The sequence below is a fragment of the Camelina sativa genome, chromosome 16 (genome assembly GCF_030686135.1).
Source record: "Camelina sativa cultivar CO46 ecotype springtype chromosome 16, ASM3068613v1".
Taxonomy (NCBI): Eukaryota; Viridiplantae; Streptophyta; class Magnoliopsida; order Brassicales; family Brassicaceae; genus Camelina; species Camelina sativa.
In genome coordinates, this window is record NC_141895.1 from 3444305 (window position 1) to 3580115 (window position 135811).

Sequence of the window (135811 nt, forward strand, 5' to 3'; positions counted from 1 at the left end):
TATTTGGGCACTACAAAAAATAAGAATATTAATAACACCTTGAAACATTATTTTTGTAATAAGATAATGTTATTAAAAACGCTATCTCATCGCCCGTGATAATAAGTTGGGCCAGGCCTTTATTTTTTTTTAGTCGTGGTGGTTAGTTGAGCCACTAAGAAAAGAAACACGCCCATCTATAATTTTTGCATGGGCTTCTTCTCAAACCATTGTCACAAATCAGTTTGCACTACAATATATCTCTAGCCGTTTAGATAAGCTTCAGGTTATACTCATTAGGTCATTCCCTTTGAAAAAGTGAAAGAGAAGAGCCGAAGTCGCCGTAAGCCATGAAAAAACGGCGAAAAACCGTCTCGGAGGATCGTCTTACCATCACCCAACGCAATGCACGACCAGAGAACGAACGAGAAAACTCATCGCCACACATCCCAGTTGATCAAACCATCGACATAGTCTCGAGGCTGCAGGCGAAATCTGTAGCTGCATGTCGCTGCGTATCGAAGCTATGGGGCTCCACACTTCGCCTTCCCCATTTCAATGAGTTGTTCTTGACTCGATCTTTGGCTCGCCCGCAGCTATTGGTCGCCTTCCAAAAACACGGCAGGTTCTGTTTCTTCTCCTCCCCTCAACCTCAAAATCCGGATGAGAACTCTTCTCCCATAGTCGCTAATTATCATATGAGGCTCTCCTTTGATGGTGTTTTTTGTGAAATGAGTGAATCTATTCATGGCTTGGTCTGTCTTATTTATACTAAGGAGATCTCAAGGGGAAGGACGGAAACGGTGCCGGTGGTATGTAACCCTAGCACCGGTCAGTCCTTACCTTTACCCAAACTGACGACAAAGAGAGTTAAGGTGATAAGCTATTTGGGATATGATCCAGTTGATAAACAGTTCAAGGTATTGTCCATGACCAGACGTCATGAAAATGCATGGGAGTGTGGTGAGCATCAAATTCTGACTTTAGGGACTGGAGAACTTTCGTGGAGAATGGTCGAGTGTCGCATATCTCATGATTTGCCTCGTAAAAGGATATGCATCGATGGTGTTTTGTATTATCCAGCTACTGATAGGTCTTCAAGGGATTGCATGATAGTTTGCTTTGATGTAAGGTCTGAAAGTTTTAAGTCTATTATAGTCGTGGAAGATGTCTATAGAGCAGCGCTTGATGGATATCTGATAGACTACAATGGTAAACTAGGTTTATATGAGTGTGATTTTGATTGGTTTTTTGATGGAAGTCTTGAGTTGCTGGTTCTAGAAGATGCCGAGAAGCAAGTATGGTCGAAGCATACATACTTATTTCCTCCTAATTTGTGGAAAGATATAGTGGGAACTGCCGAGGTACACTTTGTTGGAGTGACTCGAACAAATGAAGTTGTGTTCTGGATAGAACGTATGATGCCTTCATGCCTTCTCTACTGCAATATCGAGAGAAAGACGATCGTAAGAGTTGCAATCCATGGACTGGAAGCGGGTAAGAATCGTAAGGTTTACACCTGTCTAGACCATGTCGAGAACGTTAATCTTGAGCTACTGTTGTAGTTAAGACTTTGTTATTTATCTTTTGTGCCAAAAGCTACTTTTATCTTTTGGTTCTCGTCAATTCCTATGGATGGGATCTTATGACTTTTGTAATAATCTACTTTATGTTTGTTTTTGGTTACATTATTTTGGGTTTTCCAAAAAACTATTGGTGTTTTGTTTTCTTCTCTACTTATTTATTTTTTTTTTTTTGTCATCGTAACTTTTTTTTTCTTTTTCAACTACACATTAATTAAAAAATTCTTGTTCGTGAGTGGGTAAAAAATCTTTGATCATGATGAATGAATTGGGAAGAACAGAGGACATAAACATAGTTCAACGTGACGACGTTAGGACTTGTTTCTCAAAATCCGACTTAAAAAAAAAATTAGGGATTAAAGAATCTCACCTTATAGGGGCTCCAGGTTGGACTACGTCTCAGCCCATTGAGATAAACTTTAGGGTCGTACTCTTTCTCAAGGTTGGCCTGGCCTCCTACAATCGTGGAAGTGTAGAGTACTCTTTCTAGGGTTCTAAACTTATTGTATGGCAATACAACCTCAATGAATGGAGGAGAAAGCTCAGGGTCAGGGCCGATCCATGTTGATCTCATCATCGAAATACTTTTGAGATTGCCGGCGAAAGCTATAGCGAGATGTCGTTGCGTATCGCAGCACTGGACCACCATACTTGCACTTCCCCATTTCACGGAGTTGTTCTTGACTAAATCTTCCGCTCGCACGCGGATATTTTTCGCCTTCAAAGGATACGATAGTATTTTGTTCTTCTCGTCACCTCAGCCTCAAAATAATCCAGATGAGAAGAACAACTCGCCTGCTGCTGTAACAGTCAACTATAAAACGCGTTTTTCTTTTCATCGTCGTTACGCTAATATTAGTCCTGTCAATGGCTTCTTCTGTTTTAGAAGTGAGCGGATCGTAAGGGGGAGGACAAATCCATTGTTGGAGCTGGTGAAGAGGAGACACGATCGAAAGAATGTTTTTCTATCTTATTGTGGAATGCATAATCATCCCTTATGTACTACAGAGAAAATCTCCTACACATTAATTACAATCAATTACAGTTATTAGCGTATCGTAATCATATCTTTCCATATCGTGTGACTTGATTCTTGAAGACGTAACGTGAAGCCCAAGGTTTCACTGATACCCTCCCTCAAGTTGGAGCATGCAAATCTTGTATGCCCAACTTGACACAGAACTGAGCGTAGTCTTGAGTGCCCAATGGTTTTGTAAGTATGTCTGCAAGCTGCGACCCAGTACCAACATGAAGAAGGCGGATGTTCTTGGTTAAGACTTCATTCCAAACAAAATGGCAATCCACTTCGACGTGTTTAGTCCGTTCATGGAAGACGGGGTTTGTGGCGATGTGAATAGCTGCTTCACTATCACAACGAACAAGCATGGAGCCGTCATGCTTAACTCCAAGAGACAATAGAATTCGCTTCAGCCATATCAACTCTTGAGTAATGTGTGCCATTGCCCTATATTCGGCCTCTGCCGAGGATCGACTGACTGTCTTTTGTTTCTTCGTTTTCCATGATATCGGAGAGCCACCCAGTTGAATGAAATAACCAGTGACGGAACGTCTTGTTAACGGACAGCCGGAGTAGTCACTATCACACCAACCTGTGAACTGAAAAGAACCAGCTGCACGCAGCAAAATACCTTGGCGAGGATTGTTTTTCAGATACTTAACGACTCGGAGAGCAGCCTCCCAATGATCTTCCCTTGGCTTCTGCATGAACTGAGCAATGAAATGAACACAATATGCCAAGTCTGGTCGCGTGACAGCTAAGTAGATTAAACGGCCGATCAACCGTCGATACTTTGCTGGATGTGGTAGATAAGGTGAGGCCGACAATGCTAGCTTGTTATTCGACTCAAGAGGAATGCCACCGGTTTAGCACCAAGTAAGCCTGAATCCGAGATGATATCAAGGGCATATTTTCGCTGACAAAGGTACATCCCAGAGGGACTGCGTGCCACTTCAATGCCCAGAAAATACTTCAAGGGTCCCAAATCCTTCATGTGGAAACATGTAGATAAGTAGTCTTTGAAGGCTTGCATCACTGTCATGGTGCTGCCGGTGATGATAAGATCGTCAACGTAGACTAAAACATGAAGTTGTTCACCGTCTTTATCCATTGTAAACAGCGAGTAATCTGACAAGCTCTGTTCGAAACCAAATTTTTTCAAAGCCGTTGATAGTTTCTCAAACCAGCACCGAGGACTCTGCTTTAAACCGTATATGGACTTGCGAAGACGACATACCTTCTTTGGGTCAGAAGCTTTGAAGCCAGGAGGGAGTTTCATATAAATCTCTTCTTCGAGGTCCCCATGAAGAAAAGCGTTGTACACATCCATCTGATGGACCTCCCAGTTTCGTTTCACTGCAGTGTCCAAAAATAGTCGAACAGTACCCATCTTTGCCACTGGCGCAAACGTCTCGCCATAATCCTCACCCTCTGTTTGTTTATTGCCAAGAGCAACAAGTCGCGCTTTGTGTCTCTCTAAGGTCCCATCAGATCGATATTTGAGTTTATACACCCATTTACAGCCAATTGCTTTTTTTCCTGGTGGTAAATCACCCACATCCCATGAATGATTCCGTTCTTGAGCATCAATTTCGCTAGACATAGCATTGTTCCAGCGTTCATCTTCCATGGCCTCTTTAAACGATTTAGGTTCCACACCTGAAGTTATCTTTGCCAAATATGCCTGATGTTGAGGAGAAAACCGCTCACAATTGACGTAATTAGCAATTGGATACTCAGACGTGGATGAACTTTGAGAAGTCATCGCCTTCGAAGTGGTACTTACCACAAAATCCTTTAATTTGACAGATTGGGTTTTCTGGCGTTGCCCACGACCCAACGTAGGAGCAACGATCGGATCTGACACAACCGGTGTGGGAACCGGAACCACCGGCGGACGAGGTGCTCTAGGAGGTGGTTCGACTACCGGTGCAGTGGAGTCATCGTGAAGACCCGTAGTTGCGGGTTGCGGTGTTACACGTTCATCGGGGGCAATTGCAGGTTCAGTAAGAAATGGGCCTGGTGAAGAAACATGTGGAACTGGGCTTGGTGTAGGCCTATTATCAATGTCTGAATTGAGTGAACTATGAGACAGGCCCAATAAGTCTTCTTCTTCTTCGTGAAATAAACTCGACAAAGGAAACACCTCTTCGTCGTCGTCTGCAACCGTCGTGGGTGAGCGATATGGAAATTCAGTTTCACAGAAGATGACATCTCGGGAAACAAAAAATTCTTGTTTTGCGAGATCATATAGACGCCAACCTTTCTTCCCATAAGGATACCCCATGAACACACTCCGGCGACTACGAGCCGCAAATTTGTCTCCTTTGTGGGATTGGTCATGAGCATAACACAGGCTGCCGAAGCCACGCAAATGCTCATAAGAAGGCTTGGAGTTATAGATTCGTTCATATGGTGTGACTCCCTGTAAAACTGAACTTGGTGTGCGATTGATTAAATAACCAGCCGTTAAAACGCATTCTCCCCAAAATTCGATTGGCAAATTTGCTTGAAATCGTAAAGCTCTAGCGATATTCAGAATGTGACGGTGCTTCCTCTCAACCCTCCCGTTTTGTTGAGGTGTCCCAACACAAGACGTTTTGTGTAGGATGCCTTGTTGCTTAAAGAAATCTCCCAAGCAAAGAAACTCAGATCCATTATCACTCATGATCATTCGAACAGGCTTGTCAAATTGTCGTGCAGTCATTGCAATGAACTTTTTGAGATGCGTAGGAGCCTCTGATTTTTCATTCAACAAGTGAATCCACACACCACGTGAATAATCATCGACAATGGTTAAAAAATAACGGGCTCCGGAATAAGTTGGAGTCTTATAAGGACCCCATAAATCACAATGAACCAAATCGAAAATCCTTGTTGTTTTATTCTCACTAATTGGAAAACTTCTTCTTGTTTGTTTAGCGCGGAGACATACATCACATGCTTTATTTGAAATTGCAGAAGGAATGACATTAGAAACTACAGGAAGTAGACCAACTACTTTAGCCGCAGGATGACCCATCCTATTGTGCCAAAGCTCAAAAGACTTCTCATCTCTAATCACTACTGATGCAGCAAACTCCATACTCCTAAAGTGGAAGGTCCCTCCCATACGTCTACCAACTCCCGTCACCGTCCTCGTAGTACGGTCCTGAACAACAAGGAAATGATCAGCCAATTGTCCTACACACCGATTCTCATCCATTAACTGAGCAAGAGAGATCAAATCAGATTGAAACCCTTCAACATAGTAAACAGATCGCAAGATCAGATTCGGCCCAAGCCGTATAGACCCTTCTTTGATAGATACTCGTTCTCTACCATCAGCTAATATAATCCCCACAGGCAACATGTCTTTAACATCCGTTAACAGATCTAATCTCCCAGTTAAATGATGAGAAGCACCTGTATCCATGATCCAAAAAGGAATAGAAGACATACCGCTTAACTTCTCCGGTTCGTTGAGAACACCAGCATTGAGAAGACTCTTAATTGCTCGCCACTGAGAGTCGCTCACCTTCACAGCATCACGATCATTGTCCGTCACAACATAGTGGGCACTCGCGGAGTTTGCGGAGTTTGAAGGTGCCGCAACGTGAACCGCATTAGCAAACGAGACTCCACGTCCACGTCCAGCGCCTCCATTGGATACACCACGGCCTCGACCACGTCCTGTTGAAGTGCGAGATCTCGGCCTCTCTCCCCACCACTCTGGATAACCGATAACACCGTAACAACTATCACTGGAATGGCCAACACGGTTACAATGTTTGCACACCACCGGCTTGTCTTTTTCTTCTCTTCGGTAAGGTGGTGTTGTTTGAATCACAAATGCAGTCACACCACTAGATTCTTCCATGTTTGTAGTGCCGTTTTTCACCAAGTCTTCTTCCTGACGAACAATGTTGTAAACTTCCTCCATTGGTTGAATGGGAACTCGCGAGACTAAGCTTGATCTCACGGTCCCATACAACGTGTCATCAAGTCCAAACAAGAATTGGTGGACTTTATCCTCTTCTCGATCTCTCTCTTGAAGAGTTCCAAGATCACACTCGCATTTCCCACATTTGCACAGCCTTAATGGACGATAGCTAGCCATACTATCCCAAATGCGAGTCAGCTTCCCAAAGTAAGTCTCAATCGGGAGACCTCTCTGTTTGCAGCATGCAAGATCAGCCTTGATTTGCTGAATTCGAGGTCTGTTAGTGACAGAGAACCTCTTGTTCAAATGATCCCATAGATCCTTGGCCACATCTCGGTGAGAGATATTAGAACGGAGTGTCGGATCAATAGACATCTTGATCCACGACACTAGAAGCGCCTGAATGGTCCACCAATCCTCCAAATCTGGTGAACCTTCCGCTGGTCGTGCAATGGTCCCGTTAAGGAAACCAAACTTTTTTCGAGAGCATAGAGCTGTCTTCATCCCACAAGCCCACTCATCGTAGTTTGCACCTGTGAGCAATGGATGTGAGATTACAGCCCCTGGATTATCGGCCGCCGTCAAGTCGTAAGGAGAGATGGTTCGTCGCACCTCCGTCGTGGTCGTTGTTGTCGCAGCTGTCGTGGTCGGGTTCGGGTTCATCGGAGGAATAATACCTTCGTTGTTCGTCATCGGTCGGGTTCGTTTGGTTTCTTAGCAAAGGAAAGAAATCAAATTCCGTGCTCTGATACCATGAAGAGGAGACACGATCGAAAGAATGTTTTTCTATCTTATTGTGGAATGCATAATCATCCCTTATGTACTACAGAGAAAATCTCCTACACATTAATTACAATCAATTACAGTTATTAGCGTATCGTAATCATATCTTTCCATATCGTGTGACTTGATTCTTGAAGACGTAACGTGATGCCCAAGGTTTCACTGATAGCTGGTGATATGTAACCCTAGCACGGGACAGTCTTTTCTTTTACCAAAGGTGAAGACAATGAGGAGGGTTGGGCTGCATAGCTATTTAGGGTATGATCCCATTGGTAAAATCTACAAGGTATTGTCCATGACATGGTTAGTTAACGGAAGAGACCTGATTTTGAGGAGCATCAAGTTCTAACATTAGGAACTAGGGAACCTTCATGGAAAATGATAGAATGTCGCAGACACCATTATGTTTTTCAGAGTAAAGAGATATGCATCAATGGTGTTTTGTATTACACAGCTGCTACCGATATGTATGGAGAGGATTCCATAGTCGTTTGCTTTGATGTCAGGTCTGAGAAGTTCAGATTTGTTGAAGATGTGGAAAATTTCCGTGTTGGAACTCTGGTAAACTACAATGGCAAATTAGGTTCACTTGTGTCGTCTGAAGGGTCTAGCTCGGTTGGTAGAACAAGTACAAGTATTATGATGTATGTTCTAGAAGATGCCGAAAAGCAGGAATGGTGGAAGCATACATACGTATTACCCGCTTTAATTTGTGGCCAAGTATAGTTGAAACGACCAATTTTAGCTTTGTTGGACTGACCCTGACAAATGAAATTGTGTTGTCCCCGTCCTATGCATTATATTTGGGCCTTTCTACGTTATCTACTACAATGTCGAGGAAAAGACAGCCGTAAAGCTTCAAATCCAAGGAGTGAAACCGAATATGGATCGTGAACTTCTCACCTTTTCAGACTATGTAGAGGACGTGACGCTTATGCCCAAATGTTTTACTTAGGACTTTTATAAATTGAGGTATTTGTCACAGAGCTAGTCTGCAGTGTTTTATTACTCTCTTTATCTTATTGGATTTTTTTTTTTCACTTGTAGATGACTATTTTCACTTGTTTACGCTTTAGCGTGAGCATCATTGCGTTTAATTCGAAAATTTTCATCTTGATTATACAGTTATACTAGAAAAATACCTCTTTTTTATTTGAGTTAATTGATGGGGTGGTTTATAATGTGGAATGAAAGATTCAAGATTGATTAGCTACGACACACATGGAGAATCTTCATGGAGGATGATCGAAGTTTATATACCGTATTATATTCCTGGAAATAGTGAGGTATGCATTGATGGTGTGTTCTGTTTTATCCATCTATCAATAGATCTTTCCGAGTTTTCATGATCGTTTGCTATGATGTTAGGTCGGAGAATTAAAGCAATGAAAAAAACAGCTTTCATTACAGAATTGGGTCATGCACATCTGATCAACTGCAATGGTCAAATAGGTTCACTTGTCTTTGAAGGGTCTTGCTGTGTTGATGGAAGCCGTAGAAGAATTATGGTCCGGGTTCTAAAAGATGCCGCAACCTGATCTTGCAATTATACACAGATTAAATATCAGTATAAGATTGTCAACTTTTATAAGGTCATAAGCAAATGAAAAAAAAAAATCACATAGATATTTATTAAACTAGAAAATTACCCACGCGATGCGTGGGTTATAAAATTAAATATTTTGTATGTAAAATAAAATTTCATTAAATTATATATGAAATGTTCATAATATTATTTATATATGCCTTGAAAAGAATTTAAATACATATATTTATAAGTTTATAATTATGAAGTGTGTTAAAAGAAGGACAACTTTCACATATTGCATAAAAATAAGTTTTGCTTTTAAATTTAGCAAATCATTTCTAAATTCTAAAAATACTAAAATAGCATCTTGCTTTTAATCTTATACTCTAAATACTAAACCATATCTCTTAAAAATTATACCCTAAATGTAAAATATAAAATTCAAACTAAAAAAATATAGATAACCATTGGAAATGGTGTAAGCTTTTTACGGCATAATGACAGATGGAGTAAGGGTTACAGGAAAATAGACATGAAGTATGATTGGCAACTCAAACAATACCAATGCGATATAAAAGTAGTTTTGCTTTTGTACAGGTTAATCTACTATAATTTATACCACTTTTAATGATTCACATATGTCTATGATGAAAGTATTGAGGTTACAATATGTATATATATATATATATATATATTAAATATTTTACAATAGGTCTCTGTAATGTTTTTCCGTGTAATGTGAAAGGATGTTGTAAAGTTTGGGAAGTGATTCCAAAGAGGCAATAAAGAAATATGTGATCTTTTGATCATGTTTATATGCATTACACGGTAAAATTAGGCTCAATCTTTTTATCAATATGCAAAGTAAAAAAAAAATTGGTAATGGGGATAAAGAACTTTTAAAAATGGAAAACAAAGCAAATTTACAAAACATAAACTTAGAAATATACTATAGTTGTAGATCAGAGGACTTAAGAGGAGAAATCTAAAGGACTTACAACTATAATATTATGAGTGAATGTTTAAAGCCAAAGAGATTGTGCTTTAGGACTCAAGCATTAGGCCCATCTTCATCACTTAAGACTTCTAACTATAGTTTGAAGGTTTAAAAAATCACATTACAAAACAATGCAAAAACTTTAAATCATGACTATCATAAAACATAATCATTGAAAGAGGCTAATAAATATTGACAAGACTCTGATACCAAAAAAAAAACACATTGACATGGCTTTGTAAACGATTTCTTCAAATAGTCCTAGAGAAATTAATCTGTTAATCATCATATTGCAAGACATCATGTTTTAAAAAAAAAACTTCATAAGAAAAAATATTTTAAAAAAATACCATAGAAAATGATGGGAAAAGAAAGACATATAGTGAGTGATTGTTTTCTTCATTATTAGTCATGTGATCATTGGATCTTATATATTAGACTAAACATTGTTTGAAGTTTGTAAGGAATTCCATTGACATATTATTATGAGTAATCACATTCATGACAATAAATACAATTATAAAGCATATTAATTGTAAATAATTTGGTCATATGCATTATTGCAACATAAACAGTTTGAAGAAAAGAAAACGTCCACCCATAATGTCATAAATGTAATTGATTGAGAGAATTAATGTAATCTAAAGAAACTGAACAAATAAAATGTCCCAAATTAAAAAAATGTGTGTAGACAATTTAGTTTAAGTGTCTTTTATTTCATTAAAATTGAAAAAATGACACATGTTTAAAAAAATAGAGGGGTGCCAAATGACAATTTCTCTCAACTCTATTTTATTATAGTTTAATATATAGTAAATATTGACATGTGAAATCGATAAAAATAGTTAAGTAATAAAGTTCCGGTTGTGATAAAAAAATAAGTGACAAATTTATATATTGTAAAAACAAAATAGAATAAATATATTTTTGTAAAAACTATAGAGATTTTTGCTATGAAATGATACTAAATTAAATAACAAAAAATAATTAAAGATTTGGTAGACGAAGAGTAAAGAAATTTAAAGGAACATTAGTGTGGAATTTACAAATCGTATAAATTAAATTAGACAAAATATATTCTTGTAAAACGATTTTTTTGTTTTTACCAAAGTAAACTATATAGAATCTTGCTATGAAATAATATTAATTAATACCAACCAAAAATAATTAAAGATTTAGTAGAGGAAGATAAATCTGAGTACTTATATAATAAATAATGTAATTTTTAACCAATTAGGTCATGAAAGAGGAATAAAGCAGGTGATAGAATTGATGATGATGTGAGAAATGAGGGACAACCAACCATAAGTAAAACATTAATACCTTCTCAGATTATGTAGTTGATGCTACGAAATGATGTCAAGTTTGTAGAGGCAGAGAGGCGTGAACAAGAAATAAAATATATTTAACTTTTTAGTTAGTCATGTTGGCTAGGGAATGAGCCTATTTTTTTTGGTTTCTTTGCTCCATAATTTTGAAATAAAATTGAAATGAGTTTATGTTTTGTTGGCTAGGAAATTGAAATGGATCTATTTAAGTTTCTTTAACCCATAGTTTTGAATTAAATTGAGAATAAGGACATGTGTACATAAGAAGCCAGATGTCTTAGAAGAAATTGAGAAAAACGTTCTCGTATTATATAAGATATGATGAAAATGATCATTCATTCATGTGTTTTCCGAGAAATTGCAAAATCAGGAACAGAAACGTGACTAAACAAAAATACAAAAAAAAAAAAAAATTGGGCAAGAAAAATCATGGCCACGTTTTGTTGATAGCGTACGAACGCGCCAGGAAATTAGCAAATAAAATATAACTGGAAAAAAAAAATATGTAGAAAACAAAGCAGTTGTGTAATTGATCATAAGATCCAGTAAAGGATTTCTGTAGTTCCTTCAAGTGCAAGGTACTATGACAAGCGTAGTAGGATTGATGAACCCTAATTTGATCAATGGAAGAAATCTCCACAAAGGATTTTCGATTTTCGTGAAAAGTGAAGAAAGCAAAAAACGAGTCCAATGGAGATTCTCAATGCAGGAGAGACCTTTAAGAACGCCTCAAGCCACTGCTTCTTCTACAACAGAGACAAAGGTTAGTTATAACAAGACTCTTTGAGCTTTTCCATTCTAGATAACTCTCTGCTTTAGTGTGTGTTTGAATCCTTCAAGCTTGAAAACACAGGCAACGGAGTTCAATACGACGGCGTATGAAGACAAAATGTTGACCAACTATGTTCCAGTATACGTCATGCTTCAGCTTGGAGTCATCACGAACGATAACGTTCTTGAAAACGAAGAGAAACTCAAGAAACAGCTCAAGAAACTGAAACAGAGTCAAGTAGATGGAGTGATGGTTGATGTGTGGTGGGGAATCGTTGAATCAAAAGGTCCAAAGCAATACCAATGGAGTGCTTACAGGAACTTGTTTGAGATCGTGCAAAGCTTTGGACTAAAACTACAAGCTATAATGTCGTTTCATAGATGTGGAGGGAACATAGGAGACGATGTTAACATCCCGATACCGAAATGGGTGCTCCAAGTCGGTGATTCGAATCCAGATATCTTCTATACGAACAAGAGTGGTAACAGAAACAAAGAGTGTTTGTCTCTCTCTGTAGATAACTTGTCTCTTTTCCAAGGAAGAACAGCTGTTGAGGTATGAAAACAACTCTTGAATATGAAACCCTAGGGATAGTTGTGTTTGTATATTTATATAATCTTTGCTCTGTTTGTTAGATGTACAGAGACTACATGAAGAGCTTTAGAGAGAACATGGAAGATTTCATTAGCTCCGGAGTCATAATAGACATTGAAGTAGGGCTTGGTCCTGCTGGAGAGCTTAGATATCCTTCTTACAGTGAGACTCAAGGATGGGTTTTCCCAGGAATTGGAGAATTTCAAGTAAGAAAAAACGAAAATGAGACTCTTAATTTCTTTAGGGTTTGGAAAAAAGGAATACAGAGCTTCTCTTATATGTTTATGTTATTTGGTCTTTTTTCAATCTCACAGTGTTATGACAAGTATCTTAGATCAGATTATGAAGAGGAAGTTAGAAGAATTGGGCATCCTGAATGGAAACTTCCAGAAAATGCAGGGGAATACAATAACATTCCAGAAGAAACTGAGTTTTTTGAGTACTCGAATGGGACTTACCTTAAGGAAGAAGGACAATTCTTCTTGTCATGGTACTCCAGAAAGTTACTTCTCCATGGTGATCAGATTCTTGATGAAGCTAATAAAGTGTTTCTTGGGTGTAAACTCAAGTTAGCTGCAAAAGTAAATCAAATCTTGTAGGGTTTATGTTAATGCATTAGAAACATGATCAAGATTTATAGTTTTTTTTTTTTTTTTTTTTTTTGTGTCGTCCTGATTTATCTATCAGGTCTCTGGAATCCATTGGTGGTACAAAACTGAAAGTCATGCTGCAGAACTTACAGCGGGTTATTACAATCTCAAAAACAGAGATGGGTACCGTGCAATGGCGAAAATGATGCGTAGACATCACGCTATCTTGAATTTCACTTGTCTAGAGATGAGAAACACAGAACAGCCAGCAATAGCTAAGAGTGGACCGCAAGAACTTGTTCAGCAAGTAAGAAAATTGATCTCATTAAATAACACACTCTTGTTTGTATGCTACTTAGAATGGTTTCCTTTTGAAGGTTTTGAGCTGTGGATGGAGTGAAGGTATTGAAGTTGCGGGTGAAAATGCGCTGCCGAGATTCGATAGAGATGGATATAACCAGATTATACTAAACGCACGACCTAGTGGGATTAACCAAGATGGTAAACCGAGGATGTTCGGGTTCACATATCTCCGATTATCTGATAAGCTTCTGAGCGAACCGAATTTCTCAACGTTTAAAACGTTCTTGAAACGAATGCACGCGAACCAAGTAAGCAATCCAAAAAGCCTTCCTAGAGAACTGTCTTTGATTCAAGATTCATTCAGATTTTTTTGAAGTTGTATTTGTTTTATGTTTCAGGAGTATTGTTCAGAGCCTGAAAGGTACAATCACAAGCTGTTTCCATTGGAAAGATCGAGAAACGATGAATCGTTGGAGAAGTTTATGGAAGAAACAGAACCAATTGATCCATTTCCATGGCTGACAGAGACAGACACGAGTATTAGACCCTATGAAAGTGTACTGTCTAGACTGCGAAGCACATTCTTGAGGAAGAAGTCTTAGAGAATGCTTAGCGAAAAATCTAGCCTTACAATATTTCTGAGATAAATATGTAAAAAAAAATGAAAAAGTTAATACGTAAATATGTAAACTTGAGATAAATATATAACAGTAAATATATCATCCTATGATCTACGTTTGAAGCATTAGTTTCTTCTTATAAACTCTAACTCTCTAGACTATAAGGGTGAAGATTGGTTCAAAAAAACAAAAAAAAAAGACTCTCAAGGGTGAACATGAAATACAAAACAAAGAAAAAAATATTTTTATTAGCTCTAACAGGATTTGACAACTTTAGACATTTTGAAAAACATCAAAAAGCAGTTTTTTCAAAGGAATAAGAACTACTCTTTTGGTCCGATTTTAGGCCGGAGCTTTGTGCAATTTTCTACTCCATAGTGTCACTTGATACTCTTTTTCTTTATTATTATCCTATTTTTCTAGAATTCAAGTTTTGATAGTTTTAAATTTTCCCGTGACCAAGGATTCACATTGGTGTGTGTGTATGAGAAACAGAGAGAACGAGAGTACTGACTTATTAATTTCAAGAAACGAAGCAAAGACAAGATTCCACCAAACGTCATTATCATTAGTGCATTTTAACCCCACATGCGACAACAGAGCGTGACACAAAAGCTTTCATTTTTTAGTCAAAATGACACAGCTCTCCAAATTACAAAAGTGACTTCGAAATCAGTGAAACGAATTCAAATAAAGAAAATAAAAAAGAAACTTAGGTTAAATGATTATACATAGTAAACTGTTTAACACAGTTACCATCATCAGAAAATATAATTATAGTCAAGGACAAGGACCCACCTGTGAACCATCATTGATTGTGCCACTTTGTCGTCACTTAGCAGCTTCGTCTTTGGCCGCAGTGGCAGAAACGTAATAAGCAACACAGAAGAGGGCATGAAGAAAACACAAAATCCCTCCAACGGAGAGGAAATGGTGATGTGTGAACCCACAAGAGGATCTTGACTTACTGTTCGACATCGTCCCGATCACTATACTCCCGAATCCAACGGCGAATACGATCCTGTGGTTACACCATCCAATCAAGACGTTCCACGTGTCATTATATTTCTTGGACCATACAAATACAATTATTAATGCCCCCCAAAGAAGATTAGATTTGTTGTATTATTAACGTACCAAGTGAGGACGAGACAAACCATAGAGATTTGCCTAGAGGAAGAAGATCTTTGAAACTCATCTTGAGAGCAAATACAGAGACAGCCTCCGACCAAGTTGAGTAGGACATGAGCTATTACCAATATCGCGGCTGCACCTAGACCGAGCCTAAACGCGTCCTGGCTCGGTTCTCTGCACTCAAATAACCATAGCCTCATGTGCTTCACCTGGCATCCACATATGCAACACCACACCGTTTTTAGCATATGCAAGTGGTCCATGGAGTATATGTGTATGTATATATATTACCTGATTTTGGGCGACTTCAGCTTGGATTCCGAGGATTGCAGCACCTACATCCAAGCCCACAATGACTAAACAAAGAAGAATGCCTACAATCTTTGTCATTTCCAACTCTTTTAGTAACTAAAGAATTAAGTTTAATGGTGAAACTTTGAGAACACAAAATTTTAAAAGTGTGAATTAAGATAAGGGAGCTTCTATCTGATGGGGAGAATGTTGGTTGAAGAGGGAATGAGAATGGGTAGTGGGAAAGTCTAATGAGTAATGATCTTTTATGACAAAATGGGATTATATAAAAGAAGTCTTGGGTAAAGTTATGAGGGTGTGGAAGAAAAAGAGAGAGAAAGAGATAGAAGAACCAAAAAGTTGAAATGAAAGAAAAAGATATTTCTCTTGTTAGATATTTCATATTTGTATCTTTTAGTAGGTTTTTTTCTTCGGCTTTTTTTTTTTGTTAAAGTAAAAACTAAGACTATAACGTTTTATAATTTAACTTGATTGTAATGTAATTATATTACAATCAAGTTAATTATGATGTAATTATATATATATATATACATATACATTACAACATAGATAATTGACCTGATCATATCAATTTTAAGAATAATAAAACTACCTTTTTTTAATTAAAATTAATGTTAAGACATTGCAGACAATAAAAGCCCGGCTTTAACAAAAAAAAATAACTTGTGGACGTATATTGAACCGTTAGCAAATTATAGTATTTTAGTTTTGGATGGACAACATTCGTCATGCACTAAATTTATTACTTTATAAAAGTGTATGATCTACATCAACAAATTTCTATTTTTCTCAGTTTGCATCACTACGAATATAATTATGTATGGCATAGAAAACCGGTTAGACACACAAACGGATTCTCCGCTCAACTTCTGCAACCATTCAAACCTTAATTACTTTTTTCATCATTTATTAAATGCACATATGTATAATTTTGCGAAATAGCAAGAGTAAAACAACTAAAAGTAGATAAATCATAAACATGATGTGAACATATACGATTCGATCATTGTGTCTCATGATGTTCAATTAAATATAACTATATAGGCTAAGTTAAAATTAGGAATATAACAACAAATTTACTGATATAATTAAAATTTATTTATAAGTAGATTAATTGTTTTAGTTTATCTGAATTTACAATTATACAAAAAATAAATCCTTTTCCTAATTTTTTTGTCTTCTTGTATATTGAGCTAGATAGAAGACTTTTAAAGAAAAAAAAAACAATACCATTTAACTAATATTTTAGTTTATTAAATAAATTTAATTTAAGACTACCTATTTTTGTATTAAGTAATCTTAGTTCGCATATATCCAGAATATATTGTTTTATAGTCTTCTAGAGAAAAGATGTTCTAATGTCTGCCGAAAGCAAATTAAATTTCCAATTTCGATTACTCTTATTGATTTTAGTTGAAAGACATAAAGCTAATTTTTTTCGTTTTACATATAATTTTATTGTTTGCTATAGAAGTATTCTTTAACAAAGACATAAGGCTATTACAATTTGATACTGATGTGGATATATGATAGATCTAGTGAAAACTAGCTCCAAAATTTTACCATCGGTAAAAGGATTATGTAAAAGTAAAACAACTGAAATGAATATTTTATGGGAACAAACAATAAACAATACAAATTAGTATAAAGTAAAGATAGAAGAAACAGGGAATAGGAGGATTAGCTGGGATATGCACGTGGAACTTTAGCACCGAAGCCAATAAAGCTTCTTTTTGTCCATATGGAATGCCCAATGTCATTTTGATTAAACCTTATCGATATGTGTAAAATTTTATCTTTGCTTCAAGTGATACAATACTAGTTTCTGCAGTTGCTTTTGTTTATAAATTTGGTTTGGGTAAACATGGTTGGATTCTTTGTGTTGGGGAGGAAGAAAAGTAGGGCATAATACAACCCATCCAAGCATGGCCAGTGTCTTCACTTCTCTGTTAAAGAATCAAAATTGATGTTCTTTAATTCCATAGTAATTATGTACGTCATGTAGAGAATATATATTGCCTATAAGGCTATAACAACATTATTCAATATATGACATAATGGGAAAACTTTATTACTAAACAATACTCACAAAATCGATAGTGTCTAAAAAATGTGGGGAATGCAAATAAAAAAGTGTGATTTTCACACTATCAAACAGTTCATGATTGAAATTTTTTATATTACTATCTCATTCACTGAACATATCGTAGTTTTTTTTTAAGTTTGAAATTTCTAATTGTTAAGTTGTGGATTCGGATTACACGGTTAAGTTTAAAAAAAAAAAAATCACGGTTAAGTAATAGTTGTGTAACATTGAACCAAGACTAGCTAATTGAACCGGGTTTGGTTGAAAATTAGGTCTTTATCGACTTGTAGAGATAAAGGTTTTTCTGAGGCGTGTTCATGTTGTTATCTTGTACGATAGATTTCTTAGCGTGATTCGTAAATCTCAGGGTTTGTGGAGCTCTTGATGATCTTGTGAATTATGATTGAATTTTCGAATTCTGTTCTGGCCGAGACGTAGGATCAAATCACACGATTGATGTGACTTTGTGAGTTCATCTTCTTCTCTTCTCTATTATTCTATGTCCTTATCTTTAATCTATATTGATAATTAGGCATAAACTAGGATCTATTCTCTTATCCTAAACTGACTAGGATCTAATCTAAACCAGTTACGTTCTTCTCTACTATTTTATGTTATGGTCGGTTACGATTGTGTTTGGTGAAATTCAGACTTCGATTTAGGTTATATAAGTTGATGAAAGAATCGAAGTAAGGTGATATCATAACCCCATGTTGCATATTCTATATACTCAGATCGGAATGGATCGTTTTGATGTAAAAGCGATTTGTCTCTGTGGAACAATAATATATGAGCAACATGATCAACATTGATGACTCATTTTCATCAGAGGTAAGCCATCCAAGATCTCTCTCAATGTTGATCATGTTGCTCATATATTATTGCTCATTTAGTCGTTGTCGTATAACTTTCTGCTTAGGGTGAGGAAGAGTATAAAAACACATATGAGAGAGATCTTGATGTCACAGCAGTTCCATATGTGGCTTTGGCCGCACCATTGGCAACAAAGTTTTTCCTTACAGCTATCTTTCACTTGGTTCTGTATAATACAAAATCATTTAGTCTGATGTATGATCCGATGAAAATCCATCATGACAAAATGAGTCATTTAGTCTGATGTATGAATCATTTTCATCAGACTAAATGATTTTGTATTATACAGAACCAAGTGAAAGATAGCTGTAAGGAAAAACTTTGTTGCCAATGGTGCGGCCAAAGCCACATATGGAACTGCTGTGACATCAAGATCTCTCTCATATGTGTTTTTATACTCTTCCTCACCCTAAGCAGAAAGTTATACGACAACGACATGAGGTGACAAAAGATGGTTTAAGCTGGAATATATGACTTAACTATATACAGTCTTAAGACAGGTTGTAGACTTTAGAACACAATCAATGTCGAAGGCTGAACAAGCTAGAATTTGGTGCACACACATAAAGACGTACGACTCAAAGGTTAGTCTTAACTCAGTTGAAGTAAAGAAATATGTGAGGAGAAATAAAACTTGATAATCTTGAATGTTTGTGATTAGGTATTGCGGAAGATCATTAATTGTGTAACTGCAACCTTGATGTGATATGCTGATATCTCCTTTAACAAGATTGTATATGTCAAGATCGTATCTATCTGCAACTCAAGTTCAATTAAAGTTAATGTAAAACATTGATGATTATATTTTTCTGAAATCGGTAGAAGATCTAAGCAATCTTGGTGTCACTATATCCAAAGGATGTGCAAGCTACATCCTTCTCATTAAGAGCTCATTGCCTCATGAGTTTCATCAATTTAATGGGAACTCTTTAATACAGTAGGAACTCTATATAAGCTTAAATGAAGTCATTGTTGCAGCAAGATTTGAGGAGATAGAGTTGTAGGTCTCATTCAGGCTGATGGATTATAAACATGAAGGGAAAAGTCAGCGAAAAGGGATGATGATTCTTCGAGGTAAATTACCAAGAACTAGGTTTGGAACGAAGACTAAAGTCACATGTTGGTTTTGCAAGAAAGAAAGACATGTCAAGGATATATTTAAATATTACAAATGGTTTCCCAGCTATACATTGCATTCGATAGAATTACAACACCATTCTAACACACTTTTTAAAAGAGAAGAAAACTAGCTAGAGACTTCGATATGTAAAACGGACAACAAAGAGTCAATCCTGGCGATTCTCCCACCCATCGATCACTTAAGATTCCGACCTAACAACCAAACACACAAACCATTAATACTGTTATCATGAACAAAGTACAGATGACAAAATTTGAGGTATATATATATATATATAAGTAACGATTCCTCTAAGATACATAAGATGATAAGAATATCATAAACATGACTCGAGACCAAACTTCAAGTGTGAAACATCTCAGTGTTTTGATTGATTAAATGAAGTTAAAAAGATAGAGAAAACCAATTTTGTTACCACCTAATAGTTATCAAAATCTCTTCAGTAATTTTTTTAACGACCAAGCACGTAAGCCTTTCGCCTTTTTGTGGCCACGCTCGGTCTCGTCACCTTCAGGTATCGGAGGTAACGTCGGCCTCCACCGTGGGGGCTCTCTTCTTTCAGGCACCGGCGATGGCTGGTCAATCGATAGCTGGCCAATAGATAGCTGATCAATCGATGGCTGCAGGTCAGTCAATGGCTGGACAGTCACGGCGGTGGTGGAACGGCGACATCGACTGAATAGAGAAAACTTCATTTGAAACTCAGATTACTTTAAAATATTATTATTGGTTAGACAATTCAGAGATTTGAGAATTTCTTGAAGATATTACGTAGTGTATATATATTATAAACATTGTTAGTATATAAAAGGTATAAACTGGAATACTATCTCGGTCATTTATGCATAATGTTATTTGTAAGGAAAAATATATATTTCATATAGTAAAAACAAATAATAGCTGTACATTCAAAGATTTCTTTATAATAGTCATAACAGTTAACTTAAAATGTCAGAAACTGATAAATTTACAATTAAGAAGAGCTGTAATTAAATAACATTATTACATATTATACTGCAAAAGAGTTAAATCTTCAGGCTAAATTATTAAACTCATCACATATGTGGTGAAGGATTCATAAATTTCATATAAACTTCTTATTATATAAAGCGTTTCTAAGTTACACATTAATAAAATTTTGACATATGTCAATTGTATCAATAAGATGTATCATGTCAATTGTATCAATAAGATGTATCATGTCAATTGTATCAATAAGATGTTGACACATGTTAACTGTAGATTTACTGAAATAATTATATAAAAAATGTAAAAGTTCTAAACCTATCATAAAAATAAAAATTATACATAAAAAAAAAATTAATATATTCAAAAAACATTTAAAACTAATTTCTAATTTATTTAGAGAAACTCTTTTTCATATTATAAGACTTTTTCAAATTTTTATGCAAAATTGTTGGTTAATTTCAAATTATATGATTGTTTATATTGTGCAGGCTTTTACATGATTAGTTGAATTCTTTTTAGTATATAAAACTTGGTTTGAAAATAAGTTATTAATATGATAGTAACACATGTGAAATCTATCGTCATTGATAAGTTTTTGACAAGTGACAAAAAAAATAGGAAAAGTACTAACAAAGTTTGGTTTTCAAAATTAATGACATGTGTTAATTTATAGATTTAAGTTATTAACTCAAAAATAAGTTGGTAATGTGAGGATGACACATGTTAATGTATTGAACTAAGATTACCATATATGTCAAAATGAAATATTTATTTTTATCTTATGTGACATGACATGTGTCATGATTTAGTTAACAAATTTACATTATAAATTTCAATTTCATTTTGTAATTAGAAAATTTCAATAATTTAAAGTTATATATAAATTCCCTTTTTCAGTTAAACATATTTAAGATGATTATTTTTTTTCTTTAAATACTTTCAATTTTTTTATGTTGTAGTATATTTGAATTATTTATTTTAGTTTCTATTGTGTATCTTTAAATTATTTAAGATTCATATATCATCGTGCTCATATTTTTGTTCTCTCAATTTTTCAACCTTTATTGGTTGCTCATAAATTCATTACAGTCAAGTAGATAAACTCATTGCAATCAAGTATATTTTTTTTCTTTTTTTTTAACGTAATTATTTTTGTGTAAACAAAATATGTCAACAAAAATTTAGTGGTTAAAGAAAGTATGATCATAGTGACATTTAATAGGTAGTGATCGTAACACCCCATTTTCAAGAAATATGATGGTGCATGCACAAAGATTTTTTTTTTTTTTGATTTGACCACCTATGTAACCAAAATGCATTTATCTTTCTGGTCAACCATTATAAGAGAATTCCACGGTTAATTGTACTTGAGCTGTGAAAATTTCATGATAGACTACCTTTGAGAAAGTGATTGTCGGAAATATACGAGTAAGGAAAAAACACGGGAAAAGATCATGTGGTGATTTGTAAAGTTTCTAAACAAGTCTTAGGGAGGATGTCCTCCCGAACATAGTGTACCGACCTTCAGATAAAAGTGAGCTCTGCCTAGAAAAGATGTGGATCCTACTTAAGAGGTGGCTGTCGGAACGTTGCAGCAATAAAGAGCTTATTTTAACAATAAAATATCTTTGATTGTAAAAATAAATTTTTAATAATAAAATATATAGTAAAATTAGATGTTAATAAGATGATGGTTTGATAGCATGCTTGCATGTCAAATAATTTATGAAAAAATTGTAAAATCCTAATTTAGACGAGATTGCGAAATCACGTTATGTGATAATAATTATTGAGTATCTGGCAAAAGTTTTGGTTATTAATAATTTAGCTTTAGATGATTATTATTATTATTATAAATTAGTGTATTAATAGAAAAAAATGAATATATTTTTTTCCCCTAACAAAAAGGTATAAAGTATATATATTTATTTTCTAAAAATAGTTTATATCTATAACAAAATATTAATATATTTTTTGTTAAATATAGATTTATTAAATAATTTTAAAATGCTCATATTAAACGAATCGTAATCGAGTTATAATATAAAGATAGAGAGTGCAATTAATAATGAACGGAGAAACAAAACCCACTAAAAGTATAGTTTTGTTTTGCTGTCACTAAAATCAGATAATAATGTTATATATGCTTAACATCATGAACATGGACAATCGCCTCTCCAATGTCTTTTCTCTGACTTACAGAAAATGAAAGGTAAAATAATTTACATTATATGCAATTTTCTGTCGAGCTGAAGACAATTAAAGTATTCGACGCATAACTTGACAAGGAGGCAACCCCGGCGAGGCTCTCATATCCGTCGACATTGCAATATTCCTATTAGACAAACAAGAGTTATTTAACAACATTTTTATCAACAAATTTATTAGAAAATGACAAATATTTCAAGGTTGATGGAATAGTCTTTTCTCTTTAACTAAATGGTATTACTATCAATGTATGTCTATGATTTTGGTAGGCTTCTTTGGTTGGTCATTCATTTTCATTTTTCTTTTAAATTTGAAATTATAAATAAACGCAATACATTTATATCTGTCTATAATCTGAAAAAAAAAAAAAAAAAAAAAATCTTCTTTGGAAACTGCTTCTCTCATGGATTATATTTCTTTCAATCATTGAATCTAATTGTTCTTAATCTTGAAAATTTGAACTAGACGTAGTTTCATTATCATGCTATATTGCTATATCAATTTTCATAAAGTTAGATCAATGTTTAGAAAAAAAAAACACAAACACATACGATTGAGAAATATGTCCTCAATTCATAATTTCTTATATGTGTCGAAAGAAATCTAAAATGACTTTGCTTTTTCTAAATTTCTAATATACGTGAGGATCAGACTAACCAGGCTTTCTTGAGTTTGTAGCAGAAAGAAAGTATCTTTTTGGCCTTTGATTTAGCACGAGCGTGTGAGACCTTCGCCTTTGAGCGTTCACTCTCGTTGTCGTCTTCCAAGATGGGATATAAAGATGGTCGCCACCGTGTTGAATCTTCAAACGAGCGTTGTCTTGAGTTAGGAGCCAGCAATCGCTGATCAATCGTCGATGAATCCTCTCGTTCTGTCGCATTGGAACGGTAACAATGGCGGAATAGAGAGAAAATCATTTTCAAACTTGAGAATAAAACAGATTCAAAAAAGAAAGAAAATCTAAATAGTTTTTGTGATTCTTGGTTTTTTAGCGACAGATGAATATAGAGTTTATTTAATACAGTAAAAGATTTATAACTGAAAAATAAGAAGTGATGAGGATCCATTAATAAACAGCTTCTGGTTCATTTATGTTGTATGTTTATTTAATTCTAGGATCATTTAAAGGTTTAAGTTTAGTTTGGTTTATGTTTCAGGTCTTTTAAAACTGTTTGTGTTAATGATTCTATTAGAAATCTTTTTGAAAGGACACTTGTTTTTCTATCTACGGATACAGTTTCTCTGTTATATGATCATATATATCTTTTGTATGTTTTCTTATCAGTACTTTTAAAAGTGAGTTTTTGTTATCATTTTCAGTAAATCTCTTGACATGACCATGACCATCAACCAATTATATATATGTATCTAATATATATGCCTAGGATAAAGATATAATTGGTTGAACTGATGTATCTAATATATGCCTAGGATAAAGATGTAGCACACAAATAATATATTATTTCAAATCACACACGCAACAAATCAAGGCTCGTTACTTTTCTGGGACATGCATGGATCAAATTATACATAATTGCAATAATGTTAGAACATGATCAATACATGCGGCGGTTTCAGAAAAGAGAGATCTGAAATATATAATTGAAGGAATAGAAAATGAACAAATAATTCGAATTCACGATTAAAAAGGCCATGAACAAAAACTGGAAAGAGATTGAATTATATGAATAATCAAGCCCATTTGGCCAATAGAGACATGAGGCCAGCACCAATAAGGAGAGCAATATGGGCCATGATTTGAAGCCCAGTATTGGATTGCATCTTAGGGTGCATGAAATCTGCTGCGAGAAGGTCGACCAGAGACATGTAGATGAGAATACCTGCGGATGCAGCGTTCAATACTCCTTGCACGATCAGAGCAGTTGGTGAAGACTCATCGTATGAATTTGCTATTCCCATCCCCACAACGATACCTATTGGTGTCGTTATTGCGAAGAACGTTGACATTAATGTTACTGACAAACACTTGAATTTTCCCTGTAACAAGAAATATTGAAACTGGAATGTGATCATATGTTCCAAGTTGTATAGATGGTCTATCACACTTTTTCAAAATCATGAGTACATTTTTGCTAGTTTATTTATTTAATAAATTAGAGAAGAAAAAAGTAATACAGATAATTACAAGTTCTTTTTATATTCCAAAATTATTGAATAAAAAAGGTACCTGAGCAATACAACCACCAAGGCCAAGACCTTCGAAGCACTGATGAAACATTAATGCAATAAAGAGAGCTTTTGCAGCCTCTGGGCTCTGTGAAGCTCCGAGTGATATTCCTATTACCACTGAGTGTACTAATATTCCCAACTCCAATACCTATTTTTTTTGTTTCAAAATGTAAACACAAGAAGAAATCAATTCTATTTAATTTGTTCAAAAAAAAAAAAAAAAAAAAAAGAAGAAATCAATTCTGAGGTAAAAATGTCAAACTTCACATTGCATTATTTTTTTAATCAGATTTCGGCCAAAAGAAACTTACGTCATGTGATCTAGTTTTAGGATTTTTGATGTAATTCAAATTGTGTAGTTAGCTTTTTTTATAAGCTAAAATAAATATTTTACTATCTATATTTTAAATTTGATATAAAAGCTAACCACTAATTAAACCATATGAAAAGTTGTTATTTGGAATTTTGGTACTTATAACAAGTGATGATTTCTTTAGAGAATCAAAATCTCACATGGTCCGAATCTAATGAACCCGCGTCGACAACAACTAAATCTCAATACAAATGCATGAACTTGTACATATATATTTTACGTTGTTCCCATTCGCTATTATATATGTTTGATTCCAAGCAAAATCACTATGGAATTTTCAAATCTATATTCCTCTATCAAATTGTTTATTTGGCTAAATAAAAAAAAATATATATATATATATATATATATATATCAAAACGTTCTATTTGAAACATATTAATAAAAAATATTAAACTAGTAAACGCAAAAGCTATGATTAATTGTCAAAACGTGGAGTTCAACAAACCTGTGCAATAATTCTAGTCCGGAGAACTTGGACTTGGGCGGAGTCGACGGAAGGCCCGCCGGATTCTCCATCGTTGATCTTCTTGGACGCTTTACAATGAGATTTATAGAAACTCGAAGTGGCAAATGTATCGACGGATAGCGTCAAGATCGCAGCGACCATCGCAATAAACCCGGTGAACGGGAATTCCCAAGCTTCAGAGGTTAGACACGGCGAGTTAAGCATCGTGTAAGCCTCAGGCAAGACGTGCATAAATCCGGTTGCGAGGATAACTCCGGCGGCAAAAGCTTTCGTGACGAAGAAGAAAGGTGTTTCTGGACGCAAAGGAGGGAAGACTTTGCCTAACAAAGGGAAAAGAACTCCGATTATGCCGGCAATTAGAACCGAAGGAATTGCGGCGATCTTGTACTTCCTTGCTCCCTCTTTGTTGTCATGGTCGTCATCGTGTGAGCATTCACATTGCGGTTTCCCATGTGAATGGCCTTCGGCTGCGTTGACGACCGCGATGAGGAGGACGGAGACTGATAAGAAGAAGAGTAAGAGTTTAACGTTCTTGGTCTTCATATTCTCTATTTTGACAATTAGGCTTTTTATGAGGAAAAAGTTTAGGATCCTTGGTGAAGAAAGTATGGAAATGGAAGTATCTAGATGTGTGTATATATACGTATATTAGTATCATATTAAAATGTGCTAATAGTTTTTTGTTTTGTTTGTCAATCATTAACACAAAAATATTGAGCTAGTTAAACCCATAAAAAAACTATATACACATATTCAACTTATGAGAAGATTTTGTATCTCGTGTGTCTTTTTTATATCGTCACGAATCCTTCGGATAATTGTCAACCAAAATCAATAGTTTTATAATGTACTTTTTTTTATTACTCGAGCAATAGTTAACTATGATCTTTCCTCATAAAAATTGTTAGAATTCTCTAACTGTAATCTTTCCTCATTAAAAAAAAAAAAAAAAAAAAAAAAGAAGCAATAGTTAGCGATTCATGAGAGAAAGCTGATCTTAAAGTCAAAATTAAACGAATCAATTTGATAAAATTAATAAAGCAATAGAAAAATATTACTAGTGTCTGGACAGGAAATAGGTTTTGTCCGGCTACAACGCTTATCGGATCGGTTGGGGTTGTTGTCAAGTGATCGTCATTAAATCAGTGGAGCATTCGTTTCGTCTTCGACTTAGGATTCGTCATTAAAACTTCTTTAACAAGAAAAAACGATCACTGAAACTAGAGTCACCGGAGGGCTTTCTGATCATGGGCTAGCTAGGTTGAATCTGAGTACGACCAGTGATGAAAGTTTTAGTATTTCCCACGTGCTGCCGCTTCTACATGGTGGAGTTGGCAGAGATTTTAGGATACTGATATCCTCATACAATTGTCTCGATGTATAACCTAATTAGTTGTTCATGTGACATGAATAAATCGAGGAGGTGTTGTTCTTCGACGCCAAAATCAAATATATCTCATGAACATCGAAATTAATATGATATTTAGGAAGCTTTTAATGAGTGAGAGATGCGTAAAACATGCTGTGTTCAGAGCCATGGCTCTATGTAAGGTTTGGTGAGTAATGATGGGGAGGAGGAAATGTCACCGAATCTTTTTGTGTGTGTTTGGTTTGTTCTATTCTTTCGAATCTCTAATGGAAAAAAAAAAATTGCGTTTGTATGAAACGATATTCCAATAATGTCCTCTTGTACGTCTTCTAACATTATTTATGGTTTCCAAATAAGTGTTGTAGTCAGATTTCTAACTTGAACATATAAATATATATATGCACCACATCGATATTCCAAAGGGTTCAATCATACATGCACCACATCATTACGGATTGCGCAGAAGATTTGCAACCTAGCTAGGTTTTGGATATGCTCCAATTAAGCTAATTTCCTTTAACAAACAACGATATAAGACCTATGTATATTCTTGGGAAAATCAATAGGACGGAACAGAAGAATGTTAATCAAAGTCACACCCCGTTTTTTCATTCATATATGATATAAAATTTTATTTGTGTAGGTTATATATTGATATTATGCTGCAAATCAAATTTTATAGTCTCATATGATAATGAATTTTTAATTTTGTAATTGAGTGGAAATCTATATATAATATAATGGATTAATGGTATATGATGTTCATAGTATTATTATATGTTCTTACTTATAAATGGAAAATGAGGGCATCGATCGTAAAGGTAGTCGAGAGCGACTATTATGGAAACAAAAGGAAAAAAAAAATATCGTTTCTTCCTTACGGATTGTTATTTTTAATAGTTAAATTAGAATCGTTGAGAGTCTTCAGACACGTCGTCAATAGTAGCCTAGTTTCCGAGACTATATTAAATAATTGAAAATAGAAAAGAATGAATAAAAAAAGATAAAAAGAAGACAAAGAATATATCTTTTCATTGTTTTTTATTCAAAAAGTATGGCGAAATAATGTCGACATAAAATGTAAGGACCTATGCAGCACACAAGTTGACTCCTCTCTTAGCTCGAGAAAAATAATGGTAATGGAGCTTATAGATATCAAGTCAACCTCTAAATATGTCGATATTATGATTCATTTTTTCATCTCCATATGCTTATATCTTTTTTTAATTTGATTCTTAAGGTCTTAATACATCTGTTATTTCGCGTAACTGTCTGGACATAGTCATATCTTTCTGAACACAGATTATCCTGTCATTTTCGTTTAGTATAGTTTATTTTTTATCAACAAATAATATATGTATTTTACTAGTTTATTAGTCTTTATACAAATAAAAATTGATGTATAGTTTATATAAAAATAAAAATTGATGTATGAATAAATTATCATATTACATAATACAAATTATTTTCTTTTTTTTATCTGTCAAAACATATCTTTCTGGACACAGATCATCTTCGTCATTTTATTTTATAGTTGTAAATTTTTATATTTACCATATTTTGGTAATGTTATTTCATTGAAAATTCATTAATTATTTTGACTTTCCTAATTATTCTCAAATTACATCAATTAAACTTGTCATTAATATTTTGAAATGCAGAATACTTATCCTAAGATTAGCATATATATATATATATATATATATGACTTAATAAACAAGTTTAAAATATTGGTGAACATAATCTCACAATCTACATGACTACATCCAAATTCTAGTTGAATGATACATCTTCATATATAAAGAAATGTGATACATGAAGATTGTGATACATCTTCATATAATGATACATCTTTATATAGTGACACATTGACACTAAGTTTTCATAGCTAAAAGATAGTCCATATATTGATATATATAGATGTTGCACATATATATCCTTCATCTTTCCTTATTTTTTTCACACAAAACGTTAAACACCCTCTCATTATTACACTTTATCCTTTTAGCACATTTAAAATTTTAAATCTAACACTTTTAACTAAGTAGATGTTTAACGTTTTAGCACATTTGAGAATACAACATGTAATGGTGTCCACACATTCATGCTTTTGAGTATCGAAGTAGTCGAGATAAATCAACTAGCTCGAAGTAATTACATACACGTTTAAAAGACGAAAAGGTCTTAATATTATACCGTAAGCAAATGAATCTTGGTATTAAAAAGCTAATTCTTTCCTCGGAGTTTTCGTCGTCTTGCGCGTATTGTTGTCATTCGATTCAGCTATAGTATGAATTCAAAGTTCCAAATTGTAGTTTTCCTTTGCATTTATGAGTTCGACTGGTGAAGGTAACATATACATATTCTTTTTATAATCAGTAATTTAGCGTTTTTTAAATTTTGACGTTTAAGTTTTTGCTTTTGTATTTGTTTCATGAAGTTTCTCTGCAACTCGATGCTGGTAAAGTCAAATTTAGTAGATAACATGGTTTCTACTTTGGTTTGTATTTAAGATTCTGACTATTTTCATTGACAATGACAAATTACACTAGTTAATAAGTGTTTTAGGATTTTGTTTTAAATTTATTTTGGTCACCCTAAACTATATGGGATTTGTTTTATTGTCAGATATATTTGTATTTTTTGTAATATATATAATCGTACAATCTTTTGTTTGGGGTTTTACTTATCATTTAATGTGTTAATTTTTTTAATAACTGTTATAGCAATAAGACATTTACATTGTACAACGATAAAATCAAGCGATAATTAAGGTATGTCTAAACTTCTTCGTGTCCCTTTTTAGGGTTAATTAGGCAATGAAAATTGGAGAAAACTGAAGTTAAATGGCAATGATGCGATTGTTGCTAACTTGCTATCATAGTGTTTTTTTTTTTTTTTTTTTTTTTTTTTTACGCTTTCTAATTAAACCTTGAGTAAATTATTACCCGCTATACTATTAATTTGTTGAATACATGCATTGTTCTTTTGAGTAAATACACTGATACCATTTAATACGCCAAGCAATAGTATCAAACTCCGAGATAGTGAAGTCAGATACTTATGAAATACAAATAGAAATCTATTTAGCTAAAAAAATAGATGATGTTAATGGATATGATATGGGAAAAATTCACTTCTTCCACACATAGTTAAATGAGAGAAGGTAGACTTTTGATAAAGAAAAAAAAATGTTACGAAAAGAAATCACTTGTAACTTTTCCAAAAATATCAATGTCAGGTCATTGTTATTTTAATATATCTATTTTTTTTTTCGCAAAACAAAAACTTTGGTGATGTATTAGTTCAACATATTGTCATTTACCTAATAATTGTCATTTTGCTAATTAACCCTAGCATGTATACTTTATGTTTCAAAAAATTGGTATCACTATTAATTTTAAAAATTATATCTACAATATATGTACAACCAGTTTGAATAGAAAGCAAATTTTCTAGTGAAAGCCGTTGGCCTGACAAGCCCGGTCATATTATTTAAAGTTGTCTAACTATCCTAACTTACTAATTCATCAAAAAAAAAAAAATAATACATATCACACAGATCAGCAAATGTGTTCAGTATATTAATTCCGAAATTAGCGATTAATTTAGCTAGATATGTAATGGAGAAGCTAAGCCTCGAATCTCTCTATTTTCTACTAATTGTCTTTTTGTAAAGCTGCGTAAACACTTAATTAAATCGAAATTAATGGTCAGTAGAAAATTCAATTATCTTATGCTTATGCGTTGATATACTTTGTTTAGAGTTATTTTATGGTCTTTTGACCAAAAAAAAAAAAGAGTTGTTTTATGGTCAGTCAGTACTCAGTCGAGATACTTTGTTTAGAGTTGTTTTACTAGTCTTAAGCTATTTTAACTTTTTGTATTTGCGCAACAAAAAAAAAAAAAAAAAACTTCACATGTTCATAAACGACTAACGACTGATGATAAACTTTTACTTTCTAATCAAGTAATCAATATTTTATATTTGATATCTCTAACAACAATTTTTTTGAATCTATTACGAAAACCGTTAATTAGGAAAAAAAAAAACAAATGAAACGAAATCAATGAAAAAAAACATACGAGTCGAACTGAAACTTAGAAGATGAATACAACGATGTTTAGTGTTTACTTTGTGGCACACACGAATGATTGACTTATCCTGTTTCAGACAATTGCATTGTTACATCATAACACTTTGCCCATCATAATTATAAGAAAAAAACATGCGTATTCAAAAATCAACAAAGATGAGAGACAACTCTCACCAAAGACAACCACGCACGTTTGTTTGTTCCAACACACACACAGACACACACAACACACTCTCTCTCTCTTTCTAAGCTTTGATATTATATGTTAAGTAGATGCATTTCGCTGATCCAGAGAGAGAGAGAGAGAGAGAGAGAGAGAGAGAGTGACAGGCTAAAGGGAGTTTAGTAGAAGTGGCCATAAGTAACTAACCTGCGGTTTATGCATGCCAAATTTGTTCTTACTTGTTGTCTTTTGCATCCGTCTTAACCGCGTGCTCTTTCTCTTCTTCCTTTATTTCTTCCTCGTCATAGAATTGTTCGTCATCACTACCCATGTCATGGTCGAAGTATTCTTCATAGAACTGGTCGTCTGTCTCATCATCCTGACCGTTCTCCAGCCTGTCTACTGACTTTTGTCGCATTAACCTCTCCTGGATACTGTCTACTATTGCAGTTCCCTATTAACATTTTACACATGTGTCAACTTTAAATCAAAGGTCAAACAGAACATAAGTACTAACTTATTGACGTATGTGTCCACAGTTAATAGTGTCTTCAAGATTTTAACTTACCATCTTATGGCAACCTTCTTCAAATATTTCAAGAAATCCAGCGACCCAGCGATCTGCATTTTCTACCCACTCGTTACGCAGCATTTTTACAGTTTGGATCTGCAAAAAAAAAACCCGCGTTTAGAAATCAACAAAGGAAGGAGTAAGAACAGACAAATGAAACATCATAAGAAACTTCTGCAGGATCCGCTTGTTCAGTTATGATAAATATCGCACATGAACATAGTCATCAAATATCATATTATTAGCTAAAGCATGAGGCTACATGGAGGTTTCAAGAGCCGCAGCTACACGTGATCAGGCTGCTACTACAGGGATGAAATTATTTAACAACTTGATATTGCCAGGCACTGCTACTAAACATAGTAAGAAGAAATCCTTTTAGTATATTGACAAATGACAATTCAAAGGCGAAAGGATTAACAAGCATCATGCTTTCTGCCTAAGGCTACTTAGCAAACCGAATATACAAAATCCTAAACGAATTGAACGAGATTCAAGTTTTGAGAATTTGGACGGCAAACGTGACACTGTAAGAGTGGTTTCCACAGTGTCACAGAACATTATGATAGCCAGCTTATCTAATAGAATGCAATACAGTCAAAACAATGGACATAAGGTAAGTAAATAAGTAAATGGAAGTTAAGAGACGACATGCCTTTTCTCCCACTCTTTCTTGTTGTTCTTTGACCCTCTCCTGGAGTTTCTTTAGCCTCATATTAACTCTAAGTCTCTTTTCCTGTAGCAAATTAACAACCCCAAAGTTGATTACTCCAAGAGAAATTTTTACAGAACAATAAAATGAAGAGGTGAGAAACTGATGTCATGCCTTGACAAAGCTAACTCCAAGATCTTCCCTTGAATATCCTCTATCCAAGTTACGCATGACATACTGGTTGTAGTCTTTCACAATTCTCATTATTATGTCCGAGGTTGATATTCCTTCAGTTCTCATAGTTTCCTTAAACCTCCCAACTTTCTTAACCTGCAACAGATGCTCAGTTAAACTTAAAACAGAAATATGACAGTGCCAAGAGCAGGAGTATAATTATTCTGCAGACTTACAAATTCATAAACATCCTTTCCAGCTCCACTGGAATCAGCGTACCTGTGTATTATATTTATACAAAGAAGGTTACTGGCGTTCTAGAATCATCTGTATAAAGAGAGCATAACTAACAACAAGCAGCTGGCAGATAGTAAAATCTATATATACAATTACAATAAAACTAAGTTTCCACCATAACTAACAACAAGCAGATAGTAATCAAAATCGAGATTAGCAAAAAAGACACATGTTCTTACGGAAGTGCATCGTGGGCTACATAGTCAATATGGTGCTTGTCAAGAAACTCCTGGTTGACCACCCATGGTGCATCTGGGATGACTTCATCCACCCACCTGATTGATAAAACAAACAGAGTCCTCAAAATCCATTTCGCTACTTCGCTACCACTTCCATGGCTTCTTACTACTAACACAAACATAGGAGAAGACAATAATTACTTGCAATGCCGAAGTGATTCATATCGCTCTTCAGCAGTCATTACAGTCCTTCCCTTGTACTTATGGGTAGTTTCATCGTTGCAACATCCAACAAGAAGGTAAGTGTTTGGAAACCTGCTCACGAAATCGCAAAACCATAAAAACACGAAACCATTATTAGTATATATCTCTCAAAATCCACTTACCTCACCAAAATACAAAATCAAAATTGAAGCATGAGTCCAGAAACATCAGCTATCAACAAAATTCCAACAAATGAAGCATTTACACTAGAATCATACGCCACAAGGCCTTGCACATCACAGATTTTGGCAGTAATTTCGATCAACACAAACCAAAGATTCCTCTAACTGTTCCACGTACGATGAACCAGAGTCAATAGATCGTATACAAATGACACTGAGACGGCGAAAATTGAACACGAGCCGGAGAGGATAAAAAGGCAAAATCAGGGATGCGAATTTAGGAATACGTCCCAGAGATTAAGAAAATACTAACGATTTCTTGGCCTGTTCGAGAGATCGAGCGTGACCAAAATGGAAAAGGTCGTAGATCCCATCGGCGTAGACGCGGACAGGACGATCAGTGGGAGGGGAACTCTGGACAGCTGTAGAGGCGGAGACTGCGACGGCGGTGGAAACGCCGTCGTCAGTGCGATCGCCGGTAACGTTGCTCATTATCTCCGATGAAATAGCCGAAACCACCCGCCTTATAGAAAAATAAACGGAAAACTAGAAAAAAAAAAAAAAAAAAAAAAAAAAAAAAGGGTCTGCTCGCTTCCCTCTTCTCCTGCCCTTTTTTTTTTTTCCTTTTTTTGTTTGTTTGGCGAAGAATATCCTCTACGGAATATGGATTATAACTATTTTATTTATTTTGTTTAATTTTATTCTCTCACAGTAATGTTATATATAAATAAAGTAAAATAAAATAATAGTATTAATAAAGTATATATAAATAATAGTAAAATAAAATAATTTTATGCTGTTGCATCCTCCTCTGGTCCAGTTCCGGTTAAAGAGGTGTTGCAAACTTCGATCATTGGTGTCTCACCATCAAAGCGAGTCCGGAGACCTTTTTTCCAGGACCCTGATGCGGCTACACTTTCCGATCAGGGGGAGGGAACTGTCCCAGGTACGGAGGCAACACCGACCGGTTCAGAGTCTGGTCCGATTGCTGGTTTGGTTGATGTAGGGGCCCCTGTTTTCGATGTTATGCTGACTGATTTAGCGGAAGTATGTCTTGGTAAGGATTCGATGGTAACTGATGCAACTGATCCGGAGGAGAACCAAAAGGAACCGCCCTTGACAAGGACAAATCCGGAGAAAAACATTGATCAGCTGATGGAAGAGGTGGGAGCTGGGAAAGGAGAATCAGTTGATTCTGATCAGCAGAACGAGGCAATTGTTGAGGATTCACTGGATGAGCTTACATTGGATCCCGCTTTAACCACTACTCAACTTGAGAGAGAGGTAGCGGATTTAGAAGAGGACTATTTGGTTATGAACACTAATGCAGGTACAGGTTCTGACGTGGTGATACCGGTGGAGAAGGTACGCAAGGCAAAACCTCCTTTGGCTCTCAAAGGAGCAGCTTCCAAAAAGTTGAACGTGTACTAGCGAACAACCCCTAGGAAGCGTCCTGCACCTAAAGCTGCTGAGTCAACTAGAGAGGGAACCAACCCGAGGAACTTGGAGCAGGAGAAGGGTCCAACTGGTGGGGCTAAGCCACCTAAACCGTTAATGGATAAATGAAGATTTTAAGCTGGAATTGTCAAGGGTTTTGGAATAAAGCAACTATTGGTTATCTCAGGGATTTGTGGGGAAACACAGGCCTGATTTTTTATTTTTATCTGAAACTAGACAGCCTTTTTCTTTATTGGAACCTTTTGTTTTTCATTTTGGTTATTCAACTTTAAAAACGGTTGATCTTTCCGGTTGTAGTGGTGGTTTGGCATTATTTTATAATAATAATTATGATGTTTCGGTTTTATTTGAATCTAATCGGTTAATTGATGTGGAACTTACTTATAAAGGACAAATTATGTATTTTACTTTTGTTTATGGTGACCTAGTCCCAGCGAACCGCGACTTAGTGTGGGAACGGGTAACACGAATTGGTCTATCCAGGGATTCTCCTTGGTTTCTTATTGGCGACTTTAATGAATTAAAAGGCAACCATGAAAAAAGGGGTGGAAAACTTCATGGTGTTTTTAGTGATTCCTTCACGGAATATCTACCTATGATATCATCGGACCACAAACCGGTATTAGCTACTCTCGAGGACAAAATCCAACGAGGGAGAAGCAGTTTCCGTTTTGATTGTCGATTGCTTGATAAAGAAGGTCTATTTGGCGCCATCTCGGAGGGTTGGGGGTCTGGACCAGAGGGGACAGCTGGCAACTTAATGGACAAGATTATCAAGTGTCGCCAGGCAATTTCTCAATGGCGGAAAGCTCAGGTTCCATATGGGAGGGAAACAATTGAGGATTTAAAGACCAGTTTGGCGACTGCTCAGGCAGACGATTTTGTGTCTGTTGAGATGATCTTGGAATTGTCTTGGAAGTTGCGAGAGGCTTACCGAGATGAAGAGATTTACTGGTATCAAAAAAGTAGGAGTCGTTGGATGCGTCTTGGGGATCAAAATACTAGCTATTTTCATGCCCAGACGAAACAAAGAAGGGCTAAGAATCGGATCGTTGGTCTTCATGATGAGACGGGACACTGGATCACAAAGGATACTAAGGTACAAGGCATCGTTGCCTCTTATTTCCACGAGTTATTTACATCCACAAAGCCCACAGACTTTAAGGAATCTTTGGATGAGGTTTGCACGGCTATCACGGCTGACATTAATGACACACTAACTCGCCCGGTATCATAACATGAAATCAAGGAGGCTTTATTCAAGATGCATCCTGATAAAGCCCCAGGACCGAATGGTATGACGGCTTTGTTTTATCAGCGAGCATGGGATATAGTACAGAATGATTTAAAGTTATTGGTTGATTCCTTTTTCCAGGATGGCCTCTTTGATAAGCGGTTGAATACGACAGACATTTGTCTTATTCCCAAAGTGGATAAACCGACCCGGATGTTGAAATGGCGGCCGATTAGTTTATGCAATGTTGGGTACAAGGTTATCTCAAAAATCTTATGCTAGCGGCTGAGTACCTTTTTGCCAGCACTTATTTCTGAGACACAATCGACTTTTGTAGAAGGTCGACTAATTACGGATAATATTCTGATAGCCTAGGAGATGTTTCACGATCTTCGCACTAACCCCTCTTGTAAGGGTAAGTTTATGACTATTAAAACGGACATGACTAAGGCTTATGACAGGGTAGAATGGTCCTTTGTTGAACGCTTATTGCGAAAATTCGGTTTCAGTGAAAAATGGATTTCTTGGGTAATGTGGTGCGGGACATCTGTTCAGTACCGAGTGCTAATAAATGGCCAACCACATGGTTCCATTTCCCCTTCTAGAGAGCTTCGGCAGGGGGATCCCTTGCCGCCATATCTTTTTATTCTTTGCACCGAGGTCCTTATTGCAAACCTACGCAAGGCGGAATAGTCCAAGTTAATTGCGAGTATCAAGGTTTCGACTGCATGTCCTGCAATATCGAATCTTTTGTTCGCAAATGATAGTCTGTTTTTCTGTCGGGCTACAAAGGAGCAGTGTGAGGTTGTTTTAGGGGTTTTAAAACAGTATGAACGGGTTTCTGGCCAACGAATTAACTTCCAGTAGTTGTCAGTCCACTTTGGGCACACAGTGGATGTGGGGTTAAGTGAGGAACTTAAAGGCGTGATGGGTATTACTACTTTGGGTGGTATGAGTTCTTACCTAAGCATTCTTGAAAGCCTTGGAGGGTCAAAAACAAAAAATTCTCCTTTGTTCAGGATAGACTGCAATTACGGGCGGGTGGGTGACCTGCTAGATTGTTGTCTAGGGGAGGGAAAGAGGTCATGATCAAATCGGTTGCCACCGCTGTCCCTACCTTTGTTATGTCTTGCTTTCGGCTTCCGAAAACGGTTACAAGGAAACTTACCAGTGCGATCTCTAATTTCTGGTGGAGCTCTTCTGGAGATTTAAGAGGGTTACACTGGATAGCCTGTGATAGGCTATGCGATGATAAGCTGGAAGGTGGTCAGGGCTTTCGATGCCTGGATGACTTTAACACAGCTTTGTTAGCCAAACAACTCTGGTGGCTGATCACAGTCCCGAATTCTTTATTTGCAAAGGTTTTTAAAGGTCGCTATTACATGCACTCTAATCCTTTGGATCCTATTAAATCTTATTCACCGTCTTACGGATGGCGGAGTATGGTATTTGCTCGCTCTCTGGTACACAAAGGACTCATTAAACGGGTAGGATCCGGCGATTCCATCTTAGTATGGTCTGACCCCTGGATTCCTGCCTAATCCCCGAGACCAACATTGCGTTTGGGATCACCCATCGATCCTACGCCTAGAGTTGAAACTTTCATCGACAGGAGTTTATGCTCTTGGAACTTGCCTTTGCTTTCGGCGTTCTTTGAGCCGGAAGATGTTGGCCTTATTTCTGCTTTACCTCTTGGCAATCTTAATACACCGGATAGATTCGGTTGGCATTTGACAAAATCTGGCTTGTACACCGTTAAATCTGGGTATAACGCCTTGCGTCAAAAACCGGAGACTAGTTTGACGATCTCTAGGCCTAATATTGTTTCGCTTCAGGCCTTTGTTTGGAAGCTTCGCTGCCCACCAAAAATCCAGCACTTTTTGTGGCAAGCACTGTCGGGATGTGTGGCAACGACTGCTAATCTGCGGCGTCATGGTATGGGTAATGATATGGAATGTGCACGTTGTGGAGTCATGGAAGAGACAATCAATCATGCGTTATTCCTTTGCCCCCTGACATGGCAGGTGTGGGCTTTATCCTCCTTCCCGACATCGTCGGGTGGTTTTCCTTCAGAATCTATCTATGCAAACATGGATACATTATTTTGGAGATCTCAGCAGATCGGTGGAAATTTTTCCGTGGATTATTTGGTATATCTGGAAGGGTAGAAATGATAAAGTGTTCAGTAATTTGGACTCCAACCCTCTAGCAGTTTTAAAAATAGCGGAGGAGGAGGCCAAGCTTTGGTTTTTGGCTCAGGAGGACCCTCTAAGATCCTCCGCCCAGGAAGGCCCTCGGTCGATCCTTGGTGCTACGGTTAATAATATGGACACAAGCAATGGAAACAGCTACCGCTGCTTTGTGGATGGATCTTGGAAGGGGACTGATCAGTTTTCTGGTAGAGGATGGCATTGCATTTCTCCTGAAGGGGAATTTCCTACTATGGGTGCATCAAATTCTCGCCGCAGCTTATCTCCCCTCCATGCCGAAGTGGAAGCCCTCATCTGGGCAATGCGGTGTATGATTGGTGCAGATAATGAAAAAGTAGTTTTTTTCACGGATTGTTCTGATTCGCCAGCTGAGTGGCCTGCTTTCAAGACGTATCTGGATGTTATTGAAGAAGACAAGGAGGAGTTCTTATCCTTCTCCATAGCCCTAATCCCTAGATCACAGAACGGTAGTGCGGACAAACTAGCACGACGAGCTAGAAAGGAGTCGCATCAAATTACCTATGTGAACGGTTTCCCCCTCTAATTGGCTCGTTTGAGCTGATCTTGTACTTTGTTGTAAAAAAAAAAAGTATCAATCTTATATATTTTGTAGGGTTTCATGTTAAGTTATTAAGCAGCTTAGTGTTTTTCTTGCCAAGTTGACAAATTCGTTTAGTTTTCTTTTATAATCTGTATTAACTTGTTATTAAGTTGGACACACAAATGTTCAGCTTTCAGAATTATCTTTACATTTTTATTTAACAAAAAAGTTATAGTTTCTAAAGGCTTCTTTGTTATATATAAATGAATGTTTTGTTGAATTCAAAGTTGGCCCATGATTCATATATTCATCTTCCAATCAGAGTAAGATTTACGTCAAAGCCAATTCCACAGTTTAAGAAGACCTTTTCTATTTTTGTACAAAACGCATTCCAACATCTTTGAAGATTTGACGAGGAACTCTTGAGCTTATATTGTTGATTGAACATACGGTGATTACTCGGATTGCTTGGACCAGAGCCCTGAAATTGTGAGGACTCCATTGTCTGCCCAAACAGCATAAAACATGCAACCAAGTAAGCAACCTTATACAAGGGCGCTCATAGTTTCTACTGTACAGAGGAATTCACTGTCAAGATTCAATCTTGAATCAAACGGTTAAAAATCTAAGAAAGATGAATTTGGGACTTTCGAAAGAAAACATTTTGAGGGATTGGATTCCTTTTAATTTGTTTCCTTTCTTTTGTGGTGTTTAGAGTGTTTTCTCTAGTTCTTCTCTGAACCAGTTTTTCAAAAGTATTTCCCTTAAACAAGAATAAGGATACATACCATGTCGTGGAGAGTTTCTTCAATGTCATAGCAACCACGAATAACACTTCCCCTGAAACCTGATTGTCCCTGAAACTAAACAATCCACAGAACGAAATGGATCATTCTTTCTTAGAACCAAATTTGACTCAGGGAGGAGGAGAACAGTTAAAAATATAGTATATCTCCGGAAAAAAAATACTTAAATAAACTCACAGCTCCTTGGATGCTTGGTTGTGAATACATGCTTCCCTAAATCACCCAGAATATATGAGTATCAGTCTCGTGCATCATTTTAACTTCCAAAAAACCTCATCAGAAAATGTCAAGAAGTTGAATTTTGGTCGGTGATAAAGATTCACACGTAAGGTTATAACAAAAGCTTGAACGCTATAAGAGAAATAGACAAAGGATCTCACCATGGCTTGTATGGTTGGCGGATGTCCGTAGTAACCATCTTGGGTGGAAGAAACAGCTAAGAACTGCCAGAATAACAAGCACAGTGCATAGTTTTCAATAAAACAGTAAGATAAAATTGTTAAACAACAAAATGAAAAGATACAAAAGTTAACCCACTCTTTGAATTGTTTGTTGAGTTGAATAATAGACCCCAAGATTTGTTACACGGGATCCCTGTTCGGTCTCTTCCATAACTGCTTGAGGAATGTAACAATTCTCAAACGTAGGAGCTCTGGAGCTAACTTGTTCATGTGCATAAAAAACCTACACTTTTTCAAATCAATTCTAAAACGTAAGCTTAATTGCATCAAAATGCATGTATTCACTATATATATTTGGATTAAAATAGTTTGGCATGAGTAACATTGCTAAGAAATGGGAGATTTCAAATGCACTAGCATGGTACAAATTAGATTACTTACGGTTTCTTGGGGTAGTTCTTCTGACATGTTTGTTGCATCATTTAGCCTACATTAAACCTTAAACACAAGATAACCCATCAGATCTTTCGGCTACCTAACCTCATAAGATAAAAATCCATCTAAATCCACCTTTCTTTTCTTCTGAATTTTCTTTTTCTTGGACAATTTTGATGTACTTTCCAATATACCTTCACTTTCTAAGCCAATAAATCCACGAGTCATTAACTTGGGAGAATTATTAACACAATGCTTCTTGGTTTCCTCCAATAATGTTAAAGCAGTCTTGTAGGCTTCATCTGATAAAGATGCAGCTTCTCCTAGCTTAACAAAGCGCCTACAGAGATCATCAAAACGTGCCATTCGGTTATGAATAGTGACACATTTTTCTTTTTTGCCCTCTATGTTGTTACATCCCTTTGACCAACGCTTTAGTATATACTGAGATGGAATGTAGGAAATATCAGAGTTTTAAAGTACAAGTATAGCATGTTTGCATAGGAATCCCTGGTCCTCGAATAAATGACAAGAGCAACACACATCCAACAACTCTTTGTTCAAAGCAACAGATAAAATTTTCTGTTCTTCAAAATCTTCCACGCGGAATATTGTTGTTGTCCCATCTTCTCTTTCTTTTCGAAGTTGACAAGAAACAACGCCCGGTACCTCAGCTTGGAACTTCTTAAAAGCAGCGTCCGTGTAGATCAAGGAAAGTTGTTTCTCGAAAGCCAAAGAACACCTCAGTGTAGGCTGTTTGCTCTGAGATTCCAGATAATCCTTTGCTTCCACATTAGATCGATACTGCAGAAATGGCCCGTAGAGTTCAAAGAAGTCCTTGAAAGTAGCCTTTGAGTTCATATAATTGTCAAATTGAGAGGCGACACTGCCAGGTCTTTCAGGTCCAGACAGTCTAGCTAAACAAATCCCATGAAAATAAAGTGGCACCCATTTTTTACGATCTCTAAACAACAACTGAAGCCACTCATTTTCGTTAAGTTCAAATTTACTAATTATATTTGACCACATCCTTTCAAATTGTTCATATGTCCAAGAGTTGTGTACGCAATTTCTAAAACTCTCCATAAAACCATCATCTTGACTCACAAAAGGATTCAACATCTCAGGAATCTTACTCAACACATTCCACAAACAAATAAAATGGCGAGCACTTGGAAAAACTTCAACAACAATGTCACTTAGAAGCTTATCCTGATCTGTTATCATCACTCTAGGAGCATGACCACCGACTGCTTTAAGCCACGGCCGAAATAGCCAAGAATATGTTGACTCAATCTCTTCTCCAATCAAAGCACATCCAAGCAGCACGTATTGACAATGATGGCTAACCCCAATAAAAGGAGTAAATGGGATTCTGTATTTGTTCCTAACATAAAATGTGTCAAAGAGAACAACATCAGAAAAACTGCAATAGTCCTGCTTAGCCTTTGCATCAAGCTAACATGATTCTCACTGTTGAAATCAACCGCATAGAAAAAACCAGGCTGCTTATCATGCATGTCCATAAAATGCCCAAGCAAGCCAGTTGAAGACATTTCTTTGCTTTGGATAGCGGACCAACGGGCTTGTTCTTTCCCCTTATGCTAATAAATAAATCATCTGGACATATCTCATGGTTATGTTCTTTAACAAAACTTTAAATAACCCATTTCTCATCTTTTTTCCTCTTCATATGTAGACCAACTTTGCAACCCGTCTTTGGACATGATCGTGGGTTTATAGCTGCGGTTTTCTCGCGCTTGGTTCCAAATCTTGAACATGCTATTTTGACATCGATAAACTTTTCCAATCATTTTGAACAACGACTAGCTTTAATTGTGATCCCAAATCCCACTGATCGAGCGTACTCTCTATAGAAATAGTACGCAGCCTCCTTTGACTCAAATTCCATCCCATCTCTGGGCTCACCAACCGTTGCAAACTGGTCTAAACAACGAGCAACGTTCCCACTCGTACTTGCCTCACAAAGCTCATCTACATTACCACTTCTTGTTAGAAGATCTATCTCCACATCTTCAACTTCCATATCATCCAATCTATCAAGACCATCAAAACCTACATTTATTTTTTTCAAGATCTATCTCCATAAACATCAATGTTAGCTCAAATACTTGGTAAGCAGCTAGTACTGAACATAAACTACAACACAATTACAACTAAAACATATTTTTTCACTAATTTCCACAATAGCAGCATTTTAGAGATTTGCTAATTTCAGATATGTAACAATTGAATATTACAAATTAGTGCATCACATGGTCATAAATAATCCAAGAAAGCACAATACAAAAGCTCCTATGATCGGACCAGATTTAAAATTCAACTTCCCAGTTCATCTATCTCGAGTTAAAAAAAAAACCAAAAAAGCGAAATTTAAACAAATCAAACCTATCGAGCATAAATTGTATTCGTCGTCTGTTTGTCTTCTTCCTGATTTAGCTCTCTGGCACAAATCCTTTTTTTAATATTTACAGTTAATAGCAAATCGATCCTTTTATTTTTCTATTGATTTAGGAAAAGACCCATATTTTAAAAGGTAAGTCAAAAGTGCTAAGTGGCCGACTTTAGAATATAATCAAAGGTTGATTTGGCAATATGTAATCAATCTTAAACAGGATTTGGTTCGTTTAAAATTCTCTCTTGTGACTTTTTCAGTTTTCTTTGCTAATATCAAGACCTGGAGATGATTGGCTACCTTTGTTTGAACTTATTTTGACCCAACCCAAGGCAAACGTTTCAAAAGCCGCCAATTTGGCTAACTTGAAAACTTTTGAATATTAAATACTTGGTCAAGGCTTAAAAGCTCATACATAAATCAAAGTAAATTTTCCCTCAGTCATTCTTAGTCCACTTGGCAATACAATTTTAACAAAAAAAAATATTTATATTAAAACACAAATTTAAAAACAATTAATTTTCACATTTAACTCACATAATATAAAACGGAAATCATATAAATTCCCCATATAAATTATGCATTAACTTTATTTCTCCACTAAGTTGTATTAAAACAAAACAATAAATTATAATTGTAACTCTCATTTTTCTAAATGTAATTTTTCATCATTTCTCTTCCTATAAACTCATTATCTTATTCTCTTAGTCTATCACTCTTTAATTCTCTCATCTTCTTCCACTACTCTCAAATCTCTTTTTTGTTTTGTTTTGTTTTGTATTTTTTTTTCTTATTGTTGTTGTATGGGTTATAAAAAATTAAATCAAATATCATTGTAAAAGCTTAGTTTTTGAGTTTGTATGATATATATATCTTATATATATTTTTTAATCTTTTAAAAGGTTTATCTCTGTTTACTATTTTATATTAACATCTTATAAGTCATTATTTTCATACTTTCTTACAATATTCACCACACAATAAGATCATGAAGTTGAAATGATCCATATCTATTATGCCTCTGGTTATCTCACATATTCATGTATCATTTTTAATAATTTATAAAGATCAATATAATTATCCATTTATAAAATCTATTTTGTTTTGTAAAGTCTATCAACTCTATTTATAAAGACTATTTTGTTTTGTGATCCAATTGATAAATCTGCAAAGATCAATATAATATATATATATTTTTATGATTTGAGGTTTTTGAAAACAAAAAGAACATAATTAAACAATTGGTTTTTGTGTGTTTATTCAAAATAAAAAATGATCCAAAAAGAAATCATATTCAACTGGAACTTAAATATAAAAATAAAATATAATTTTAAAAATACCATTTAACTAAATTCTCTAAAGATGAAACCATTAGTATGAAATCTAGCACTATAAATTAAATTGATGAGTGAAAAACAAAAAAAAAATCCAAAAAAATATAAGTTATCCTTGGGGTTTTAAAAATTATTGAGATTGAAGAATTCATATAATTTTATAAGAAAACTAATTTAGTTTGTCACTTCAAAAGTAATATGTTTTTATTTTGGAAATATTATGTATAAGTGTTGAGTTTATATCAACAAACAACCAGATCATGTGAATTTTGATAAGGCCACTTGGTATTCTTTTTATTTTAGGTTATAAAAAATTAAAATATTTATTTATAATTAACTCAAATGTAACTCCATTTAACTCCATTTAACTCAAATGTAACTCTTATCCAATAATTGTATATTAATTCATTCCTCCTACTAACTTATTTATCTTTCGAGAGAAAAATATTTTTGGTTAAATTTTAATATTTTTTAATTATTATGGTTTGCTAAACTTACATTCATATTTTGGTTGGCTAAATTAATATATTTCTCATGTAAAATTATTGTTTATAATATATTTCTCATTTCAAAGTTTAAAGCAATATATCATATATATAAAAGTAAGGTTTTGGTCTCTCCTTATTGGTTGATTTTCATTTAATGTTTTCTAATTTTTTTTATTTTTTTATTTGCTTTCTAATTGCTTTAAACAATATTTAAGACCCAATAAACACAATACATTTAACTCACACATTAAAATAAAATTATAACTGAAAATAAAATAAATTATGCATTAATCATATTCTACCACTCAATTTTATTCAAACACAATAAATTACTATTGTAACTTCATAATTCTAAATGTAAGTTCCATCATTTCTTATCGTATAAATAAGCATTCTCTCAATCTCACATTCTCTCATATTGACATTCTTTTACTATCTTATTTTCACATTCTCTCATTCTCTTGTACAATACCTCAAATCATTTTTCGTTTTTTATTATTTTTGATTTCTTATTTTTGTTGTATGGGTTGTAAAAAACAAATGAAATATCATTGTAAATTTTTAATGCTAAATTTTAATTTTAGAGACTACATGATATATATTTTACATTGTTCTTATTTTAAAAGATTCATCTCCATTATCTAATTTGGATTATTATCTTATAAGTAATCATTCTCTCCTCCTCTCCCACCAATATCAAATGTTGTTATATCTCATATGTGTTGTAAGAGTTTGATTCTATATTTTAATTTAGAAAGTAGTATATATATATATATATAGATTACATTGTTCTATTTTTTAAAGATTCATCTCCATTATCTAATTTGGATTACCATCTTATAGTAATCATTCTCTCCTCTTCTCCCACCAATATCAAATGTTGTTATATCTCATATGTGTTGTAACTTGTAAGAGTTTGATTCTATATTTTAATTTAGAAAGTATTGTATATATTTAACATTGTTTTCAATTTTTATTTTATTTAAATAAAAATAAAATATTTCTTTTATATTTTTTGCCTTTAATCTATTCATATTTATTTTTTGAATTTGCATAGTTAAATTTAAATTCACATATGTTGGTTTTAACAAAAAAATTAACTTTATTTGAGAATTAGATGTTCCTATTCATTTTTAAACGATCAATGTGTAACATAATATATATAAGCATTTTGTCTTGCAATCACAAGTTCCATTTCCATTGCTTTAACTCCATGGTTAAACTATAATATATGTTGTTCTATTTGTAGGAACAACAACATACTTATTTTACATATTTTTAAAAGAGAAAATGATTAATCGAAATAAACATTTCTCCAAATTTTATAATTCAATCAGTGTGAGTGTACTTATTACTTTGAAAAACCTTTACATTGAAGTTCATAAAATCATATAAGAAAACTAAAATACTATGTCACTTCAAATTTGGAAGGAAACACTTGGTATTCCTTTTTAAAAAAGTCAAGACACATATAAAAATTTATTAATATTTAACTAATTTTAAAGGCATAAAAGGTCATTTAACTTAAAAATAACTTCTATCCAATAATTTCATACATTCCTCCCACAAATAAAAAAATATGTATATATATATTCAATATTATATTTAAATATTACAGAATTTTGTAGTTAGCTAAACTTATAGTCACATATATACAATATATATACATAAGAATTTATATTACTTATTAACACCATAATTCGACCCATTATTTGCTTAACTCAAAATTGATTTCAAAGCCAACTAAAGAAAAACAGAAACGATCTTATTGATATTAGACCAAAACATGGGCATACAAATATAATCACTTACACAGAAGATAATTATTTTTAAAAAATAGCTTATTATTGCAACATCAACGTATGAAGGGTTTACATAAGCAGTTAATTTAGAAAATCTAAAATACAATAAATTATTGAGAACAATATCAGTCAATGATAAGATTGGATCCTCAAAAGCAAGAAAAAACATCCTCATAATTCATAAAAAATAAACGCCACAATTGTACACATATAAACGAAATGATATAGACATATAATGTATAAATACAAGTGACTGTGAAGCCCGTATATGCCTAATTAAAACGAAATAATACAAAAGAGAAAACGAAAAAGACCAAAAAACAAGAAAGTGCCAACTACACCACAACTCACCCGTTGCGTGGGGAAGCACCTAGTAAAGAGATAAAGTTAAGATGATTCATTTCAAACTGTAAAATGTGTTTAGTACAAAAACATAATTCGTTATGTTAATGGAACTTTGTAATATAACTAAAACCATTTTTGTGTTGTCTCCGAATAAAAGGGTGTTATGGAGTACATATGTCAATTATATACTACTCCCTCTGTCTCATAATGATTGATGATTTGAGAATTTTTTTTGTCCCACAAAGATTGATGTTTTGTAAACTTCAAAAAGTAATCATTGAAAATATTTAAAATTTTGAATTGTTATTGATTTAAAATTAAATAAGATTTTTTTAGTCAAAGAAAAATTAAACTCAGTAATCATTGTTTTCTTAAAATGTGTAAAAGCTTCTAAACATTAATCTTTTAGAGATAGAGAGTGTAACATATTTATATTTTTTTATTTTATTAATATCATATTCATGTAGCGCCAACATATGCAAGTATATATAGAATCCGATATATCCTTGTCACTGGTTCACCGGTAAATGCATGACTTGTTACCACTGAATATAAAAATTTAGTTTACTCAATAGATTGAACCAAAATTAATCTTTAAAAATGCGATACTAATTGTTTGAATTTTTAAATTATCATTTTTGTCATATTTATAGTGACGGTTTCAGGCCGGTGACGATTCATTTTCCTTTGCTCAACTTGGTAATGGAAAAAAAAGAAAAGTGAAAGCGTTTTAGTGAGGGGGAAATAAAAGCTGAGGGGTCAAATCTAAAAAGAAAATAAATAATATGGTGAGGACGGTTCGGTCGGTGGCTCCATTGGTGTTGTGGGCCTTTCTGACTCGCCTTTTTCTGACTAGCCAGTCGTTCAGCCACCGCCTCTCTTTTTGTTCTTCTTCTGTTCTTTCACAATGACTAATCTACCCTTTCTTTCAATCTTAATACTTTTTTGGTCAACTCCTTACAAAGATTTATGAATCATGTAATATTAATATTACAAATGTTGATATTGCCTTCACCGTTTTAATTGTGTTGCTTTTATGATAAGTATTTACTGAGTTGAAACATGAAATTCTTCAAAACTTATGCAAATAATTTTTTTTTAAAGTAAGAAATCTATATTAGTCCATGAATTATAGGCACAGTGGCACACTACTATTAAGATGTGTTATTGATTTCTTTCTTTCTTGTCTAGATAATAACTTTAATAATAAAGTATACATGCACATATATGATTATATATCTATATATATAGTATATATATTAGATGGAACATATTAAGAGTTTATACTAAATAGATTTTATGGTGATATATTTAGTTTTATTACAAATGTCAAAAACTTTTTTATTTTTTTGTTTATATTTAATTGTTTTAAACTTATCTAAATAGAAATAAATATTTTTCTTTCTATTTAGATACCTCATTACATTAATTTTATATAAGAAATAAATTTAAAAGTTTTGGTTAGTAATGAAATGAAAGCTAATGATTCCATGTTAATAATAATAGGTGTCATTTAAAGGTAAAAAGTGTGATGATGACGACAAAAAAAAAAAAAAAAGAAAAAAAGAAAACAAAGGGGCAAAATGGGAAATAAGAAACAAAATAGCGACGGTCTTCTCGTCCGCCAGATTTGGCTTTCAAAAAATATATATGGAACGACCCTACACTCACTCCTCTCTCTCTCTCTCTCTCTCTCTCTGCTTTATAAACCCTAAGAGATTCTCTTCTTCTCTCTCTCTCACACCAAATTTGCATTTTCGTGATCATCATCATCCACCTTTTTTTCTCTCTTTCTGCATTTTGTCCCCAGCTGCGATTAAAATCCTGAATATTTGAGGGAAAAAAAAAAACACAGAGTTCAATCTCAGATTCAGCAGCAGCTTAGCTTGGTAAGCAGCACTTTTTTATTTAAATTTGATCTTCTAACTTAATTCTATAGCGTTACTCTACCTCGTGATTTTTACTTTTGTGTATGGGGGTTTGTAATCGACCACAGAATCGGTTCATATCCTTAGTTTGTCGAAAGTTTTGTGTTGGGTTGCGACTGCTTCGTCTTCTTCTTAGTTAACTGATCCTTTCATTCTGAGATTGATCAATCCAAGTTTTGTCATGTCTCTCTGTGCTTAGATCTATCAAATAATCGAACTCGTTTGCGATCATCTCTTCTCTTAATACTGTAGATTCGTCAGATGGATCGAATCGTTTTTGGTTACTAACTTACTAGTAGTGTGTTCAATCTCAGGATCTCTTGTATTGTGACTCGATTGAAGGTTTGGTTGCTTTTTTTTTTTTTTTTGTTCTGTTGTGGTTATATAGAACTCTTTGATTATGGTGAACAAAATTATTGATTGTGGTTACTAATCTAAACTTCTTAGAGCATATAGTGGTAGGTTCTACAGATAAGAGTATTATACTAGTAATCATTGTATTTTTAATAGCCAGATCATACTATTGAGAATATTTTATACATGGTAATTAGGAAGCATGATTTGGGTGTGTTAAGCTTGCTACTTTTAAACCCAAAAAAAAAAAAAAAGGTTACTTGCAAGTTGCAACCTTACCAATATTTATGTCTTTATCCATTTAGGCAAACGATTAGACTTGGACCAAATAAATAAGTTGACAAATCAAGGAAAAAAACTAATCCAAGATTAGAAAAGTTCCTCTTTTGATTGAATATCCTTGGGTTTTATACAATAGCATAGAAAAATGAAATTTTGGTTGGATATCGGATCAAGCGAAAAAGATGTTTCTGATCCATCAGCATCATCCATTTTCTTATATACTATGGTTTACTCTTCAGATTTGTAAATTTTAAGGGGTTTTTGTTTTGGTTCTTTTGTTACTGTAACCAAATTGTTTTGTATGATCTACTTAAATATAAAATTAATCTATGGTCTTTGTTTTCTTGTTACAAAACCACTGGGCCATGAGTCATCGCTGCATCTGGTCGGCGTACCTTATGATTCTTTTCATTCCCTATAATATTGTTTATTATAATTTCTACATGTATAATAATAATTATTGCTAATAGTTTATCATAATTTGCTTTCTAATAAATATTTTGGATACTTTGTTTTGGCATAGTGAAAACCTCATTTTTTGTTTATATACAAAAAGAAAGAAACTTTGATGCTGATGGTTTTGGTGGTGGGCACTTTACACCTTACTTATCTTTAAATTGTTTGGTAGGAATTTATTTATATTTTTAAGTATGCGTTATTCATTTGTAACATGGGACAGATTGGTTGCCTATTAAAGATGATTCAAACTCTGATAACATCACATGCCATCACCCATAATACCTATTGATCTTTGTCTTCTCCTGATTGTTTTGGATTCTTTAGCTTTTATGATCTAAAGTTTGTCCTTTTTTTTTCCTACAAAAATTAAACTAAACGAAATTAGAAATCTTTTATTGAATTGGTATTTCAACTAGTTGTGATGAGAGATGATGTACACCTGTTGACTGTTACAATAAATATCTTATCTTGTTTGTTTTCAATCTCTTACTTGCAAGCTACTGTTTTCTTTTTTGATGTAAAGAACTTTTAAAATCTGATATAAGTAGAACTTTATCATCGTCTGATATCTTCTCATGCGATATCTTTCTTCTTTCTTTCTATTCTGCAGAATCAAAAATAATCGTAACTGCTCGATCATAAGATGGAGGTAGCAACTCAAGTAGCAAACTCCGAGGTCCCTGTAGTGAAAGGTGATACTGATGACCTTAAGACAGTTGATGTTTCCGTCAAGGTAATGATCATAGTGATCAGTTTCGTAGAATTATCTGTTTGCTCATGACTATAGTTTTCTTTTCTTCTGTATATTGATGCGAGTCTTGCAATGATTTTACTTGTTTTAACTTATTGAATCATCGGTCTGTCCATCAAGCTTCTTAGTAGGATCAAAGATTAAAGTATTGTTGTGGAAATATTTAATCTTTTTCAGGCTGTGAATGGAGAAGTTCCAAAAGAAGAGAAGGAAGAGGAAGATGGGGAATTTATAAAAGTTGAGAAGGAAGCTTTTGATGCCAAGGATGATGCCAAGAAAGCAGAGCATGTTCCTGTTGAAGAGCAAAAGGAAGTTTCAATTGAAAGAAGCTCGAGTGGTTCACAAAGAGAACTACATGAATCACAAGAAAAAGCGAAAGAACTAGAGCTCGAGTTGGAAAGAGTAGCAGGGGAACTAAAACGGTATGAATCTGAGAATACCCAGTTGAAGGATGAGCTTTTGTCTGCCAAAGAGAAATTAGACGAAACGGAAAAGAAGCACGGCGAGCTCGAAGTTGTCCAAAAGAAGCAGCAAGAGAAAATTGTTGCAGGGGAAGAGAGACACAACTCACAGTTAAAGTCCTTAGAAGAGGCTTTGCAGTCGCATGATGCCAAAGATAAGGAACTAACTGAAGTTAAGGAAGCTTCTGATGCGTTGGGTATAGAACTCGAGAGCTCCAGAAAGAAGTTGATAGAGTTGGAGGAGGGGCTAAAACGATCAGCTGAAGAGGCTCAGAAATTTGAAGAGCTGCATAAGCAAAGCGCTTCTCATGCTGACTCTGAGACGCAGAAGGCTTCGGAATTTGCAGCGCTTCTTGAATCGACAAAACAAAGTGCCAAGGAAATGGAGGAAAAAATGGCATCCCTGCAACAAGAAATCAAGGAGCTGAATGATAAGATATCTGAAAACGAAAAGGTTGAAGCGGCCTTAAAGAGTAGTGCGGGAGAATTAGCTGCGGTGCAAGAGGAATTGGCACTTTCAAAATCTCGTTTGTTGGAGTCAGAACAAAAGGTTTCTTCCACAGAAGCCCTCATTGATGAACTGACTAAGGAACTTGAGCTGAAGAAAGCTTCCGAATCTCGGTTCAAGGAAGAGTTATCTGTTCTCCAGGATTTGGATGTTCAGATCAAAGATCTTCAGGCTAAACTCTCCGAACAGGAAGGTATTAATTTAAAGCTTGCGGAAGAACTCAAGGAGAAGGAACTGCTGGAGTCATTATCTAAAGACCAAGACGAGAAGCTGAGAACTGCAGATGAGAAGTTTGCTGAAGTGTTGAAAGAAAAAGAAGCGCTTGAAGCAAATGTAGCAGAGGTCACGAGTAATGCAGCAAAAGTAAAAGAGGTCTGCAATGAACTAGAAGAGAAACTGAAGACGTCAGATGAGAATTTCTCCAAAACAGATGCTCTTCTGTCTCAAGCTTTGTCAAACAAATCTGAACTTGAACAGAAACTGAAATCGCTGGAGGAGCTTCATAATGAAGCTGGATCTGTAGCAGCAGCTGCTACCCAGAAGAATCTTGAGTTAGAGGATGCTGTTCGGTCCTCTAGTCAAGCAGCAGAAGAAGCCAAATCACAGATAAAAGAGCTGGAGGCACAGTTCACTGCAGCTGAACAAAAGAACGTGGAGCTTGAGCAGCAACTGAACGTATTGCAGCTGAAAAGCAGTGATACAGAACGGGAGTTAAAAGAATTCTCTGTGAAAGCATCGGAACTAAAAACTGCTATTGAAGCTGTCGAGGAAGAGAAGAAACAGGTGACCAGTCAGATGCAGGAATACCAAGAAAAAGCATCTGGATTGGAATCATCGCTGAACCAACTATCAGCCAGAAATTCAGAGCTTGAAGAAGATTTGAAAATCGCTTTGCAGAAGGGCGCAGAGCATGAAGACCGTGCTAATACGACACACCAGCGCAGCATTGAACTAGAAGGTCTGTGTCAAACATCACAGTCAAAACATGAAGACGCAGAAGGAAGATTGAAAGATTTAGAGCTTCTACTCCAGACAGAAAAATACAGAATTCAGGAACTTGAGGAGCAGGTTAGCTCGCTGGAGAAGAAGTGTGGAGAAACTGAAGCAGATTCCAAAAGTTACGTGAGTCAGGTGGCTGAGCTTCAATCCACGCTAGAGGCATTTCAAGTGAAAAGTTCGAGCCTTGAAGCTGCGTTAAACATTGCAACTGAGACCGAGAAAGAACTGACAGAAAATCTAAACACTGTTATAGGTGAGAAAAAGAAATTAGAAGATACAGTAAATGAGCTCAACGTGAAGGTCAGTGAGTCTGATAATCTATTAGAAGGCCTCAGGAGTGAAATGAATGTCACACAAGGAAAGTTGGAGAGTATTGAAAATGATCTGAAAACTTCTGGCTTACGGGAAAGCGAAGTAATGGAGAAACTGAAGTCTGCTGAAGAGAGTCTTGAGCAGAAAGGAAGAGAAATTGATGAAGCTATGACGAAAAACATGGAGCTTGAAGCTTTGCATCAGTCTTTAAGTAAAGACTCAGAGCATAGACTTCAAAAGGCAATGGAGGATTTCACTAGCAAAGATTCAGAGGCCACTACTTTGACTGAGAAGTTGAAAGACTTGGAAGGCAGAATAAAATCATATGAAGAGCAGTTGGCTGAAGCATCTGGCATATCTTCTTCTTTAAAAGAGGAACTTGAACAGACTTTGGAAAGACTCGCAGCTGCAGAATCCGTTAATGAGAAACTCAAACAAGATTTTGATCAGGCAGAAGAAAAGTCTTTGCAGTCATCATCAGAGAATGAACTACTAGCAGAGACAAACACCCAGCTAAAAATCAAAATTCAAGAACTTGAGGGGTTAATAGGTTCTGGTTCTGTCGAGAAGGAAACTGCATTGAAAAGGTTAGAAGAGGCAATCGAAAAGTTTAATCAGAAAGAAACAGAGTCTAATGACTTGGTTGAAAAGTTAAAAACTCATGAAAACCAAATCGAGGAGCACAAAAAGCTGGCTCATGAAGCATCAGGAGTTGCGGAAACTAGAAAAGTTGAGCTTGAAGAGGCTCTATCAAAACTGAAGAATCTTGAATCTACTATTGAAGAGCTCGGGGCTAAATGCCAGGGGCTTGAGAAAGAAAGCGGGGATCTGGCCGAGGTAAATTTAAAGTTGAACCAGGAACTAGCCAATCATGGATCAGAGGCCAACGAGTTGAAGACAAAGCTCTCTGCCTTGGAGGCTGAGAAGGAGCAAACAGCCATTGAGCTTCAGGCTTCAAAAACGACTATAGAAGATCTAACAAAGCAGCTTACCTCTGAAGGGGAGAAATTACAGTCACAGGTAAACACCCTGAATCTAAACATGTTTTAATTACTATCAACAGTGCCACAGTTTTTTTTTGTCTAGTATACAATCTTGAGGATATGACACCACTTTGTGCTGCAGATTTCTTCCCACGCTGAGGAAAAAAACAAAGTCAATGCAATGTTTCAGAGTACCAAGGATGAGCTCCAATCAGTTATTGCGAAGCTTGAAGAACAACTAACCGTAGAGAGCTCTAAAGCTGATACTCTGGTGTCCGAGATTGAGAAGCTCAAGGCAGTGGCTGCTGAAAAGTCCGTTCTGGAATCACATTTTGAAGAACTTGAAAAAACTTTGACAGAGGTCAAAGCTCAGTTGAAAGAAAATGTAGTGCATTAACCTCAAACAGATTATCTATATCATAATTAGGATCCATAACATAAAAGTATTAGTTTACTGATTGATGATGTTTCTACAGGTTGAAAATGCAGCTACTGCGTCTGTAAAAGTGGCGGAACTTACCTCAAAACTGCAGGAACAGGAGCATATCGCTGGTGAACGGGATGTGCTCAATGAGCAAGTGCTTCAGCTTCAGAAAGAGCTTCAAGTGGCTCAGAGTTCCATTAATGAACAGGTTAATGATCTTTTTATTGTTTGAATTTTATAGATCTCAGATAACTTTTTTCCGGGCTTCTTTAAAATTCTTTACTTTTATGATAAAAAAAAAATAGAAGGCAATCCATCTTCCCTCATTATGTCACTAAGCTCTGAAAACGTTTTCATGGAAATAGAAACAAGCACACTCCCAGAAGCATTCAGAGCTTGAGTCTGCATTGAAGCAATCACAAGACGAGATTGAAGCTAAGAAAAAGGCGGCTGCTGAATTTGAATCAAGGGTCAAAGATCTTGAACAGAAAGTGCAGCTCGCAGATGCTAAAGCTAAGGTTAGTCATAATATCTCTGCGCAGAACTCTGTTTGACTGATAACATAGATACACGCAATGCATATGTTATAACGTCTAAAGGGAAATTGATATAAGATCCGTGTATTTAGGAAAGAAATATTGCATTATAGTAAAACTACCCGGTTTTCAAATCCTCAAAGCATACTGCTTATAATCAAAAACCAAACTTGCAGGAAACGGAGGCAATGGATGTAGGTGTTAAATCTAGAGACATTGACTTATCCTTTTCTTCTCCAACAAAACGACAGAGCAAGAAGAAGTCAGATGCATCTCCTTCTTCTTCTTCTTCTTCTTCGAGAAACGTTACTACTGCTACTCAAACAGCCTCAACGTCGCATCTCATGTCAGTGAAGATCATGACTGGAGTGGCTCTAGTTTCTGTTATCATTGGTATACTCCTTGGGAAAAAGTACTAGTCTGTCTCGTCTTCTCAGTGTGGGCGTGATGTTCATATTTGAAGTTAAGATCTCTCCTTCTTCATTTGGTTTTTTTTTGGGGGTTTTTGAATTTTGATAGCAGAACTAGTGAAGTTATGCGTGAATAATATTATATGCTTCTCTTCTCTCTCTGCTTATATTTGCTTGTGGTTGGTTTTTTGTTTTTTTATGGGTCTGGGGATTTTGTTTGTACCAGGCCTTGCTTGTAGGTCAAGCAATTGTCCAGCTATTGTATTAAATTAAAAATGAAAGGTGATTGATAATTTTATCCAACTAAACCGGTTCGGTTTACAATAGACCCGGTTGAGTCAACGCTTATATAAACCAACTCCAGTGTTCGTCGTCTCTTTCACCAAATTTCGCATTGAGCTTTTTAACACATACAGTACTGAGAAACCAAGATGACGACGCTAAACATGGCGGAAACCCTAGAAACCCTAATCGATAACTCCCAAGAAACGGATTACACATACGATCCCGAAGAAGATGACATTGATCTCTCACTCCTCCGTCTCAACAGCTTCGGGAACTCCTCCGATCGCCGCCGTGCGAACTCGTCTCCTCCGCAGTTTCGATCTTACGGATCTTTCGGCTCTTCTTCGACCGCCGGAATAACCAGCCCCGTGAAACGTCCATCGCCGGAATCGAAGGATGCTGAAGAGCCGAGACGCAAGAAGCTGTTTCTTCAACGGCCTGAGGAGGAAGAGCAAGAAGTAGAAGAAGACGCGAATCTCATGGGATATTCTAAGATTCCGCTTCCGGTGGTTGTTCTCAACCCGAATCGAATCCGTTCGCCTATTTACAAGCGATCTTTATCGGATACATTTGCTGGATCTATGCTCGGGTCGGGTAATTCACGAAACGGCGTCGCTCAAGAAACATCGCCGCCTTCTGGTAATGTCCCTTCTTCTCTCCCGCCGCGTCCACCGATGTTCAGAAGGTCCGTCTCCGATGTTTCTCCCGCACCTTCCTCTTCCAAGTCTCTTCTCCGATCTTCTCGCTCCAATGCAATTCGTGAAGGTGATTTCGCGAATCCAGAGAGCTCTGAAGCCAATAAGGTTAGAAAGATTCCTTTAGTCTTTTACCTATTGTTCTGTTATCTGATTCGTTTGAGAGTTCTGCGAGACTCGAGAACCAAGTTTTAGCTTCTTGTTGTTATCAGTATACATGACTGGTGTCTTGCGAAGTAGAAATGTGGTGTGGTAGCTTTAACTCAAGATGGTGATAATGGGCAGATGCTGTATGTTATCAAGGATGGAGTTCGTGAATTGGATCAATGGTGTAACAAGCTCCTTAAGTACGGTGAAGCAGCAGTCTCCTCTGGGAAACAAGACGACAGTCCTAAGGTTCAAATCTTCTGAACACATATATAATCTCATGGAGAGACTCAATGGAATGTATCTGATGAAATGCATTTGGTGGAATCATATTGATTGATCAAACAAATGTCCTTTATTGAGTTGCTCACTTGTCTCTTAATAGTCTCTGAATGAAAAGCCCTGTTTTTGAGCACAATAAATGTTTGTTACAGTGCCAGGTAGAAGATGAGGTAGTAGTACAAGAGGAGCAACAGAAAGAGGGTAAAGAAGGTGTGAAGGTGGATAGAGTCGGCGAGGCCTTTGTGGTTGAGATCAACTGTCCATGTGGAAGAAACTACCGAACTCTCTTCTCAGGCCGTGACTGCTACTACAAGCTCTTGTAGAAATGGTGACTGCTACTTTTTGCAGTTGTTGACATTCACATTCTTTGATCTATCTCATTCATCACCATTAGTTGAAGGAGTATATCTCATGCTCTGCGTATTCATCACATAGGTTTTCTGTAGATAAACAACATGACTCACACTGTTTCGTACTTGTATAGATACTAGCTATACACATTTGTCCCCTTGTCATATACACACTGTTTCGTGCTTGTATAGATACTAGCTATACACATTTGTTCCATTGTCATATACTCTTGGTGTATTCGGTTACTTGAAACTACACTTAAACATGTTCATATGGAAAGTTTGATTTCTTGTGTATTTTGGTACCAATCTTTAGACGTGGATGTTTTATGCTAACCAATGTTGTAAATCACAAGACTAGACCGCTTGAACCATGACCCGGTCTGGGTTTTTATATAGACCAGTATGTCTGTCTGTAACCCAAAACAAAACCCCAATTTTTTAAAACCCTAGCGTTTTCTTCGTTTGAAGCCCTAGTGTAAATTATTTAGGCCGTTCCTGGGCTTCACAGGGTAGAAAACTAGAAATAAACTAAAATGAGTAGCTAAACGACGTCGTTAGAAAGTAGCATCCAAAATCTATCCATGGGCAGAGACTCTCATATATCTCAATCTATTAACCTTGGAGATAATCCATGGTGAATCCTGAAGGAGAGGAGCTGTGTCGACCAAAGTCGTCTTTTTATCCTTTCCAATTTTCCCACCAGAAAGAAAGTTTCTCTCTGGCGCAAAGTAAGTTCTTTTTCTCAAAAAATTTATGTGTTGCGTCCAACCTGTTCGACGATATTACCCAATGAACAATTTCGATGTTTATCCACATTTCCACTCCTTTGTAGACTGAAAAATTCACATTCTTAAATAATTCTTGACTAAAGTTTTGTTCTTGGAATAGGTTTCGGACCAAAGATTTTTTTTTTATTTTTTTTTTATTTTCTGTTACTGGTTGTTTTTAAAGATTGAGTAAGAGTTTATTGCTTTTTCTCGATAATGTATATAGCTTTTAGATGCTTAGACTAAGTTAAGAAGACAGCTCAGTTTTGTACCGTCTCTCTTGCAGATGAATTGGACTAAAAACTAATTCTACAACAGCTTCAGAGCAGAGTTATGCTGCGTGTAACTTGTTTTTCTCGGGCGTGTTGTCCTTTATTTTCAATGATGCTCAAAGTCCCATCTGTTCATCTCCACCATCCTAGTTTTTCTTCATTTCGTTGGTACCATACTTCCTTACTTGTCAAAGGTACCCGTGATAGACAACTTTTTAATCTTGTTGAGCGTAGCAGACATCTATGCACACTCCCCCTCGCTACTGCTAAACAATCAGCAGCTTCTCCTTCTGGAAACTTATCGAGGAAAGCGAAGAAGAAAGCTATTCAGCAGTCTCCTGAGGCAGTGTTGAAACAAAAGCTAGATATGTGCTCTAGGAAAGGTGATGTCTTGGAAGCTCTTCGCTTGTACGATGAGGCGAGGCGCAATGGCGTGCAGCTCAGCCAGTACCATTATAATGTGTTGCTCTATGTTTGCTCGTTGGCTGAGGCAGAAACAGATTCTTCTCCTAATCCAGGGCTTAGTAGGGGTTTTGATATATTTAAGCAGATGATTGTTGACAAAGTTGTTCCCAATGAAGCAACTTTCACAAATGGTGCTAGACTTGCCGTTGCAAAGGATGACCCGGAAATGGCTTTCGATATGGTGATACAGATGAAAGCCTTTGGTATTCAACCACGGCTGAGATCCTATGGACCAGCCCTTTTTGGTTTCTGTAGGAAGGGTAATGCAGACAAAGCTTATGAAGTCGATGCACATATGATTGAATCAGAGGTTGTCCCTGAGGAACCTGAGCTTGCTGCTCTTTTGAAAGTTAGTATGGATACGAAGAACGCAGACAAGGTCTATGAGACGTTGCAGCGGTTGAGAGATTTGGTGAGACAGGTTTCTAAATCGACTTTTGATACGATTGAGGAGTGGTTTAAATCTGAAGCCGCTGCAAAAGCTGGAGTAAAGAAATGGGATGTGAAGAAAATAAGGGATGCGGTTGTGAGTGGTGGTGGTGGGTGGCATGGACAGGGATGGCTTGGGACTGGCAAGTGGAATGTTGAAAGAACAGAGATGGATGAGAATGGTGTGTGTAAATGCTGCAAAGAGAAGCTTGTTTGTATTGATATCAATCCGGTTGAGACAGAAACCTTCGCTGCATCATTGACCCGATTAGCCTGTGAAAGAGAAGTCAGAGCTAATTTTAATCAGTTTCAGGTAACAAAAATGGATTGTGGTGAAACTGTCTAGGAGCAAAGCTGAAAAAGGTTTGTTTTTTGTTCGCAGGAATGGCTGGAAAGACATGGACCGTTTGATGCAGTTATTGACGGAGCCAACATGGGCTTAGTCAACCAGCGCAGTTTCAGCTTCTTCCAGGTGATTTTTAGCTACTCTTTTGTCATTCTAGTGCCAATCTCAAGATCATTGCTTGATTACTTTATAACTAATGTGACTCTTATCTCTCGCCTGTAGCTTAACAATACTGTCCAGAGATGTCAACAAATAAGTCCGTCGAAAAGATTACCACTTGTGATCCTGCACAAGAGTCGTGTAAATGGAGGTCCAGCTACTTATCCTAAAAACAGAGCGTTGCTAGAGAAATGGAAAAACGCTGGTGCTCTCTATGCTACTCCTCCTGGCTCAAACGATGATTGGTATATTCATTTACATCTTTTCTTACTCTGTGGATTGCATTGACCATGAATGATCCAAAAAGACAAAAATCATTTCTAATCTGAAATCAATTGTTTCAGGTATTGGCTTTACGCAGCTGTAACTTGCAAGTGTTTATTGGTGACAAACGACGAGATGAGAGACCATCTCTTCCAACTACTTGGAAATAGTTTCTTCCCAAGGTGGAAAGAGAAGCATCAGGTATAAATATAATCCAATGTTGGATTACTCAGTGTATATATATAGACTTTGATTGTATTGGAATATTCAATGTTGCAGGTTCGGATCTCTGTCTCAAGAGAAAATGGACTCACACTACACATGCCACCTCCATACTCCATCGTTACACAGGTCAACAACACTCACATTTTCTATTTCTATCTCAAAGCTTTCATCTCCGTTTTTGCAATAATGATGATGATTGATGTTTGGTAATGCAGGAGTCTGAAGATGGAACATGGCATGTCCCAATGAGCGTGGAAGATGATCTCCAAACATCAAGGCAATGGTTATGCGCAAAACGATCCAAAACCCCTTGAAATTTTTGATTCTTGTTGTATCATTTTACATTGATTCTTGATTTCTAAGTAAATTTGTATTTTTAAAACCAAAAGATGTCTCAAAATTGAATCTTTAATCATCAAAACAATTGAACAAAAGATTAAAACTTTAATAAGAATTTCAAAACCTAAGCTTGGAGAAGAACCATCTGTTCTTCCCACTTCAAACCTCGTCTTCGCTTCCTTGGGAGCCGTCACTTTCTTATCCTTGGACGAGAACGCTTCGCCGGAGACGACGTCCTTAAGATCCAAATCCAAGGTGTAGCGCGTAGGCATCACGTGCTGGTAATTAACGACCTTGACGAAACATTGCACGCGCGATTTCTTAGCAGTCTTATAGTTTGAATTGTTTATAATCTTTGCTTAATAGTATTATATTATCAATTTGGATATTTCAGGTTCAGATTTGCAAAAATCAATATTTGATTATCTAAATTATGCCGAGGCTAAGAGCAGGAAAACGATTTGTAAATAAGATGGTGAAATTACACAAATATAGAGCGATAATAGAAACGAATTAACAAATAGAAGTACCAAATGTCATAAGCTAATCAAATCCAATTATATAAAAAGCAGAATACTATGATAATCAAATTGTTGAACAAAAAAAAAAACTATGATAATCAAATAAAAACATCCAAGTCTTCAGCAGCATACGTCGAGGACACAACAACAACACATGGCCGCAAAACTGCATTCAAAAGAATGCAAAAAAAAGATTAAACAATATTACAACACACAAGAACCCATCCGGTTTGACTGTTAAACACACGTGCGACGTGTCCGGTTATAATAGGAAAATAAAATAAATAGAAAGACTAACCAGCCTTTCAAGAATCCATCACCCTTGGACTTAGTCTCAACCGGAGCGGCCGTTGCATAACTGGTGTCGTTGGTTGGGTAACCGAGTGGTGGCGGTGCCACGTAAGGGCCGGTAGACACTGGTGGTGAAGGGTAAGCTCCTGCATATTGGTTTTGGCTCATCTTCGAACAGATTAGGACTTCTCTTTGATAAGTTAGAGGAAAATATTACGTACAGATGAGAGGTGTATGGATGTAATATGAATACAATGATATTTGTAATGAAGATATGTAGACATGCGTAATATATAAGAAAAAAGAAGGTCGGTTTAGTAGAACCGCGTGAGGTGGTCAGATCATATTCATTGCTAAGTCTCCATTAATATATAGATTTTCAAAAGATGACGCACGGAAACGAGGAAGCTCCCTTTTTTGTTTCTAATAAAAATTAAAGTAATAAATGTGTTGATTTTTTTTCTCTTGAAGAATAACAAAAAAGGCATGTTGATTCTTTTTAATTGGCTATGATGATATCGACATGTGTCTCATACAATTAATTTCGTGCTTTCTATTTTTGGGTTATTTATATATCAAAAGTATAAGCTTTTAGATAACTTTGTATATATTAAGGAATGAATAAACCATACTTTAATTACTTTGATATTCAATCCCTTAAATCATGTGATTCAATCTTTATCATTTATATTTGTCATTACTATTTCCAATTGAGTAATTAGAAAATTACTATTTACTCAATTAGTCATTGTGATCTTATCTATGAAATTGCAAAAAAAAAAAAAAAAAAAAAAAAAAAAGAGAATATAATTCAGCATAGCTGTATTCCTTTCTTGATTAATAAAATTATAAAAATATTTTCTTTCTCAAAGCAAAAAGTGTACTTCTTTCTCTATGGGAATATTTACATATTTCTCTATGGGAATATTTACATGTTAAGTAAAAGAGAGACTTAATTTTCAAGAGAACACATGAAAATTTTCATATGATGAAGAATAATTGTTGGTTTCAAATTTTAGGTATGTGAGAATGTAAACGCAAATTGTAATTTAATTTATTTGAATGTATAAATCTAATTCCAGACAATTTAAAGGAGCTACGTTAACGTTATGGAAGTTTGGTTGTTTCGGTGAACAACCATTGTTCCTCAATTTATATTCGTGACGGTTGTATTCACGTTGCGATATATCAGTTAAATTTTACCCAAAAAGTAATATAATTAAGAAAGTAATCATGTATAACGCGGTATGCATTTCTCACCAAGTGGAAGAGCAAAATTAATGTAAGCCAAGTTATATTAAGAAAGCTAAAAGTCAATATGACATACAGCATTCCAAAATTTTATCCAAAATAATAAAAATATACGACACATTCTCGTGCACAAGTTTGACCATATTCAATTACGTCAAATCTGAAAACATAACGTCTAATTTATTCAGGGAAACAATATTCAAAGATCGCACAAACCGTACGTACGGACGTGATGATTTGATGACCCGCAGAATAAAACATGAGGTACCGCGCAAGCTCTTGCGGTGATGATTGCAAAATTACTTTGACTTGACGCAGTTGACAGTTTTGCATGGGTGGATACAAAATTTATTCTCTGCCAAAACGAAAATTTGAATATGAAATGGTCATGGACTCACGGGATTGGCTCTTCATAAATGTGGCCGATGATCTAAAGGGCCTTCAAAAACACAACTCTACGCCGTTTAACACAGATTTTATTGTGTTTGGAATTTAGTGTGAGATTGGTGATATCGAAAGTTGTATAGTATTTCAAAAACCCAACAAAGAAATGAAAATATGTTTTATATCTTAATTAGTGATATCGAAAGTTGTATAGTATTTCGTACTGAATATATTTTTCTACATGTTATTTTTAAAAAAAATATCTTATTAATAAGGAGAAATAGTAAACATGTTCAAAGTGATGAAGTAAAATTGTAAAATTAACTTGAGTTGGTTTTTGTCGAAAGTGATGATGAAGATTGAAGACTACATTAATTATTGTTCACGTGTCAATTTGAGCGTACGTATCTTCGTAAGCATCTTTTTGCATGTATATGATAACGGGTCAACCCGTTTTTAAAGATCAAATGTACTCCAGGTTAATTTAAAGTTAATTTTACAATTTTACTTCATCAAATATATACCAACTCAGGTTAATTTAAACTTTATTGTAAAATTAACTTGAGTTAATTTAAAGATCAAACTTTAATATATATATGGTTTTATTATATTGATATCTAGTCCAGGTTGACTAATTAACCAGTAATAAAGTCAATCTAACATATGGTTTATATATGGATGATATGATGTAATAACTGTGAAGAAAAAATAAATGATATATTAAGATAAGAAATTCCGCAATTACAAACCAAGGAGTAATATAGAATTGAATCAACAAATATGAAGTCCAAATTTGATAAACTAAATAAATCCCAAATATATAATTTGAGTTAAGCAAAATACAATGATAAATTAATTTGCACGAATATCAAAGAAATCGTCGAATCCCTCCGAGCTCAGAAGCAGGCGTCGAGGACACAACAGCAACACATGGCCGCAAGACTACATTATTAGAAGAACACAAATTATTTCTCAATATTTTTAAGTCTCAAAACAAAATAACCGATCCGGTTCGTTATTTAACCAAACGAGCGGGGCCAGTTACTGAAAAAAAAAATTAAAGTTTTTCAAAGGAGAGAGAGAGAGATCAGAGACTAACCAGCCTTTAAAGAATCCATCACCCTTGGACTTTGTCTCGACCGGAGCCGCCGTTACATAACTCGTATTGTTTGTAGGGTAACCGAGAGGTGGCGGTGCCACGTAGGGACCGGTAGACACTGGCGGCGTAGGATAAGCTCCTATAATTTACATATACAGAATTACAGATTATTTCACATTAGTTTTATACCATAAAACTGTAAAACTTATAAATGGTTACGGCGAGATTGATAACACATGATTCTTAATTTATAAAGAAGACGTATAAACCAACCTGCTGATTGGTTTTGGCTGTATTGGCTCATCTTCGAACAAATTGTATAGAATCTCTTTGAAAAGGCGGTAGAGGACAATCGTATGTAAAGAGCTATATGTATGAAAATGATATGAATCGAATGATATTTGTAAATGAAGATATAGTCATGTGTATATATATATATAGGTAAGGAGAGATATGATTAAGAAGGTCGGTTTGTTAGAACCGCGTGAGAGGACCGTCAGAAAGCATTAGTTTGGTTGCTAAGTCTCCTTCCAACCCCAACGAATCAACGATGATGCACGAAAACGGCTACGAAGCATCCTTTTTAAAAAAAAAAGTTAATGTAAATCAACATTAAATAATTTTAAGAATAACGATATCATTTTACCTACCCATGCAAGGAATAATAATATTAATTTTAATATTTTAGAAAACTGAATATTTTTTTTATTTAAAAGTATTATATCTTATTGTAAAAAAATAATATAACACACAACGATATGAAAATTGTAAAATTGGTGATGAAAAAAAAAATTGTAAAATTAGATTTTGAGTTGGTTTTTCCCGAAGAATGTTTTGTTGGAAGTGATGAAGACAGCATAATTGTTAAAACAAAAAAGAAAAGTTTAGTAGTGGATATTCACGTGTCAAAATTTGGATGGTTTCGCGGTAGCTTCAGATTTTGGCCGTAATGTTTATTGAACGCAAGCTTCTTTTCCATATATCATAAGTATACTATATGTTACAAATATATTATTAACTATACCATCTAGAAAATGTTTATATGAACAAATTAAGTCAACTATTATATGTCTCTTTATTTTCACTTTTGCATAGTTTCTTTAATCACTAAAATTGTTAGTTCAAAAAACATTTTGAATAAAAAATAAATTATATCACAATAGTGTATGACTAACGCTCCGCCTTCCTCCCTTGGAGAGATAACCTTGCGTCCAACCTCCCCCACCTTTCTCTTTTGGGGAGATAACCTTGTGTCCAACCTCCCCCACCTTCTTCCCTTGGGGAAATCAACCTCCCCCACCTTCCTCCCTTGGGGAGATAAATTTGCGTCCAACCTCCCCCACTTTCCTCCCTTGGGGAGATAACCTTGCGTACAACCTCCTCCACCATAGAGAGAAGTTCGGCTCTATCCTCCTCCTGTGTGAAGAGAACATGTTTACGTATTTTAGCTATCTCAAAGTGGCTTGCTCCAACAACCAATGAAACTAAAGACTATTTTCCAACGTCACAAAATCTTTTGATAGTAACTAATGTTTAATTTCTCAACGTATTCATGGAAGTTTCTTTGACACACCATGATGTAGCCTATGTCTCCAAGCTTTTATGGATCTATCAACAACGATTTATGTTTTTCCAATCAATCTATGTTTGTTGTAGGCTTGTGTTTGATTATATATTTTATCCAACCATTAGGTTGATGAACGTTTTCTCTTTATCTCCTTTTGAGATTGAAAAAATGGTTAACAATTATGTTTGAAAAAAAAAAGGTTTATGATTAACCAATCAAAGTTGAGAAATTAGAAGAAAATAATTGGACATAATTAAAGAAATAATAGAAATTTATAAGCACGGTAAGATATGAATCTCAAATAATTCAAAGATGAAAATATAAATTAAATAAAACAATCTTAAACTACTACAATAAATTGTAAAATACAGTATTAGAAAAAGAAGATGCATATATTAATCTTCTATTTTTTTTTGTCAACATATTAATCTTAACTATTCCAAACTGAAAAAGTAAAAAGTATGAGTATATTTTGGTTTTAAAAAATAAGGAAAATATGTCTTCCCATTAAAAAAAAAGTTTCACCAATAGAACAAAGTTGAAAGCAATATTTTTGAATAAATTATTTTGTTAGATGAATAATATGAGACGATCTGTTTTTATATTGAAGTAAGTATTTACATTTTTTAGAATTAATAATTTTCTGTATATTTTTCTTAATCCTTTTTCTATTTTGAGAATTTTTTTTCCAATGAGCTTATTGTTTTTTTTCTTGCTTCCCACTTTCTCGTAAAACGTACTATCGTTCGTTGACAAGAACGCTTTCTATTGTATAATCTCTGTTTATCTTATTTTCGTGTATTCATCTTTTTTTTGCTATCTATCCTGAAAATTAATAGAATTAATAATAACACCGTGAGAAATTTGTTAATCCGAAAAACCTTAGTTTCTATGCATAAGAAACTTTGTAACACTTCAAAGTCAAAGATTGCATAGTATGCATTATGAAATTGAGAAATGTAAAGAAACAACGACTAAAACACTTGGTAATATCTATGAATCTTTTTATATAGTTGCTTTGATTAGACAACAAACAAATTTCTTTGAGACTTGTTCAAGAACAATGATGTGTCAAACAAAAGGTTAATAAATAACAAAGAAAAAATTTTACCAAGAAAAACAAATCTAGTCGAAACTATTTTGTTTGGTGAAAAATATGTCATCATCTATTTGGTTATATAGAAGGGTATATTTACAATCCTTTTTCTTTTGGGATTAACAAAGTTTTTTTTAATACTAGATAAGGCCCCGCACGATGTGCGGGTTTAAAAATAGTTGAAAAAAATAAATCCTAAACCTTAAACAATTTTTTAAAAATATATAAAGAAACTTTATTTCCTAAAGTAAATATATAAATAATTTAAGTTGGAGAAAATATTTGTATTTACCTTCATACATTTATTTATATTTATATATTTTTAATATATTATAACAATTATTACAATAATCTAAAACTAAATTATATCCCACTAAAATTTTTGCCAGATACTCATCATTACAAATATTATTATTGTCAAATTTCAAAAACGTTTCACAAATTATTTACAAAATATTTTACATGCAACAAATTCATCAAAGCAACATTTAATAATTAACCACATATAATTTTACTCTATGTTTTACCATTTAATAAGTAACCACATAAAAATATGTTCTTTCACCCAAAATTATTTTATTGTTAAAGTATGCTCTTTATCACCACCTATAAAATGTTTTCTAAACAAATTAAACAAATTTTATGTTTTCTTACTTTCATTTTCGCATAATTATAGTTCTTATAATTACTAAAAAAAAAATTGTGACATAATTTCTTTAACCATGAAGTTTATTTTTACTCCAAAGATATTTTGGATGAAAAATTGGTGAAAATTATCTACTCGATAACAATGATTTTTTGACTAACCCAATAAAAGTTGAAAAATTGAAAAAAAGTTAATATAATATAAGAAAAATTAAAATTTGAAAATTATAATCAGGATGATATATATAAGTCTTAGATAATTCATATATACAAAACAGAAACTTTATATACAATCCAAAACATGACATATGTCATAATCACGTTAAGGATCAACAACCTATTTACTTTTCAGAAATATTCAATTGTACTTAAACAATTTAAAGCTATGACCTTGCCTCAAATATTCTCGAAACATAAATTCTCAACTTATTTTTACCCGAATCAAAAATTCTCAAATATTTCTCTATATATCTGGTTTAAACGGTTTTGCAAACCTAATTCGATAGAAAACCACATAAATCCAGTTTGAAACCAATTTTTTAATGGTATACCGTTCCAACTTCCCAAATTTGAAACCGCTTCTCAATTACTTGATCAAGCAGATCTTGTTTCAATACCAGAATCATCAACATTATTCAGAAAATACAACTCTAAATTTTGACCAAAAACATCAACCACCGACTTATCTTCCAAACTTATAATGCTACTAACTATAGAATCACTTTTGGAACTTCCATCAGTCTCTCCATTCTCGATTAAATTAGCGGGCTTATATACTTCGATTTCATTTATTGCATCTGATAGCTTCCATTGAAAAACCCGCACGAATCAAAGACCCACGCAATAGATCGACAAAATTATATAAGAAAAAAAAACTCAAAGATCAAAGCTTTCGATCGAAATATGTAATGTTATGTAGATATAATGTTATTTTCTTAATTAGATGTCCTATTATGTTTCAAAAATAATAATTCTTTTGACATAACTTATGTTATTCATTTTAAATTTGTTATTCACTATTTATTTATTAATAAGCTAATATTATACATGCTTAGTGAATTACTTTTTTTTTGTTTATATATGTCAAAATCTTATTGAGAAAATACGTATAATATAAGTAACATACAATGGAAAATAGATTAGTTTTGTTAATTTTCTGTTTTAATTTAGTTTTTTTTAGATATAAATATGTAAATTTTATGTAGATTTTATTTTATTTTCTTAATTATCTATTTTGAAAAATAATTTTTTTGACACGTGTCAACATCTTATCAATCTACTTGACACATGTCATGATTATGTTAATGGCTAATTTGAAAACCCTATTTTATATAGTAAGATTTTTAATATAATAAAAAAGTTAGTTCAGACTTCAATTCAAGCTTTATTCCGAAGACTGCCAATCGATTTTTCATGATTTTTGTTTTTTTTTCGTTTTCTTCGCATGTGCCTTCACAAATCTTGTTGCAGTACTCAGAATCCGAAATTGGCTAACTATAGAGACATAAAATTTATTTATTTATTTTTTTGTGCAAACAATGACATAAAATTTAATGTGTTAAGTTATATAGTATAATTATACGACCAAATATAGATGACACATAGTATATTTATTTTACCATTTAGTGGTTGAGAATCTTTTGTAACAGTGAAACTTTGATATGGATGACACACAATATATTTATTTTAGTTATTTTTAAAAAATATATATATAATAAGATTACAATTGTCTTACGCATCCTTTTACCAAGCTTTAAAACTGTGATTTCTGATCATTAGAATTGACACATGTCACGATTTGATGAATTATTAACTTTGATATTTATTCGCTAAAATTGATATGTATCACGATCTGGTGAATTGTTTAACTTTGATCTTTAATTGTTAAAACTAACACGTGTCACGATCTGGTGAGTTACTAACTTTCATAACGAAGGTTTATATAATAAGATTAGCTACTTTCGACTCAGCTCCTTTAACAAATAATTATAACATTCGCGCCAAAATAAAAACAAGACAATGCAAGTTGGTCTTTTCGTTTTGATCTATTTTAATTTGCTCCACTTCTTTGTGATTAATAAACTCTTTTTTTATTAATGGCCTATTAAATAGTGGAGGAACAAAAAAAAGCCTCTATAGGTAATCCAGATATGGAGTTTAGGATCATTACTATTGGAGAAGTTTTATTACTCAAGAAACTATATATTAATTTGATCACATATATATATATATATGTGTTTTGATCTTGTTATCTCTATATAAAAATATTGCTTTCAATTACATAGAATATGCGACACTAATGATAAATTCAGCATGCCTTTATTCCTTTACTTGTTTAATAAATAGTTTATTTTCTTTCTCAAAGCAAAAAAAAAGTTTTGTTCTTTCTCTATAGGAATATTTACATGTTAAGAAAAAGAAGATTAGTACAACTAATTAACCCTCACAAGTCACAAGAATACTAGCTACATGTTGTTATTCTGAGAATAGTTTCTTTTCAGATTTATACAACTTACTATTTTCTTTTCCGTTAATAAATATTCTATCCGAAAACTTTATTTTCGAGAGGGCACATGGATTTTTTTTTCTTATAAAGGAAATTAAGTATTGGTTTTCATATCAGGTGAGAGAATGTAATCGCAAGCTGTGATTTAATTAGTGTTCCAGATAAGTTAAGAGGATCAACGTTAGAGAAGTTTGGTTATTTGGTGAACCGACAAATGTAGTTAATGCAATTTATGTTCGTCACGTATTTGCGTTGTGTGGATATCACACAATTTAGGTACCCAAAAAGTAATAATTGCACCTAGAAAAATAAAAAGAAGATGATATAACTAACGCGCTAACGCAAAAGATTGTATTAAGAAAGCCAAGTCTATTTCCCAATTTACCCAAAAGTCATGGTTAAATGATAATCTCAATGCACAAGACAAGCGTATGCTTACGTCAAATCTGAAAGCATTACGTCTATAAACAAATTCATCTGCATACAACCTTTAAAGATCACATATATAACCGTATATATGATAATGAATGATGATATGATCTCCATTTACTCATGTCTGTCTATTTGGTAACCATAGAGACCCCTCCAATGTTCATATCCCATACTCGTTTTATTTCAAACACTTGGATGATTAAATTTCTTCTTTACATAGATGATCTTGAGGCAACAACTATTGCAGTATAGATGTCATATATAGTTTGATCGAAACTAAACTGGCCAACGTGTTTTAGTTTTTTTTTTCTCCGTTTTCCTTTCTGCAAACAACGTTTGGAGATGAAATGGTCATGTGATTAGTCCGTTTCTAGATATGGACAGAAGAACTAAAGAGGCCATCAAAAATACAGCACTACGTCCGGCGGCATTCAAGACGGATTGTATTAGAATGGAGAATTTGTGTGGGATTATTTATAGTGTTTTAGTGAGTAACTTTATATTGGGTCAACAAACTTGAGAAAGTATATATCAAACTACGTAGCATGCTTCTTTTAAGATTAAGAGCTTGAAAATGTCAACATGTTTTGACCCGTACTGGCGCAAGGAAACTAATTAAGCCATATTTAAAACATCATCAAAACAAAGATAGTAATAATGACCAAACTAAGGGGGAGGTATTGGTTTAGGATTTAGAAAGAATTTTAATGACTTTATGTTCTTGCTGATTGTTAGAATCATATAAAATTGAAAGTTAAAAATAAAGGATTCTAAGAGATTGTTTAGAAAGTTTTTTAAAATCTTGATGATATGTTTTTTCAAATCTTGTAAAATCTTTCTATTTGATGAAAGAGTTTTCATGACTTTTGTTATGAAGGAAATGATATAAAATCCTAAACCAATAACATAAAATTTGAATTCATTAACAATCCAAGATTCTTTTGTTTTACTTGAATAACATAAAACTTTTAATGACTTTATAAAACTCTTAATCCAATAACACTAGATTTATCAAGATTTTAGATAACTTTTTACAAATCCACAACCAATAACACCAAATTTTTAAAGAGTTTTTAAAAGTCTTGATTGAATAACAACATATTTTACCTAACTTTTAAAGTCATTAAAATTCTTTCTAAATCCTAAACCAATACCTCCCTCTAATTTCCATAAGCTTGAATCCTAAACCATCTGAGACAAAACCTCACTATGTCATTACACTGAAAGGAAACAAAAAAAAAAACAAAAGGCTATGCCGCATAGCATATGCACAATTGCCTGAAAACTAAAATCTTTTTACTTGTGTCTTAAGCAATAAGCAGAGTACGATTAGGAATAACGATCGAGAGCTGCTCTCTCCTGAACGACCTTGGCTGGAGTGGCTAGAATCTCTTTCCGGCCGGAGGCGAAGGACGATTAACGGGTAATGGTATCTGAGCAGATGCCCCGGAAGTAGAAGCGCCATCACGGCTAGATTCTCCCGAAGTAGAACCGCCTCTGTGGCTGGAACTTGTCTCCTGATCAGAAGGGACGAGAGCAAAACAGAGCTTTCCATTTCCAGATCGGAAAGACCAGAGAGAATAGACGTCCTTTACCTTGAACGACTTATTAGCCTCAAGTACATGGTTCCAAGCTTTACAAAGGAATAATACCAGTTTCCATTCATATTCCACTTCCTCAAATCAAGGGCATGTTTTTTCAGATTAGGATCCACCAAATCCACACTCACACCTTCCTCAAGAAGCTCGATCGCATTTTCATGTATGTGTATTCTCTAGTATGGTTCACGTTCATCCTCTCTCCGACAGCTTCTCGCATCATCTCCTCCGAAATATTACTCATAAGTGCAGAGATCATAATTTTTCACCATTGTGATCAAATCTTTTAAAGAAATAGAACAGAAAAAAAAACAAAACAAATATCTAGAGAGTAAAAATGTTGGCCTTCTGCGGAAGGAACGAAGAGAATTGAAAGGAAACAAATGAGAGGGTATGTGTTTTATATAATACTTCCTCCGGTTTTATTTACTTATGGTTCTAGAGAATTTCACGCAAATTAAAAAACTTTGTAAATTAACAAGTTTAACTTCAGAAATAATTTATTTTATTTATAATGTTAGTTTAATAGAATTATATTTAGAACTTTATTGTAAAAGTTACATTCGTAAATGAGAATGACAAATAATTTAAAACAAAAAAAAATGTCTCTAAAATGACAAGTAATAAGTATTCAGGTTCCTACTTCTACTCTTCTTATTGGGGAATTGAGAAAGAGATAGGTCTAGGAGGCCGAATTTTAAGGAGACAAAAGAAAGCCGTTTTTTTTTTTTTTCAAACAAGAAACCCTAATTAAACCAGCTTTTTCACCTGGATTTGATGACCAGTTTTTATTTTCGAAACAAAAATTACTAAGCTTTAATCCCTTTATTCGATTTTCTTAAAAGCTAGTCCCTGTCATTAAAGTATCTGAACCTCCAAAATCATGTTTAGAGACAGAGATCATAAAGTAAGCGAGTCTAAAGGCTAGCAAATGGATAATGAGAAGTTGAGTACAAAGGTTTTTTTATTCATAAATCGAGAACATAATTTATTAGTTTAGGACAAAACAAATAGCGAGTTTTTAGATTGGACCACTAATTCACCAAACGAAAAAGAAAAAGAAAAAAACCCTCAGATGCAACAAGTAGGCCAGAATGAAGTTTGTTTTTTTTTGTTTTTTTTTTAACAAAGAAAGTTTGTTAAGTTGTTGCTATTGCACATTTCTTTCTCATTGTCCAGAAGGCAGTATAGTATCGGTTCTGCAACACACAAACACACACAACATCACAAACCAATCTAACTTTTGATCCGAAGTCAACCACCCAAATATAGATTCAGATAATGGAATTCCAAAGATTAAAGATAATCAAATCCAGAGGGACATGCAAATCTGACCTGCATCATAGCCCGGGGATTTGTAGTATAAGTTGTTTCAATTGTACTTTCTTTCTGCAAATGTTAGAACAAGCACTGAGTGTGGAAGAACATGAGATTTTTAATTTTAGGTACATGTCATTATCATAGTGTAGATTATTACCTCAATCACGAATCCATAATGTGAAGCAACCCTCTTTACATCCTCCAAACTTAGCTCGATTGACATTTCCTAAGGAGAAACAAGAAATATATTGTGATATCTAAGTTATGGCAAGATCGTAGGACAAGTCCAATTCTTACATTTTCGTGGCCATATGTGTCCGCAAAATGATACAACAGTGGTCCTAAATTTATCCAAACCTGATGGAAAATTAATTAAGATATGTCAGGAGCAAAGAAGAAAAAAAGATCAAAGGAGAAAGAAAAAGGATCAATGGTGAAAGGAAAGAGTGTGACAAGTAAATTACCCCTCCGTCTTTTAAGATCTTGGATATGGTTTCAATGTACTCGATGATGTTATGAGCAGTGTCAATGAAAAAGCAAGTAACAACTGCATCCCACATTCCTGAAAATTCAGTATTAACGGTTACAATAAAAAAAAAAAAAAAAGGAATGGTGTATTGGCTTAAAACCACAAGCAAGTAGCCACGGTTTCTTCTTACCTGCATGACTTGATTCATTGTATACTTCAACAAAATCACCACCACACATTGAGAAACCTTCTGTTATTCCTGCACTGCTCACAAAATGTTTACATAAACCTTTTTAGTAAAGTGACATAAATGAAATCACCAATACAAGTTGCTTAATCCCTTGGCTGAGTTCCCTTGTGTTTTACGAGGAAAATAGATAAGTCTTTAAACCTAAAACTACCAACACATTCCAAAACCCATAGATGAGTTCTCTTGTGGTTCGATAAGGCATACCTTGCAGGATGAATATCAGGAATCAGGAATAGCAATAGGGCGTAGTTGATCACTGTCCGAAAGCGAATTGCAGTTGCTGTGTATCCAGGGGTATATAGTCCACTCACCAGCGTCTTCTGTACTGATGAAAACAAACAAAAATAACAAGATGAGGAAAACTCAAATCTTAAAAACTACCTTAACTAAAGTTAGAGATACGTCACAGATGATATCAAATAGCGGACTCTCCAAAAGCAATTTAGAAAAACAGTTTAAATTTTAGAGGTTAGCTGATGTGAAAAATAAAATAATGCGAGCTACTGAACTGGGAATAAATTGATTTCTATTTTTCTGAAGCAAATGGATGACCAAATATCTCAACAAAAGATAATGTACACGAGAGAGTAAGAAAATCTTACTGATTAAGAATGAAACTTGAGCATATCATCATGTAGTATGAAAATTCATTTCCTTGGCATATGAAACCTGCTCCAGGGTACAGAATTGTTAAATACTTTACTATCATCAAGTCTACAAAAAAATTACTTCTGCATTGCATACCTAGACAAGAAATTTCAAGGGCCAGACGTCCAAGTCCAGCACCAGGGACTAAACAGACAGGAGGAGTGCTGCAAATCATATATTGTTAACTTTGTAAGCAGAGTGAATGTAGCAGGTACTATAAATGTTCAATCAAATTATTCAGTTCGTCCTGTCTCTTTAGTCAAGTCTCTATAACGGGACTTTGTGGATCAGACAACAAGCCACCAGATTTGGATATTGAATAGTAAAGACAAAAGTACTTTTTCCACAAACTCCGAATGCATTGATATGAGGTCAGAGACCCAAAAGTCAGGAACAAATAGCTGTAACACGGTGTACCTATCCTTCTGACGATTAGGAAACAAGGAATCAAGCTCTTCAAGGATAGGCTTGTAACATTGATCTCGTTCTCTCTGACCCTGTGAGTAAAAAGAATATACCACAAAATTTAATATAAAATTAAAGAAAGGATCCAAGTACATCATTTTCAGAATAAAATGACAAACAAAAGTATGGCTACCTCTGCTGCCCAGTCTCGAACTATATTTCGTATTATACAACGAACCTGTGTTAGAAAACAACAAAATAATGAATATTTTAAAGTATAGATTGGTGAGAAATACACACAACAACGCAACAAACATATGCAATTGTACTGGTATACATGTCACCTCTATCATGTGCATAAGCAAACGTGTAAGAAGGTGTATTTATGCTCAACAGGAATCATCTCCAAATGCAAATTTATATGAGGAAACCGAAACCCCCATATTTCCAAATTGCCTAATGGAACTTATAGAGATTGAGAATAGATATTAAAAGGATGCCTTACAATACTATCTCACACTACCAGAGAAAAGCAAATATCATCAGCCAAAAAAAAAAGTGAAAAAGCATACCTTATCTACATCAACTAAAGGAACATGTGTCTGTATCGATGAATCCAACCAATTATGGGATGAAAATGATACCTAAGAAAGAAAAGAGGACCACAGGAATTAGAAAAAAAAAAGATGAATTATGAAAATTTTATAGTCATAAAGTATGATCCAAAATTATACACAACAAAGCCTATGCTTGACAGTAGAACGCTGTCTGAATATAGACTACCAGGTAAAATTCAAGAATATCAGGAAAATATTCATGTGATTCTTTAAAGATCTACTATAACTGATATAATAACTAAAGAATCTGGGCAATGCTAATGATCGTCAACACGTTTTCTGGAAGGAAATGAGGTATAAGAGTATATGAGTTCGCATTACACTGCTATGGTCATGATTTAACTGGCCTCCATCACATTCACATGTCTTATTATTGATTTTTGTGTCTGCAGAGTGATCCTTGGGAGAATGATTATGAGCTTCCTTCCTTTGAAGCTCCTGCAATAATACACATAAATTTAAAGATTGTAAATGAAAAGAGTAAAAGTTCCAATGACTTGATCTGACCTCAATAGACACTCCTGCTATTGGCTCACGAATGTGTTTGCTTTCCTCCTGATATGTACAACTATTGGTCAAGGCCGGCTGGCAAGAAGAGTCGTGCCTTTCATCTAGAGTATATTTCTCATGTGGAGCACATTCTAAATTTGAGTCTTCACAACCATCAAGTTCCTGACTCAAATCTATAGGTGGCTCAAAAGCCTGCCAAGTAATTATGAATTACATTATTACATGACATAAATTGTAGATTTTCTAGCATATCAAGCATTTCCGGTTAAAATTACGAATCATTAACCAAAAAAGTAGCATGAAGTAACTGAAACACCAAGGGAATTAGAAGAAGAAATGTCTGCAACTGACCTGAAGCATATGATATATGAAAAGTGAATTCGCCGATATACGCCTGCAACAACAAATACCAACAACTTACTAACCTTTTAAACAAGATTATGCTTATGATATCTGGAAAAAACTCAGACATGATACAAATAAGTCAAGTTCAACTATAGTTTCGAGTTTAGTGTGCAAGCATGAGAAAGAAGAATTGTAAGAGCCACGAAACTCATAAAACTTAGGAAATCAATACTTAATACTTAATTAGTCCAACTTTCAGAGAGTAGTAGATATATGTAAAACAGTGTTGAAAAATATGAAAGGATGAAATGCAGTAATGCCAACACCAAGGACTTGCTTGTAACACGTTTAGACTGTCCCTAACCTCAATCTCTCCAGGGCATATCATTATTGTAACAAATATATCATTTTTAACTACAAAAGTTAATGAAAACGTTTAGCAGCATCAGGAATCTTAAAGGAGCAACTAATCATATGCGAAGTTTGAAGCAACTATAAGAAAAAAAGAAACATCTACTGGTTCTAGAGTTTACTCTCTTAATCCTTGAAACTTCATAGGGAAATGGGGTACCAATGCCTGGACAAGGAAAAAAGGCATCACTGAATTTCGTTAGTTCTATTATAAGTTTACAACTATAAGCAAACAAAAAATTTCAACTTGACTTGAAATCATTTGGTGATCTCTTAACCGCTATGCATCGTAAGCATTTCATATTGTAAATTATGCTTCAGAAATAGATCATTAACATATAATATTAATTTGGTAACACAACAAAAAACAAACTGAACAGAAACAAGAACTTCCATTTTTTCTCTAGACGCATCTATGGGAGACCACATTTAAAGACAATTTTAGTAGAAACATGCAACTATTCTCTCTAATATCACAATTTCTCAAGGCTAGAAACCAAGCAACAGAAATTACCTTGTGTGCAGGAGACAGCTTCCGATATGATCTTTCCCATCTTTTCAGATCCTCTTCTGAAGCCTCGGGATAACTGTAAACATTTCCAAACACAAGGCAAGTAAATGATGCAGAACCTTTTAAACCTAAACCGCCCTTCAACTACAAAACGCACAACTCAACCACAAGATTCTTGTGACAAGAATAAACCCAGTAGAAAACTGACAACATTCAAAGTCCATCTTCTACAGGAGGCTTCAAACGAACCGTGAAATCCAAAATTTGATCAGCAAATCTCGGATTATGTAACCGAAATAACAAATACAAATCAAAAGTAATGACCTTTAGCATTCACCTTACACTAGAGAAAACAAAAATAAAAGTATTCTCTTAATAATCAAAGTAAGACGTATTCTTATTTACGCAAGAACATCAAACCAAAATCAAGTTCCCATAACTTAACACCACTACTACTAAACCCTAAAATAAATAAAAAATCAAGAACACAGTACCAATCCAGAATTGTGATTCGAAATTCAAATCAATCAGACAATTTGTCCATGAACATATTTGCCAATTCAGGTAACACGTATGAATCGATGTAAAAGACGAATAAAGGATGAGAGAAAATAAATATATATATATATATATATATACTTGAGGTAAGCACTGATAATGCGGCGGAGAGATTGGGCTTCGAGAGCTTCTTCAAGCTTCTTCTGACGGGATATTTTCTCCTCCTCTTCATCATCCACTTCCCTCGGCGTCTGCGTTTCCGGCGCCATATCTTTCACTATTCCCGGTGCCGGTGCCGGTGCCGGTGCCGACGCCGTCTCCGTCTCCGACATGGTGGCTCTTTTGTTTAGGAGTTTGGTCGTCGTCGTCTTATACGATGAAACGGTTTCTTTTTTTCATTCCTTAATGGGCCTAGCCTTAGCCCATTTTGTGTACTAGATAATAAAATTTAAAAAAACGTATATTGGAGAAATAAATACGTAATCCAAACGCTAAAACTGTTTCTGATTTGCTTCTGAAACGGTTACAATTTTGATTATTAATGTGATTCAGACACACATAGTGACTATGTCACTGAGTGTTCTAGTGAGTGGCCACTGAGCAAAAGCCAAAAGGATAACGAACAAGTCGGAGTACAAAGTTTTTTTTTTCATTAAACACAAAAAAGGGTATGTTTTGAGATCGAACTGTAAATTCATTATAAACATACCAAAGTGCAACACAAAAACAACTCCAGAAGGGAATACATAGTTTTAGGGATGTTTGGTTTAAGTTGTTAAATAGCACACTTCTTCCTCATTGTCCAGAAGACAGAATAGTAGCGGTTCTGCAACACACACAACATCACAAATAAGTTCACCTTGATCCAAAAACCAATTATAGAAACATACAAATTAGTTTGAGCTTAGAGAGACTAGAGATAATGAAATCCTGACCTTTTGCATAGACCGGGGATTTGCACAGTACGTTGTGTCAATTGTTCTTTCTTTCTGCTAATGTTAGAACAAGCACTGAGTATGGAAGTTGGAAGAGTAACATGTCACGTTATATTCTTAACAAGATAATGTCATTATACCTCAATCTCAAACCCATAATGCGAGGCAACTCTCTTTACATTCTCCAAACTTAGCTCGATCGACATTTCCTAAGTATTCACAAAAAGAAAAAATTATATTGTGATGTCAAATTCATTTCAAGATTGTGGGACAAGTCCAAAAGCTTATTACATTTTCAAGGCCAGGTATGTCCGCAAAGTGATAACATAGAGCTCCTAAATTTATCCAAACCTGATGGAAAAATCAATGTAGACAGTCAAAAGCAATGATAGATCAAATGCCTTGAGAAAAAAGTGGTAAAGAAGAAACTATACTCCTCCATCCTTCACAACTTTGGATATCGTTTCGATGTAATCGATGATATTACGAGTCGTATCGATGAAAAAACAAGTCACAACTGCATCCCACATCCCTGACAAATTCACAGATACTAGTTACATTACAAGTATACATGTAGCGCATGTTGGCTTAAATCAAAAGAGAAAGTAGTCACTGTTTCCATAAAAGCTTGACTTGATTCATTGAATACATCAAGAAAATCGCCACAACACATAGAGAAACCTTCTGTTACTCCTGCACTGCTCACATTTTACATAAACTTTTTCAGTCAAATGAAATTAACAAGTTTTTACCAATAGAAAATTGCTTAATATGCCTTCTGATTGAGTTCTCTCTCTGCGGTTAGGTATCACATACCTAGCAGGATGAATATCAGGAATAGAAATAGGACGCAGTTGATCACTTTCCGAGAGAGAATTGGAGTTGGTGTATATCCAGGGGTATACTGTCCACTCATCAGGCACTTGTGTACTGATGAGAAAAAAAAACACAAACAGAGCAATACTCAAAACAAGAATTAAAAGCAAGAAATTAACTGACGCAATTAATAAAACTTGATCAAGAAAGTAAGAAACTCTTACTAATTAAGAATAAAACTTGAGCATAACATCATGTAATATGAAAACTCATTTCCTATGCTTCTGAAACCTGTTCCAATGTATAAGATTTGTTACATTCCTCATTGCCCTCAAAGCTACAAAAAAGATAAAAGAAAAAAACACATGATACTCCATTGCATGCCTAGACAAGAAATTTCAAGGGCCAGAAGTCCAAGTCCAGCACCAGGGACTAAACAGGCTGGAGGAGTGCTGCCAAATCATATATTGTTAATTAACTTTGTAAGCAGAGTAAATGTAGCAGGTACTAAAATGCTCAATCAAATAATAGTAACACGGTGTACCTCTCCTTCTGACGATCAGGAAACAAGGAATCAATCTCTTCAAGGATAGGCTTGTAGCATTCATCTCGTGTGGTATGACCCTGTAAATAAAAAGAACAGCTAAAGTTGCGATATGATTTTCAAGAAAGAATGTGACATTAACAGAAGAAAATGACAACCAAAAATATGATTACCTCTGCTCCCCAGTCTCGAACTATATTCCTTAGTACCCAACGAACCTATGTCAGAATACAACAATATCATGTAATAGACTGGTGAGCAAAACACACAACAAATTAACATATGCATATATGCAGTTGTACTGGTGTGCGTGTAAACTCTATCATTCATCAACCATAGTAAAGTGAAAAAGCATACCTTGTCTACATCAACCAGAGGAACATTGTGTCTGTAACGACGAATCCAACAAATCATGAGATGAAAATGATACCTAAGAAATAAAAGAGTAACATTATAAACTAAAACGCACTGTTAAAAATAGTCAACCCGTTTCCTGGAAGGAACTGAGGTATATAAAAGCATATATATGGTCAGTTGGTATGACACTGACATGTTCATGATTTAACAGGCTTCCATCAAATTCACATGTCTTATTATTGATTCTTGTGTCTACAGAGTGATTCTTGTGTGAATGATCATAACCTTCCATCCTTTGAAGCTCCTGCATGTAGAAAAAGAAATTAAAGTTATTTGTAAATGAAATCAAGGAGAAAACTTTCCATGTCGTGATCTGACCTCGATAGACAGTACTCCTGTTTTTCCCTTGCCCATGTGTTTACTCAAGTCTAGAGAAGGCTCAAAAGCCTGCCAAGTAAAATATAAAATTACATCATTTACATGACATGACTTGAGTTGTGGCAAAAAGAAGAAATGTCAGAAACTAACCTGAAGCATATTCAATATGAAATGTGAATTCGTCCATATACACCTGCAAGAAAAAATTCCAACCATATACTTACTAAAATTTCAAATATATATAAAGCGAGCCTGTGACGATACTTTATCTAAAACTACAAGATGATAGTGAAATTAATATCTACTGATCATTATGGATTTACACCTTCTTAAACTCTGGAACTTCATAGGGTAATGAGGTAACAATGCCTGCAGGATAAGAAAAAAAACTTGACATGAAAATGAAATCATTTTGGGTATCGCTTAACAGCTATGTACATGTACGAGACTATAAAAACCAGGAAACAAAGATTTACCTTATGTGCAGGAGACATCTTCTGATATGACCTTTCCCATTTTCTCACATCTTTTTCTGCAGCGTCGGGATAACTGTAAAAATTTCCAAATAAGCATATAGAGAAAGTCAACGGTAACGAAACGAACTTAATTACTACTTGACCACCTTAGAAAAATACACTATTAAGTAGTAACAACATAATTATTAACAAGAGCTTCAGAAAGAAAAAAAAATTGAAGTCTTAAGATTAAACTAAGTAAGATACTTGAGGTAAGCACTGATGATGGCGGGAAGAGATTTGGCTTCGAGAGTTGCTAGAACAGGCTTCTTTTGAGGGAGTATTTTCTCATCCTTTTCTTCATCATACACTTCCCTTGACTTCTCTATCAATTCTGTTACGTTTGTCGTGGTTGTAACCATTTCCGGTGCCGTCTCTGTCGCTGTCATCTCCATGGTGGAATCTTCTTCAGTTATACAAAGAAACGATGTTTTCAAATTGGCTCATCTTAGTATTGTACTATATAAAGCCTAGTTTCAAAGTTACTAATGGATAAGATTGATCGTGACATTTATGATCAATATTGATAAGTATTACTGTACATAAAACTAAAGAATTTTAGCTATTACTCCATTTACATTAAGTGCATAAAATTACAATCTAACTAGGTAACAACCCACTATGTAAAGAGTAAAATAATTATTAAATAATTATACTGTAATTTATATTTACAAAATTTATTATACTTATCGATAAAAATATTATTTGGAATCTAAAATTTGTTTGTGTAGTATATATTTTTTAGTTTTATTTGAATATGTAATTTTTGTATAATAATTAAGATTTAACCTGTATGAATAATTATAATATCACACCATATGAACCAAAAGTTCTTAAAATTTATTTAAAATATTCTATGAAAATGTAATTAAGGGATACAATTAAGTTAGAAATATAATATCAAAATTTAATTTTAGATATTATTAAATTTTTTGAAAAATACAATGTAAATGTAAATATTATTAAAAATTGAAGACAAATTAAGAAATAGTGTCTTGAATTCTATTGGTGACTACACTTCAGCTCTTTTAAGAGAATGCTTCTCTATTAATATATAGGGGATTTCTTATAATAAAATAAAAAGTTAAATTGTATTGGAAATTAAAGTGTGTGAGATTCAAAATCGGATTAAAAGAGAGGTTACCAAGTAAAATTAAAACGGATTAAATATGTGGAGTGTCAAAATTCACCGGATTAAATATTTTCAATAATAATTAACATTTACTCTTTGTACACGTCATGAGGTCATATTAATACAATATTTATTTTACTAAATAAGAAAACTGGTTTTAGAAATATATATATATATATATAGTTATGAATATATATATATATATATATGTCTATATACAAAAGAAAATTTAATTTTTTCTCAACCAAAATCGAATACTAACAAAATATAATAAACTATGTTAATTTTACGTGTGTTAGTTAATTATATTTATTTTAAAATTTGTCATTTAAAAAAAACTTCTTTTTATGTTTTTGTGAGAATTTCCCTTTAAAAAAATATTTAGCATGAATATATTAAACAATAAATAAATGTTAAAGTTCAAAGTAACAGTCTAAGTAGTTTAACCTGGTAAAAAATGTATATATCATTATAATTTTAATTTTTTTATACATAAGTAATAATATAATATTTTTATTCACAAGAAAATAAAAATAAAAAACTTTGAAAAGGGCAATGAGCTTGGCGATTTAAAAACGGATAATGAGCATATAAAAATGAATTATTGATTAGTTTATGAGAATATTAATATAGTTTTATTTATGTGTTAATTATGTTTTACTTATGTTTATTTTGCAAATTTTAACTCATGTAATTACAAGCGAATATATAAAAAGCCTTTAAAAAGAATTTATAGAAATTAATTTCTTTTATTTGATAACCATTTTAATATATGTTTTTATCTAAAATTTAAATCATTCAAGATTAGTTTTTTTTGGATAGAATAGAGGGAGTAAACTCCCATTATTTATTTAAAAAATCAAATACAAATATGTTTTATTGTACCCACACCACAGGCATCATCCGAGACAACATACTCAACACAACTCGAACTTGACTCAAACAAATGAAAACCAAGTGGCAACGTGAAAGCATGGTTCGCTAACCCATCCGCTAGACTGTTAGCTTTCCGATGCACATGAACATACCGGACTATCCAGTCCCTTAAAACAAACCATAACACAACCGTACCAGAAAAGACAGTGGATTAATTTCACTAATCTCTGCCATCGAAAACCCCACTACTACTTCCAAATCTATTTCAAACTCTAACCGTTCTACTTGTCTCTCCCACGCAACCACCAAGCCGTAATAGACCCTCTATAACTCCGCCATATAGGAGCAGAACAGATTCCGATATGGATTAGTTTGCCATAATGTAAAATTACTATTTATGAGATTATGTCATATAAAAAAAAATATTTTATTTAAAAGAACATCTGTTTTCCAAAATATTTGTGGATTTTTCTTTTTTTTTTTAATTATTTGGTAAATTTTTAATACTAACAAAGATAGAAATTGGATATAATCTTTAAAAATCAATACAATAAAACTTCCTTGTTTTTTACCAGCTACTGACACCTCAACTTTTGTAACGAAGCAGAAGCTGACACATCAATAAAAATAGCTAATCAATCAAATTATAACCATTAATACACATCATCTATAATTTTGCTTACCTATCAAATAACATTCTAATAATCTGAAATTTATGGAAAAGGTCCCAAAATCTCAATTCTCGCTTCACCGTAAGAAGATACCCCTAGATCATCTTCCGACTGTTGAGAGATGAGAACATCGAGTAGAAGCTTGACAAATTCGTCAAATTTTGATCTGAACGAAGCTTTGAAAACAACTTCAGGGTCATCTTTGGTTTTGGTTGAAGGAGTAGACGAAGAAGTCGAAGGAAGCTGAGAGAGGAGAGGAGTGAAAAAGGATTGAAGTGAGAGGAGTGACTCGACGACGAACCTACGGCGGAGACTCAGGTGTGACGATGGTGAGAAGGAGAGGAAGGACATGAATAGTGTCTGGAAAGAGAGATGACACATCCGAGTTCTTAGACATTCCTTTTAGGATGCATGTGCATATGCATTTTTGTCTACACCTGTTCTGAACATAAGCAGAGAGCAACTGCATAGACTATAGATTATAGGATGCAGCTAGGTTTTACTATGAATGATTTGCATAGTAAAACTGATGACATTGGAGTTAAGGCTGATATCTCGTTGGATAAACAAGACTTTTAAGTTACATTAGAGCACTTTTAAGTTCAAAGGCAAGACTTTTTTTTTCTAACTTTTGCTGCAACTTTGTAGGAATACTTTGCAACGGTTGAAGGAATTTAGTCAGGAGCAACAGTAAGATCTTGCAAAGCGGCAAGAAAAGCTTCAGGAGGTTCATGATCATCTGTATGAAAATTCAAAATCAATGTTGGAAGCTCAGGTCAGTCCTCTAAACCTTTACACAATACTTCAAGCACATAAATCAATCTTTTATTTTTAACAATCTGTTTTTTTTTTCTTTTCAGGTAGCGTTTGAGGCAAAACAGGCGAACATGTTTGTGGCTTGGGATAAGTTGTTTGCTTTGCACAATGCGATGCTTCTTGAGTCCCGAGTGATAAAAGCCTTCGCCATCTACTTCCTGTCAATCTTTGTCATCTACATGTTTATACTACATGTTTATAGATAAAACCCGTTGGATCAATGCATGTGCATATGTATTTTTGTAAACTCAAGAACAGGTATAAGACATTGTTTTTTATTTATTTATAGCTGAAGTTGTAATATCACTTTTCATTGAAATTTTTATTTTGTCTATATGTTTTGGCAATTAGTTCAAGGTTCTTCATGATGGTTTCTGGCAGAAGATTAATGTGAAACAACCTGAACATCGGAGTAACGGAAGACACGGTGGTGGTTCTCATGAGTTTCTTAGGAGTCCATGGATCAAGCATTATAAACCTTTAGTAAAGGCACAAATTCAGGTAAAGGGTGAAGGTAGTTCCGAGCTCAAAAGTCAAGTGGTCAGCTCAAATGGGAAGACAGTAATGGTCATATGCAGCTCTGGTTCAGCCTCAAGTCTCAAGCAGATACGCTCTCAATTGCGTGACCACGACCAAATCAGCGTTGGAGAAGGTATTAATTTATTATGATGAGTCTTATTCCTCTGTTTATATATGTTGTTTCTATTCTAAAAAAAAATCATTCTAACAAATATTTACAATGTAAATGACTTATTAAAACTCTAGACAACCATTTTGGTCCAAGGAGATTTTTTTAATAAACTATCTACAATATTTTTTTTTTCAAAACTACCCTAATGTTTTTTTCCTTCTAAATGTTTTTTTATTGAAATGGTAATCTAAATCATGAAAATACAATTTATAATATATTTTTTTAATTAAATATGTAATTTTATTTTGAAGTGAAGACGGACAGAACTTGTCTTTTTACAACAATAGAAAGTGAGTTTCAAAAATTTTCACAAAAAAAGAAAAAAGTATAGTTTAGAAGAAAAAAAGCATAGGGTAGTTTTCAAAATATATATCATATATAAGGTAATCAATGCATAAGTATGATATATAGGTTTTTGTTTTTTGGTAGAAAAATAAGAAATATAGACAAAAGTACTAAACGGAATGTAATTAATTTGGTGAGGTATAAAATAAGATATAAATAACTTCATAATTGGCATGTGTTAGATCTATTTTCATAGTAGAGAGATCATAGTAACCAAAATTTTATGTAGTCCATGTTTGCATAATGAAAAATTTAATTTAGTAACAAATATTGAACGGTTGTGAAAGTGAAAAACTATTTATACGAATAGTCATAGTATATAATGTTTTAGAAAATATTTAGCTTTGGTTGGTTATGCCGATAAAAGCAACCATATAATCAATCATAATTAAAGTTTCATGTAATTCAGAAATCAATTACAAGATTATAAATTGTATTTTGTATGAAATAACAAAAATAAAAAATATCCGCCGAGGGTTTAACCTAGTTCATTTAAAACTTAAAATTCGGTTTAAAATGTACAACATATGGAATCATTGTCATTTGTCAACATTATATGATAATATCTGATTGCGTATTCACAATTAGTGTCCACATGGGATGCATATTCTCCACCACCACTATTATTATTTATTCTATTCACATTCATTATCAACATTTTTTAACGCCTATCTGTACAACAAACCCAACATACTAGACGTTAAAAGATCCAACGGCCCGCACCATTCGCTCTCTCCATCGCGTTACGCACCGACGGCTGTGATCGAAGCCATACCCTCCAGCTCACTCTTGCTCCTTCTGATCCTCTCACCCCCGGCTTCATATCCACCCGTACTAGCTTTTGCCGTCGTCAAAATCTCCGGCACCTCCGTAGCTATCTCAGTTACCGTCTCAACCGCGTAATCCGCATCTTTCGTCTTTTCTGCTCTCCCAACCTTTTTAAAAAAAAACAATTTTTTAAAAAAAATAACGAGTTCTCAAATTACAACTGTCGTTACTAATTAAGATGTGAATGGAATTAAAGAAAAAAAATTTACCAGGATTGTGCGGAGCCCGACAGATTTACCCGCGGTAATATTGTGGATATTATCATCCAAAAACACTGTTCTACGAGGGTCAACATTGGCTACGCGAATACAAATATCCATAGCGGCCAACGAAGGCTTAAGAACAACGGGGTGTTCATCGGGTCGTGTTGTTGCTGATCCGGATCCGAATAAATTCGGGTTCATTGTTTCGAAACAAATCATCTCTTCAAAACAATCTTCTAACCCCAGTTTCTTCAGAACCGTCACCGCATGGTTCCTGTCCGAATTCGTAAAAATCTAAACACGAGAACCAAAAAAACAATGATCATATATTCATTTTGGCAAACAATAAATAATTATTCAATGATACATATAAATAAAGATTAATTAAACTTACAATTTTCCTCTGTTTGATTTTGTTCAGAAGGTTACGTAGCTTGCTGTTTGGTTCGATCGAGCCATATGGTAATCTTCCGTGCACGAAACTACAAAACAAATTATGCAAGAAATAAATAAATAAAACTTAATTAAGAAAACAAAAAAAATTTGCTCGCAGAGATCAAAACATCATTAGTATAGTAGTTGGTTGAAGATGATGATTATTACCTGTGATATTCATCAGGATGAACATCATGGCCTAACGCCTATAAATTTATAAGAAATAAAGAGTAAATAATCAATTAGAAAATCAATGATATATACAATGAATTAATTCTTCAGAAAACAAAAAAAAATGAAGAAGTGAAATTACCCTGAGACCCGCAAGGGTACTTCCATACGTTTTAAAGAGCTCAACTCTTAAACTTGAAGCTTTACTTTCTGGAAATCCAAATTTCTCCACTAGAAAATCTGCCCATATAATCAAATAATTAAACCGAATGCTCTAAAAAAACGTACAAAGCATTAACTATAATATGTTATTGTTTAATTACCATCAATATTCTTCTTGACAGCTGGCGCCAATCCAGTTTTCAGAGGGTATAATGTGTCATCCAAGTCTGATCACAAAATTAGAGACCAAAAAAAAAAAAAAAGATTAGAACAAATTTAGTTAAATACATTATGCAAATTTTGATATCAACGTATTAGAAAAATGGTTTACCGAAAATGAGGCAGTTAATCGGAGAGAAATCCATAACACACGAGATTAAGAGAATAAAGTATAAGAAAATAATATTTTGAGAGGAAAATAGCAAACAACAACTATAGGAGCCGTGAAGCAAATGGAGATGTTCGAGTGGTATTTATAGGAAAGCTAAGTCTTTCTTATTTATTTATTTTTGCTCTATCTTTTTTTTTAAATCACGGATACTGACTGCTGACTCATAGTTCAAATCGTTTTCGTCTATTTTATCTGGTTTATACCATTTACATTATATTATATAATATAATATGATTTGATGTTTAATACATCGGATCATATTCTTCTATCCTGATTTGTGTTGCAATAACGATCGCTTTCTATCCTTTGATTAAACAATGTAAAGATACTTCTTAATTTCTAAGACTTTCGGAACCTTACGTGTTTTAAGTCTTTGTTTTGCACACACACAAAAAAAGAAAGGAAGAACGTGTTTAAGTCTTAGTAAAGTATTATTACCAGTGCCAGCACAATTAAGAAGTTAGGCTATATAGCCTGTACACGTTAGTCGTTACGGTAGTTTTCACTTTGAACGCAATATAATATCGGATGAAGTTTCATATCAGATGTCAATCATTACGTTTCAGCTTTTCTGTTTTCTTAACAGCATCGACATTAGGTGAAATTCAAATGAGAATGTTATTTGCCCAAGTTTCTGCACACAAAACACGTGTTTTCCAGACAAAAGTAAATAACTATCTTGTAATAGTAGCGCAGTGAAATTCAAATGAGAATGTTATTTGCCCAAGTTTCTGCACACAAAACACGTGTTTTCCAGACAAAAGTAAATAAATATCTTGTCATAGTAGCTGCGCTAGTACGCGTTGATAGAATATAACTCGATTCGTTTGTACGTCTTGCACATCCTAATACCAGATGGTTGGAGATTAGGAACAATACCATGCATCGATTGGTATTAGTATTACAAACACACACAGAACAAGTTTGAGCCTTGATGAATCTACTAAAAAGTAGAAATTACGAATCGTGAATTTTTCACACATACAGTGATACACAAAATATATGACATTACTAGTGATAATGTTTGATTTATAACTAGTACGTAATATATATTTACTTTACTTATAATATTAATTGATAGTTGCTGTCTGTGGACCTCTCCCTAACATCATCACCACTACTTCCCCCATCAAGAGATGTCACCAATGTGTTGCGTTATTGGTTGGACATTTTATACAACTTCATCTAATTATATTGCGAAAGATTCCAACATGATACTAATATTATTTTGTGTTTCCATTATTCATATATGATTAATCATCAATTCACAATTATTTAAACAAACGATTGAATCCAGAGAAGAATGACAATTAATAGCTATTTCTGTCCAAATCATGATACAATTGGTTCCCTTCATTTGGGGTTTTTTTTCAACATCAATATATATGGATAGCTCAGAAAATCCTAGCGGAGAGAACATTGTTTACAAATAAACCAGTCGTGGTCACTTCAAGTAAACATAGCAGTTTCCGACGGTCAAATTAGTTGGAAATGATCGGAAACAAGCATTTCCAACAATTAATCGAGGACAGTAAATCGGTCGGAAATCGTTGGTTGGAAATTTGTTTGGTTGAAAATCGGTCGGAAATTTCCAACCGAAAAGGTGGTTAGAAATTCTTTGGTAATAAACGGTCGGAAATTTGTCAGAAATATTTGACCGATTTCCGACGATTTAAAAGTGGTCGGAACAAAATTACCGACGGTTTTCCAACCGAAATGTTTCCCAACCAAAAGTATTAAAACGGATGGAATAATCAATATTTAGAATTATTGTATCAAATTAAAATAAAATAAAAAATGTTTCATAAATTAAAATTAGAAAGGCTAAATAAATAAGTCAAATTGTCAATTAAAACCAGAAAAATAGTTTTGAAATATCAACAAAAGAAATTAAAATAATACACTTAATTAAATTAAAACATTAATCTACTCTTGAGTTTCATCTTCATCTTCTTCTTGGATCTACTTTATTTGTTTCCTTCTTCTTCAATGGAGTTTCATACATGGTCTCTACCTTGAATTCTCCATGTTTTGATTTTAAAACCAAATATGCATAAAAGAGAAAGAGCACTTGAAATCACAAATCACAAAAGAGAGTACATGACCCAAAAATCTAATTCTCAATTCCAAGAACAAAAATACTAAACTATAGAAGCCATTGGAAAATTGGTCGGAAAACGGTCGGTAAATACTAACGGTATATTAGTCGGAAGGTTTGTCGGAATTTACTGACCGATTTCCAATCATTTAAAAAGGTTAGAAATTACCGACCGATTCTCAACCGAATTTTATATTCGTCAATTAACGGTTGGAAATTGGTCGAAAAATTTACTGACCAACAATTCGGTCGGAGATTTGGTCGGGATCAACAATATTTTCTTGTAGTGGGTTGTTCAAGGAACTTCATATGGAGTCTTACAAAAACAAAATTCATATATCAATTTATCGTATATAATTAATAAAATGAGTTAAGCGGATGCCAATATTTGAAGATAACTTTTGAAAATACTAAAGAAATATATTTCTATCAAACAGTGTGTTATAAATTTAACCTTTTAGTAAAGTTTTACAAAAACAAATGATTTTTGCCGTAACGTTTGTTCTGTTTATGTTTAATTAAATGAAAATCATAATGGATAAATAATTTCGTTGCTCTTTTTTTTTTGTCTAATTAACATCTTCTTCTTCTTCATTTCCACTAGATATATATCATTCAAATTAATAATTATTAATGAATAATTCTTGGGTTCATCTTTAGAAGTGAACAACTCTCATTCACTCCCTCTTAATTAACAAATCAGATTACAACAATATGTCATGCCATATCATATCTATGCTAATGTGGATCATTTTTTGGGTTCTACGAATCCAGGTTCCCAAATAGAGGTTTTCCCTTGGCTAATGTGTTATATCTGGAAAGTATGGAATGCTTGTGTGTTTGAGAATTAGATAGAACGTCCGGATGACATTGTGCGAGTAGCACGAAGGGAAGCGTCCTCTTGGCTTCAAGCACAGGTGGAAGATGAGGGTGAGGAGGTTATCCCCTCCCATGTAGTTCCTACCTCTCGGTTACAAGGCGATAGTTATCCCCTTTCACTGGTTTACTCCGGTTATCAATGCTTTGTAGATGGCTCTTGGAAAGAGACTGATGCTTTTGCAGGTTCAGGATGGTTCTGTACTTCTTTGCAAGGATCGTTACCTTTTTTAGGCACTACCAATTATCGGCGTAGTCTATCTCCGTTATATGCAGAAGTGGAAGCTTTCAGTTGGGCGATGCGGTGCATGATTGGCCACGACATTAGAGATGTGGTTTTCTTTACGGACAGCTTGGATCTGGTGAAGATGGTGTCTTCCCCTCATGAGTGGCCGGCCTTTGCAACATATTTGGATGGAATCAAGACGGATCAAGAGGAGTTTTCTTCTTTTTCTTTATGTCATATTTCTCGTAATGTAACCGTTAAAGCGGATTCTTTGGCACGTCAAGCGCTTATCTCCACATCATGTTTTGTTTGTCAACAATTTCCCTTCAAATTGGCTCATTTGAGCTGATTCTTTTATTGAAAAAAAAAATAAGGAAACAAATTATGTAGATCTTTTATTAAGGAAATTATGTCAGTTTGGATTTATAAAAGAGGATTATGGTTTAAATTTATAATTTTGAAAAATATATTTTGGTTTGGATTTATAAAAGAATGGTTATGATTTAGATTTTATAATTAAACAAAATTCTATGTCAGTTTAGGTTTACAAAAGAATGGTCAGGGTTTAGATTTTACAGTTAAACGAAATTAATATCGGTTTGGGTTTACAAAAGAGTGGTTAGGGTTTAAATTTTACAATTAAACAAAATTATACGTCGGTTTGGGTATATAAAAAAGTGTTTAGGGTTTAGATTTTACAATTAAACAAAATTATATATTGGTTTGGGTTTATAAAAGAATGGTTAGAATTTAGATTTTACAATTAAACAAAATTATATGTACGTTCTGATTTATAAAAAATGGTTGAAAAATACTTAAGTTCACCCCCTCCCTTCTCAACCAATCAGAATGTTCTATCTAATATTTTATTTTTAAAATAAATCAAAATTAAATTAAAAAGCAAAACAAATTATGTATACTTTTATTTAAAGTAAGTTAAATATTGACTTGATTTAGATTTTACCATTAAACGGGATTATATTTCGGTTTGGGTTTATAAACGAGAATTAGGGTTTAGATTTTATAATTAAAACGAAATTATATGTCGGTTTGGGTTTGTAAATGAGGTGGTTAGGGTTTAGATTTTACAATTAGAACAAAATTATATGTCGGTTTGGGTTTACAAATGAGATGGTTAAGGTTTAGATTTTACAATTAGAACGAAATTATATGTCGGTTTCGGTTTATAAATGACATGGTTAGGGTTTAGATTTTATAATTAGACCGAAATTATATGTCGATTTGGTTTACAAATGAGATGGTTATGGTTTAGATTTTACAATCAGAATGAAATTATATGTCGATTTGGGTTTATAAATAAGATGCTTAGGGTTTAAATTTTATAATTAGAATGAAATTATATATCGGTTTAGGTTTATAAAAGAACGGTTTAAATTTTTAATTTTATAATAATGTATTACAGATTTTATTTCCTTATTTTTGAAGGGGGTGAATGAAGAGATTCACCCCTAGGGATGAATCCAAGTATTGTATGTGATAATTAAAAATTGTCATATAGTATTAGAATTAACAATTTTAAAATTGATTAATCTACAAAATTTGTTTCTTTAATTAAGATTTGTTTTCGAGGTGAATAAGAAAGGGGTGAACCAAGAATTGTTCTTATTGAACACACTAAACCCTAAACCCTAAACCCTAAACCAGTTTTAGAAATGCGGTACTATATAATCAGCATTGTTAAAGTGTGTCGTTAAAGAGTGTGTCTCTTTAATCAAATCTTTTTTACGATTTGATTTCTAATTTACTTCAGCGTTGTTATCTTTGCCATGTTTTGTTTGATCGAACCACTTTTTTCTTTTCTTTTCATGTATCTCCATACAAGGCTCTCTCTAATTTCACAGCAAGTAGATTCCCCTCAAGCCTTTATTCCCAAGATACTAAATTATTCAGACTTTGTATAATAGGAGCTAGACCACATACAAACAGTTTGGCTGACATCTTCTCCAACCCAATTGTCCTACCTACTCTTCACTTCGTCTTTATTTTTTTGTATTAAAACAGTTTACACTAACTAAAAAGTTTACTGGTAATACATTTTGAACATCTAAACATTTTCATCTTTGTTAAATCTTACAAACGAAAACTCAATCTTAAAACATACTATCATATATTGGACCCTTACATAGTACGAGGTTTTAAACTAGTATTTTATATATATATATATATATATATATATATCATATGTATAGCCGATAACTAATCCTCCCTTTTTCTCCTATGTTTTTTTCCATTTTTGTTTATTCCCATTTTTTATAAATTTTCGTTGCAAAACTAGGGTTTTTGCTCTTTGTCTTTTTAAACCACTTCAACTCATCTTTTATAAACACATCATCTCCTCGTCTTACTCTTCCTTTGCTTTGAAACAGATGGACCCGTATCTTACCGGATTTGTTTTGTCTGAAGTTGGAGATGAGGTTGACGAATCTGTGGGACTTGCTTCTATATCAAAATCTCAATCTCACAATGACAAGATTGATTACAAAGGTATACATGTGGTTACGAAAGTTCTGAATATTATCTAAATTATATTTCCAAGAATCTGAATTTTATTCGTCTTATGTTTCAGAAGCTGAGCCTACACCTGTGACAGTTGCATCTAGATCATCTGTGCCACCTGCATCTCGGACTCTGCCGTATCAGCTTTCAGAAGCTGAGGATGTACTCTTTGCAGCTGCTTCCGGACCACCTGAAGTTCCGTCTTATGTTTCAGAAGCTGAGCCTGCACCTGTGACAGCTGCTTCTGGATCATCTCAGGGGTCTGAAGTTGGAGCATCTGATAACCAAATAATCTGTAATGCTTTGACTGAATTCAATGTCGTTCTAAGTGAGTATAGAAAGTTAAGCCAAACAGCCATCGACTATATGACTGCTAATCGAGAAAGGAAAAGTAGGGTGGATGCTGTGGAGGAAGCAGTAAAGGAATGTTCTAAAGTTGTCAGACTCGTATTGACGGAGGGGCGTCCTGTGACAATGATGAAGAATTGCAAGAGAATGTTGGAGGCAGAACTGTCTGGACTGAAGCAAGAAATTAAAAGTTTTGAGAGGAAGAAGAAACGCAATTCAAGGAACAAGAAATGAGAGAGAGCATCCTATTCAACTTTCCAGGCTCCCAGCGTATGTTTCTTTTCTGTTCCTTACTCAAAGGTTGCGTATAAGCTTGACTGATACTAATCTTTGTTATTTCCCGGTTAGGTTGCAAACAAGAGTTGATAAGGAGCACTTTTCAAGCAGATTTTAGTTTTCGGATGATGTCTCTGGATCGAGGGGGACTTTTTTTTCTTTTTTGGTTGACTGCCGACTGTTTCTTTAAGTCTTTGTGTGTTTTTTTTGTCATGAGACGAAAATTTGACATTTTCACTCAGTCACCCTTCAGATTTTCCTTTTATAGACAACTTCTGCTTATAGTTGACAACAACTTGCCTGTTACTCTTAATTTTTTTTTGTTGATTGCTTGTTCCATTTAACATGAAATTGCCAAGAAAAGTAGAGTTCTGTGACATTAAGCTGACTTGTTAACGGAGAAGACTCTTCTCGTGTTCTTAACTTCTCTTATTCACAACCATTATAGTTCCTTTTTTAGCTCGCTAGTGACCATGGGAGGTGTGGTGCGTTTTAAGCAATATCTGTTTGTTAGTGTCTTGAAATATTTGTTTTATGATATATACTACTGTCTTTGATACTGAGCATGCACAATTGATGATAATCTACAAGGAAGCTTGATTACAATCTACAAGGAAGACATTGTATTCGTTAAAAAGATAACAATGTCAGTTTCTTGTTATGTCTGAAACTTTTTAGTCTCTGTTTCACTCTTTCTTAGTGTGTGTCATCTTGTAGATGAAGAAATGTGTTTGATTTCTTGTAATTTGTGAGACTCATGGACTTCTGTTGGAGAGCTAAACTATAAGGTTTGATCTCTTGCTGTTTCTGAATTTTGAAAGATGTCAAAGTTAAACTCAAAGCTATCAATCAAACTTAAACTCAAAGCCATTTACTGTTTTGTCATTGATCATTGATTCATTCTGTTTTTTCATTTGGTCATTGATCACTGAAACTTAACTGACGAATAGATTACATTGTTGAAGTAGGTGGGAGGGTTAGACCAAAGATCTTCCTTGATAATATCAGCAACCTGATTCCCGAGTTCAAATTGGGCAGATAATAAAAATGGTCTATAACTTATAACAAGTCAGAAAGTAGAGGAGCATGTACCTCCCCAGCAACTTGAGCATCAGTAAACCAAGTAAAGAAACTGAAGAGAAAGCTGAATGGAAAATTGTTAATATGCTGCATCCAAATGTTGTTAATATGATGAAGTAATCTTGGATGGTTATCTCAGCAAATGTTATATGCTGCATCCAAATGTTGTTACTCAGTTTGGGATTTATGTTGTAGAGAGCATATATAGTTAATGTTACAGAGATTATAATGTTACAAAGTTCTCAGCTAAATGTTATACGCTGCATCCAGTGCTTATATGACATGGAGAGCCACAAACTGTGGTTATATAACATGGACAAATATCATAATTATGATCCGGAGTTTGGGCTAATAATAATCTGATGCAGACCCATCTGATTTCTCTTAAATCGACCCACATAGTTTATTTGAAACAGGCCCATTTTTAAAGAAAATAACAAAACTATATTAATTAATACTGTATTTTGTTTCCCTTTTTTTTTGTTTTTTTTTATTATATTTTTTTGGGTCGGCAAAATAATCAACTCCCTCCTAAAAAGCACCGAGGTTTTCTCTAGCAAACTCTAGAAGACAAGAAGAGCAAATCACAAATTACATCTCTCTCTCTCTCTCGCACCTTCTAAACTCCCTCTATTTCTTCTCTTCTCTATCCTCTCTTTTCACTCTCTGTTTCTTTTTTTTCTCGACTCACGAATCCTATTTCTTCTAAACCCGCAACAGCTACAAACAAAACCCTTTTGTGAAAGTTCTCTCCTTTGCTCAGGTTTGTTGTTCCCGACTCCTCTTCTTCATTACGTTTTCTTTATTAGGTTTTCTAATTGTAGATATCTTTGTTTGATTCTAGTTTATTTCTTAATTTCGGAATCGTAGGAGAGTTAATCCCACTAAACACTTGACAATTAGTTTTTAGTCTGTGTTAGAATTAGTACTTTGGTTAATTGTTTTTGAATGTTAGTTGTTAAGTGATGAAAATGAAAAAATAAAACCGCTATTTATAGGTTCAAAAGGACAAATCTTTGATTGTGTTTGATGAATCTTAAATCTTTTTTTTTTTTTTTTTTTTTGTCTATTCGAAAAATATGAATCTTGAATCTTTTAAGCCGGTCTTAACAGTTTCTTGATTTCAAATATCGTATTGTTTATGTTCAGACCTTGAGTTCTTGAATCTGTATTTTGTTTTTGTTTTTTTTTTTTTGTGTGTGCAGGAAATGGCAGAACAAGAATACACAGTAGCATCAGACAGTGAAAACACTGGAGAGGAGAAATCGTCATCATCTCCTTCACTACCCGAAATCGCTGTTGGAATCGATATTGGTACTTCACAATGCAGTATAGCTGTTTGGAACGGCTCTCAAGTTCACATCTTGAGGAACACAAGAAACCAAAAACTCATCAAATCATTCGTCACATTCAAAGACGAAGTCCCTGCCGGTGGTGTCAGCAACCAGCTCGCACACGAGCAGGAAATGCTAACAGGAGCCGCCATCTTCAACATGAAACGCCTCATCGGTCGTGTAGACACTGATCCTGTGGTTCACGCCAGCAAGAACCTTCCTTTCTTGGTTCAAACTCTTGACATTGGTGTCAGACCTTTTATTGCAGCTTTGGTTAACAATGCTTGGAGATCCACAACTCCAGAGGAAGTTTTAGCTATTTTTCTTGTGGAGTTACGTCTGATGGCTGAAGCTCAGCTGAAACGGCCTGTGAGAAATGTAGTCCTCACGGTTCCTGTTTCGTTCTCTAGGTTTCAGCTCACACGGATTGAACGAGCTTGCGCTATGGCTGGACTTCATGTTCTTCGTCTAATGCCTGAACCAACTGCAGTCGCGTTGCTATATGCACAACAACAGCAGATGACTACGCATGATAACATGGGAAGTGGAAGCGAGAGGCTTGCGGTTATATTCAATATGGGTGCTGGTTACTGCGATGTTGCGGTTACTGCAACTGCTGGTGGTGTTTCACAGATTAAAGCCTTGGCAGGAAGCCCCATTGGAGGAGAAGATATTTTGCAGAACACATTGCGCCATATCGCGCCACCAGGAGCAGAAGCTTCAGGGTTGCTCCGTGTAGCGACACAGGACGCTATTCACAGGCTATCGGATCAAGATGATGTCCAGATTGAAGTGGATTTGGGAAACGGCAACAAGATCTCGAAGGTTCTTGATAGAGTGGAGTTTGATGAAGTGAACAAGAATGTATTTGAGGAGTGTGAGAGACTTGTTGTGCAGTGTCTGCGAGATGCTAGAGTCGAGGTTGGTGATATTGACGATGTGATAATGGTTGGAGGCTGTTCTTACATCCCCAAAGTGAGATGTATTCTCAAAAACGTATGCAAGAAAGATGAGGTTTACAAAGGTGTGAATCCGTTAGAAGCTGCGGTTAGAGGAGCTGCGTTGGAAGGTGCCGTGACTTCAGGTATTCATGATCCTTTTGGGAGCTTAGATCTCTTGACCATACAAGCTACAGCTCTTGCCGTTGGAGTAAGAGCTAACGGAAACAAGTTTATACCCGTGATACCGCGTAACACGATGGTTCCAGCTCGGAAAGACCTCTTCTTCACTACGGTTCAAGATAACCAGAAGGAAGCTTTGATCATTATATACGAAGGAGAAGGAGAGACTGTTGAAAAAAATCATCTTCTTGGATATTTCAAGATCGTTGGGATTCCACCGGCACCTAAAGGTGTTCCAGAGATCAATGTATGTATGGACATCGATGCTTCAAATGCTTTGCGAGTTTTTGCAGCTGTGTTGATGCCAGGATCATCGAGTCCGGTGGTTCCTGTGATTGAAGTGAGGATGCCGACGGTTGATGATGGACATGGTTGGTGTGCTCAGGCATTGAATGTGAAATATGGATCTACTCTTGATTTGATTACTCTTCAGAGGAAGATGTAAGATTTGAAATAAAAAGCTGTTGGTGATAGATTTTAGAAAATGATGTAAGATATGAGGATGTTTCGTATGATGATCGTATAGAGAAGAGTGCATAGTTGTGTGTTTTGGGTTTGTTGTTGAAGTGGTAAACAATGTTTATGTGTGTAAGTAACTAAGTAATAATGCTTTGCAGATTGTATAATAAAATCAGTGTTTTGGACACTTTCTTTTGAGCTTTTGATATGCAAATGTTTAAAAAGATTAAAGATGCAATTCTAATTTCTAGAGACTTGTAATGAAGTATAAGAAAAATATAACACGATTAAATACATAAAAGAGTTTTAACAGCCATGAAATATATCGCTAGAAGGAGGGTCGAACCTCCGACCTTGTGGTTAACAGCCACACGCTCTAACCAACTGAGCTATTCCAGCTTTGACATTTCCATTTGCTTTTCATCTAATATAAAAACATTACTTTTCCTTAATTTCCCTAATTTATTCGGACTGATGATGTAATTACACTTTTGTTTTCTTTTTTGCACAAAACGAAAAAAAGAAGAAGAACACTTTTGTTTTTTAAGGGAATTGCTTACCATGAATCATGGGGCCGTCTTATTTGACTGTAAGGGAACTATGGACATCGCAATAACAGAAATATGAGGATTGGGCCGAGGCTAAAAACTGGTAAAAGTAAGTTCAAAATTATAGGGTGGATAGTAAGACCAATGTGGCTGCAATGCTCATATTCGGAATGGTACTCTAAATTTACCGAGTCTTCATCGATATAGGAGAGGAGGGTTGTCCGCACATTACTTGGAATTGCATAGCCTATTGTGGGCAATGCAACGTTTGTGAAGCAGCATAATCGCTTACTCAACAACTGAACTAGTAACCAATGCCTTTGTTACCGAGGAATGGCCGATTTTTCATGTATAGGTTTAGATGGTACTATGGTAGTATTGAATTTAAATGAACATAAAACAGTAACAGCCGAAATACTCACAGCATAAGTGTTTAGAATGTTGACAATTGTATTATAACAAATATCATAAAAGTTTTAAGACTTTTAATTGATAGGTAAGAGAAATCTAAATCCAGTACATGTGTATCTAACTTTTTTTTGTTCCGTCTCGATAGTGATCTCATATCTTGAGATTGACCTATATAATTAGGTAGGTGTGGAACTTTTAAGTTATTGGAGTCAAAGTAATTGTATAATATTGCCGAAAAATCATGAATCCATATCTACTATTTTTTTCTTTAAACCATCTTAAGACTCTTAACTCGTCGTAATACGACATGTTTTGTATTGACATGTCGAATATCTCATATCTTGTTGTGGATACATACAATCATATAAAATTATAAGCAATCACAAATTTTCTTCGATTTAAGACATGCGTTTTGTTTCTTCTCGGATTCCTTTTTGTGATTTCGTTTGAAACAGGTGAGGTGGTTGACAGATCGATCGTTTCCTATATAAATGACCTTAAATTCGCAACGCATTGAACATATGGAACTCTACTGTACGTTTGACCCAAAATTTGATTTCTCTCTCACACACATACACATATATAGTGACATAGACTCTAAATTTTGACAAACAAAATGTAATAAAAAACGTAAACATGATCTATCATTATCTCAACCTAGTAGTTGGGCAGAGTTGGAGACAAGCGGCAGAAAACCAGGCACCAATTTACCAACTCGAAAAGTATAATTAAGATTGCTTATTACTATAGTCGTTTTTGAGTCGTTAATTTATGCAAATCATAGTTATTTTACATACGGCGATATATCAACACCCATTTGTTTTAGTTTCACTATAACATCATAGTCAAATTTGGTTGCAAATAAACCCATTTATTCACATTTCTACAAGTGTGAGATAATATCATGATATGCACATCCCATGCAATAAAAAGCATGCTTTTTCATTGCAAAAGAACACTGGTTGTCTCCAAAGCTTTTGATTCAGTTCAATGGTCTTTTTTCGAAAATGTGCTGCTCTCTTTGGACATCCCCTTCGAATTTATTCACTAGATTATGCTATGTGTTACCACAACATCTTTTTCGGTTCAGGTCAATGGAGAATTGGTTGGTTATTTCTGCAGTTCTAGGGGTTTGAGACAAGGTTTCTCTCTCTCACCATACTTGTTTGTTATTACTATGGATGTACTGTCAAAGATGCTTGATAGAGCAGCAGGTTTGAGGAGATTTGCATATCACCCGCAATGCAAGAATCTCAGTCTAACTCATTTAAGTTTTGCTGATGATCTAATGGTTCTCTCCGATTGTAAGTTGCGGTCTATTGAGGGGATTCTGGAAGTATTTGATAGCTTTGCAAAACGATCTGGGATTCGTATTAGTATGGAAAAGTCTACTGTCTACCTTGCGGGTGTTACAGATTCTTGTAAACAAGAGATTATGGACCGTTTTCAGTTTGGTGTTGCTCAGTTTCCTGTACGTTACCTTGGGCTACCACTAGTGACTAAGCGCCTCTCTTCTGGGGACTATAGTCCTTTATTGGAGCATATCAAAAAGAAAATAGGATCATGGACGGCTCGCTTCCTTTCCTATGCTGGTCGCCTTAATCTTCTCTCTTCGGTCCTCTGGAGTATCTGCAATTTTTGGTTGTCAGCTTTTCGTTTGCCACGCCAATGTATTGGAGAGATTGATAAGATTTGCTCTGCATTCCTCTGGTCTGGACCGGCCCTCAACTGTCACAAGGCTAAGCTTGCTTGGGAAGATGTTTGCACACAAAAGACTGAAGGAGGACTTGGTTTACGATCTTTGAAGGAGGCTAATGATGTTTGTTGCCTGAAGTTAGTTTGGAGGCTTGTGTCGAATGGAGACTCCTTGTGGGTCCGGTGGTGCCGACACTACTTACTACGGAAGGAGTCGTTTTGGTCTATCAACCACACTGCCTCCAGGGGATCTTGGATGTGGCGGAAACTCCTTAAATACCGTGATCTTGCCAAACAGTTTAGTAGTGTTGAGGTGAAGAACGGTGCTCAGGCTTCTTTTTGGTATGATGCGTGGTCTCCAATGGGGCGTCTGATTGATGTTGCAGGTGAGCGCGGGTTCATTGATCTTGGGATAAGCCAACATATGACGGTCGCTGAGGCATGGACTCATCGTCGTCGGAGACGGCATCGAGTAGAACATCTAAACCAAATAGAAGACGCACTAGCTCTAAAGTTCCAAACACGCACAGATGCAGAGGATATCCCCTTATGGAAAGGAAAAAACGATACCTATCGCACGAGGTTCTCAACCAAGGAAACATGGCTCCATATACATACCACACCCGACCTGGTATCCTAGCACAAAGGAGTCTGGTTTGCCCATGCAACACCTAAGTTCTCCTTCTGTGTTTGGTTGGCTACGAGGGACAGACTCTCAACTGGAGATAGAATGATTCTCTGGAACAGGGGACTCTCCCCGACCTGTGTTTTCTGCAATAAGCCCATCGAAACTCGGGATCATCTTTTTTTTTACTTGTGGTTTCACCTCAAGTATCTGGGATAATCTCGCAAAAAAAATATACAAGACACGATTCTCTTTGAATTGGCACACTCTCCTTCGGACAGTCTCTGCTACTTAGACGACTACGGAAGAAGGTTTTCTAGCACGGTATATTTTTCAGACAATGGTTTATGCACTCTGACGTGAACGTAATAGGCGGCGGCATAATGAGCACCCGATCACAGAAGTTCAGTTGATCAAGTGCCTTGATAGACAAGTCCGAGATCAGCTCTTAGCGATCCAAAGGAGTGGTGATAGGCGTTATGCTAATGCATTTGGCTAGCATCAAGATTTTAACTATTAACAATTTTTATCACATTTTAAATTTTTCTTTTAAATACTATTTTGGGTAAAGGTTGCAATAGTTGTAAACACGTATTTTTCTTTTAAATCTAATTTAACATTTTATTAAAAAAAAAACACTCGTTGTCTTCCCAAAACAAAAGATTATTAACTTAATCATATACGTATTACGTGTATATCATCTTAATTATTCAAAGTGTTAACAAATAAAAACTATTTCCACTGTATATTTAAGTTTATCATCTCCTCTAATTAATTGTGAGTCTGGTTTCAGAAATTGCTGTTGAGCGGGTATAGAGGCTAGTTTTATTTTCTTTAGTGAATAAGACAAATGGCATAGTCTTACTTTTTCACCTAAGCCAACTACCTTTTTGATACTTTGTTGTTTATAAATTAGACCCTCCTTATAAATTAGTATTAACCACAATTTATATCGTTTATTTGGTCGAGTGGACCTTCCAACATCCGTCTCTTAGGATTCTCAATTATTTTGTTTTGTCTCACATTGTGTTACGTGTAAATATAATGGAAAGAAGCAAAAATTATAAAATTATAATAGATCACAATTGATGTCCATATTTTATAATTGATGTACAGACTAGGCCTGGGCATTCGGTTAACCATTCGGTTTCGGTTCGGTTGTATTCGGTTTCGGTTATTTTGGATATAGTAATATAGTAACCATATGGATATTTATGAAATTTCGGTTTAGTTCGGTTCGGTTTCTTTCGGTTCGGTTTCGGTTTGGTTATTTAAATAAATAACCATAACTAACATAAATTATATTAACATTAACCAAATAAACCAAATATAACCAAAACTAACCGAATATAACCAAAATTAACCAAATATACAATAACAAAAATACAAAAAAGGGAAAAATATTGATTCAATTTTACAAAATAGTATTTAACTTTGTAAATTCAAAATAATAACATTTACATATATTGATTATTTAAAATATTTAATTGTTTTGAATCTAGAAATAATTTATATTTTAAGTTTATTTTATAGTTTTGCATAATATTAAGTATATAATATTTGATATCTTCTAGGTTTTCGGATATTTCGGTTAACCATTTAATTGTCGGTTCGGTTCGGTTCGGTTTCGGTTAGTTTGGATATAGATTTTTACTAACCATTCGGGTATTTGAAGAATTTCGGTTCGGTTCGGTTTAGTTTTTTTCGGTTCGGTTTCGGTCGGTTATTTGGTTATCGGTTATTTTGCCCAGCCCTAGTACAGACAATATTACTTTAATACAATTTGTACAGAAACAATACAAGCAAGAAAAATGGCATTCCTTTTGTTTTCTTAACGATACATCCATGCATTTTCATTTTCAAATATTTATGATAAAAAGAAAATTTGATCTTCTTATCTTCTGTACTCTACAGAAGAAATATAAATGTCATATGATGTAGTACGTAATCGTGAATATATTTTGGTCTTTATATATTTTACAGAAAGCAAAGTTTTACTTTTTATCTTGTAGAAACATTAACTACGTATACATATATGCCACTTCAGTAAAGTATGCATGGATATTCATAGTAATATTTAATAACAGGATTCATGCCTTGATATAATATAAGCAACAATAGAGAGTTTCTCGATGCCTCAAGCATTGTGCCTTGGTGATTTTGTTGTCTACTCAAACCTTTATTCTTCATTGATCAAACCAAGTTCAATTTTAACTCTTCACATAAAGTTTTCTGGACGTATTTAGCTTTGATTTATTTGTTAATTCGTTAGTTTAACAATTACAAAACTTATTCTTAACTCAAATTGTTTCTTGTACGATCCGAACAAAGATTTATCCACATCATTAGAAATTCACTTCCAGTTTTAATGTTTTTTTTTTTTTTGCCAATAGTTATTGTAAACACAAAAACATGTGTTTATTTCATTTAACTCGATCATGGTAGTGGACCAGTTTTGATATCCCGGTCTGCTAGCTATATTGTGCGGTTCATATTAACCTTTTTTTTTATACTATAAAACCAAAAACTAGTTTCGATATTATCCAACTAAATATATGAATTATCTCAATAAAATTAACATTTCTCAAATTTCTTGTATCCTTTTCATCATTCAATTAATTAAATAAAAACATACAAAATATAAAGTTGTCAGTATTAATTTCTTCTGGGTTAATTACTTATAGCATATTTAGTGGGAATTACTCTCATGGTTGCTCATCTATTTGGGGCCCAAAAACCAAATTAAAAACTTATTTTTCGGTCAATTAAGTAGAGAATCGATTCGATTCTCTGGGAAGGAATTGAGCAATCCAGAGAGCAACGCTACGTGGCGTATACTGATTCGTGGACGCGAAAATATAAAAGGGAATTTTTTTTTTTTCTCTGTTCTCTCTCGATCCAGACGAGGAATTGAAGGCGATTCAGAAAAATCAATCCACAGTTTCAGACCCAATTCATCTTCAAGCTTTGTCATCCATTCCTCCAAATTCTTCACCGGAATATCCAATTTCTCGAATCTGAGTAATGGGTTTTCTCTAAAATCCTCGATTAATCATGGGTTCCTCTTCAAATCCCCAATTTCTCGAATCTGATCAATATGTTTCGTTCCTATTCTTGCTACTTCCATGATTTGTGTCAATCAATATGTTTCAATCCGTCAGTTCTTCACAACTAAAAGAGTTCTAAAACTCATTTAGATGGACACAGTCCGGTGAAGCCAAGCTTTTTTTCTGCCATAAAGGTAAATCGATGATGAGTTCCTTGGATTATTATTTTCTGCCATAAATTTGCTGATTCAGGATCGTTGTTGTGGACTTGGGATTAGTAATTGTGTTTTAGCTTATTATGAGATTTTAAAGCTATGATTTTGAAGTAGTTTGTGAGGTTAAAGTTACAGCTAAAACTAACAATCAAATTGGGAAGAAACTATGTTTTCAACCATTGAATCGTGTATGTTCTCATTTGTAGATTGGTCTCTTTAGCTGCTGATGGGTCTGGTTAGGAACTATTTATCAGAATCAGATTGGTCTTTTGTAGATGGAGTTTTGATGATGATGTGCTTGTAGTGTAGCATCTGAGTTATGTGTTATACATTTTTTGGCTAATGTTGTTGTGTTGTGAAAATGATGCAGATGAGGAGGCTCGTATGATAATGTCTGCACACGCGGTTCATGGGAACAAATGGGATGTGATAAACATAAATTAAAAAATTATTATTTAAATACTTGAGCAATGGAGTGATTTTGTTTAAGTTCTCTTAGATTGCTTTAATTAATTTAGTATTAATTATATAATTAATTAATATGAGAGTAATTTAGGAGGGTTGCTCCACTAATGATGGTCTAAACTACTCTTTCCTCGGAGAAGTACAATGGAAAACAAAAAGTTAGGTTTACTGAACTAATAGTTATTCATTACACGGGCGTCATTTATGATTTATCCCGGCGGCCAACGCCACGTCAGCATATCCGGCGTTCTTTAGACAAGAGTGAGACCAATATGTCGGAGAAAGCCCTGATGACGAACTTGTGTGTGTCGGCTGGATTCAAGGATAGATAAGTGAGTAGCAGCTCATCCAAGAAATCGTAACCGTCTTCCGGATCACGGCTAAGTTCTCCGGCATCGATGGCTGCGTCAATCATCTCTTGCATTGATCGCCGGAAGTCAGTTAATGGATCCGGTGAGTACACGTTTTGCGTCACGGCGGTTCCTCCGCTTATAAGCCTCGTAGTAGTAGTAGTAGTAGTAGTCACGGCAGTATCGTAACACTTCTTCTTCTTTGTCGAGGTGATAGCGGCATTATCGTAATTCTCAGAGGATCCTCTTGACCGGGTCTCGGGTGAGTCAGTGATTGCATTGGACCGGCCTGGAGAAGAGAAGAAGAAGCGACGGGAAGCAAAAGCGGCTGATACATCCGGAGAGATATCAGATTCAGATGATGACCTGGAGGAGGAAGAGGTGGCGGCCTGAGTAGTAGTGGTGGTGGTTGAGGAGGAAGGTAAGTCAACGACACGATTGTGGTTGTCGTCATGGTGGTAAAGGAGGTTGAAGTTGTTGAGAATAACGATGGAGGGACGGCCGGGAAGTTCGGAACCGTCGTGATCGGCGGAGGACGTCGGAGGAATACAGGGCGAAGAATAGCATTTGGTGAGATTCGAGGGGAAGCAAAGATGGAGGCTTTTCCACAATATTTTTGGCATTTTTTGAGAGAGAGAAAAGAGAGAGAGAGATGTGTGAGGGAATTAAAGTGAGAATAAATGTTTCGAGCAAAATGGATATGTTGGCTTATTTTGTAGCATATATATATATTACACAACATCACATGTCTCATAAAACGTTTATAATAAGGGTACTCGTGTAATTTACAATTTCACTAAATAAATTTTTGTTAATTAACAAATGAGTTACTACTTACTACTAATTGCTACTACTAGTACCAAGAATCTGAACGTTGACTATATATGTTCACCAATCAACAAAACATGCACTTGTGAATTACTAACTGCAGTTATTAGGAACCTTAATTAATTTACATTCGTAGTGAATAGTGATGAAACGTTTACAAATTAGATTTTTTTTAAAGATACTCTAAAAGGGTGTTGTACTTTGAAGTGAATGTGAAAACCAGATATTTACTTTTTTTTCTTTCTTTTGGTTAGATACTTTCTAATTTTGTATTTATTTACTTTTTTTCTTTCTGAACACCGACGTACAAAGCTGAATTTATAACATGGGGTGGTACTGGTACGTATTTTCTTTATACGTGAATGTTGTTTTATTAATTTTGGTTTATTCAGCATATAAACATATTAGTTTGTCAGAGTTACGAAAATTGCAAAACATGAAGAATGATTGTCCTTTGCAATTACAGAATAGAGAGAGAGAGAGCTCACGAGGAGGAAAAGTAATGCAATAGAATCCACCACACCACCTAGATTGGTCCACTCATCATGACGTTAAGCCAAAAGACGTTAGTTCAAGTACGCATACTCTCCCCCCTGGCCCCTAGTGTGGTCCTGCTTTTTGGTCCTGGTTTTGGTCCACCGGTCCGATTCACAAGGTCAGGTCGAGTTTTCACTGGTCCGACCAACCAGCATCAGTCGTCGGTCAAATTTTATTTTTATTTTTAACCTAATATATTTTAGCTAACAGTGAATATTACCAAGTCTGCCCACTTTTTAATACAGAAAGGGCTCAAGATCTGTTAATAATTTGGTGTCAAATCGGGTGCAGATCATTCAGACCCAGATATCATGTTTCATAATTTTTATACATTTCATACGGTTTTAAATAAATTTATTTTTCATGAATTTTAAAATTATAGTTCTCTTATGGCTGATATATACATAAATATCCAATTGATACATATCTGATTTATAAATTCCCATTATCGTTTTTTTCGTTGTCGTCAATTCATATTTTTGTGAATACACTTCACTAGATGAGTTGGTTACAAGTACTAATTAGTGACTATAAATTTGAAGCTTTTTGTAAAAAAGGAAGGCACTAATCAATTAGTGACTATTTTTTGCTTGTAATTTTTCAGACTGGCAAGTACGGAATCACTAACAGGTAAGATTGGATAACCCCCGAAATGCAATGCCTAGCTACCATGTTGCCAAGACTACCATGGACCGGTGGTACCACTTTGCGTAGTTATCCAACACTAGAGAAAATAAAGAAAAAGAAAGAAAGATTCGAACTCATCTTTCATATGGAATTATGGATAAATATATGCGGGCCACAACAGAAGATAGAGCTATCATATTTGTTGTTACTCAAGCTACTCATGATTCGTCCAATATTCCATAACCAAATACGAACCACAAAAACGGCGAGTGATGGATCAAAAGATGTAGATGTGTGTCTTGAGACTATCACACATATTGGCAATATTATGGTAAGTTGTGGAATGTTTGCTTTGCGATGCCTTAAGACCATTATGCCCAATGTCATGTTGGTCTATGAGACAACAACTTAGTCCCACAAATTGATGCCTATTTTGTTTAGACTGGGATATTGAGACATATTTTCTCTATTTTACTTTTTTTTTTGGGGTCATTAGTCTTCTACACTTATGGATGTTGTAAATGACCAATTCGGATCAGCTCAGTATTAGACCCTACTCTGATCTAACCAACTCTAGTTTAGCCTCCATTTTTTAGGTTTTTAGGTGTGATTCAATCAAGCTCTACGGCAATACAAATTAACCCGCAGTTAGAAATGATACGTGTAACAAGTTTTTATCCAGCCTGAACCGGGAGAGTTAGGCTATATGAAACCCACATTTTATGGGACTCATCACAAAAGAAAAATATCTTAAAGGAGCTATGAATGTATGGTTGTTCTTAGTTGGGTCTCTTTCTCTCTCTCTCTCTTAACTAGCTCAATCTCCTCGGTGTTGTTATAGGGACATGAGAACTAGTAGACAAGAAAAGCTCATTAATGCTTATATAAATCCAACATGCAAGGCACATGACATGAGCGTTGAAGCGTAAGTTGTCAATAGTTAACATCAAACCTAGACATAAAAAAGCACATATTTTTCATTCACAAAAAAAAAAACTAGGCATGAGTGAGAGTTTACATATGCAGCCTTATTTATCCTGTTCCAAACAAACTGATCATTCATACTTTTATTTAAGTGATACCACCACATGCCTATTTCAGGGTCAAGGCTCAAGGTCGACTTGCTACCTCTAATCCGTTTCCTGCAAAAAAATTGACGACAGAATGTTGTGTAAGTTGAAACATACAGGAACGCCAAAGACAATCCTAGAATACCAGTTCCGCATTGGTTGAGTGAGTTACTAAAGCATAAAGCATATCTCAATGCATTATATACAAGAATTGTAATTTGCAACTTGCTGGGATGTTTGTTCTGAATAACAACAACAAGAGTAAACAAATATCTCACTTATAGTTATTAAGCCGGCTTATGAGTAAAGAAGAGTCTAATTAATTACCATCTGGATCAAAGAAGAAAACTTGCTTGACTTTTCCATCAGGAAGAGTCTTCTGAAAAGTTTCTATCCCCTTATCCTACATCATGCAAGGACGAGAGAAGATCAATGAAATACACGGGGGAAAAACTACAACAATCTTGGTACCAATTCCATGTTCATTACGACCAGTACTACTGGTTCTGTATAATCAAAGGTCATGTAAAAGAGACAAAAAAGAAATGCAAAGAAAGAAGACCTTGAGAGAGTGAAGGAAAGAGTCGAAGTTGGAGACAGAGAAGCAGATATGGTGACCCATTGGGAGATGGCTAGGATCCTTAACCGCAGAGGTGGTGGCACTGTAAGGACTTTCAGGAAGGTTTGTTGAATGGTTTCTCTGGATGATGTGCATCGCAAAAGCACCTGGTAATTTTAGCCATATGACCTTTAGGTCTCCAAAATCAGGGCTTTCTATCTCCTCAAATCCAAATATCTGAAAATTACAATCCATTGATTTCAGAACAAGAGGAAGGGATACAAACCAACGAATGAACCAGAAGGATTGAGGTTACAAACACTGCGCGATGATGTCAGTAAATGTCAAATTAGTATTATTTTCCAGATGTAGACCCTCTCAACAGTAATTAGAAACGAGATAAGTGAACAGAGGAAGAACACACAGCCACAAGAGAAATCTCTAAAGACAAGGGCCAATATACAAATCCTAGATTCTAGTGCAGATGTATAATCGATAGATTTAAATCAAAGGTTTTCGTTTTTATCGAATTGGTAAACAACACAAATCAAGAACAGAGAATTCGAAGGATCCGCTGATAGAGAAGAAGAGAGATAAAAGGAGAAGTATATAAGAAATTGAAAACGTGGATTCATCATTAGGTATGATGGTGTTACCTCTTTGTAAAACTGGGCCAGGCGTATGATGTTCGATGATTCTCTGGCTATATGGCCAAGACTCGCCATGTTCGGTTCGAAAGATGTTTACAATTTACAATTTGCGGACATAAACAAAAAAAGTGGTCGACTTAAAAAGATTAGTAAAAAGTAAAATAGACCAGTCATCATGTTTTTACGCAGTTATGAACCACGTGGCACCCGATTCGGTTTAACACATCTTCAATCAAACAATACGATTGAGCCGATCGGTTTTGACCAGTCAGTAAAAGAAAAAGTATTCCTTAATCAACTAAAAGAGATTAACCAAAAGATTTACGTATTAAACTAAAAAAGACAATTTAAACCGTTTGAAAGAAAAACAATTAAAACAAATCTGAATTTTTTTTTGTGGCAGCGTTTTGTTGTCTCTCAACTCAAGACCCTTTCACTTCTTTCCTGTTAATTATAGGTTTACATGGTAATTTTCACAATAATTAGAGAGAGAAAAAAGTAAAATAATACGCCCTATAATTGCAGTTATTTTTTATCCAGAAAAAACAAATCATTTGGTTGCTTAATGTCGACCAATCAGAAAAATTCGAACCAAACAAATGTAACCGGTTTGAAACATCCGGTCCGATATTAAACCTTATTTCTCTCTATCTCTCTCTCTATCTCTCTCACCTCACCTCCAATCGCACTTGCTTTTACCTCTTCAGATCAGACGTCAATTTCAACTCCTCCAGTGAAGAAGACAAGAGAATTCAATCACCGGAGATTTCTACTCCGATCGATCAATTGAAGATTGACATGGAAGCTAATTCTGGCGGTGGCGGAGGAGCTGAAGGCGGAAGAGCCACAGCCGGAGGAGGAGGAGGAGGGAGCGATGTTGAATTGGTGAGCAAGACGTTGCAGGTTGAGCATAAGCTTTTCTATTTTGATCTCAAGGAGAATCCTCGCGGAAGGTATCTGAAGATATCGGAGAAGACGTCGGCGACGAGGTCAACCATCATCGTTCCTTCCTCTGGCATCTCTTGGTTCCTCGATCTCTTCAATTACTACGTCAATTCCGAGGAACACGAGCTTTTTAGCAAAGAGTTGCAGCTGGATTCCAAGGTTTTTTTTTAACTTTTATCATCACTCTCGTTGACTTTTTTTTTTTTTACTCTCTCTCTTTCATTTATGTTGTGCTGCTTTGCTTTTTGTTATTAGGTGTTTTACTTCGACATCGGTGAGAATAGGAGGGGACGTTTCTTGAAGGTATCGATTTCTTTGTTGAGTTTCTTGAATTTTGAAGTTTTTAGAGTTTATATGTTTAGGAGTGTTGTTAGCATTTTGGTATTGTGACTATGTTTTAGGAGTGTTCTGTTCTGTTCTAATAAGGGAGTTTGTGGTGTGGTGTGGTTTGGTAGGTGTCAGAAGCATCAGTTAGTAGAAATCGAAGTACCATTATTGTTCCAGCTGGAAACTCTCCTGATGAAGGATGGGCAGCTTTCAGGAATATCTTGGCTGAGATTCATGAAGCATCTGGACTTTTCGCTATGCCGAATCAGGTCTCCTTTGGTTGTGTTTTGTTTGTTTAACTAAGCTCTCTGTTTTATTTGGTCTCTCATTTGTCTCTTCGTTTTTGGAAACAGAAACCTTCTGATGGACAGGAACATCTGGTTGGACTATCAGATGATGTTGGAGCTGGATTTATACCTGGCCATGGTAGCCAGCAGCCATCTTCTTCGGAACACACTGTGGATCGAGCAAATGATTCGCCAGGCCAGGATGAAACGGGAATGACTAATGTTTCTAAAGTTATCAGAGCTGACCAGAAACGGTTCTTCTTTGATCTTGGGAACAATAACAGGGGCCATTTCCTTAGGATATCTGAGGTAAAACTCTTTGCTGTTTAACTTTTTTGAGAGCTTGAGTTTGTTGTGGTTTATAAGCCTTAAGCATTTGTTTCTGAATACATGAAAAATATATATAGGTGGCAGGTGCTGACAGGTCCTCCATCATTCTACCATTATCGGGTCTTAAGCAGTTTCACGAAGTAATAGGTCACTTTGTGGAGATCACCAAAGATAAGATTGAAGGTATGACAGGTGCTAATGTCAGGACAGTTGACCCTCCTCAGAGATAAGTATCGATTCGTTTTAGAGGATGGAATTCTCGATCTTCTAATCATTTGAATCTGGCTACTTCAAAGTAGCTTGTCTTAATCGCTCGCGGTGTGCAATAGTTTCACAGTAATTTCTCGCCCCCTTCACATCCCTCTAAAAAAAATAATTCAGCAGGATCATCATCTCATCTGGCTTAATAGCAGAGATAACTCTGGAGTCAGCAACTGGGAATAAGCTGAAATTTTATCCACCATTTGTATCTTTCTCTCTCTTCTTCCTCTTAGAAACAGTTTAAACAATTGTGAGTTTGCTTTTGTTCTGTTTAACTTCTTCTTCTTCTTCTTCTTCTTCTTCTTCTTCTTCTTCTTTATTTTTTATGTTCAGTTTGGGTCATTGGGTGTATATCTTGACGGCTTGATGCATTTAAATTGTAAAAGAATATTGGGGTTTATATATGTTTGGGCTTTACTGCCAGTGGTAAAAAAAATTGAAGTGTAAGTTCTTATCATATGAGTTTGAGAATACCATTTTTTTGGAGGTCTTTAAAGCAGTGGCCAATGGCCAGAACTAAACTACGCTTTGGTCAAAAGATATTTGCTTTTTAACCGCTTTTACAATACTAGGTCAACTTACAATACCAGGTCAACCGATAATGAAATGCCACACTACTGATTACGCTAAACAAAAATTATGACAAATAAAAAAGTGTAGCTTCAGAGTTAAGACACAGTCAAACAGAGAGAGAAAAAAAAAAATACTATTTTGTCGTGATTTATATATCCTCTTGTTCAATAAACCACCACATGCTCTCAAACCCTAGCCTGAACGAATAGCCGTCTTCTCTCGAAACATCTATCTACTTCGCTTCATTACAAGGTTCGAACACAACCGACTTAAACTAATCATTTTCGTAATATACTAGATTTTAACCCACAAAACCGCATGATAATATATTTATAATAAATAAAGTAAACTTTTTAAAATTATATTTGTTTATTAATTTTTGTTTTTTTATTTAGTGTTTGAGATTTTATAATTGTATTTTGAATATTAGTTTTAAAATTTGACCAGCTGTATAACGTAGACACGATATAACAATTATTTAATTTTATTTATAATAATATTACATTTTTACCTTATCAGTTTCTTATGGTTATAAAAGTTTAATTTTTTAGTACTTTTTAGATTTAACCCGTAAAAAAAATTATTCTTACGTTATTGTATTTGTAAATTTTTTATTGTTTTAACCAGTAAGTTTAATGGTTTTTAGATTTAACCCGTGCAAGAATTATATTCGTAAAAATTATTATGCAGTATACCGCTGATTAAATTATATTATAAATACTCAAATATATTAAATTTGAACCGTGAAATAATTATTTTATATTTTTATCAGCATATTAATAACCATTAAAGTTTCTAATTGTTCATATTAAATAGTATAGTTATTATTGAATATTATAGTTTTTAAACGAAAACAATATTGTATATATGTTTTTGGCATATGTTATTAAGTGTAAAAAATTTCTAAATATAGAAATTGTTTTAGGAAATTATAAACCAAATTGGTGGAGACACTTTAGGATTATCATTGATTTTGTTTTCTTTGTGAAATTTTTTAGGGATTAACTTTGTAAATAAGTACTTTAAATGGTAGAACACCACATGTATTTCAAAATGTTAATATAGATAAAAAAACATATACATATTTTATTTTTTGAGTTTGTTTTGATTAATATTTGGATTCCATCATTTTAGTTGGATTGTACTTTTTGTGTTAGTTTCTTAAGTGTGGTTACCGATTTTTTTTAATTAGAGATGTTTCTTATTTTCAAAAAATTATAATGTATTTTTAATATAGATAAATAATTATAGTTATTATCAAAGAAAATATAATAAATTGAATGTAATTTGCATGAATTAAGAAAAAATAAAAAAAAAGTATAAAAAGCATTAAACAGAAAATAAACAACAATTTTTTTTGATAAAGTAAAATAAAAAATAATGACTTAAATGTATAAGAAAACCTTATATTTGAGAACTGAAATGAAAACCATTACAAAAAAAAAAGAATAACTATATTCTAAAATTTCAAGTATATGATAATACAAAATATTGATAGTGCTCTTTAACAAAACCATCATTAAGTTATTTATTTTATCTATATATTTTATTGTGATAAATCATTATTTTCTAAATCAATACGTGTTATTCATGTAGATGTCATTGGTTTAGGTGGTTAACATGAGTGAAATGAAAACACATGACGTGGAGAACAAAATCAAGATCAACAAGATCAAGGTACTAATGAGTTTTTGGTTTACTTTATCAAGTTATTATTCTTATTTCTTTGTTTATAATTACAACAGGTTTAAGAATTTTTTATCGTTGAGGCAACAAGCAAGAAGCAATGGAGCAAAGGAATTAAGTCTGGATGATGAGGATAAGGTAGAATGGCTACACAACAACAAAAAAACAACTATTGAACTAGAATAAATATTATCTTGAAGAAAATTATACTTAAGAGTCTTAGACTATACTGTGTATATATATATTTTTGGTCAAATACTAAGTGACACACAAGTTTTGTTTTAGTGGGTGTTATGGTTTTTGTAAATGAAAATTTTGTAATTCTCATCCTCAGTTTCTATTGTTATATGTCTATTATTCAAGTACAAAAACTAATAATACTATTAAATATTAACGAAATTCAACAATTAGTTTTTGTACAAGTATAATTGGTTATTTTTATTACTTTTTGTATTTGAAGTATTAGTTTTTTTAAATCATATTGTTTAACGAACTTCTAATTTAATTTCTTATATTAAACAATATATGTAAAAAAAATCCAACTATATTATGTCTCAATATACAATACAATGTCAAATTAATTGTAACAAAATCTATTGTAAAGATGCTTTGATATGTACACCCATGGTGGCTCGCGGGTTAGACGGGTTGTGTACTTTTGTGTTTTTTTCCGACATATGTTCTTCACTTGATATTAAATAGAATTGTTAGAATTCACATTACTCTATTAAATAGAATTGTTATTCTCAATTGACACTAAATATATTATTGTAATATTAAATTACTAAATTACATTTACAAGTGTTACAACAAATATTACTGATTTTGCTGTCATATTTATTTTAAATATACACGGATTGATTTGCAAAACTCACAATCATATACTGAACAAATTATGATTGATATTTCTACGACTACAATTTTTTTTGCGGGTTAGTTCATCATAATTGTTTCTCAGTTTTTTTCTCTTTCATTTTATCAAAACTCATCATTTACTTTTTTTGTTCTTTCTATTATTTTATATAATCTCAATACATGTATATATACGTAATTCACTATAATGAAAAAAATATAAGATATTCTACTATGTTATGAACTAGATTTTAACCCGTGGTATATTTTCAAATTTGATTTATTTTTGACATATTGTTATCAGTCAAATTAATAAAAATATTTTTAAAACTAATATAATTTTGTGTTATTTCATTTGTCGTACGTATAAGTTTAGTATTATGGGATTTGTGTAAGCGTTACATAGCTCCCGTCGACACACTGAATGACCATTTGTTTGTTATATGCAGTGTTCAAGAAAGCGGTTTAGGCGGCCGCCTAGGCGCCGTCTAGGCGCTAGGCCCTCAGTAGACGCCTAGATGACCGCCTAACCCGCTTAAAATTACATACATTTTATTTTAATATTTATTTTTGATTTTTAAATTACATATAATTAAATTATTATGTTTTATATCTATATACGTAATTATAAACATTTATATGTTGTTAATATAACTTAAATAAATGTATTTTTCTTACCGTTGTTTATAATTTATAAATTTTTTATTTTTATAACATATATTTTAATATAATTATATATATATATAATGTTTTATGTTGTAAACGCCTAAACCGTCTAAAAACCGTTTAGGCCCCGACTAAGCGTTCTAGGCGCTAGGCGTTGGGTCACCACCCAGATACCGCCTAGCGCTTTCTTGAACATTTGTTATATGTAGTTTGTTTTGTTTATTGCTTCAGATTCTATTTGAATTTTAATTATTAGAACAAAAAAAAAAGATCCAAATACATAATAAGTAATTAATAAGATATAATTAAGTCATATTTTTCCTAATGATTTAATTATTTTAAATAATCGTAATTAAATCAACTTGATTTGATACAATATATCAAATATTCTAATATTAGTAGTGTTGACAAATAATAAAATAAGAATTTAACATGTGTTTTAGCATAAAGTTAATGATAATTTATTAATTCCAACTCGTCCGCTTTACAACCGGTCAACTATATAACCACATTGTATATTATTTTAAACTTTTTAAGTGTACATATTCATAATATTTTAAACTTTTTATTAAGTTTATATATGTCAATAGTAATATTTTAAAAAATGGGAATCAAAATTCTTATAACGTTAAGAATGGAAGTTAATACCATTGATAGAATATCTTCAAAAGTCAATAGAAGGTGTGGTTAATATATCATAGTTTCTGTTTTCATGTAATATTGATTGTTGTTTTTCCAGTTGTAATCGAATGTAAAATATTTAGGAAACAAAATCTGAAATAATTATTATTTTCAGAAATTTTGTAGGGATCAACATTGTAAATAAGTTGTTATGTAAGTATAACTTAAAATCTAAAACTTCAAAAATGTTAATATAAATTCGACCATAACTAAAATTAAGTTGAAAATATTTTTGAGTCTTACTTTGAATTGTTAAACTATATATTAATAATAATAAAATTGTAAATAATGAAAAAATACAAATAAGTATATAGGCAAGGAAAAAAATTACACGTATACAAATGGGCCTTGGTTGAATGTACAAAATCTTTTTGGGTGTTTCGCGTTAAACCATGTATGGTTTGATATGTTAAATATAATAGGTCATATGTGAATAAAAAGAAAAAAACAAATGTCATGGTGTCATATACATGAAGGAAAAAAAGACATACAGTAAATTAGAATTAAAAAAAGTAGAAGAAAATGTTCATCTTCCCAGTCTTACCAAACGATCTTGCTCACGAAACTGGACAAAAAAAACAAAAAAACAAAAAGTAAAGTTCAGTTAATTAGCTTAACAGATCTATTTTGGTGGTTCCATCAATTCCCAACGGATTCAAGTTTTCATGACGATAACAACAAAGCTCCCGTCGATTTGCACTGAATTGATTATCTTCATCCAATATGAAGATGAAGAAGATTTCATCGCTCGGATACATCAGAGAAAAGCAAAAGAATCCGATATTACAAATTTATATTTTGATTAGATAAGAGTAGTTGCTATTGGATGTGATGAGTTGACAACATCAGAATAATATGTATATATAGTGGTTTATAGAAGTCGTTGCGGATAGAGGTAAAGAGGTTATCGATATTCTTAGTGAAAAGTACAAAATCTGTCAAAAATCTTAATTATAGATAGAATTTAAATTTCATTAGTCAATCATTACGTTTAGAAGATGCCATCGAATAAAAAGGTAAGAATTAAGATTTTATGAAATTAATATATTACAAAGATTCTATAATAAATTTCGGAGTAGTAAAAGATTTTCTTGTTTGATTTTATTAAAATATTGTTTTCCTAAACTAAGAATATTCATTCCAATAAATGAGATTACGATTTTGAGTACTAATTTTGTGGAATTAGAGTAGCTAAATTTGCGGCTGGGGATTGTTGCGTTATCCAAATATTACCATTTTCATGTTTCTAAAAATTATTGGTTGATTGTTTAAGATTTGAGTAAATTCAATGTCATGGGATAATTGTTAGAATTTTTTTTAATGTTTTAATCACAATAGCATTGTCGGTAAAAAAGTCATAACTTGAAGCCTACTTTACTAAACTGCTGTGAAAATATTAACATAGATGATATATGTTAGTAAATATTCTCCCGCGCTATACTTCAGATCTGATTCTAATAATATTTATAGGGTGAATATTAGGTTGAGGAAACAAATCTTTCTATTTAATGAATATGATATCTAAATTTGTTTCTTTAATTTGATTGACAATAAATGAGAAAAAATCCGAAATCAATGTTTTGAGATCGAATATTTCAGCTGATTTTTTTAGCAATTAATCGATTATTTATTAGGAAAATTTTTTTTGGAAAGTTTGTCCTTAAAAATCGGATCTTAATATTATTTAAATCAATTACCAAGTTATTGTGTTTTCGTTAATTGAATCGTGTTCGAGATTTATCTAATCAGAAAGGATTTTGGAATCTTTGTGTTAATTGAATCGATTTTGCAGATCGTGTTAATTGAATCGTTTTTGCAGATCTGATGATGAAACCAGAACAAATCGTATTCTAAGATCCAGATGCTCCATTAGTTATTGACTCGGATCCATCATCATCTATAGTAACATTGTTTCTTCTTACTCTTTTGTTCTTCTCTCTTGAGATTACGATTAAGATTTTGATTCTCCAGACACTTGTCGTCCAAATCAGATCTGTGAAACAAGATTGCTATAATTACATTTGCAAGGCATCCTCCAACTTATTATAAATATAAACCACCTCAACAGATGAGAAAAATGAACACAGTAATATAATAATGATGTAGTACATGTCTGATTGAATCCAATTCAATTTGAGGTGCTATTGTCTCTTGTTTTTTTCACTTTGATCTTTGAAGTTGCGAGGATGTCCCTCTTGGATTTGCTCTTTTAGCTTGACAACTTTTTCAGTAAGTGCTTTATCTGTTTTATCTATAAAAAAAAAACCTCAACTATTTTTAGGTACAAGCTCAAAAACCTCTTCGTGTTTACACAGCACCGAAAGAACAACAAAGATTTTATCCTCATCACTCTCCTCCACAAGAAGTTCACATTATTTTCTCAGCCAAATTCCTTTAAAAAAAAACATCATATATCATGTCCTATGAAAATGCTACATTTAATTTTGAGCAGAAACTATAATTAACATTGTTTCTTCTACTCTTTTGTTCTTCTCTCTTGAGATTACGATTAAGAGGTTTTTTTTTACAGATAAAGTACTTAGCGAAGAAGTTGTCAAGCTAAAAGACCAAATGTAAGAGGGACATCCTGGCAACTTCGAAGATCAAAGTGGAAAAAAAACAAGAGACAATAACACCTGAAACTGAATTGGATTCAATCAGGCATGTACTACATCATTACAATATTACCGTGTTCTTTTTCTCCCCTATGGAGGTGGTTTTTATTTAGAGGAAGTTGGATGATGCCTTGCATATGTAATCATAGCAATCTTTTCTACTATTGAGTGTATATCTTGACGGCTTGATGCATTTAAATTGTAAAAGAATATTGGGGTTTATATACTCCATCCGTTTCATAATATATGATGTTTTAACTAAAGCACGCAAATTAAAAAGTTTTTACTTTTAACAAGTTCAACCAATTAGAAACAATACTGCATAATATAAAATACTAAACTAAACTAAAAGTTACATAGAAACTTGAAAACATCCTATATTATGAAACAAAAAACTTCTCTAAAACATCTTATATTTTGAAACGGAGGGAATATATGTTTGGGTTTACTGCCAGTAGTAAAAAAAATTGAAGTGTAAGTTCTTATCATATGAGTTTGAGAACACCATTTTTTTTGGAGGTCTTAAAAGCAGTGGCCAGAACTAAACTACGCTTTGGTGGAAAAACGGCTTTTTCATACCTCCACAATAGTCTTGTGTTGAATTTATACATTTGACTATTGATCTAGCGTAAGCATACATTATGTTGATAGATATTTGAATTTCGTACCCTAACTTTGAAATCAATACCCCAAGTATAATTGTTGTGCCATAACATACAAAAACGTGTTTATCGACTAACTCTGTTAAGCTTCCGTTTAATCAAAATGACGTGGATTCCACGTATGCGCGACAATCCAAACGACGTCGTTTTGGCAAAGCAAAGAATCAAAAATTTTGTCCAAAACGACGTCGTTTTTTATTTCTATCCAAAATCTTTCTTCTTCTCTCCCGAAACTCTCTCTCGCGGCGGAAAAACCCTAGAATTTGGGTGTTTTCAATTTTGAGTCGATCTGAAGCCGAAGGCAATGATTCCCGGGGATGAAGGTGGTTCGGAGGTTGCACCTGGAGATCGAAACCGGTAAACCGATGATGATGAGGAAGATGAGGAAGATGAGGCTTGTGATTCTGAGGCCACTCCGGGTAAAGAGCTGCCTCCGAACCACCTTCATCCCCGGGAATCATTGCCTTCGGCTTCAGATCGACTCGAAATTGAAAACACCCAAATTCTAGGGTTCCTCCGCCGCGAGAGAGAGTTTCGGGAGAGAAGAAGAAAGATTTTTGATAGAAATAAAAAACGACGTCGTTTTGGACAAAATTTTTGATTCTTTGCTTTGCCAAAACGACGTCGTTTGGATCGTCGCGCACACGTGGAATCCACGTCATTTTGATTAAACGGAAGCTTAACAGAGTTAGTCGATAAACACGTTTTTGTATGTTATGGCACAACAATTATACTTGGGGTGTTGATTTCAAAGTTAGGGTACGAAATTCAAATATCTACTAACATAATGTATGTTTACGCCAGATCAATAGTCAAATGTATAAATTCAACACAAGACTATTGTGGAGGTATGAAAAAGCCGTTTTTCCACGTTTTGGTCAAAAGATATTGGGGCTTTTTCAAAAATACCCCATTTTCCATGTCTCTTTTTAAGAATATCCCTTCATGTTGTTGATCATTTTTAAAACTACCCATCTTTATGTACAAAATGACCAAATTACTCTTTCTTTGAATGAAAACAAGAATGCACAGTCACCAAAAATCAAAAAACTTTCCCACCATAATAAAAAAAACTTCCGCCAAAAATGAAAAAAATTTCCGCCAAAATAAAAAATTTCCCGCCAAAATAGAATTTTTTTCCTGCCAAAACTATTTTTTTCCCGCCAAATTTTTGAAATTTATACCTTTTAAAAACCTTGTAAACGCTTTTAAAAACCTTATAAAAACCTTGTAAACGTTTTTACAAGGTGTTTAAAAACTTTTTAAAAACCTTTAAAAATCCTTTTTAAAAACATTCTGAAAATCTTTTAAAAACCTTATAAAAACCTTGTAAAAGCGTTTAAAAGGTGTTTAAAAAACTTTTTAAAAACCTTTTAAATATCTTTTCAAAATCTTGTAAAAGCGTTTACAAGGTGTTTATAAGATTTTTATGAGGTTTCTACCTTATAAAACATTTTAAACATCTTGTAAATTTTTTTTGGCGGGAATTTTTTTTTGTTGAAAATTTTTTTTGGTGGGAAATTTTTTTGGCGGAAAAATATGTAGGAATTTTTTTTGGCGAGAAAATTTTGTTTCTTTTTTTATTGATTAAAGTATTTTTTATCTAAAGGTAAAATGATCATTAAAATTAAAGAAGGGCAAAAATAAAAATAGCAAAAAAGGATATTTTTGTGAAGAAGTATTTGAAAAAGTGTATTTTTAACTAATTGTCAGACATATTTGCTTTTTAACCGCTTTTAACCTTTTACAATACAGGTCAACTTACAATACCAGGTCAACCGATAATGAAATGCCACATTACTGATTACGCTAAACAAAAATTATGACAAATAAAAAAAGTGTAGCTTCAGAGTTAAGACAGTCAAACAGTGAGAGGAAAAAAAAAATATACTATTTTGTCGGTGATTTATATATCCTCTTGTTCAATAAACCACCACATGCTCTGAAACCCTAGCCTGAACGAATCGCCGTCTTCTCTCGAAACATCTATCTACTTCGCTTCATTACAAGGTTCGAACACAACCGACTTAAACTTATCCTTTTTGTAATATATTTATTGTGTTTTCGTTAGTTGAATCGTGTTCGAGATTTATCTAGTCAGAAAGGTTTTTGGAATCTTTAGTGATTCATTTCTTCTGTTGTTGAATAGATTTCGCAGATCTGATGATGAAACCAGATCAGATCGTACTCTAAGATCCCAGATGCTCCATAAGTTATTGACTCGGATCCATCATCATCATCACCTTCATCATCATTATCATCATGTCGCTGTTTCTAAAGGACGATTCGATTCAAATCCGTGAAGTATGGAACGACAACCTCGAATCAGAAATGGCTCTGATCCGAGAAGTCGTCGACGATTTCCCATTCGTAGCGATGGACACAGAGTTCCCAGGAATCGTGTGTAGACCAGTCGGATCGTTCAAAACCAACACAGAGTACCACTACGAGACGCTTAAAACGAACGTCAACATCCTCAAGATGATTCAGCTCGGTCTCACTTTCTCTGACGAGAAAGGTAACCTCCCAACCTGTGGTGCCGACAACAAATACTGCATCTGGCAGTTCAACTTCCGCGAATTCGACCTCGAGTCCGACATTTTCGCCACCGATTCCATCGAGCTTCTTCGCCAATCAGGCATCGATTTCGCTAAAAACAACCAGATGGGGATCGATTCGAAACGTTTCGCCGAGCTTCTCATGTCTTCGGGGATTGTGCTGAATGAGAACGTCCACTGGGTTACGTTCCACAGCGGGTACGATTTTGGTTACTTGTTAAAGCTCCTGACTTGTCAGGATTTGCCTGAGACGCAGACGGGGTTCTTTGAGATGATCAATGTGTATTTCCCGAGGGTTTATGATATCAAACACTTGATGAAGTTCTGTAACAGTCTTCATGGAGGTCTGAACAAATTGGCTGAGCTGTTAGAAGTTGAGAGAGTTGGGATTTGTCACCAGGCGGGTTCGGATAGCTTGTTGACGTCGTGTACATTCAGGAAGCTTCAGGAGAATTTCTTCATTGGTTCCATGGAGAAGTATTCTGGTGTTTTGTATGGTTTAGGTGTTGAGAATGGTCAGATTGTTCATTGATTAATAATTAAAATAAAAAGGTTTCTAATTTACAAAGAATTCAAGTTTTTAGATTCGCTGTAATGGTTTTAGTCTTTTAGATTGCTTGAAGAAGCATAGTAGCATATGATCACAAGATGTCAAGAACTACAATCGAAATTTTGGTTTGGTGTTATGCTCTCCTATTTTTAATTACAGATATCATCACTCAAGTGTATGAAAAAAAACATACTACAATAGCTAGTAGTAATTTATAAGAAAATGTTTATTAGTTTCAGAATGTATATATATCTTTTTTATCTTATGTAAAATTATATACCATATGTAATATCTAATGTATCATTTCATGTAGGAACAAATAAATTAGGGAAAGGAATCTTCTAGATTTTGATCCAAATGAAAAAAAAAAAAAAATGTACAAGAAAGAAGTGCAACATAACATACGAGCCTGCCTACCAACCACAAGTATGTATCTCAACTAAGCCCATTATGGAAGTCACTACACAAAGCCCATTACAAGTGTCTAGCAAAACGACAAACAACGGTTTTGCACACAGACAAAAAACGCGCGTGAAGAGAAAAGGGGAAGGAAATGATGACGTTGCGGCGGCTACTGCTCCTTGGAGAGTAAGAAACAGCGTGGTGTAAAGCTGAAGCCTTTTCATCTTCTCCTCGATATTAAGAACAAGGATTTGGAGGGCTGAGATTAATTCTAAGCTACCTTAATAATTAGGTTTCATATATTTCATCATTTCTAAAATCAACCCTAACATCAATTGCCGCCTTGGTTTTCCAGAATCACCAATCTAAGGTTTGAAATATCCCGAGTTCCTCGTTTATATATGAATTTTGTCTATGGATTCTAGATCGTGATGAGCTAGCTAGCTATATCGATAATGTTTCTTAGTTTATCTTAGAGGTTTTTAGATCTTTAATTAGTGATTTGATTTCTTTATTTGCTGCATCGATTGCAGATCGTGATAGGACACACTCATCATCATCATCATCATCATGTCGTTGTTTGCGAAGGAAGATTCGATTCAAATCCGTGAGGTGTGTAGGGAAAATCTAGAATCAGAGATGTGTCTGATTCGAGCAGCGGTGGATGATTTCCCGTTCGTCGGAATGGTGTGTAGACCAGTCGTCAGCGATTTTCCAGAAATCGTGTTAGGAACTTTCAATACCCTAACCGAGTACAACTACGAAACCCTAAAAACGAACGTCAACAATATTGTCGAAATGCTTCAGCTCGGACTCACTCTCTCCGACGAGAATGGAAACCTCCCAACTTGTGAGACTGACAAATACTGTACCTGGCAGTTCAATATCCGCAACGTCGCTGAAAACAACCAAACCGGTATAGATCCCGAAGAATTCGCCAACCTTATGATGTCCTCTGGGACTGTGTTGAACGAAAGCGTCCACTGGGTTACATTCCACGGCGGATACGATGTCGGGTACTTGCTCAAGCTCCTCACTAATCAGAATCTTCCAGAGACGCAATCGGGATTCTTTGAGATGATCAGTTTGTATTTCCCTAGAGTTTACGACGTCAAACACTTGATGAAGTTCTGCAACGATGCTTATGGAGATCTCAACTATTTGGCTGAGCTGCTCGATGTGGAGAGAGTTGGGATTTCTCACCAGGCCGGATCAGACAGCTTGTTGACGTCCTGTACATTCAGAAAGCTGCAGGAGGTTTTCTTCATTGGTTCTATTGAGAAATATTCTGGTGTTTTGTTTGGATTAGGTGTTGTCACCAATGGTTAGTTTTCATGGAAGACACAAATTGAGTGTGTTTGTGTGTGTCTGTGTGCTATGTTTGCTTCTTCGTTATATGTATTTAATTACAACGCTTTGCTTGAATGTTGTATGTATTGGCTACAACACCCAAATGTTGGAAGGTTGAACTTGATTGGGTTTTGAGTATTACCGTTTTGGTATGTCACTTAATTAATGTTATCTATTAATTCGACTCATTTAGATGGTTTTAGATTATTACATCATATAAGGTCGTTTGAACAAGTAATTAAATTTTGCACACATCCGAGTTTTGGTTTGATATGGACATATCGTGATCTCATATTTGTATACACAATGGCGCCGTTTCGAAGCGGACCAAAATTGAAGGAATGGCCCAGTGTAAAGCCCATAAAACGGCCCAGTTTCGACAAAGCTGTCATTTCAGCAGGGTTAGTAAAACCCTAATATATATAACTCGCTACTCAATATTGGCTTCGTCTTTAACTCTTCGTTGCAGCCTCCCTTTCTAAGGTTAGTCTCTGTACTCTTTTGCTCTGTTCCTCTGTTGAATTGATCTGTGTTTATTTATGTACGTGATTGTCCAACTTTATTTGTTACAAATCCTTCCCCATAATTTTTTTTTTTGATTTATCTGCTTATTGAGACTGACTTGCTTAATTTTCTTGGCAGATCTTTTGCTTCTCTTTGTTCTTAAAGCCAAATTCAAAGAGTCAATATGTCAGGGTAAGCTTTCTCTTGCGATGCAGCTGTATTGGATTCTCCCTACATTGTTTTAATCTACTGAACCAGTGATCAATAGAGTTGATAGATTAGAGTGTAAAGGTTTTAGTTTTAGGTATGACTAGAGGTAGATGATATTCTTTGATTTTGTACTTATGCTATGTGACTCAAATCTTTAATCTTTCTTGTTGGGGATTGGTTTACATAAAAATGTAGATTGATTAGTATTATTGCTTCATAGTTCTTGATGTTTAATACGACGAGTTGATTAAAGTATTATACTTTTTCATCATTTCACAGTGATGAGGCTGTTGCTCCAGTTGTTCCTCCGGTTGCTGAGGCAGCTGCGATCCCAGAGGACATGGATTTGATGACTGCAGTGCAGTTGACAATCAGGAAATCTCGTGCTTATGGTGGTGTTGTTCGTGGTCTCCATGAAAGTGCTAAGCTTATTGAGAAGCGTGTTACTCAGCTCTGTGTGTTGGCTGAGGACTGTAACCAGCCTGATTATGTCAAGCTGGTTAAAGCTCTTTGCGCTGACCACAACATCAACTTGCTTACAGTTCCAAGTGCCAAAACCCTCGGTGAATGGGCTGGTGTAAGTTGTCTTGGTTAAAAGCTCTCTCTTAAAGAATGTTTTGGTTCCTCTCGTTCCTACTCTTAAATCTTGATAATGTGGTTACAGCTTTGCAAGATTGATTCAGAGGGCAATGCTAGGAAGGTTGTTGGATGCTCATGTCTTGTAATCAAGGTAGCAGAGTCTTTACATTCTCTACTAATCCACATTAATCATGGGAACTTCGAAATACATATAATGTCTTTAGCTTGTGTACTGTTGATTTATATGTCCTGTTTTGTATTATAGGACTACGGTGAGGAGACAACTGCCCTAAACATCGTCAAGAAGCATATTGAATCTAACTAAATCAAGCAAAGGTCAAGTGTTCAGATGCTTTTACCCTAAAAGGAGCGCATTTTTTACTTGTGGCCACTCTCTTTTTTTCCTCTTGTCTTCGCTGTTTTTGATATTTAATACTCAGTAGTGGACAGGTCTTGAGATTTATTTTGAAACATGAAGTTTTGATGTTATGTAGGTTCTATCACTTTCAACTTTGCCCATTATCATTTTATAGTTTTGCTGCTTTTAATGATTCTAGTATTCTGCATAAAACTTACTTGTGTTATACCAATCTTGAATGTGCTTCATCAACTTATTTAGTCAACACAAAATCACATTTGGTACATTGTTTTTTCCATTGATAGCATTTGCAACATACAGACTCGAGACTTTTCTCTCTAAACAAACTGGGGTAAAAAACAGATACATGGTTTAATAGAATCAGATAAACCAAAACCAAGCCAAGACAGACCCGGAAGCCAGACCAATAACTAAGAAGAGCGTAATGACAGTACCAGCAGCTTCTGCACGTTGCATAGGCACAGCTTTAGGAGCCAGAATCATCAAAACACTTATCAAGTATCGGTTAGTTAATCCCAGCAAGCATGTCAGCCTGGCAACGCAACCACCAACCGCGATCCTCTCATCCTCAGGCATGACCACCGCGGTCAGACATTTCCCAACTAAATCAAACACATTGTAAGCTGCAATGTGTAGAACAGGGTACCAATCTTTGAGACTCTCAGAATGAACATCCTCAGTGATGAATCCTGGAAATATTGACAGTGTCACAACGTATATGAGAATGATCCCAAAGCCATAAGATTTGACACTTTTGACGATTCCCCAAAGAGTTGTTCTCCACTCAGATCCGGTTAAAGAACCCTTCTTTAGTCTCTTTTCTTCGTTTATCGCCTTAGTCTTAACCTCATTGTAGTACTTGATTACAGGAAGTGTTTGTGCTATGTTGTATAGCACAACACATTTCACCATCACAACAATTCCCACACTGAAGTAAAGATTTGCACTTTTTCTTAACCCATCAGGGTTTTGAGGATACATAGCTTTAGCTAAGATTCTCAACACGGAAGCAAGCACACCAGAAGCAGCAGTGCCGGCGACAACAGCTTGCATATACCTCTCAGGCAATTCACCGGCGACACCAAAAAGACACCCTGCATAAAACTATCAGCGAGACCGGAGAAGGCAGCGACGACGGAGGTAACATCAAAACCGGCATAGAGACCGATCTGTCCTTTAACGTAGACTAGATCAAGAACAGGGATGATTATCAAGCCGGTGATGAAGATGGAGAGACCAAAATTGATTCTAAAGCTTGCATGTCTCTTTTGCGCAAAGAAGACGACGATAACAAGAAGAGAAAGGAGACCGGGGAGCATGTAGACTACGGCAAAGATCCTATCGACGGTGGTGGAAGGGTTAAGGTAGGAGAAGTAATCGACGGCAGAGATGGTTACGTTCCATGGAAGAAGAGAGCCGAGACCAAGAGTGAAGAAGATGATGTAAGCCAAGTTGTATGAATCAGTTGGTGTTTTGGGGATGATGACAAGAAGAGGGTCTTCGTGTTCCATTAGAATATTTTTTAAACTATTGGGGGTTTCTAGTGTAAGTGTGAGTTAGACTTGTTATATATAATGACATAATGTGTAATTTTTTTTTGTAACTGTTATATATGTTTTTGTAACGCTTTTGTGTGTTGACTACGTGTGTACATCTTACCACACTTCTTTAAGTGTTACCAAACAAAAAGCTATACTATGGTACAGCTTGAATTGAGGGGTAGTACAAGTTTTTGTTAATAACAATGTTGTACTACAACGAGAACAATAATAAAAAAAAAAAACCAATGTGAAACTGTCTCTTCCCAACAAGCCTTTGAAAAAGAATTAACCTCCCAAATTGTGAATGAGTTCTTTTAAGTTCAAGTGAAGAAGGGAAGAAAAGCTCCTTCGTTGACATCTATAGACTATCTAATGTAATTTGTTTACTTGAAGGTTGATAGTAGAAATTTATCTTACTTGTGAGAAGCCGTCTCCAAAACCTTAATTCTGAACTTCGAGTGAATATTTAAGTTTTTGGAAGTAAGATTGCGAGTTGGATTTTAGAAATTAAAATAAATAAATTTACTAAATTTAAAGTATTTTCATAATTCTCCTAGGAAAGAAAACACCATGTTTAGGAATTGTAAACTAAAAAAAAAAAAAGGAAATATGTAGGAAAAAAAAGGAAAAGGAAAAAGAAAGAAGAAAAAACGAGTTAGACTATTTAAAGAGAGAGGCGATTACAAATCGATCATTCCATCCTTTTTCTTTCTAGAAATAAGGGACCTCTCTCAAGTCTCAAGAACCCTAGAAATATCTCGTGACTTTGGCGCTTGGGTCTATTCACGCCTCTCCTCTAGTAGGATTTGTTTTGGGTTTTGATTTAGGGTTTCTCGTATATTTGATTTGTAGTTGTTCTTTCTTTGTCTGCGCCATGGGTGAAAGAAAGGTCTTACACAAATATTATCCAACAAACTCTGATCCGAGCAATGTTCTCCGGATCCAAATACCCAAGAATCAGCAAAACAAGGTTAGAGCGATGCTTCCGTTTCCAATTCGATGCAACACATGTGGGAACTACATGAAGGCAGGTACCAGAATCAACTGCCTTCAAGAAGAAGTAACCGGAGAAACCTACTTAGTCATTAAGATCTATAGGTTTTACTTCAAGTGCAGTAAATGTTGCGCGGAGCTGATATTGAAGACCGATCCAAAGAATTCGAGTTTTGTGGTCGAATCAGGTGCAACTCGCGTTACTAGCCTTGCTGAACAACACGATGAGGAGAAGCAAGCCGATGAGAGTGAAGATACTATGAATTCTTTAGATTAATTTTCGATTTTTGCATATTGAAGTAAGTTTCTGGAATTTAACAATTTATTGTTTTTTAAATTACAACAATTTTTGGTTACATGATATGGAATAATTTTCAAGTTAATAGCCTGCATCATTCTTCTCAAGACACATAACCCAAAAAGGTATAACATTTAACTTTTTGACATTATCATTGATCACCTTCCTTAATTCGACTTCATCTCAATGTCTGCATCATCTTTCGTAATAGTGTCCGGAGAATCTCCTGGTAAAAGACCGAGAAGAGGCAGAGGCAGCAATGAGCTGAGATTGCAGAGAATAATAAGCGTTGATAGGTTACCGAAACTGTCTTTTGTGATGCCGAATACTTGAGTCAGCCCTGCACCCATAAGTCCACCTAGAACACTGCCTCCATTAGAGATTGACATGAGTGTAGCGAAGAGAGTTGCCTCCATTCCTTCTGGACACAATCTCGCTGCTAACACAAGAACCGGCATGAATGAAGCCTGTGACAGTTTTTATTTTAAGTTGTCAGTGCATTGATGCTGATACATTTCCAATAATGCTGCATTAACTACATAATTAAAATCAGAGAATTCAAAGCCTTTGAGAAACTTAATGCTAACAAAAGCTTTAAACCTGAGCGAGGACTGTTAGGATTAGAGAGTCTCCGATAGCAAACCACTCGTCGCTAATTCCCAACTGTCTGTTAAAACCTGACACAAGGATAACCTGCAAAACATACGAGCGTCCAAAGAGTTATTAATTGATTCTGTAGATGGCACAGTTCTTCATGTAAAGTGCACATGGGACCAACCTGAGTCATTCCAAGACCCGTGCCAAAAACTGTCGTCGCGAGAAAGATTTTTCTCAGTGGAACAGTCTTCAGGAATCCATTGTACAGTCCTACTCCGAGCAACGATGCAATTGAGGTCACAAATTTAACTCGTCCCAGAAACTCCGGAGTAAAGCCAAGTTTGTTCGTTCTGTGATGAATTTTAAACCAAATAACATAAGAGGTTCTATAATTAATAGTTAATACTTAATACTATCTCACAGTGGATATAAAATAAGCCGATGATCAGGAACCAAGTGGAAGAGGACATACGTGAAGTAAAACATTGCAGAATCTGAGTGTGGTGTGGCTTGCCATAAGAAGATAAATAAGGTCGGGAGAAAAACGTTCGGTTGCTTAATGGCACTCCATAGCTGAATCATGTTCTGCTTTGAGGTCTGAAGAAAGCCAGGACTGATCAATGTTACGTTCTCTTTCCGCCCTAATGCTGGTTTGACCACACGTTGCTCGTTCACGAGAACAGCAACTGCTGAAGTTATCAAAGGTAGTAAAGCTGTCACCCCAAATACAAACCTGAGGTATAACAGCTTTTAGAATGCCACTTAGTTAGTTATCTATACGACAGGATACCGAAAAAGAAAAGCTACTGACTGTACGCGCAAATTGTGTACTGTACCTTACACCATATGACTCCACCAGGGAGCCACTAAAGTAGGAACTCACAATTCCACCAAAAGCTGAGGATCCCCAGCACAAAGACTGCAGAGATCCTGACACGCTTTGTGACTCACCGCGAGCCCGTTCCACTACCATCGAGTCTACTACCTATGAAAAGTTAACCACTAAACATATTGGAAAAACCAACTCTATCTTGCAACTCAACCAGGCTAAGTTAACCAGAATGGATTAGAAAACTTACAACATCAGAAAAGGCGACAGAGAGGGAACCAAGAAGTATACAAAAAGCAGCACTATATTTACTGTCAACAAAACCGGCCATCAAACTCCACGAAAATGCACCAAGAAGTCCGGAAAGAACCAGGTACGACCTCCTCCGATAGCCAAATAAAGGCACGGAATCACTGTAAAACAGAACAAGTTGCTATTATTGGTCACACTACAGTTTCTTCAACAATAGAATCAAAACAAGTACAGAAGTGGTGAAGAACACATACCTGATAAAACCGTAAAGAGGCTTAACAAGCCATGGCAATGAAGAAAGACCCGTTATCACAGCTGTCTAGTCAAAGAGGTATATATTGTCAGCCTATAAAGAGAATATTTTTTATAAAAAGGAACTTCAAAAGCATCTCAATCAATACCTCAGCAGGATCAAGATGCAAGTCATCTTTCAAATAGAAACTAACAGCTAGCCTAGCGAGTCCTAAAACACCTTGAACAAAATACACCATAGCTACAGCAACATTGTCCGGTGATAATTCAACACCGTAAAACATGGTTCTGCTACTAAGACTTCTTCCTTTATTATTGTTACGGGGAGGCTGTGTTCTAATAACACTAGAAGAAGAAGTATCTCTGTCTCCTTCTACATCCGTATTCGATACATCTCCTTCAGCTACACCTATAGACATTTCTCACAATTAAAACCCAATTTCATGCAGCGATTAACGAATCCAATTAAGGATGTATAGCTAAAGAACTTACTGATCCTAGAATCTAGAAGAAGGCTTTCCTCGGAATTACGCCGGCGAGGAGGAAGGTCCGACATTGAAACTATGGAGGACATATCTCTGTCAGGAGGTCTCCTACGAATCTTCCGGCGGTGAGATCGGGCGGCGATTGAAAGGCGACGTGTCCCGTTGTTGGCGGAGGAAAGGAAGGTGGATGGCAAAACTGTAATTTGGGAAGGTGAGATTGGGATAGAGAAAAGATTGCGACTCGCCATTTTTTTATTAATTGGTTTTGTGTAATTTTTGCCCACTTTCCCTTTTTAAAATTTCTCTTTTTTTTTTTCCGTCTATTTGCGCTATGTATTTTCTCTTTTTTCCTAATTTCTAACTTTTTTCATTAATACAACATTTTTTTTCTTTTCAAGATTTTATATTTTCTATTTTCTATATTTTTTTCTCTTGTTAAAATCTAAACTATTCAAAACACACAATAGAAAGGAGAGTTTCTCTCTCTCTTCTCTCTACGATTTTTCAGAAAGAAAAAAACCCTCTGATCAGTTTTTTGTTTGCCGATTGGTTTTTCCCCGGCTTAGTTTCCTGTGTATCGGGCTCACTTCTGTCATTCCTGATTTTCTCAACGGGGTTGGCCAGAATGCATGGCCACACATGCGAACTATGGTAAAGGACATCCAGCTACATGACCTATATGTAATACATGGCCACATGTCTGAAGTTTAAGAAGTTATGTGCGGAACATCATACACATCAAATATCGACAAACCGGACGATTTGCGTCGGTGTTGACTCATCGTTGACTCATCGGACCCGAATTAAAACCCGATCGGATTTACAAATCAGAACCCGAGACCAAGACCCGATTGAGTTTATGGGTAATTATCTTATCAGGCTGTGGGCCTAGAGATTAAATAAAAAATATCAGGCCCATTATCTTATTACCACATCGATTTCATCGTAAAAAAGTTAAAACTTTACGATTTCCCAATTCAGTATGTAGAAGTCAATCTACTCTTCAACTAGGGTTAACTCGAAGAAGGAGAAGAAATCATCTGTTGAAGAGGGATCTGCTGTAATCGTTGGTTTTAATCGGAAGTAACTTGGTGTTCGGGTCTGATTCTCACAAATGAGGTAAATTTTTCAATTTCGTTTTCATGTTATAACATTTTTAGTAGTGGTTTAAGTATGAACTAGTGGGGATGTGGGGATGTGAGGATGTTGTCGGGTACTTTATGGGGTTGGTTTCAGGTTTTTATATAGTTGATTTTTGTTTGATTCTTTATTATGTGAGTTGATTCCATTGTCAGTGAGTGACTTGTCGGGGTGGTGGGGAATATTGTTGCTTTATCCGATACAGTAAATATGGAAACATACAAGTATTGTCTTCTTATGTGACCGAAAATTTGTTTTTTTTTGTAGTGAGAAAATTTCTGTTAAGGTGAAATGCCATTATTCTGGCGAATTCAAGTTACTCGGTGGAGTTTTAGACTACGTCGGTGGAGTTGTTGAAGAAATAGAAGTGGATTCTATCACTATCTTTGAAGATGTACTTATATATATGCTTGAGAAGCGAATTAAGTACATTGGGAAGATGTGGTACAAGCTACCATTTGAAGATGTATCAGATAGGAAGCCTTTGTGGGAGAATGTTGATGCTAACAAGAAGAAGTTGGTCTCAAAAGGACGATGGATGAAAGAAGTTGACATTTACTTTGAGAAGGAAGGAGAAGAATGTGTTGAAGCTATAGACACAATAGCTGTTGGAAAGGAGAATGTGTGTGATGGTGCTCTTATTCTCAAGGAGAATGTTTGTGAAGATGACGAAGGTCAGAGTTCGGAGGCAGCTTTATCTGAATCATCAGACTCAGAGGTTGATGGTGACATTGGTGACGAAGAGGCCGAGATTGAAGAGGAGGATATACAAGTTTTCAACAATGAAAATTTTGAGGAACAGATACAAGACGAAGATGATGTATATCCTGCAACTGATGATGAATCAGGTGATGAGGAAGCACAAACAGTGAAGTTAGTTAGAAGAGGTGTAGTGGATGGTGTGTTCAGTTTAAGGCAGGTTTTCAGCAGTGGGATTGATTTTAAGAGGAATGTGATCAAATATGTCTTAAAGACAAGGCGGAATGTGGTGTTTGACAGGTGGGAAAATGAGAGGTTGGGTGCTAGATGCAAAGCAAAAGGTTGTGGATGGAAAATCTATTGTGCTGTGGAGATACCACTTGGAGGAAAGTGGATGGTGAAGACTTATGACTATGACCATCAATGCCATCCAACAGGAAGGTGTGAGATCATTAAAACTCCTGTCATTGCTGATTTATTCCTTCAAGATATAAGAAGAGATCCGGAGATGAGCGGTCCAGAGATAAAAGATGAGATGAAGAAGAGGTATAACATAATAATCTCGCCAAACCAAGCCAAAGTTGCTAGAAGACGTGTATTTGATAAGCTGCAAGCTGAATGTGATGAGCAGTTTGCAAGATTAAGAGACTATGAGCTTCACCTAATAACGTAAGTCACAATTTTGTTTTTGTATTATCACTTTTTTCTGATTAATTTTCGTATTTGTGTTAACAATTTTGTGATTTATTGTAGGTCCAATCCGCATACTACAGTTGAGGTTAATACAACAGTAAGGGCTGATGGTCGTGAGGCATTTCATCAAATCTACAGCTGCTTTGAGCCGTTGAGGACTGCTTGGAAGCAGAACTGTCGCCCAATCATTGGTTTGGATGGTACCTTTTTGAAAAACTCGACGAATGGGATGATGCTTACTGTCGTAGGAAGGGATCCTAATAACCAGATATTTCCAGTGGCATGGGCCGTAGTGGATTGTGAGAACAATCCCAATTGGGAATGGTTTGTTCGAAAGCTGAAAGAAGATCTGGACTTGGGGCTAGGTGAGAACATCACTCTGATATCAGACATGCATAAAGGATTGATTCATGGTGTGTCAACTGTGTTACCAATGGCAGAACATCGAGCTTGTGCTAGACATATTTACTCCAACTTGAAGAAATCCAACAAGGCAGACATGTTGAAGCCACTGTTCTAGAGAGTGGCAAACAGCTACAATGAAGCTGATTACAAGGAGAATTTGGCGGTTTTCAAAGAGTTTGATCCCCAAGCTTGTGCAACTCTACTTTAAAAGGATCGAACTACATGGTGCAGGGCATTCTTTAGGGTTGGTTGTTGTTGTGCTGATACTCACAACAACCATACTGAGTCGTATAACAGAACCTTAAAGATTGCAAGGAGGAAGCCATTTGTCCAGATGTTAGAGCTGATAAGGAGGGATGCTATGCAACGGGTTGTCATCAGGTCCACTATTGCTGAAAAAAAAACTGCTAAGTACACAAAAAAGGCAAGAAAAGAGCTAGAGAAATCATGTGACGAAGCTCAATATTGTGCAATGATCACAAGCACTGGTGGCGAGTACGAGATTGTTGAGTTTGGGACAGGATATTTTGTGAATTTGTCTGCGCGGACTTGTGCATGCAGGAAGTGGGATTTGACTGGTATCCCATGTCGCCATGCTGTTTGTGCAATAAGAGAAATGAATTACGAAGTGGAAGACTATATGTCAGATTACTACTTGACTGAAAAATGGCAAGGGACATATAGGAGGGGTCTGAGGCCTGTTAATGGATCCAAATTTTGGAAGGACTCTGGAAGACCACGGATTGTTGCACCTCCTTACAAACGTCCTGCAGGGAGACCGAAGGGCAAGGCAAGAATCAAGGGTCTAAATGAATCACCAAGCAAAAACAAATCTGACAAGAAAGTTGCTCGCCAAGGAAGAGTGGTCCACTGTGGTCTATGTGGTTAAGCGGGTCATAATTCAAGACGATGTCCTAATGAGGTATGTCTTCACACTATTGTTCTTTCTCTTTTAATTTGGTTCGGTTGTTCTGACTAGACTTTTGTTAGTCCTCTGAGAACAGGGCCAAGAGAAGAAAACTAAATGCAGCACCACAATTGGA

At 34.7% G+C, this 135811-nt stretch overlaps 22 protein-coding genes, 2 long non-coding RNA genes, 1 other non-coding gene and 7 pseudogenes across 37 annotated transcripts; 17 read left to right on the forward strand and 15 right to left on the reverse strand.

The window, feature by feature from the left end:
- The first annotated feature begins 269 nt into the window (after positions 1-269).
- Positions 270-1707, forward strand: LOC104753330 (F-box protein At5g65850 pseudogene; annotated as a pseudogene). Its single transcript, XR_015585409.1, has one exon. The product of XR_015585409.1 is annotated as an F-box protein At5g65850 pseudogene (transcript).
- Positions 1708-11567: 9860 nt separating this feature from the next.
- On the forward strand, positions 11568-14142 carry LOC104749640 (beta-amylase 6). Its single transcript, XM_010471317.2, has 7 exons — positions 11568-11901; positions 11992-12465; positions 12546-12710; positions 12819-13085; positions 13192-13401; positions 13472-13705; positions 13796-14142. The coding sequence occupies exons 1-7, from the start codon at positions 11722-11724 to the stop codon at positions 13997-13999; spliced, it is 1734 nt and encodes a 577-aa protein (XP_010469619.1). The 5' UTR covers positions 11568-11721; the 3' UTR covers positions 14000-14142.
- A 422-nt stretch (positions 14143-14564) lies between these two features.
- On the reverse strand, positions 14565-17275 carry LOC104749641 (protein VASCULATURE COMPLEXITY AND CONNECTIVITY). The gene is made up of 3 exons (XM_010471318.3): positions 15443-17275; positions 15155-15360; positions 14565-15038 (listed from the first exon to the last, which is right to left on the reverse strand). The coding sequence occupies exons 1-3, from the start codon at positions 15539-15541 to the stop codon at positions 14849-14851; spliced, it is 495 nt and encodes a 164-aa protein (XP_010469620.1). The 5' UTR covers positions 15542-17275; the 3' UTR covers positions 14565-14848.
- Positions 17276-17806: 531 nt separating this feature from the next.
- Positions 17807-19271, forward strand: LOC147925084 (uncharacterized). The gene is made up of 4 exons (XR_015583592.1): positions 17807-18015; positions 18284-18380; positions 18912-19006; positions 19084-19271. It is a non-coding gene; the product is annotated as an uncharacterized LOC147925084 (long non-coding RNA).
- Positions 19272-19547: 276 nt separating this feature from the next.
- On the reverse strand, positions 19548-20312 carry LOC147925085 (uncharacterized). The gene is made up of 2 exons (XR_015583593.1): positions 19982-20312; positions 19548-19754 (listed from the first exon to the last, which is right to left on the reverse strand). It is a non-coding gene; the product is annotated as an uncharacterized LOC147925085 (long non-coding RNA).
- A 4000-nt stretch (positions 20313-24312) lies between these two features.
- On the reverse strand, positions 24313-26348 carry LOC104749642 (zinc transporter 3). The gene is made up of 3 exons (XM_010471319.3): positions 25752-26348; positions 24929-25078; positions 24313-24738 (listed from the first exon to the last, which is right to left on the reverse strand). Exons 1-3 carry the CDS (start codon positions 26313-26315, stop codon positions 24433-24435), a joined length of 1020 nt encoding a protein of 339 aa, XP_010469621.1. The 5' UTR covers positions 26316-26348; the 3' UTR covers positions 24313-24432.
- Positions 26349-31212: 4864 nt separating this feature from the next.
- Positions 31213-34451, reverse strand: LOC104749644 (choline-phosphate cytidylyltransferase 1). Its single transcript, XM_010471320.3, has 8 exons — positions 33974-34451; positions 33476-33589; positions 33275-33370; positions 33035-33077; positions 32799-32954; positions 32628-32708; positions 31970-32068; positions 31213-31855 (listed from the first exon to the last, which is right to left on the reverse strand). The coding sequence occupies exons 1-8, from the start codon at positions 34150-34152 to the stop codon at positions 31637-31639; spliced, it is 987 nt and encodes a 328-aa protein (XP_010469622.1). The 5' UTR covers positions 34153-34451; the 3' UTR covers positions 31213-31636.
- A 1064-nt stretch (positions 34452-35515) lies between these two features.
- Positions 35516-39106, forward strand: LOC147925086 (uncharacterized). Its single transcript, XM_087492478.1, has 5 exons — positions 35516-36346; positions 36494-36603; positions 37422-37868; positions 37965-38376; positions 38516-39106. The coding sequence occupies exons 1-5, from the start codon at positions 35516-35518 to the stop codon at positions 39104-39106; spliced, it is 2391 nt and encodes a 796-aa protein (XP_087348604.1).
- A 304-nt stretch (positions 39107-39410) lies between these two features.
- On the reverse strand, positions 39411-42934 carry LOC104753334 (protein FAR1-RELATED SEQUENCE 2). Its single transcript, XM_087492479.1, is given in 9 exon segments — positions 39411-39608; positions 39892-39966; positions 40087-40122; positions 40182-40352; positions 40447-40593; positions 40752-40808; positions 40881-42205; positions 42208-42288; positions 42291-42934. Coding segments are annotated over 9 exon segments (2592 nt in total). The 5' UTR covers positions 42793-42934.
- Positions 42935-48753: 5819 nt separating this feature from the next.
- On the forward strand, positions 48754-55840 carry LOC104753335 (uncharacterized). The gene is made up of 7 exons (XM_087492931.1): positions 48754-49019; positions 50764-50886; positions 51082-54204; positions 54310-54552; positions 54644-54799; positions 54957-55109; positions 55304-55840. Exons 2-7 carry the CDS (start codon positions 50797-50799, stop codon positions 55544-55546), a joined length of 4008 nt encoding a protein of 1335 aa, XP_087349057.1. The 5' UTR covers positions 48754-49019; positions 50764-50796; the 3' UTR covers positions 55547-55840.
- A 78-nt stretch (positions 55841-55918) lies between these two features.
- LOC104749645 (uncharacterized) lies at positions 55919-57593 on the forward strand. Of its 2 annotated transcripts, none has more exons than XR_015585063.1 (3): positions 55919-56625; positions 56730-56913; positions 57099-57593. XR_015585063.1 is itself a non-coding variant. In XM_019238275.2 (3 exons), the coding sequence occupies exons 1-3, from the start codon at positions 55969-55971 to the stop codon at positions 57267-57269; spliced, it is 939 nt and encodes a 312-aa protein (XP_019093820.1). In that variant the 5' UTR covers positions 55919-55968; the 3' UTR covers positions 57270-57593. The 2 variants fall into 2 exon arrangements, 1 of the variants encoding a protein (XP_019093820.1); XM_019238275.2 differs by having other exon boundaries at positions 56803-56913.
- Positions 57594-57718: 125 nt separating this feature from the next.
- On the forward strand, positions 57719-60614 carry LOC104700237 (proteinaceous RNase P 1, chloroplastic/mitochondrial). The gene is made up of 7 exons (XM_010471323.3): positions 57719-58027; positions 58353-59545; positions 59615-59704; positions 59801-59982; positions 60082-60202; positions 60281-60352; positions 60442-60614. The coding sequence occupies exons 2-7, from the start codon at positions 58400-58402 to the stop codon at positions 60538-60540; spliced, it is 1710 nt and encodes a 569-aa protein (XP_010469625.2). The 5' UTR covers positions 57719-58027; positions 58353-58399; the 3' UTR covers positions 60541-60614.
- A 398-nt stretch (positions 60615-61012) lies between these two features.
- LOC104749647 (protein CYSTEINE-RICH TRANSMEMBRANE MODULE 6-like) lies at positions 61013-61677 on the reverse strand. The gene is made up of 2 exons (XM_087492932.1): positions 61385-61677; positions 61013-61252 (listed from the first exon to the last, which is right to left on the reverse strand). Exons 1-2 carry the CDS (start codon positions 61543-61545, stop codon positions 61207-61209), a joined length of 207 nt encoding a protein of 68 aa, XP_087349058.1. The 5' UTR covers positions 61546-61677; the 3' UTR covers positions 61013-61206.
- Positions 61678-63708: 2031 nt separating this feature from the next.
- Positions 63709-64960, reverse strand: LOC104749648 (protein CYSTEINE-RICH TRANSMEMBRANE MODULE 6). Its single transcript, XM_019237966.2, has 3 exons — positions 64385-64960; positions 64112-64250; positions 63709-63954 (listed from the first exon to the last, which is right to left on the reverse strand). The coding sequence occupies exons 1-3, from the start codon at positions 64413-64415 to the stop codon at positions 63909-63911; spliced, it is 216 nt and encodes a 71-aa protein (XP_019093511.1). The 5' UTR covers positions 64416-64960; the 3' UTR covers positions 63709-63908.
- A 7941-nt stretch (positions 64961-72901) lies between these two features.
- Positions 72902-78375, reverse strand: LOC104753336 (carnosine N-methyltransferase). 3 transcript variants are annotated; one of them, XM_087492933.1, is made up of 18 exons: positions 78081-78375; positions 77445-77517; positions 77053-77096; positions 76526-76568; positions 76172-76366; positions 75986-76102; positions 75620-75691; positions 75241-75285; positions 75060-75139; positions 74739-74806; positions 74597-74663; positions 74199-74319; positions 73935-74008; positions 73740-73837; positions 73573-73632; positions 73433-73501; positions 73291-73344; positions 72902-73154 (listed from the first exon to the last, which is right to left on the reverse strand). In XM_087492933.1, exons 1-12 carry the CDS (start codon positions 78269-78271, stop codon positions 74214-74216), a joined length of 1101 nt encoding a protein of 366 aa, XP_087349059.1. In that variant the 5' UTR covers positions 78272-78375; the 3' UTR covers positions 72902-73154; positions 73291-73344; positions 73433-73501; positions 73573-73632; positions 73740-73837; positions 73935-74008; positions 74199-74213. The 3 variants fall into 3 exon arrangements, with proteins under 3 accessions (XP_087349059.1, XP_087349060.1, XP_087349061.1); XM_087492934.1 differs by having other exon boundaries at positions 74199-74314; positions 78081-78335; XM_087492935.1 differs by lacking the exon at positions 77053-77096 and having other exon boundaries at positions 78081-78280.
- Positions 78376-78569: 194 nt separating this feature from the next.
- On the reverse strand, positions 78570-81940 carry LOC104749649 (uncharacterized; annotated as a pseudogene). Its single transcript, XR_015585064.1, has 18 exons — positions 81692-81940; positions 81446-81518; positions 81295-81338; positions 81120-81162; positions 80970-81038; positions 80785-80895; positions 80592-80664; positions 80408-80452; positions 80235-80314; positions 80075-80142; positions 79915-79981; positions 79691-79804; positions 79502-79572; positions 79309-79409; positions 79166-79225; positions 79015-79083; positions 78875-78928; positions 78570-78765 (listed from the first exon to the last, which is right to left on the reverse strand). The product of XR_015585064.1 is annotated as an uncharacterized LOC104749649 (transcript).
- A 3152-nt stretch (positions 81941-85092) lies between these two features.
- Positions 85093-85648, forward strand: LOC147925087 (cold-regulated protein 27 pseudogene; annotated as a pseudogene).
- Positions 85649-86490: 842 nt separating this feature from the next.
- On the reverse strand, positions 86491-88543 carry LOC104749650 (uncharacterized protein C24B11.05). The gene is made up of 7 exons (XM_010471325.3): positions 88146-88543; positions 87976-88041; positions 87795-87892; positions 87650-87687; positions 87441-87528; positions 87053-87340; positions 86491-86950 (listed from the first exon to the last, which is right to left on the reverse strand). The coding sequence occupies exons 1-7, from the start codon at positions 88177-88179 to the stop codon at positions 86759-86761; spliced, it is 804 nt and encodes a 267-aa protein (XP_010469627.1). The 5' UTR covers positions 88180-88543; the 3' UTR covers positions 86491-86758.
- Positions 88544-91044: 2501 nt separating this feature from the next.
- On the forward strand, positions 91045-91754 carry LOC147925088 (uncharacterized). The gene is made up of 2 exons (XM_087492480.1): positions 91045-91077; positions 91155-91754. The coding sequence occupies exons 1-2, from the start codon at positions 91045-91047 to the stop codon at positions 91752-91754; spliced, it is 633 nt and encodes a 210-aa protein (XP_087348606.1).
- Positions 91755-93758: 2004 nt separating this feature from the next.
- Positions 93759-94859, forward strand: LOC104753143 (uncharacterized). Its single transcript, XM_087490217.1, has 3 exons — positions 93759-93910; positions 93993-94540; positions 94619-94859. Exons 1-2 carry the CDS (start codon positions 93793-93795, stop codon positions 94502-94504), a joined length of 630 nt encoding a protein of 209 aa, XP_087346343.1. The 5' UTR covers positions 93759-93792; the 3' UTR covers positions 94505-94540; positions 94619-94859.
- A 1249-nt stretch (positions 94860-96108) lies between these two features.
- Positions 96109-98727, forward strand: LOC104749651 (heat shock 70 kDa protein 8). Its single transcript, XM_010471326.3, has 2 exons — positions 96109-96389; positions 96832-98727. Exon 2 carries the CDS (start codon positions 96835-96837, stop codon positions 98524-98526), a length of 1692 nt encoding a protein of 563 aa, XP_010469628.1. The 5' UTR covers positions 96109-96389; positions 96832-96834; the 3' UTR covers positions 98527-98727.
- A 139-nt stretch (positions 98728-98866) lies between these two features.
- Positions 98867-98939, reverse strand: TRNAN-GUU (transfer RNA asparagine (anticodon GUU)). Its single transcript has one exon. It is a non-coding gene; the product is annotated as a tRNA-Asn (tRNA).
- Positions 98940-105581: 6642 nt separating this feature from the next.
- Positions 105582-106713, reverse strand: LOC104749653 (transcription repressor OFP16 pseudogene; annotated as a pseudogene). The gene has a single exon (XR_015585065.1). The product of XR_015585065.1 is annotated as a transcription repressor OFP16 pseudogene (transcript).
- A 2031-nt stretch (positions 106714-108744) lies between these two features.
- Positions 108745-110675, reverse strand: LOC104749654 (lactoylglutathione lyase). Its single transcript, XM_010471328.3, has 4 exons — positions 110174-110675; positions 109521-109754; positions 109286-109361; positions 108745-109030 (listed from the first exon to the last, which is right to left on the reverse strand). The coding sequence occupies exons 1-4, from the start codon at positions 110240-110242 to the stop codon at positions 108999-109001; spliced, it is 411 nt and encodes a 136-aa protein (XP_010469630.1). The 5' UTR covers positions 110243-110675; the 3' UTR covers positions 108745-108998.
- A 41-nt stretch (positions 110676-110716) lies between these two features.
- Positions 110717-112610, forward strand: LOC104749656 (transcription factor Pur-alpha 1). The gene is made up of 5 exons (XM_087492936.1): positions 110717-111271; positions 111368-111415; positions 111568-111708; positions 111793-112035; positions 112134-112610. Exons 1-5 carry the CDS (start codon positions 110966-110968, stop codon positions 112284-112286), a joined length of 891 nt encoding a protein of 296 aa, XP_087349062.1. The 5' UTR covers positions 110717-110965; the 3' UTR covers positions 112287-112610.
- A 9238-nt stretch (positions 112611-121848) lies between these two features.
- LOC104749657 (putative CCR4-associated factor 1 homolog 7) lies at positions 121849-123181 on the forward strand. 2 transcript variants are annotated; one of them, XM_010471330.3, is made up of 2 exons: positions 121849-122062; positions 122202-123181. In XM_010471330.3, the coding sequence occupies exon 2, from the start codon at positions 122315-122317 to the stop codon at positions 123140-123142; it is 828 nt and encodes a 275-aa protein (XP_010469632.1). In that variant the 5' UTR covers positions 121849-122062; positions 122202-122314; the 3' UTR covers positions 123143-123181. The 2 variants fall into 2 exon arrangements, with proteins under 2 accessions (XP_010469632.1, XP_019093072.1); XM_019237527.2 differs by having other exon boundaries at positions 121916-122062; positions 122211-123181.
- A 528-nt stretch (positions 123182-123709) lies between these two features.
- Positions 123710-125100, forward strand: LOC104749658 (putative CCR4-associated factor 1 homolog 7 pseudogene; annotated as a pseudogene). Its single transcript, XR_015585068.1, has 2 exons — positions 123710-123932; positions 124096-125100. The product of XR_015585068.1 is annotated as a putative CCR4-associated factor 1 homolog 7 pseudogene (transcript).
- Positions 125101-125272: 172 nt separating this feature from the next.
- Positions 125273-126776, forward strand: LOC104749660 (small ribosomal subunit protein eS12y). Of its 2 annotated transcripts, none has more exons than XM_010471333.3 (5): positions 125273-125395; positions 125555-125608; positions 125906-126203; positions 126291-126356; positions 126471-126776. In XM_010471333.3, exons 2-5 carry the CDS (start codon positions 125601-125603, stop codon positions 126528-126530), a joined length of 432 nt encoding a protein of 143 aa, XP_010469635.1. In that variant the 5' UTR covers positions 125273-125395; positions 125555-125600; the 3' UTR covers positions 126531-126776. The 2 variants fall into 2 exon arrangements, with proteins under 2 accessions (XP_010469635.1, XP_010469636.1); XM_010471334.3 differs by having other exon boundaries at positions 125361-125453.
- A 64-nt stretch (positions 126777-126840) lies between these two features.
- Positions 126841-128140, reverse strand: LOC104749659 (equilibrative nucleotide transporter 1 pseudogene; annotated as a pseudogene). The gene has a single exon (XR_015585067.1). The product of XR_015585067.1 is annotated as an equilibrative nucleotide transporter 1 pseudogene (transcript).
- Positions 128141-128999: 859 nt separating this feature from the next.
- On the forward strand, positions 129000-129395 carry LOC104753337 (uncharacterized). The gene has a single exon (XM_010475603.1). It carries the CDS (start codon positions 129000-129002, stop codon positions 129393-129395), a length of 396 nt encoding a protein of 131 aa, XP_010473905.1.
- A 27-nt stretch (positions 129396-129422) lies between these two features.
- LOC104749661 (folate-biopterin transporter 1, chloroplastic) lies at positions 129423-132178 on the reverse strand. Of its 3 annotated transcripts, none has more exons than XR_015585066.1 (9): positions 131839-132178; positions 131496-131755; positions 131349-131413; positions 131093-131255; positions 130850-130998; positions 130486-130760; positions 130195-130363; positions 130017-130109; positions 129423-129883 (listed from the first exon to the last, which is right to left on the reverse strand). XR_015585066.1 is itself a non-coding variant. In XM_010471335.3 (9 exons), the coding sequence occupies exons 1-9, from the start codon at positions 132077-132079 to the stop codon at positions 129584-129586; spliced, it is 1701 nt and encodes a 566-aa protein (XP_010469637.1). In that variant the 5' UTR covers positions 132080-132174; the 3' UTR covers positions 129423-129583. The 3 variants fall into 3 exon arrangements, 2 of the variants coding, with proteins under 2 accessions (XP_010469637.1, XP_087349064.1); XM_010471335.3 differs by having other exon boundaries at positions 130486-130746; positions 131839-132174; XM_087492938.1 differs by having other exon boundaries at positions 130486-130746; positions 131349-131409; positions 131839-132098.
- Positions 132179-133410: 1232 nt separating this feature from the next.
- The window catches only part of LOC147925089 (uncharacterized), a 2552-nt pseudogene continuing 151 nt past the window's right edge, over positions 133411-135811 (forward strand).

Coding starts and splice junctions, on each gene's coding strand:
- LOC104749641 (XM_010471318.3), bottom strand. CDS start 15,541: ATGACAAAGATTGTAGGCATTCTTCTTTGTTTAGTCATTGTGGGCTTG. Junction 15,361..15,442: donor CTGAAGTCGCCCAAAATCAG/GTAATATATATA, acceptor TGTGGATGCCAG/GTGAAGCACATGAGGCTATG. Junction 15,039..15,154: donor GTTTGTCTCGTCCTCACTTG/GTACGTTAATAA, acceptor GTGTAACCACAG/GATCGTATTCGCCGTTGGAT.
- LOC104753143 (XM_087490217.1), top strand. CDS start 93,793: ATGGACCCGTATCTTACCGGATTTGTTTTGTCTGAAGTTGGAGATGAG. Junction 93,911..93,992: donor TGACAAGATTGATTACAAAG/GTATACATGTGG, acceptor CTTATGTTTCAG/AAGCTGAGCCTACACCTGTG.
- LOC104749648 (XM_019237966.2), bottom strand. CDS start 64,415: ATGAGCCAATACAGCCAAAACCAATCAGCAG. Junction 64,251..64,384: donor CAGCCAAAACCAATCAGCAG/GTTGGTTTATAC, acceptor TGTAAATTATAG/GAGCTTATCCTACGCCGCCA. Junction 63,955..64,111: donor GATGGATTCTTTAAAGGCTG/GTTAGTCTCTGA, acceptor CTAATAATGTAG/TCTTGCGGCCATGTGTTGCT.
- LOC104749656 (XM_087492936.1), top strand. CDS start 110,966: ATGGAAGCTAATTCTGGCGGTGGCGGAGGAGCTGAAGGCGGAAGAGCC. Junction 111,416..111,567: donor GGAGGGGACGTTTCTTGAAG/GTATCGATTTCT, acceptor GTGGTTTGGTAG/GTGTCAGAAGCATCAGTTAG. Junction 111,709..111,792: donor TTTTCGCTATGCCGAATCAG/GTCTCCTTTGGT, acceptor TTTTGGAAACAG/AAACCTTCTGATGGACAGGA.
- LOC104749660 (XM_010471333.3), top strand. Junction 126,204..126,290: donor CCCTCGGTGAATGGGCTGGT/GTAAGTTGTCTT, acceptor ATGTGGTTACAG/CTTTGCAAGATTGATTCAGA. Junction 126,357..126,470: donor GCTCATGTCTTGTAATCAAG/GTAGCAGAGTCT, acceptor TTTGTATTATAG/GACTACGGTGAGGAGACAAC.
- LOC104753335 (XM_087492931.1), top strand. CDS start 50,797: ATGGAGGTAGCAACTCAAGTAGCAAACTCCGAGGTCCCTGTAGTGAAA. Junction 50,887..51,081: donor CAGTTGATGTTTCCGTCAAG/GTAATGATCATA, acceptor AATCTTTTTCAG/GCTGTGAATGGAGAAGTTCC. Junction 55,110..55,303: donor TCGCAGATGCTAAAGCTAAG/GTTAGTCATAAT, acceptor CCAAACTTGCAG/GAAACGGAGGCAATGGATGT.
- LOC147925088 (XM_087492480.1), top strand. CDS start 91,045: ATGTGGATCATTTTTTGGGTTCTACGAATCCAG. Junction 91,078..91,154: donor TTTGGGTTCTACGAATCCAG/GTTCCCAAATAG, acceptor TTTGAGAATTAG/ATAGAACGTCCGGATGACAT.
- LOC104700237 (XM_010471323.3), top strand. CDS start 58,400: ATGCTGCGTGTAACTTGTTTTTCTCGGGCGTGTTGTCCTTTATTTTCA. Junction 59,546..59,614: donor CTAATTTTAATCAGTTTCAG/GTAACAAAAATG, acceptor TTTTGTTCGCAG/GAATGGCTGGAAAGACATGG. Junction 59,983..60,081: donor CCTGGCTCAAACGATGATTG/GTATATTCATTT, acceptor CAATTGTTTCAG/GTATTGGCTTTACGCAGCTG.
- LOC104749645 (XM_019238275.2), top strand. CDS start 55,969: ATGACGACGCTAAACATGGCGGAAACCCTAGAAACCCTAATCGATAAC. Junction 56,626..56,802: donor AGAGCTCTGAAGCCAATAAG/GTTAGAAAGATT, acceptor GATAATGGGCAG/ATGCTGTATGTTATCAAGGA. Junction 56,914..57,098: donor AACAAGACGACAGTCCTAAG/GTTCAAATCTTC, acceptor TGTTTGTTACAG/TGCCAGGTAGAAGATGAGGT.
- LOC104749651 (XM_010471326.3), top strand. CDS start 96,835: ATGGCAGAACAAGAATACACAGTAGCATCAGACAGTGAAAACACTGGA.
- LOC104753336 (XM_087492933.1), bottom strand. CDS start 78,271: ATGTCGGAGACGGAGACGGCGTCGGCACCGGCACCGGCACCGGCACCG. Junction 75,286..75,619: donor CTTTAGTTGATGTAGATAAG/GTATGCTTTTTC, acceptor TTTCTAACACAG/GTTCGTTGTATAATACGAAA. Junction 74,807..75,059: donor CCTAATCGTCAGAAGGATAG/GTACACCGTGTT, acceptor TATGATTTGCAG/CACTCCTCCTGTCTGTTTAG.
- LOC104749644 (XM_010471320.3), bottom strand. CDS start 34,152: ATGAGCAACGTTACCGGCGATCGCACTGACGACGGCGTTTCCACCGCC. Junction 33,590..33,973: donor CTCGAACAGGCCAAGAAATC/GTTAGTATTTTC, acceptor TTTCGTGAGCAG/GTTTCCAAACACTTACCTTC. Junction 33,078..33,274: donor GTAGCCCACGATGCACTTCC/GTAAGAACATGT, acceptor TATAATACACAG/GTACGCTGATTCCAGTGGAG.
- LOC104749650 (XM_010471325.3), bottom strand. CDS start 88,179: ATGGATTTCTCTCCGATTAACTGCCTCATTTTCG. Junction 87,893..87,975: donor TGTCAAGAAGAATATTGATG/GTAATTAAACAA, acceptor TTATATGGGCAG/ATTTTCTAGTGGAGAAATTT. Junction 87,529..87,649: donor CATCCTGATGAATATCACAG/GTAATAATCATC, acceptor TTTGTTTTGTAG/TTTCGTGCACGGAAGATTAC.
- LOC104749647 (XM_087492932.1), bottom strand. CDS start 61,545: ATGAGCCAAAACCAATATGCAGGAGCTTACCCTTCACCACCAGTGTCT. Junction 61,253..61,384: donor GATGGATTCTTGAAAGGCTG/GTTAGTCTTTCT, acceptor TTTTGAATGCAG/TTTTGCGGCCATGTGTTGTT.
- LOC104749657 (XM_010471330.3), top strand. CDS start 122,315: ATGTCGCTGTTTCTAAAGGACGATTCGATTCAAATCCGTGAAGTATGG.
- LOC147925086 (XM_087492478.1), top strand. CDS start 35,516: ATGTATTTTACTTTTGTTTATGGTGACCTAGTCCCAGCGAACCGCGAC. Junction 36,604..37,421: donor ATTAGTTTATGCAATGTTGG/GTACAAGGTTAT, acceptor ATTGTTGTCTAG/GGGAGGGAAAGAGGTCATGA. Junction 37,869..37,964: donor GGCGATTCCATCTTAGTATG/GTCTGACCCCTG, acceptor TTTCATCGACAG/GAGTTTATGCTCTTGGAACT.
- LOC104749654 (XM_010471328.3), bottom strand. CDS start 110,242: ATGGCGAGTCTTGGCCATATAGCCAGAGAATCATCGAACATCATACGC. Junction 109,362..109,520: donor CTTTCCTTCACTCTCTCAAG/GTCTTCTTTCTT, acceptor TGCATGATGTAG/GATAAGGGGATAGAAACTTT. Junction 109,031..109,285: donor TTTCTTCTTTGATCCAGATG/GTAATTAATTAG, acceptor ATTTTTTTGCAG/GAAACGGATTAGAGGTAGCA.
- LOC104749661 (XM_010471335.3), bottom strand. CDS start 132,079: ATGGCGAGTCGCAATCTTTTCTCTATCCCAATCTCACCTTCCCAAATT. Junction 131,256..131,348: donor CCTCTTTACGGTTTTATCAG/GTATGTGTTCTT, acceptor TCTGTTTTACAG/TGATTCCGTGCCTTTATTTG. Junction 130,364..130,485: donor TCTGCAATGTTTTACTTCAC/GTATGTCCTCTT, acceptor AATTCATCACAG/AACGAACAAACTTGGCTTTA.
- LOC104749642 (XM_010471319.3), bottom strand. CDS start 26,315: ATGAAGACCAAGAACGTTAAACTCTTACTCTTCTTCTTATCAGTCTCC. Junction 25,079..25,751: donor GGACTAGAATTATTGCACAG/GTTTGTTGAACT, acceptor CAAAAAAAATAG/GTATTGGAGTTGGGAATATT. Junction 24,739..24,928: donor TTGGTGGTTGTATTGCTCAG/GTACCTTTTTTA, acceptor TTCTTGTTACAG/GGAAAATTCAAGTGTTTGTC.
- LOC104753337 (XM_010475603.1), top strand. CDS start 129,000: ATGGGTGAAAGAAAGGTCTTACACAAATATTATCCAACAAACTCTGAT.
- LOC104749640 (XM_010471317.2), top strand. CDS start 11,722: ATGACAAGCGTAGTAGGATTGATGAACCCTAATTTGATCAATGGAAGA. Junction 11,902..11,991: donor CTTCTACAACAGAGACAAAG/GTTAGTTATAAC, acceptor TTGAAAACACAG/GCAACGGAGTTCAATACGAC. Junction 13,086..13,191: donor AACTCAAGTTAGCTGCAAAA/GTAAATCAAATC, acceptor TTTATCTATCAG/GTCTCTGGAATCCATTGGTG.